Consider the following 121,896-nt stretch of genomic DNA (forward strand, 5'->3'; position numbering starts at 1 on the left):
ATTCACTGATGAATCTTAGTCCCTAGAACAGTCCTGGAACATATGGGAGCTCAATAAATATTTGCTGAATGGAATTAAATTGACATTCAGTCTCTTCTCAAATTGAGTTTCCTGTTTGCTGTCAGTTTCGAGAACAGTCAGTGGAGTACTGTGCTGACACCTCTTCATCATCTCAGCCCCAGCTCTTGGGGCTTGGTGGGTGCACAAGTTGGGAGCCTAAGCCACAGCAGAGTGCTGACTACCATGCCTGTGTTTGTGCTGGAAGGGAAATATGTCTTCTTGCACAAAAGGACTTGCATTCTCCCACCTGGGAATCTGTGTCTGACTGCCCTAGCCCCTCTCCCACACCCAGAAACAGTAGGGGAGCAGTTGCTTCACACAAGCAGTCAAGCGCAACACGTGCAATCTATGCAGATAATGCCCAGGGTAATGGCACCATCTGTAAGGCCCTGTAGCACATGGCCACAACTGTCTCCCAGCATGCAGTAGGGCCTGTGATCAGTAAGCGAAGGAAGGAATTAATGGCATAGCTGAATATTGTTACTGGGCCTCTCCTCCAGGTCTCAGTTTTAAAATATATCTTAAAGAACGTGTTTTCTGAATCCTTAAGAAATTTCCTCAAGCGGAGGAACTTCCAATTATGGTACTGATAGTCATAAACAGGCAGATTGGAGTGTTGTTCTGCCTAATGCTGCTCTGCCCCTGGGAATACAGATGGTGGGCACCTCTAGAACCCAGCCTCCCCAATATAACTGCCTACCAGTGCTTCTCTGACCATTGTTATGGCACAAAGTCAGGTGAGGTGAAGAACCCCCAGGTCACAGTGCTCTGGGCTCCACAAGGAGCGTTTCTTCCCCAAACTGGCAGTGGGATTGGCCTGCCACATTCTTCTCATAGGCTGGGAAGAGACCTAGATACAGATTCCTACACTGCCCTCCTCCCCAGGGGAAGCCGTGAAACTCATTTTAATTCTCTGGCCAGTTCTGGAAGGCCCTTATAATCATTCATTCACCACCTCCCATTTTACCTGCACCAACCTAGGCTCTGGGTATACCATGGAGAGGAAACCAGGCTCCAGCCCCTGCCCATATCTCTGCTACCCCCTTCTCCACTAAGTCCTGCTAGATCTCATCCACCCATGGTATGCCTAGCAACCTGCGACTTCTGCCACCTGGAAGATGGGAATGCTCTCCAAACCTGGTGTGTTCTCACACAGACTGTGCTCACTTCAGAAGTCAGACAAAGGCCAGCAACAAATTGAACCAGAGTTGTCTATTTTTGTTTTATTGGAACATAGCCTAAGGTGAAATAAATATTAATTTTCCAAGTTCTCAATTATTTCATAAATAATATTAAGTTAACAGACATTTTACAGAATGTTATGTTAAATAAGATAGATAAAAGTATATATCTATTTTGCTTAGAGCAAACTGATGGAAAATACTTCAATGATTCTGATATCTGAAATACAGCTCAAATATTTTGTTTTTATACTTTCTGCCTGTGTGAGGTAGCAGTATGCCTGAAATATTTACTTTGCCTCTGAAGTTTCATTACACTGAATATTAAGGCCCCACCCTTGGCTGGCCCTCATCCTTGTTGCAGTAAAACATCCTTCTTCTCCTCCAGAATCTTTCGCTACAGTGAGACAGGTTGGTCTCAACTTTCCGTTGTCCACTCGGTGTTTATCACCTTAAGAAAAGTTTGCAGGTAGTCTAGGAATTGTTTTACTCTCCATCTTTCTCCTCCACACTTCTTCTGTGAAAAGAGTAGACAGTAAGTATTGTAGGAAACTGTCAATTCTTGTAAACATAGGCAGAGCCAGACAAATATACTTAAGTTTCCACTAAATGTTTTTAACTTACTCTTTGGAGGTCTATTATGTATTCTTTTATTAAAAACAAGTTTTGGAATAGTTTTTCCACGGCATCCCCTTGTGCAGTTTGATTCTTCAGTGTGTCTATTCCCTGAAAGACTTCTTTAATGCATAGCTCGTGCTAAATGAGGAAGATTTAAAAACTATAAATAATCAAAACAAGGTATAAAAATTTAGTTCCAGAAGTTAGTTGTGTTGTTTACATGAGTTCTCTTCTCCAAAGAATATTTTACTTGTTCCTTTTCCAAGTGGCAAACCACTTCACACTGAGCTATAATTTCCAAAAGTAGATAAAGTTTATATAACTACTGAGGAGTTTTACAAATGATATAAATTAACTCCTTAACCGAAATTAAAATGTTTAGGAAGTATAATGTAACTACAATACTGATTGAGCTCCCATGAGTTTCCTTTTGTAGTTCTAGCTGGTAATTTTATTCTCTTTAGACTAATGAAATCATATATTTTACATTTTAATACAACCATGACATACTCCAAATGTATACAATTCCATTATATGGTCATAATAATTTAAATATGTGGAAATGACACCTATATTAATATAGGGCATTCATTGTATATTTTAATGTCTACTGACCATAATTTTAAAAATATAAACCTAACTTGCTAAACTTTCAGAAAGACATGAGAGTGAGAGGAAAGCCATAGATAGAGTTGAATGGAGACTAGGAGGCCCCTCTCACCCAGTATGGAATTCTTCTGGAAAGAAGCACTATTTACAATAGCCAAGACATGGAAGTAACCAAAATGTCCATCGACAAATGAATAGATAAAGAAGATGTGGTACATATATACAATGGAATACTACTCAGCCATAAAAAAATGAAATAATGCCATTTGCAGCAACATGGATGGACCTAGAATTATCATACTAAGGGAAGTCAGAAAGAGAAAGACAAATACCATATGATATCACTTATATGTGGAATCTTAAAAAATGATACAAAGGAACTAATTTCCAAAGCAGAAACAGACTCACAGACATAGAAAACAAACTTATGGTTACCAAAGGGGAAAGGTGGCGGGGGGGATAAATTAGGAATTTGAGAGTAGCATATACACACTACTATATATAAACTAGATAAACAACAAGGACCTACTGTATAGCACAGGGAACTCTACTCAATATTTTATAATAATCTATATGGGAAAAGAATCTGAAAAATAATATATATATAAAACTGAATCACTTTGCTGTATAGCTGAAACTAACACAACATTGTAAATCACCTATACTTCAATTTAAAAGATAAATAAATTTTAAAAAGCATATAGCAAAGGAAAAGACATTAAATACCTAAAAAAAAAAAAAAGAATGCCTTACATGAGGCTCTTTGAGATGGAGAACTGACAACATCACCAAAGGGCCTGATCCACTTGTTTAATGAATTCTACTTGTAAAGTTATTCCTAATATTTATAAGTACATACATTTGCATCCACACACACAAAAACAAAATGGAGAAAATTAAATCATTCCAGTGATAACTAATGCTTTATAGCTTAAAATATGAAATTTACTTATTCACTCAATCATTTATCAAATCTTGATTTAACTTACATTTGTATGTTCGGGAGTAGGAATCATCAAATTCTGAAAAGGAAAGAAAATACATTCATGTTTAAAGCACTCTAGCATTCATAACTTTTAGAAAATCATCAAGTTCTGAAAAGGAAAGAAAATACATTCATGTTTAAAGCACTCTAGCATTCATAACTTTTAGTAAAATTCTTGTTAGTAGTATGGTTATCAATTATATAGTACTAACACTCTCATAATTTCATGATTAATGACAGATCTTTAAAAATTAGCCACCACAAATGATTACCTATATATTTTAAAGACTGTAGGAATCAAAAAGAAAATTACCCCGTCACCTATCAGCAGAGTTTGATGAGTGGAGAGCAGTGTCAAGGTCTCTGCCACCAGTCTATTCATGGGACTTTCTACAGCAATGACACAAATGTAGACAGCTCCAAGAGCCAGCAAACTCAAATGCAGAAGCATTCTCATGGCTCTGAAATGTTGAGCGTTTGCCTTGGCAAAGAAAGTGCATAGTACAAGATTTCATCCCCAACCAATTTATTCTCTCTCTTTGAGGAAATGAATAATTTCTAACAATCAGATAGAGAATGCTTAATAATGGCATATAGTGAAACTGTTTCCAATGCCTGTACCTTAAAAAATAATTTTACTTTTATCTTTTAATAATAATAAAAATCCCTATTTTTCACCTTTAAAAACATTTTCTATTACAAAAGAAAATCCTTAGGTGGATACATCATTGCCCCACATTTACATTTCTTAAAATCAGAAGATTGAATTTCCTTTTAAAAGATTTGTGTAAAAAGAAGTAAAATGTAAGCCACTAAATAGAATTTTATGCTAAAATACGTAAATATTGAGAATTTCTTTTCACGTCAAGTAAACTCTAATGCAGTTGTAGCCAGGTTGATCTGTCTTAAAAGGAATTGAAAATACTGGTGATTGAAGATGGTGATTAGAGCAGAGACCATCAAAACTTAGCTGGGTCAAGTTGTGTTCACTGGGGTCTCAAGTTGTGTTCACTGGGGTCCTTTCTGTTGCCAGTGATCAAAAACCTAACCCAAACTGGTTGAAGCCAAATGGGGGATTTGTTAGCTCATACAACCAAATGATCCAGGATGGAGGCTCCTTTATGTTGCTTACCTCAGTGACCATTGTCTTCATTCTCAGGCAGTGACCCATTCTTGGGTCACTGTGGACCCAAGATGATGTCCAACCTCCTGAATCTATATGTACCCTGTTCATGAGCCTCAGGAGAAAGCAAATTGTGTTTTTCTGATTGCTCAATTAAAAGTCCAAGAATTTAGCCTTGTTCACCCTTGATCCCATGTTCACCCTTGAACTGTGGCCAGGGGTATGAGATATACTAATTGGTTCTCCCTGGAGCTGGAGATGGGCTTCATCCCACCCAAACTTCATACCTGAGAAATTTGGGGTCCTAGGTAGCAGTAAGAGGGACCTAGATGCTAGGAAGGCAACCAAAAAACATCCGTCACAGCCACATAACATATGGGCATGGCCTCTCCTTCACATCCCACAAGGGTGGGAGTGTCCTTTCACACCCTGGGTGGGCCATGTATGAATAGGTGTGATCAGGGGAATCAGCCTTTGTGTACCTTAGGCTCTGACCTATAATCCCAGAAGGGAGCAAATGAGGCCCCCTTCTAGACCACACACTTCCTTCTTCCCTGGCCTTAGCACACATAATGGAAGTGTAAGCCATTGCTTATAATGGAGAGTTTCAGTGAACATCCCAAAGTGGTTCTGTGTTGGTGGCCTGGAAGCCTGGCTTTAGGACTACCTTGAGTATCTAGCACAGATTGTACCAAATATGAATTGTTACCTAGAATCCTTTTCCAAAGCTGGATGTAGTTCTGTATGTGAAGTAGAGGCATCTAGGAGGTAGACAAGCCTTTTATTTTATTTTTTAAAGATTTATTTATTATTTATTTATTTTAGGCTGCGTTGGGTCTTAGTTGCGGCATGCAGGATCTTTGTTGAGGCATGCGGGATCTTTCCTTGCAGCGCGGACTTCTGTGGCGTGTAGGTTTTCTCTTCTCTAATTGTGGCACACAGGCTCCATGGTGCATGGGCTCTGTAGTTATGGTGCCCGGGCTCTAGTTGAGGCACGCGGGCTCAGTAGTTGTGTCACGCGGGCTTAGTTGCCCCGTGGCATGTGGGATCTTAGTTCCCTGACCAGGGATTGAACTCACGTCCCCTGCATTGTAAGGCAGATTCTTTACCACTGGACCACCAGGGAAGTCCTGTCAAGCCTTTTACATGGGGGTAGTCACAGCTCTGCACAGGTGGGATAAAAGTAGTATGGGACTTTAGTGGCAGCCTTCCTGTACCATGTCTGGTTTTGTTTGTGCTAAAGTTTTGGACTCTTGGTTAGACATGGTTTGAACACTTGAAAGACCTTTTCCTTGAGACTGCAGGAGTGACCGTGGCTTGCTGCAGGAGTGAGGTAGGAATCACAATAGACTGGATCAAGGTGCTCTTAAAATGATGCTTTCAAAATCAAAGCTGAATTCTGGCAGAGCCTTCTCTCCCCAGATAGAGAGAGTTTGTTCTGGTTCTCCTCAACTCCTTTGGGCTACACAGAGGAAGTGTGGGCTTAGATGAAGGTTTCAGAGGAACTGCCAAGTGACTTGTTATTTTAGTACCTTAAATACACGAAGTTCTGAGTTTTAAACTTCTCTCTGTTATAGGGTTAAACAGGGAATCTAGGTGGTGGAGGATTGAGACACCACTGTACTAGTGTTCACTAAGCAGGAGAAAACTCACCAACGACTCACTATTTTTAGGGAGTCATGCTGGCTATGAAAATGAGTGAGATGGGCAAGGTGTGACAACAGCACAGATGGTGGGGCTGCAGAAAACTGCAGCAGAGTGACCTGTCTCCAGGTGGCAAGTACTGGTCAGCTCCAGCTGACTGTTGCCATGTGACACCCTTGGACTTATGTTGCCAAATCATCTAATTTTTCAAAGAAGCCAGAAATCCTGATTATTATGTATAATCTCCTCATTTTTAAATGTTGGCAATTCATAGTTGTAAGAACCATAGAGGGTGCTATTTTGCAGTCTCTGATCTATAGTATAACTGTGAGTCCCTATTGGAGGGCAAGTTATTTAAAAATCCTCCTATTCAAAATTATGTATCTTCAAAAATGTTTCAATTGTGGTAAAATACATGTAACATAAAACATAACATCTTAACCATTTTTAAGTATACAGTTCAGTAGTGTTGAGTATGTTCATAATGTTGTACAATCCATCTCCAGAATGCTTTTTATCTTGCAAAGCTGAAACTCTGTACCTATTAAACAACTCTCCATTTTCCCCCTCCCTCCCAGCCCCTGGCAACCACGCTTCTACTTTCTGTCTCTATGAATTTGATTATTCTAGGTAACTCAGATAAGTAGAATCATATAGTATTTGTCATTTACTGACTGGCTTATTTCACGTAGGATAGTGTCCTCAACGTTCATCCATCTTGTAACATGTGGCAGAGTTTCCTTCCTTTTTTTTTTTTTTTTTGGCCTCACCGCAAGGCTTATGGGGGATCTCAATTCCCTGACCAGGGATTGAACCTGGGCCACGCCAGTGAAAGCCTGGAATCCTGACCACTAGGCCACCGGGGAACTCCCCTTCCCTTTTAAGGTGGAATAATCTTCCATTGTATGCATATACCACATTTTGTTTATCCGTTTATTTATCAATGGACATTTGGGTTGCTTCCATCTTTTGGCTATTGTGGATAATGCCATTATGAACATGAGTGTACAAAATTACATTTCTTACAATGTTTTCATAAGTCAATAACTATTCCTCTATTAGTCTGATCTCCCTAACCTGATTGCAAACTCTCTGAGCAGGGACCATAAAATAATGTATTTGAAAGAGGTTTATTAATGTTAACCTGCAAACAAAAGTTAATAATTTTAATCTCCTACTTGCAGGAGATTACTTGCAGAATTCCAAGTAATTTTTGTAGATATTGTAGCCTCAAGGAAATGAAGCATAATTCTCTTTAAGTGTGGGATACACTTAAAGTAACTGTGGAATACAATTCATTTTAAAGTGTGCAGTCTGGAAGGGGGATTATGAGAGGAGTAACTTTGCAATGGAGAAACCCGACAAACCTCAGCCAGGTGATCAAGGTCAACATCAACAGTGATAACTCATGTTAGTAGCATGTTCCCTTAACATGATGTAATGAGAATGGCATTTTATCTCTACGGTCTTCCTCCCCAAAACTTATAACCTCTGTCTAACCATGAGAAAAATATTACACATACCCAAATTGAAGGACAAAATACCTGAAAAGTACTCTGTAAAACTGTCAAGGTCATCAAAAACAAGTAAAGTCTGAGAAACTGTCACAGCCCAGAGGAATCTAAGATGACATGATGACTAGATGCAATGTAGTATGCTGGATGACATCCCAGACAGGAAACCCCCTAAAACTAAGTAGGTAAAAACTAAGAAAACCCCCTAAAAACTGTGGAGTCTAGTAATGTGCCAATGTTGGTTACCCAGTTGTGGCAAATGTACCATAGTTATACGAACAACAGAGGAAACTGGGTGCAGGGTACACAGGAAATCTCTATAATATTCTTTCAACGTTTCTGCAAATCTAAAGCTAAATGAAAATAAAAGTTTATTAAAAATAACCTTGCAAATTGAAAAAAGTTTATAATTATTTATATTATTATTATGTAAAAAGACTTTGTATCCCATAAGTGTCATGCACTTGGGACCTTTTTACTTCACTAGACTGTGAGCTCCTTGAGAATAAGGGTTTTATTTAATTGATCTCTTTACCCTCAATGACCAGCCTATTGTACACACTCAATTAATGTTTATTGAATAAATAACTGAATGAATAAGCAGGAACTTGGTTGTATTAGTTGAACACATTAATGTGAATACTGTGGAAACTGAAGGAGTCTATTCCCTGGGGCCAGGAGCCTGATAATAGAAACAACTTTGGCAGGACTCCTGGAAAAAAGATAGAGCAAAGCTGTCAGCTCATCTATAGAGAACAAACCAATGTGAACTACCATGGTATTTTAAAAAAACCCACATTATTTTAGGAGAATAGAAAGAAATTAGCAAACAGTATTGAGAATTTTTAAGAATTACTAGTAATTGTATAGTTTAGAAAAAGGACTTTGGTGTTGAAAAGTTGTATTAGTAGGCAACGTTCATCCTTTTGCCCTAAAACCTTTGTCTCTATTAGTGGCTTCCAAATTGGCAACATGTTTTTAAAAACTGATACCTGTGTTTTTTTACTAACTGTGTAGTCATTAAGGTCAAATGACTTTTCTATGAACTGATTCTAATCAATTAACAGGGCACGATGCCACAATTTTTTTTTGCAGTGACTAAATGTAAAATGATAGCGTCTCTTTCTTTTTCTTGACCTTATTCTAACCTCCATCCTTTCAATCTCCAAGTATATCTTTTTTTTGCGGTACGCGGGCCTCTCACTGTTGTGGCCTCTCCCGTTGCGGAGCACAGGCTCCGGAAGCGCAGGCTCAGCGGCCATGGCTCACGGGCCTAGCTGCTCCGCGGCATGTGGGATCTTCCCGGACCGGGGCACGAACCCGCGTCCCCTGCATCGGCAGGCAGACTCTCAACCACCGCACCACCAGGGAAGCCCCAAGTATATCTTTTAAATAAGTTTTTAATTGATAAATAACATCATAGGAAAATAAACACGGAACTTCTTCCCCTCGGCATAGCAACTACTATATTGTTTTTGTTGACCTCTTCCAATCTTTACTAAGACAGCTTTACAGAGTTGTAATCAATGAATATGTGCAATTTTGTTTATCTTTTTTGTTATTAATATTTCTCTTTCATGTAACTACTTATTATTTTAATGGTTACCTGCTATTGGATGAAATTGATGTACCACAGTTTACTTCACCATTTGGGTTGTTGCTAGTATTCCACAATTACAAACAATGCTACTAAAAAGCTCTCTGTATAATTTAAAAAATATTTCCGGGCTTCCCTGATGGTGCAGTGGTTGAGAGTCCGCCTGCTGATGCAGGGGACACGGGTTCGTGCCCCGGTCCGGGAAGATCCCACATGCCGCGGAGCGGCTGGGCCCGTGAGCCATGGCCGCTGAGCCTGCGCGTCCGGAGCCTGTGCTCCGCAACGGGAGAGACCACAACAGTGAGAGGTCAGCGTACCGCAAAAAAAAAAAAATAAAATTTCTTTATGCTGAGGAACTTGTGTGATCATTTTAATAGCTTTGTTACATTTTACCAGATTAACCCTCTAAAAATATTCAATGCACAAAAAATAAATCTCATATTTTTACAGTGTTTTACCATTTATAAAGCACTTTCACAAAAATAACTTTGTTTAATCCTGATATCAGCACTGTGGGATAGATTTCTTTCCCTCAAGATTCTTTAGCACTAGGGTTTAATAGTTCTGCTAATGTAATGAGTGAAATGAACGACAAAGGAAGGTGTGATACAAGAAGCAGTAGTAGTAAAAAAGCTTGATAAATACGTTGGTAAACATAAATAAATAATGCTGGTTTTAAAAAGTAACTCAGAGGATTTCAAGACAACATGGAACAAAAATACTAAACAATGATAATGTGGAAGATTAAGATGCAAGGAGTGATCAGATTCGGTGCATTTTATGGTTCTTGTACTGTTTAAAAGGATACTAAAGGTATTAACCTCAGATTTCAAAATAGGCACGTGAAAAATTCAAGAATAATGACTAAAAGAATCAAAATAGAATGTGCAACTTCAAAACCGGTAGAATAAAACAAGAGAATAATGAAAATCAATCAATCCAGAAACCTGGAAAGGAGAAAAAGCGGGAAAAGGCACAAAAAAAGATATGAGAAATACATCCAAATTTATCAGGAATAACAGTTCACTTCATGCAAAATGACATTAAGTGGTTTAAAAATCAAGGGGTAGAAAGACATACTAGACAAATACTAATCAAAAGAAAGCTGATGTACCAATATAAACACCAGAAAAAGACAATTTATGTCAGAAAGTATTATAAGGATAAAGAGATTCACTAATAGGTATAAGATAGTATCTCATGGTATTTTATTTTCCATTTCATTAATTATGATATAAGTGAAACTAAACATTTTTCAGTAGTAGTTTACTGAGAACTGGGAACTTGACTGATTCGCCTTTTTAGTTCTTTTTATTTTAAAGATTAATCATTTTTATTGCAAATCTTTCCACCCGCCCCTCCTAGAGTTGTTATCTTAGTTTTATAGTTTCCTACTGTTACAAAGTTGAAAATTTTTGTAATGGAATCTGGCACCTTGTAATGTCCATTTTTTCCTTCAACTCAGTTTTTCTCAAGTATTTTAAAAGTAAATTATAGAAAGCATGACACTCTATCGTTAACAGTTCTATATGCATCTCAAAAAAGGATCTTTTTCATATAGCAAAATATCATCACATCTAATATAATGAAAACAACGGGGTTTTTTTAGCATTTAATCTCCAGTCTACATTCAAATTTCCCCACATATACCCGAAATTCCCTTCACATCTCTATGTCCAAAGCAGGATCCAATCCAGGATCATGCGCTGCATCTTGGTAACATGAAACTCAAATCTCTTTTAATTCTCAACCATCCTTTTAGAATCTACAAAAGTTCTTGTTCTAGTAACAGTAATCTGAAAGTCTGGGCCAGTGTTTTGTAGCACATTCCACCTTCCAGATTTGTCTTTTCCATCCTTGTGATATTATTAGCTTCATACTTCCTGTAAACTGGAAGCTCAATCTAAAGGTGCTAAAGACTCAAGTTAAACTGTTTTTTTTTAATCCAGCTGCATAAGAGGTAATTTTGGCTACTTCATATTAAGCAGGAGACATACATTCAATGCCATTGGTATATCCATCACCTCCAAAAGTTTCTTCTCACCTTCCTTATTTTTATTTTCTATTTGTTTATTTATTTATTTATTTTTTGTAATAAGAACAGTTAACACAAGGTCTACCGTATTGGCAAATTTTTAAGTATACATTATTGTTAAATATAGGCACGATGGTGTACAGATCTCTTATTATTCATCTCGCATAACAGAATCTCTTAAAGGTGTCTATTCCTATCTTGGGGTGGTACTTATAGCAGTGGATTTACTTCACATATTTTCATAACATTTTATAGTCTTACAGTAGCTTTTTGGCTTTTGGTCTACAACGGCAGTTCACAAACTTTTGGTATTAAACCCCTCTCTGAGGATCCCAAAGGGCTTTTACGTGAGTTATAACTACTAATATTTACTCAAGTAGAAACTAAATTTGAAATATTTTTAAAAGCACAAGAATATACAAGCACACATTCCATTAGCCATCATTGCGATGGTGTCCCGCACGTCACGTAATTACTAGAAAACTCAGTACATTAGGGAGCGACTGAGAGCGCAAAGGCGAATAACGTCTTAGTATCGTTAGAAAAAGTTTTGACAGGAGCGAACACCGCACTCCCCTCCGCTCCAGGAGTCCCGAGATCACACTTTGAGAATCGCTGTCCATCACAAGTCTTTGTCTTCTCTTAGCGTTAGTGCCTGTCAGTGCTGTCCCGCCCCGCCCCGCCCCGCCCCGCCCCGCCCCGCGCCCGCCGCCAGCAAGGAGCCGGAATCCGCTTTCTAGATGACCTTGCACTCAACCTTCTTGCGCGGTAAGGTTCCCGGAACCCAGAGCTGCGCGCGCACAGCGGGCCTCTGACTTCCCGGCGTGCCCCGGGCCTGCGGCGTAAAAGCGCGCAGGCCGTAGCGCCCCACGTGACCCGCGGCGCCGCGGAGGCGGGAGTCTGTGAGTGACTGTGGTCGCGGGGTCCTCGGGCTTGTGTTCTGCGTCTCCCGCGGGCAGCCCCGGGCTGGCCCCCACCCCCACTCTCGCCTTCCAACAGGGAAGAAAGCCGGTGTGGGAGGAACGGTTCCAGCCCGAGCTTTCGCTTTCACCTGGAGCCTCCCGACCCTGGGACGCGCGAGTCCTTAAGACCCGCTCTTGCTCTGCTCGGGCCTCACTGCTAAAGTGAGCCCTGGGCTCTAGACCCCTGCTGTTGAGAAAAGAAACATTTGCAAACATGTCCCGGATCGAAAAGATGAGCATTCTGGGCGTGCGGAGTTTTGGAATAGAGGATAAAGATAAACAAATTATCACATTCTTCAGTCCCCTCACAATTTTGGTTGGACCCAATGGGGCGGGGAAAACGGTAAGTCCTAAGTAGCCGCCTTCAGTTTACGGGTCGCCACGTGTTAGAAATCTTGAGTAAAATATCTGCAGAGTTCGGAACTCTTGATTAGGATGAGAGGAGTCCATATGACTCAGCTCCTGGGGCCCCAGGGTGTACCTGGGTCTCCGGCTGACTTCCCGGCCCAGGGGCGTGGCTTGGTGTGGCCTTTGGCCTTCAGGCCACTGCGACCTCAGGAACCGACCAGACTCCTGTGTTCAGTCATGTCCGGTGGACAAGGTTTCCATCAGAATCCTAAGAGACCGGGAGCTACCTCCGTCCGGGCTCAGCGAGCTCACAGTCTCACAGGAAGCCTTTTTGTCTGTATTGATGTTTTATCGTTCCTTACTCACATGGCATAGCATTCACTTCCTGGTAGTCGTCCCCGTACAGGATTTCTTTAAAAGTTATAAAATATGATAAATATATGACTTTAAGAAGACTGTCTATCCCAACTAAGATAATAAATGATAAGTAAATGACATAATTTTAAAATGAAACGTGTTGGGGCTTGGTTAAATTGGGACAGTATTTTGTTGTTAGGATACTCTTACCTAGTCAGAATAAAAGATCGGAGCGCAGCTTATATACTGTGCTCCAGTACTGGAAATACTTAGAAATTTGAGTTGGACCGGGAATGGTATGCAATTATGAAAAAAGTACAGCCAAGGGGCTCTCTGGTCTGAAAGGGTGCTTTGAGAAAAAGCAAGGTGGTGTCATTGTAACAGGGAGAGGAGTAAATGAAGTGAAAAGCATAGAAAAAGACATAAGGTTTAGTGTTGAGAGTTGAATGCCAGACTCTTGTCTGCTTTTATTTATGTAGAAATATTATTTATTGAATGCTTTTTATGTACCTAGCATTGTATTAAGTGCTCTACTGGTAGAGAGACTAGTATGTTTAGTGTTTATGAGCCCTAGCTGCTTTGATACAAATTTTTTCCTTCACCATTTATTAGCTGTGTGACTGGGCAAAAGTGACCTAAATGCTCCATGCCTTAGTTTTCTTCTCTGTAAAATGGAGGTTAAAAAATAGTTTCTACGTGGGACTTCCCTGGTGGCGCAGTGGTTAAGAATCTGCCTGCCAGTGCAGGGGACACGGGTTTGAGCCCTGGTCCGGGAGGATCCCACATGCTGTGGAGCAACTAAGCCCATGCGCCACAACTACTGAGCCTGCGCTCTGGAGCCCGCGCGCCTAGAGCCGGTGCTCCACAACAAGAGAAGCCACTGCAATGAGAAGCCTGTGCACAGCCCCGAAGGGTAGCCCCCGCTTACCCCGCCTGTGCACAGCAAAGACCCAACACAGCCAAAAATAAATAAATGAATAAATAAAAAAATAAATTTATTAAAAAAAATAGTTTCTACAGCCTAGGATTGATGTGAGAATTAAAAGCTTAATGTATGTGAAAGTGGTTAGTACAATACCTGGCACATAGTAAGGTCTTTGTAGATATTAGCCATTTGTTTAGTTTCGACTTTTAAAAAAATTTTAGCTTTATTGGAGTATAATGACATATAATTTGTAGGCTATTTAAAGTATACGTCATGGTGATTTGACACAGATGTATATTGTAAAAGGATTCCCCCTATCTAGTTAATTAACATGTATTTATCTTTTTTTGGTGAGAACATTTAAGTTACACTCTCATTAAATTTCATTTATACAATATAGTGTTGTCAACTATGGTGACCATGTTTTACTTTAGCCATTGTTATTAAAAACTTGACTTAAAGGGTTTTAATTAGAAATAGAGAAATTTTCCCTCAAATAATAATTCTTTATTTTATTTCAGTATACCTCGTTAAGTATGTAGCTTTTCTATGAAGTTACAGCAATTATTCTTTAACACTTAATCATATTTATATGACAGGTTTTATAATGTCAAATTTTATCTGATCATATCTTTTATAGTCTCTATGGTAATAATATTTTATAATGAGTTAACGTTTTATGATTAAATTCTGCAGTTCTCTGATACCTAAATAATATAATTTTCTATTTCTTTAGACCATCATTGAATGTCTAAAATATATTTGTACTGGAGATTTTCCTCCTGGAACCAAAGGAAATACATTCGTTCATGATCCCAAGGTAATGGTGCTAGTAAAACTTTGTACTTTTAAAGTAAAAAAAATTTTTTTTTAATTTTTGGCTGCGTCAGGTCTTAGTTGTGGTGCATGGGCTTCTCTGTAGTTGTGGCGCATGGACTTCTCTGTAGTTGTGGCATGTGGGTTTTCTCTCTAGTTGTGGCGCGTGGGCTCTGTAGTTTGTGGCCTGCAGGCTCTCTAGTTGAGGTGCCTGGGCTTTGCTGCCCCACAGCATGTGGGATTTTAGTTCCCCGACCAGGGATCGAACCTGGGTCCTCTGCATTGAAAGGCAGATTCTCTACCACTGGACCACCAGGGAAGTCCCTAAAATAAAATTTTTATAATTATGAAAGTGATGATAGCTCATTGTAGAAAATTTGGCAGTGGAAAAGTATGAAGAGGTATGAAAGTCACCCACATACAGTCTTAGCGCCCAGTGATAGCCATTGTTGACATTTTCATGTGTTTCTTCTCCTTCACATACAGTCTTATATAGCTGAAGTCATACTCTAATTTTGTATTCTGAGGTGTTTTTCCACTTAACATTATAATAAAGTCCAATGTTATTAAAAAAAACTATATTAATCTGGGTGTTTGATACATGGGTGTTTTAATCTTTTTACTTTTTTGTATGTGTGAAGTATTTCCTACTTAAAACCTTTTATGAACATTTTTAATAATTGCATCATTTTCTTACATTTAGATTGCTTTTAGTTTTTCATTAAAATGTACCATGATGAAAGTCTTGGTGTATGAGTGTTTGAATGGTATTTATTTTTTTAAAATAAATTTACTTATTTATTTATTTATTTATGGCTGTGTTGGGTCTTTGTTGCTGCACACGGGCTTTCTCTAGTTGCAGCGAGCGGGGGCTACTCTTCATTGCGATGTGCCGGCTTCTCACTGCAGTGGCTTCGCTTGTTGTGGAGCACAGGCTCTAGGCACTCAGGCTTCAGTAGTTGTGGTTCTCGGGCTCTAGAGCACAGGCTCAGTAGTTGTGGTGCCTGAGTTTAGTTGCTCTGTGGCATATGGGATCTTCCCAAACCAAGGCTCAAACCCATGTCCCCTGCATAAGCAGGCGGTTTCTTAACCACTGCGCCACCAGGGAAGTCCTGTGAATTATGGTGTTTAAACTCTTAGTGTGTGTATAGGACATAGGCTTTTCTATATGCATTTTGGCCTGTAGGTTTTTCTTTCTTTTTTTTTTTATTGAAGTATAGTTGATTTACAATATTGTGTTAGTTTCAGGTATACAGCAAAGTGATTCAGTTATATACATATTTTTTTTCCAGATTATTCCATCATAGGTTATTATAAGGTATTGAATATTGTTCCCCCTGTTATATAGTAAATCCCTGTTGCTGATCTATTTTATATATAGTAGCATGTATCTGTTAATCCCAAACTCCTAATTTATCCCTCTCCCTGAATAGGTTTTTCTTGTTTATGTATATAGTGGGGTCATGTGCCTCTCTCATTACCCCGCCTGCCAAGAGTTTGTTGTGTGCTTCCTCCAGGCTTTTTTCTGTGTTTATAAAAACATATCTGTGTGTGTATATAAATACGCTCATGTAAATATTTTAATACATCAATAGAATTTTATTTTTCCATTGTATCAATACACATCAAATATTTATTTAGTGATATACTGTGGATATGTTAAAATATATATACACCTTTGTTTCATTATTTTTAATTACTAAATAGTATTTCATTGAGTTTATATTCTCTAATTTATTTAGCTGACCCACTGTTGATAGTCTTTTAAGTTGTTTCCACATTTATGTGACTAAAGATAACTCTGTGATTATGAAAGTGATCTCAGGTGGCCTTGGCTTGCAGTGGCTTGAAGAGGATTTCGGTTCCCTGGCCAGGGATTGAAATCAGGTCGTGGCAGTGAAAGTGCCAAATACTAGCCATTAGACCACCAGGGCCAGTGGGCAGTGACAAGGCCCTGGTCCATTGGCTTGGTAGAAATGAATTTCCACAAAGACATGGAAAGTAGTGAAACAAGTAAAGTGTTTATTAGGAGGAAAAAGAGTACATGTGAATAGACTCACACGGGCGGGCTCAGAGAGAGAGTTGCGCCCTCGTGGTAGTTTCAGTCACTTATATGGGATATTTCTTTTGGGTTTCCTCTGGCCAGTCATCTTGCTTTTTCTGGCCCTGAGCCTGTATTGGTTTAACTCAGGGTCCTCCCCTGTGTGCACACGCGTCTCTTAGCCAAGATGGATTCTAGCGAAGAGGCCTATGGGTAGGTTGACATCACCTACTATGGGGTGGTGCTCCTTCCCTTTTTGGCCCCCCGAGGAGCCTTTTTGCGCACCTGTAGTTGGGAAGATCTCCTTGACCTCGAGAATGAGGAACATGTGGTCTCTTTATCTTTTATCTGGGCAGAGCTCAGCTCCTCCTTGCTCCTTGCTATTCATCTTGGAGTATCTGTCCACAGGGGACAAACTCCAGCTGCTCAGCCTGGGGCCCATCTACCTCCTGCCTCAAATCCCCCCTGCGAGACATGAGCCCCAAGGAATCTTTTTTGGGAGGATGTAGGGCAAAGGTCTGTCTTCCGTAGCTTCTTCAGGCTAGCATGTGGTTCATAGACCCTACCTAGTTGGGTTCACGGAGCTCTCACCCTGTCTCATTAAGGGGCCCAGGGTGACTTCTGTTGTTATTCCAGCAGGATCTGTTCTGAGGAATGGCCAGAATCTCTGCATCACCATTATCTTGATGTGAAACTATTGTAATCTGGAAGAGACAAACTTAACAAGCAGATTAAAAAGGCAGGGGCCAAAAACCAATAAAAGAACTATTGTAACCAGTGGCCTAAGGAGTAAGAACCAGGTTACATTTGGTAACAATTTTGATCCTGGTCCAGATATAATCAGTGCTTGGGTTACCCTGTCCAAAGGAATGGAGCCATTTGGCGTGGTCATATATATTTTTGATGTCTGCTTCTATTAGCCCAGTGTGATTTGATGTGGGTGTAACGCACTCAGTTAGTTGGACAACCTGCCATTAATAGATATCATTTCTTTTCAGAAGAATAAGCCTGAAACCCATTCTGGACCTGGCGCTTTGGGGAGACTTGTAGCCAGGTAGCTAGTTGTTTAGTTTTATCTAAGTAGGTTGTAACCTTTGATGTGGTATTAACACATAAATAATAGGAGCTATTGGCCATCATACATGTCTCTTTTTTTGGTTAACATATGATATAAAGCTATTTCATTGCCTAAAAATAATAATTATAAGAGGAGACCTTTAAATTGTTTATTGTTTTATCTTAAAGTCAATTAAGTCCCCTCGGAGGTTGGATCAAATCAGTCCCTTTTGCCAAGTCAAGCATTTTGCTTTTCAGTTGTCCTTGCTCCTGCATTAGCAGTTTCTCCCTCTTTAGGGGATCATTTAGATCAACATATAAACATGGTCTGGTAGCTCCAGTCTACAAACAGACAAACTCTCCCTTTACTGCAGATCAACCTCTGGCTACTACTTTGTTCTAGTTTATAGCAAAATTCACAAGAGTTGTGTGTACTGATTGTTTTCACTTTATTGCTTCCCCTTTCCTCCTCAGCCCACTCTGTTTAGATTTTTCTCCTTTTTTTCCCTCACTAAAACTGCTTTTGTAAGGTCACCAGTAATCTCCATACTGCCAGATAAAACGGTTGTTTTCTAATTCTCAATAACTTCTTTGCAGATTTGATATAGTTGGTTTCCCCCTTTTTAAAAAACATTGCTCTCTTGGCTTTCATGACACCATGATCTCATACCTCCTTTTTCACTGGCCATACTTTAGTCTTCTTTGATGAGTCTACTTTTGCCTGGCTCTTCTTGGGTGATCTCATTCACTCTCACAGCTTTAAGTATTGGTTATATTGCTCTTGTCTAACACTTGGAAATGAATTGTCTGAGGAGACACACGTGCTGACAGAGCAAGAGACTTTATTGGCAAGGGGCACCCGGGTGGAGAGCAGTAGGGTAAGGGAACCCAGGAGAACTGCTCAGCCGTGTGGCTCGCAGTCTTGGGTTTTATGGTAATCGGGTTAGTTTCCGCGTTGTCTCTGGCCAATCATTCTAACTCAGGGTCCTTCCTGGTGGTGCACACATCGCTCAGCCAAGATGGATGCCAGCGAGAAGGGTTGTGGGAGGTTGGTAGGGCATATGGACTGGCGTCTTCTCTCTCCTTTTGACCTTTCCCGAATTCTTCCGGTTGGTGGTAGCTTGTTAGTTCTGCCTTCCTTACCAGGACCTCCTGTTGTAAGATAACTCATGCACGTGGTTACTATAGGGCCTGGCCAGGGCGGACAGTTTTGGTCAGTGGTTCTGCTAACAGTTCTATGCTGATGAATCCCAAATTTATATATATAGCCCTAACTTCTTTCCTATGCTCTAGATATATATGTCCAGCTGTTTGATTATTTAATGGGCATCTCAAATTTAACATATTCAAAATAGAACTCTTGGTTCCCTGTTCCCCCATCCCTTCCACATTCTCAAGCCTGTTACTACCTTAGTACTCTCCAGTTTAATAAATGATATCATCATCCACATGTTTGCTCATGCAAAACCCTATGTGCCATCCTTTGAGTGATTCCTTTATCTCATCCTGTTTCTAATTCATAAGCAATTCTTACCTACTATTCTAAAATATGTCCAGAATATGTCCCTTCATTCCATCTCTGCTGCTTTCCTGGTCCAAGCCACCACACTTTTCCCTTTGAATTATTCTGGTAGTCTCCAAACTTGTTTTTCCTGCCTCATTCTTTTTTTTTTTTTGGTCGTGCCACGTGGCATGTGGGATCTTAGCTGCCCAACCAGGGATCAAACCCATCCCCCCCTTCAGTGGAAGCACAGAGTCTTAACCACTGGACCCCTGGGAAAGTCCCTCCTGCTTCATTCTTTTTTTTTTTCTTTGATAGTAAGAAGTGGATTTATTTAGAGAGAACCTCCTGTCTCATTCTTGAAGTTCTCTTTTTTACATAGCAACAAATTATCTTTAAATATTTATTCATTCATTCAACAGGGAGTGAGTCACTCAAAATCTGAGGGGAGAATATTCCAGTCAGTGTTAATACTAAGTGCAAAGTCCTTGAGGTAGGAGCATGTTTGGTGTGTTCAAGGAATCACAAGAAGGAGCAAAATGGTAGGGGAAGACTGGTAGAAAATTAAGTTAGAGTAGTTGAAGGGTCTAGATCTGGTAGGACCTTGGGTTCTAATTTAAATAGGAATCTATTGGAAGATTTTAAGCAAGAAGAGGGCATGATCTGTATTTTAAAGTGATCAGTCTAGCTGCTGAGAGAAGACCGTCTGTAGGTGGCAAGGGTAGAAGGGTGAAGACTAACAAAGGGGATTTTGTGGTAATCCAGGTGAGAAATATTGGTGGTTAGATTAAGTGGTAATGGTAGAAAGTATGAGAAATGCTTGGATTTGGGCTGTATTTTAAAGGTAGAACCAGCAGATTAGCTAATGATTTGGGTAGTGATGTATGAGAAAAATAGAAGCATAAAGCAGAACTCCCAAGTTTTTTGACTTGAGCCAGTAGAAAAATAGTGTAATGAGGAAACACTGGAAAAGGAGATTTGGGTGGCTCTAGTTTAAACATGTAAATTGGGATGGGAATTCCCTGGTGGTCCATTGGTTAGGACTCGGCGCTTTCACTGTCGGGGGCCCAGGTTCAGTCCCTGGTTGGGGAACTAAGATCCCACAAGCTGCGCGGCGCAGTCAAAAAGAAAAAGAAAAGAAAGCCCATGTAAATTGGGGATGTTTGTTAGATATCCAAAGGAGGTGTCCAGTAGGTAAGTAGAAGTATGACCAGGGGAGAGGTTTGAGTTAAAGAAAGAAAATTAGGAATCAGTGATGCATACAGTTATATATGTATGTAGTTAGTCTTAAAGCCTGATGGGATCACATAGGAAGTGAATATAGAGAAGAGATCCAAGACCTAAGCCTAGAGCACATTAGCATTTAGAAATAAGAAAGAGGAGGAGGACCCAGCAAAAGATGCTAAAAGAACAACTAGTAAAGTAAGGAAAACAGAGAATAGTGTCTTAGAAAAGAATAAAGTGTTATAAGAAGGAGGAGTCATCAACTGTGTCAAATATGTCGATAGCTCAAAATACATAATTAATGAGAACCTACTGTATAGCACAGGGAAATCTACTCAGTACTCTTTCGTGACCTAAGTGGGAAGGAAATCCAAAAAAGAGGGGATATATGTATACATATAGCTGATTCACTTTGCTGTATAGCAGAAACTAACAAACATTGTAAATCAACTATACTCCAATAAAAATTAAAAAAAGAAATGTCGATAGCTCAAGTAAGAAGCAGGTTTGACTATGGGAAGGCCATTGGTGATCTTGACAAAACCAGTTTTAGTAATCTGAGAAAACAGGAGGTAAGGAAGTGAAACACATAGAATTGTCTTGTGAATTTTGCTATAAGTGGAAAGAGAGATAGGGCAATAGCTGAAAAGGTTTGCAGGATCAAGGAGAGTGTTGGCTATTGTTCTTGTTTTTTTACATATGTATGTATGTATTTTCTGGATGTTTCCATGTTGATTGATGCTCTAGAATCTTTGCCAATCCCATCTATCACTCACCTCTTCCCAAATGCTTTCATATTTCTAGAGCTATTTTTCTCAGCTGTCTGCTTATGTCCTCTCTGTGGTTCTTCTGGCCATGGTGGTTTAGCTCTCTTCACTTACTACCCACTTTTTGGCTGCTCTCATTTCCCAGTTCTGAGCTCCCACCCACACTTGCTCACCAACTCTTCTCTCCTGAGTCACTCACACCTCCTACTGTGGATGAAGCCATTCCCCTTATCTGAATTGTCCACATCCCCTCAGTTTTCCCTATATGCTATGTTCTTCTCATTATTTCAATTCCTCTCACCCTCTTATATCTTCAGCTTCTCTTGTCTTTCCTTTTCCCTGTTTTAATTTGACCCTGAACCTAATATTGTTTACCTTGCCTTAAACCAACGCCTGAATTTTTCTGGTTCTCCTCAATAATTTTTCTTACCTATGTTCAGTTGTTTCTGTCTTCTTAGGAACTTTGATTTCCATGTTGCTCCATTTGCCCACTTTTCTCCTTTACTTCTTTCAAACTTGTGGCTACATCAGTCCAGACGCGCAGGCTCAGCGGCCATGGCTCATGGGCCCAGCTGCTTCTCGGCATGTGGGATCTTCCCGGACCTGGGCACGAACCCACGTCCCCTGCGTCGGCAGGCGGACTCCCAACCACTGCGCCACCAGGGAAGCCCAAAACTGTCATTTTTGAACCAAAACAACAAATGAAAGCTACAAAGTGCCTAATAAATATGTGTTAAACAATTTGATGAATTAATATAAAAGTTAAATTTATGCCCAAAAGTCATGAAAAGTCCAGCAAAAGTTATTTATGATTTTAAAAAAAGGCTGAATCCAGGGCTTGTGATTTTGGTTGCAATAGAGTAGTGAGTATCATACTTGTGCTCCCAAGATGAACAACTATAAAACTGGAAAAAATATTTGAATCCACTCTTTTCAGGCATTGGGCAACAGATGGTGCAGGGCTGTGATTTTTTAGAAAAGAGAAATATATGCGGTGACTACACATTTGTTCTAGTTTTCTGCGTAGGGATATTTTGCAAACTTCAGTGCATAGAGTTAGAACCCAACAGAGAACCATAGTCACTAGGCAGATGAAACAAAGAAAGAAGTTTGGGTTTGCTGAGGTGGTTGTGAATTGTGAGGCAGGGTACAGGGGTGGGGTTTTTGTGCAGAGATGGGGCACCAGGAATCTGTACAAGGAACTCATGAGCTTTTGGCCAAATACTAAGCTGCATGTGTTCCAGAACGAGATTCAGTGAGGACTAGCAGCGAACAACTACTGGAGTAGAGGAGTGGGATTGTGAACTGAATGGAGATTCTAGAGTTTACACAATGCTGGGAGACATTTGAGTCATGATATGCCAGAGTAGGAGGAGCTTGTGGAACTCCTTAGTATTCTGTTGAGGCCTCAGAAAGGCCATCCTAACAAATCCTAAAACAAGCTTTGACAGAATCAAGCTGAGTAGCCAATAAATTAACTGCCTTCTAGAACAAAACTCAACACTTTTTAAAGGAAGTCAACACAATCCAAACTCACACTGTAGCATCTACAATGTCCAGGATATAATAAAAAATTAGTGTATATATGAAGAAACAAATGTAATCCATAACTGAGAGGAAAAAGTGAATAGAAACATATCCAGAGATGACAAATTTTGGAATTAGCAGACAAGGATTTTAAAAGCTATGACACATAAGTTCAAGAATTTAAAGGAAATTGGCCATAATGTGGGAAAAGATCCCAACAGAGAAATAAAACTATAAAAAAGACCCAAGAAGCTCAACACATAACAAGTAGCATAAACACACTTATTTTGCATTTTACACTAAACTTGCTGAAAACCAGAGGTGAATTCTTAAAAGCAGACTGAGGAAAAAGTAACACATTATGCAGAGGGGAAAAATAATGATTTCTGACTTCTCATCAAAAACTTCCAAGCCATGAGATAGTGAGACAACATCTTTAAAGTGCTGGGGAATAAAAATCAATCTAAATTTCTATATACAACAAAAATATCCTTCAAAAATTGAGGATGAAATGGATAACATTTTCTGATTGGGGAAAAAAAAAAGGTAGAGGTATTAGTTACCAGCAGATCTGTACCATAAGAAATGTTAAAGGAGGTTCTTGAGGCTGAGGGGAAGTGTTACGAAATTAGTCCTAGAGTAAAGGTTGCTGCAGATGCCCCCTTACAAACCTTAAAAACAAACGTTCAAAAGGACTAAGCCTCTAAAGAATTCCCTGGTAATCCATTGGTTAGGACTCCGCGCTTTCACTGCCGAGGGCACAGGTTCAGGACCAATCCCTGGTCAGGAAACTAAGATACTGCAAGCTGCACAGCTCGGCCAAATAAAGAAACAATATCCACGATTAAATATTGGACTTCCCCAGAGGTCCAGTGGTTAAAAGACTGTGCTTCCACTGCAGGGGGCCCTGGTTCGATCCCTGGGAGGGGAAGTTCCGCATGCTGCATGGTGCATCCAAAAAAAGGATCAGGCCTCAAGAAACTTAGCTGCATGCCTGAACCAAATTAAACACTCATTAAAGGAGTAAAACAAAATTATTCATTCAACATTGTAAAATTCACAATCAGAAGTTAGCAGGCATGCAAGGAACCCAGAACCAGGAGAAAATGAAATATAGAAATAAATAGAAAATGAACGAGATGACAGAATTAGCAGACGATCTTAAAACAAATTACAAAACGTATAAATATGCAAACAGATGGAAAGGAAAACATTAAGTTTAATGAATGGAATAGAAGATATAACAAAAAGACCTAAATAAAGCAAAAGGAATACCAATGGGGTTTTTTTTTTTTGATTGAAGTATAGTTGATTTACAGTATTGTGTTAGTTCCAGATGTACAGCATAGTGATTCAGTATTTTTGCAGATTATACTCCATTATAGGTTTTTACAAGAAAATGGGTAAAGTTCCTTGTGCTATACAGTGTATTCTTGTTGTTTATCTATTTTATATGTAGTAGCTTGTATCTGTTAATCCTATACCTCTAATTTGTCCCTCTCCCCTCCACTTTGGTAACCACAAATTTGTTTTCGGTATCTGTGAGTCTGTTTTGCATATATGTTCATTTGTATTATTTTTTAGAGGGAATAACAGTGTTTTTAAATATAATAATACAGATAGGTTAAAAGTAAAAGGATGGAAAATCCTTTAGATAGCATACTAGAATATGCCAGCTAATAAAAAGAAATCTGAATTGGCTATATTAATATCAGACAGTATACTTCAGAACTAGTAACATTGACGTAAAAAGTGACATTTTATGATGATAAAGCAGTCAATTCACCAAAAGGATTTAACAACTCTAAATGTAGAGCTTTGATATGGAAGAGGCAAAAAAATCTATGGAACTAACGGAGAAACAGACAAATCTGCAATTATAGTTGGAGATCTCAATACCTCTCTTGGTAAAGAAACAGAAAGAGTAGACAAAATATCAGAAGGACGTGGAAAATTTTAATACTATTAATCAAATTAGCCTAATTGATGTTTATAGGACATTCTACTAGTGAACAGCAGAATACACATTATTTTCAGCCACTGTAAAACATTCACAAATATTCTGAACCATAAAACAAGTGAAAACAAATTTTAAAGCGTTGAAGTCATACAGAATGTGTTTTCTGACCACAACAGAGTTCAGCTAGAAATCAATAACAGAAAATCCCCAGATATTTGAAAATTAGGCAGTACATTTCTTTTTTTTTTTTTTTTTTTTTTTTTGGCGGTACGCAGGCCTCTCACTGTTGTGGCCTCTCCTGTTGCGGAGCACAGGCTCCGGACGCGCAGGCTCAGCAGCCATGGCTCACGGGCCCAGCCGCTCTGCGGCATGTGGGATCTTCCCGGACCGGGGCACGAACCCGTGTCCCCTGCATCGGCAGGCGGACTCTCAACCACTGCGCCACCAGGGAAGCCCAGGCGGTACATTTCTAAATAACCCATGGATCAAAAAAGAGATCATGAAGGAAATTCAAAAATACTTTAAATTAAAGCATATCATACAAAAAATTTGTGGAATGCAGCTAACTAATGCTTAGAAATTTATATAATAAAATGTTTATATTAGAAAAGAAAAATGTCTAGAATTAATTACCTGAGCTTCTATCTTAAGAAACCTGAAAAAGAAGAGCTAATTAAATTCAAAATAAGTAAAGGAGGGAAATTAAAGATAAGAGCAAAAATCAGTGATATAGAATACAGAGACAGAGAAAACCAGTGAAACCAGAAGATGGTTCTTTTAAGAAAAAAAGGATCAATAAAATGAATAAGCCTCTAAGCAAAGTGATAAAAAAGCCATAAATTAGCAATATTAGGAATGAAAGAGGCAACATCACTGCGGATCCTACAGACATTATGTAGGTAATAAGGGAATACTGCTAGCAGGTTTATGCCAATAAATTCAGTAACTTAGATGAAATGGGCAAATTCTTTTAAGAACATAAGTTACCAAAGCTTACTCAAGAAGAAATATGCCTACAAAAGAAATTGATTTGTAGTTAAAAACTTAACAAGGACTTCAGGTTGTGATGATTTTACTGCTGAGTTGTACAAAACATTTTAGGAGGAAATAGAGTCAGTTCTACATAAACTTGGTTTTTTTACATCCTTATTGGAGTATAATTGCTTTACAATGGTGTGTTAGTTTCTGCTTTATAACAAAGTGAATCAGTTATACATATACATATGTTCCCATATCTCTTCCCTCTTGCATCTACCTCCCTCCCACCCTCCCTCTCCCACCCCTCCAGGTGGTCACAAAGCGCTGAGCTGATCTCCCTGTGCTATGCGGCTGCTTCCCACTAGCTATCTGTTTTACGTTTGGTAGTGTATATATGTCCATGCCACTCTCTCACTTTGTCACAGTTTACCCTTCCCCCTCCCCATATCCTCAGGTCTGTTCTCTAGTAGGTCTGTGTCTTTATTCCCGTCTTACCCCTAGGTTCTTCATGACATTTTTTTCCTTAAATTCCATATATATGTGTTAGCATATGGTATTTGTCTTTCTCTTTCTGACCTAGAGTCTGTCAAACAGAATGAAGTAAGTCTACATAAACTTTTTCAGAAAAGTAAGTCTACATAAAAAAAGTAAGTCTACATAAACTTTTTCAGAAAAGAGAACTATGTCCCAACTCATTTTATGAAGGTAGTATTACTGTGTTACCAAAAACCAAAGACATTACAAGAAAACTACAGATGGGTAACTGTCATGCATGCAAAAATCAATAACAAAATATTAGCAAATCAAAGTCAGCAATATATAAAGATAATACACCATGATGGAGGTCCAAAAGCCAGTAGATGAGGGACTTCCCTGGTGGCGCAGCGGTTAAGAATCCGCCTGCCAATGCAGAGGACACAGGTTCGAGCCATGGTCCAGGAAGATCCCGTATGCTGTGGAGCAACTAAGCCCACGAGCCACAACTGCTGAGCCTGCGTGCCACAACTACTGAAGCCCACGTGCCTAGAGCCCGTGCTCCTCAACAAAAGAAGATAACCGCAATGAGAAGCCCGTGCACCACAACAAAGAGTAGCCCCCACTCGCCACAACTAGAGAAAGCTTGCGCGCAGCAACAAAGACCCAACGCAGCCAAAAATAAATAAATAAATTTATTTTTAAAACCCCACAAAAACCAGTAGATAAGGCTGAGAGAGGAGGGCATCCACAAAAACCTGGTTGGGAATTAGAGCCCAAGAGAGGAATGCATGGGTCCATAGTGATATTTAAAAAATGAAAAACAAGGCGGTGGTTGGGGCGGGTATGGAGGACAAAGCCCTTCCTTATAGTAGAATCTTAACTAATAAATGTAGGAGGAATAATGGAATTAGAAAATTACTCTTTGATAGCTATCACAGTAATCATTCATTCATTTAAGAAACATTAATAGAGATGTTAAAACTAATGGAGGAAAAGCTTGATGAGGTTATGAGACATTTACACAGTCTCAGTGTATCTCTTTCCCAAATATTTATTAACAGCAAAGTAGAAAAAATAATATTCTGCCGGGAATATCTCCTGATAGATAGATACCACCTTTACCAGGAGATTGAAGGTAACATCCTCAGTAATGAACTAAATTGAAATCGTGCCCATCCGATAAGATGCAATGTAAGGAACATATCATCACTTCTGTAATATTGCTGCAAAGATGCATAATCTGATTCTAGTCCTGAAGAAATATTAGGCAAATCCAAATTTTGGGAGACCTTGTATAAAATAACATTTGGTAATTTTTAAAATTACCAGTCATGAAAGAGAAAATCTGAGGAACTGTTCCAGACTGAAAGAAACTAAAGAGACACGACAACAATGTGTAATTTGAACAATGTGTAATACTATGTGTAATTCTGAACTGGATCCTATTGTTGTAAAGGGCATATTGGAAGAATTGGCAAAATTGAATGGGATCTGAGGGCCATATGGTAGTAATATATCACTCAATTTCCTGATTTTTATGGTTGAAAATGCCCATGTTTTATAGGAAATATCAGTGTTGGGATATCAGATCAGCAACTTATTCTCAAGTGGTTTGGGTGAAAAGTCATGGTGTATACTGTGTTTCTACTTTTCTGTAAGCTTGTGATTGTTTTTTAAAATGTTTTAAAAAATACTTTTGGTATGTAAAAGGATAAAATTCATTTATTTGAAAAATCCACATAGCTGATCTCCTAATGATGCTGAATAATGGAGGTAGATAATACAGTTCTAGTAAATCAAACAGTATTCTTTTCCTCCTTGTGTATTTTTTAAATTTACTTAAAAAATTTTTTTTACTTTATATTGGAATATAGTTGATTTACAGTGTTGTATTAGTTTCAGGTGTACAGCAAGGTGATTCATTTATACATATGTCTATTGTTTTCAGATTTTTTTCCCATGTAGGTTATTACAGATTACTGAGTAGAGTTCCCTGTGATGTACAGTAGGTCCTTGCTGATTATCTATTTTATATATAGTACTGTGTATCTGTTAATCCCAACCTCATAATTTATCCCTCCCCCCCCACCACCTTTCCCCATTGGTAACTATAAGTTTGGTTTTGAAGTCTGTGAGTCTGTTTCTGTTTTGTAAATAAGATTTTTTACATTTATAAGATTTTTACATTCATATATAAGTGATATCATATGATATTTTTCTTTCTCTGTCTGACTTCACTTAGTATGATAATCTCTAGGTCCATTCGTGTTGTTGCAAATGGCATTATTTTGTTCTTTTTTATGGCTGATATTCCACTGTATATATATATTACCACATCTTCTTTATCCATTCATCTGTGGATGGACATTTACATTGCTTCCATGTCTTGGATATTGTAAATAGTGCTGCAGTGAATTTTGGAGTGCATGTATCCTTTCGAATCATGGTTTTCTCCAGATATATGCCCAAGAGCGGGATTGCTGGATCATATGGTAGCTCTATTTTTAGTTTTTTTAAGGAAGCTCCATACTGTTCTTCATAGTGGCTGTACCAATTTACATTCCCACCAACAGTGTAGGAGGGTTTCCTTTTCTCCACACCCTCTCCAGCATTTATTGTTTCTAGACTTCTTGATGATAGCTATTCTGACCAGTGTGAGATGATACCTCATTGTAGTTTTGATTTTCATTTCTCTAATAATTAGTGATGATGGGCATCTTTTCATGTGCCTGATGGCCATCTGTATGTCTTTGTTTTTTCATTGAAGTATAGTTGATTTACAGTGTTGTGTTAACTGCTGTACAGCAAGGTGATTCAGTTATACATATATATATATATATACACACACACATTCTTTTTTTAATATTCTTTTCCATTATGGTTTATCATAAGATATTGTATGTAGTTCTCTGTGCTATACAGTAGGGCCTTGTTGTTTATCCATTCTATATATTAAAGCTTACATCTGCAAACCCCAACCTCCCACTCCATCCCTCCTCCAACCCCCTCCCCCTTGGCAACCACCAGTCTGTTCTCATGTCCATGATTCTGTTTCTATTTCATAGATAGGTTCATTTGTATTATATTTTATTTTTTATTATTACTTTTAAAAATTAATTTAATGTAATTTTTATTTTTGGCTGCGTTGGGTCTTAGTTGCTGTGCGCAGGCTTTCTCTAGTTGCAGGAGCGGGGGTTACTCTTTGTTGTGGTGCATGGGCTTCTCATTGCAGTGTCTTCTCTTGTTGTGGAGCATGGGCTCTGGGTGCATGGCTTTCAGAAGGTGTGTCATGCAGGCTCAGTAGTGTGGCTCACGGGCTCTAGAACGCAGGCTCAGTAGTTGTGGCACACGGGCTTAGGTGCTCTGTGGCATGTGGGATCTTCCCGGACCAGGGATTGAACCGGTGTCCCCTGCATTGGCAGGCGGATTCTTAACCACTGTGCTAACAGGGAAGTCCCTGTATCATATTTTAGATTCCAAATATAAGTGATATCATATGGTATTTGTCTTTCTCTTTCTGACTTACTTCACTTAGTATGATAATCTCTAGTTGCATCCATATTGCTGCAAATGGCATTATTTCATTCTTTTTAATGGCAGAGTAGTGTTCCATTGTATATATATGTACTACATCTTCTTTATCCATTCATCTGTCGATGGACATTTAAGTTGTTTTCATGTCTTGGCTATTGTGGATATTGCTGCTGTGAACATTGGCATATGTATATCTTTTTGAATTATAATTTTGTCTGTATATATGCCCAGGAGTGGGATTGCTGGATCATATGGTAATTCTATTTTTAGTTTTCTGAGGAACCTCCATACTGTTTTCCACAGTGGCTGCACCAACTTACATTTCCACCAACAGTGTAGGAGGATTCCCTTTTCTCCACACCCTCTCCAGCATTTGTTATTTGTAGACTTTTTAATGATGGCCATTTTGACTGGTGTGAGGTGGTACCTCACTGTAGTTTTGATTTGCATTTCTCTAATAATTAGCAGTGTTGAGCATCTTTTCATGTGCCTATTGACCATCTGTATTTCTTCTTTGAAGAAATGTCTATTTAGGTCTTCTGCTCATTTTTGGATTGGGTTGTTTTTTTCTGTTGTTGAGATGTATGAGCCATTTGTATATTTTGGAAATAAAGCCCTTGTCAGTCACATTGTTTGCAAATATTTTCTCCCATTCTGTAGGTTGTCTTTTCATTTTGTTTATGGTTTCCTTTGCTGTGCAAAAGCTTGTAAGTTTGATTAGGTCCCGTTTGTTTATTTTTGTTTTTATTTCTATTACCTTGGGAGATTGACCTAAGAAAACATTGTTACAATTTATGTCAGAGAATGTTTTGCCTGTGTTCTCTTCTAGGAGTTTTATGGTGTCGTGTCTTATGTTAAGTCTTTAAGCCGTTTTGAGTTTATTTTTGTGTATGGTGAGAAGGTGTGTTCTAACTTCATTGATTTACATATGGTTGTCCAGCTTTCCCACCACTTGCTGAAGAGACTGTCTTTTTCCCATTGTATATTCTTGTCTCCTTTGTCGAAGATTAATTGACTGTAGGTGTGTGGGTTTATTTTTGAGCTCTCTGTTCTGTTCCATTGATCCATATATGTGTTTTGGTGCAAATACCATGCTGTTTTGCTTACTGTAGCTTTGTAGTATTGTCTGATATCTGGAAGGGTTATGCCTCCTATTTTGTTCTTTTTCTTCAGCATTGCTTTGGCAATTCTGGGTCTTTTATGGTTCCATATGAATTTTAGGATTATTTGTTCTAGTTCTGTGAAAAGTATCATGGGTAATTTGATAGGGATTGCGTTAAATCTGTAGATTGCTTTGGATAGTATGGCCATTTTAACAGTACTAATTCTTCCAATTCAAGAGCCTGGGATATCTTTCATTTCTTTGAATAATCTTCAGTTTCCTATAATTAATGTTTTATAGTTCTCAATGTATAAGTCTTTCACCTCCTTGGTGAGGTTTATTCCTAAGTATTTTATTGGGGTTCCGATTTTATTTTATTATTATTTTTTAAATTTATTTATTTATTCATTCATTTTTGGCTGCATTGGGTCTTCGTTGCTGCGTTCCAGCTTTCTCTAGTTGCAGCGAGAGGGGCCTACTCTTCGTTGCAGTGTGCGGGCTTCTCATTGCGGTGGCTTCTCTTGTTGCAGAGCAGGAGTCGTAGGTGCACGGATTTCAGTAGTTGCGGCATGTGGGCTCAGTAGTTGTGGCTCGCGGGTTCTAGAGCACAGGCTCAGTAGTTGTGGCGCATGGGCTTAGTTGCTCTGCGGCATGTGGGATCTTCCTGGACCAGGGATCGAACCCGTGTCCCCTGCGTTGGCAAGTGGATTCTTAACCGCTGCGCCACCAGGGAAGTCCCGGGGTTACAATTTTAAAAGGTATTGTTTTTTTACATTCTTTTTTGATATTTCATTGTTGATGTAAAGAAATGCAGCCAATTTCTGTATGTTAATCTTGTATCCTGCTACCTGGCTGAATTTATCAGTTCTAGCAGGTTTTGTGTGGAGTCTTTAAGGTTTTCTATATATATTATCATCTGCATATAATGACAGTTTTACCTCTTCCCTTCCAGTTTGGATACCTTTTATCTCTTTTTCTTGTCTGATTGCTGTGGTTAGGACTTCCAATACTACGTTGAATAAAAGAGATGAGAATGGGCATCCTTGTCATTTATTTATTTTTTATTTGGCTGCACCGGGTCTTAGTTGTGGCACTCGGGATCTTTGTTGCGGCATGCAGGATCTTTAGTTGCAGCATGCAAACTCTTAGTTGTGGCATGTGGGATCTTGTTCCCTGACCAGGGATTGAACCTGGGCCCCCTACATAGGGAGTGCAGAGTCTTAGCCACTGGACCACCAGGTAAGTCATCTGGGCATCCTTGTCTTGTTCCAGATTTTAGCATGAAGGCTTTCAGCTTTTCACTGTTGAGTATTATATTGGCTGTGGGTTTGTCATAAATAGTTTTTATCATGTTCCCTGTGTACCCACTTTGGTAAGACTTTTTGTCATGAATGGATGTTGAATTTTGTCAGGTGCTTTGTCTGCATCTATTGAGATGACGTGTTTTTTGTCTTTTCTTTTGTTTATGTGGTGTATCACATTGATTGATTTGTGTATGTTGAACCAACCTTGGGAACTTGGGATATATCCCACTTGATCGTGGTGTATGATCTTTTTATGTGTTGTTGGATTTGGTTTGCTAATATTTTGTTGAGAATTTTTGTATCTCTATTCACCAAAGATATTGGCCTGTAATTTTCTTTTTTGGTGTTGTCTTTGGTTTTGGTATCAGGGTGATGGTCACTTCATAGAATGTCTTTGGGAGTGTTCCCTTTTCCCATTTTTTGGAAGAGTTAAAGAAGGATCAGTATAAGTTCTTTGTATGTTTGGTGGAATTCTCTTGTGAAGCCATCTGGTCCTGGACTTTTGTTTGTAGGGAGTTTTTAAATTACACATTCTATTTCACTTCTAGTGATCGGTCTGTTCAAATGATCTGTTTCTTCTGGATTCAATTTTGGTGGACTGTATGTTTCTAGAAACTTGTCCATTTCTTCTAGGTTGTTGAATTTGTTGGCATATAATTGTTCATAGTACTCCCTATGGTTTTTTGAATTTCTGTGGTATCAGCTGTTATGTTTCCTTTTTCATTTCTTACTTTGTTTATTTGGGTTCTCTCTCTTTTCTTCTTGGTGAGCCTGGCCAGAGGTTTGTCAATCTTATTTATCCTTTCAAAGAACCAGCTCTTGGTTTTCTTGATTTTTTTTCTATTGTGTTTTAGATCTCTATTTTATTTATTTTCTCTCTGATCTTCATTATTTCCTTCCTTCTGCCAACTTAAGGCTTTGTTTGTTCTTCTTTTTCTTATTTTTTTAAGTGGTAGGTTCATGTTGTTTATTTGAGATTTTTCTTGTTTTTTTTGAGGAAGGAATGTATTGCTATGAACTTCCCTCTAAGAATTGCTTTTGCTGCATCCCATAGTTTTTGTATGGTTGTGTTTTCATTGTCTTTTGTCTCAAGGTATTTTTTAGTTTCCTCTTTGATTTCATTGTTAACCCATTGGTTTTTTAGTAGCATGTTGTTTAGTCTCCATATAATTGTTTTCTTCTCTTTCTTTTTCTGTGGTTAATTTCTAGTTCCATGCTATTGTGGTCAGAAAAGATGCTTGAGATAATTTCTATACTCTTAAATTTGTTGAGGCTTGTTTTGTGCCAGAGTATGTGGTCAGTCCTAGAGAATGTTCCATGTGTGCTTGAAAAGAATGTATATTCTGGGTTTTTTTGGATGTAATGTCCAAATATCAGTTATGTCTGTTTTACTGTATTATTTAGGATTTCTGTTGCCTTATTGATTCTCTGCCTGCAAGATCTGTCTATTGATTTGAGTGGGGTGTTAAAGTCTTACTATTATTGTAGTCCTGTCAATTTCTCCCTTTGCGTCTCGTAGTAGTTATTTTCTGTATTTGCATGCTCCTATATTAGGTGCATGTATGTTGACGAGTGTAAAATACTCTTCATGTATTCTTCCTTTTATCATTATATAGTGTCCTTCTTTATCTTTCTTTATGGCTTTTGTTTTAAAGTTGTTTTGTCTGATATAAGTATTGTGACCCCTGGTTTCTTGTCATTTCTGTTAGCATGAAATATCTTTTTCTATCCCCTCACTTTCAATCCATGTGTGTCCTTTGCCATAGGGTGGGTCTGTTATAGGCAGTGTATTGTAGGCTCTTGTTTTTCTATCCAGTCTGCTACTCTGTGTTGTTTGATTGGAGCATTTAGTCCATTGACATTTATGTATGTATTTATTGCCATTTTAAACCTTGTTTTCCTGTTGATTTTGTATTTCTTCTTTGTCCATTTCTGTTTTTTCTTTTGTAGTTCAATGGTTTTCTTTTGTATTATACTTATGTTCTCTTCTTTTTCATTTTTGGGAATCTATTATATGTTTTTGATTTGTGCTTACCTTCTTTTTCAAGTATGTTAACCCCTTCCTATATCTGTTGGGTTGGCCAAAAAGTGCCTTTGGTTTTTAAGTGAAAATAAAAGACACATTTTTCATTTTCACAAGAACGTTATTGAACAACGTATTCACCCTTTTGTTCCACTACCTAGTGCCATTTTTCAGGCAACTTCATAATTCCATCTTCCCAAAACTTTTTATCTTTTTTTTTTTTTTTTTTTTTTTTTTTTTGGTGATACACAGGCCTCTCACTGCTGTGGCCTCTCCCACTGCGGAGCACAGGCTCCGGACGCACAGGCTTAGCGGCTGTGGCTTAGGGGCCTAGCCGCTCCACGGCATGTGGGATCTTCCCGGACCAGGGCACGACCCCATGTCCCCTGCATCGGCAGGTGGACTCTCAACCACTGCGCCACCAGGGAAGCCCAACGTTTTATCTTTTTGAGCAAAGAACTGTTCCGGGTGCCTTTTACAGTCTTCCAGGGAATTGAAATATTTTCCATTAAGACAATTTTGTAAAGACCGAAATAAATGGAAATCTGAAGGTGCAATGCCTGGTGAATACAGCGGATGAATCAGAACTTCCCAGCCAAGCTGTTACAGTTTTTGCCTGGTCATCAGAGAAACATGCAGTCTTGTGTTATCCTGATGGAAGATTATATGTTTTCTGTTGACTAATTCTGGACGCTTTTCATTGAGTGCTTTCAGTTGATCTAATTGGGAGCAGTACTTGTTGGAATTGTTTGGTTTTCTGGAAGGAGCTCATAATAGAGGACTCCCTTCCAGTCCTACCATATTCACAACATCACCTTCTTTGGATGAAGACTGGCCTTTGGTGTGGTTGGCGGCGGTTCATTTCGCTTGCCCCATGATCTCTTCTGTTCCACACTATTGTACGGTATCCACTTTTCATTGCCCGTCACAATTTGTTTTAAAAATAGAATGTTTTCATTAAGTTTAAGTAGAGAATCGCATGCAGAAATACAGTCAAGAAGGTTTTTTTCACTTAACTTATGTGGAACCCAAACATCAAAGCAATTCACATAACCAAGCTGGTGCAGATGATTTTCAGTGCTTGATTTGGATATTTTGAGTATGTCAGCTGTCTCCCGCATGGTATAACGTTGATTGTTCTCAATTAATTTTTTGATTTGATCGCTATCAACTTGGTCTGCCCGACCGTGGAGCACCGTCCAGCGAGAAATCTCCAGCACAAAACTTCGCAAACCACTTTTGACACGTTCAATCAGTCACAGCACCTTCTCCATACGCTGCACAAATCTCTTTTTGCATTTTGGTTGAGTTTTTACCTTTCTTGAAATAATAAAGCACAGTATACCGAAAGTGTTGCTTTTTTCCTCCCATCTTCAATATTAAATGGCTACACAAAAATTCACCAATTTTGAGAAGTCTTTTTTTAAATGCACGCTGATATGACAGCTGTCACATACAATCTAACAAAATTGTTCTGAATGAAGTTAAAGAGAGAGCTAAGTGCTACTAGAGCCATCTTACAGAAAAAAACGAATGAACCTTTTGGTCAACCCAATATTTCCCTTAGACTGGTAGTCATATAAGCTCAAACACATAGTAGGAAAAAAAAAATCTACATTTTCTTACTCTTATCCTCATATTATGATTTTGGTGTCCTCTTTTACATCTTCATGATCATTCTTTTGCTCTTCATTGTGGTTATCATCACTTTCACAGAAATATTTTGATTTTTTTTTTTAATCTGTGTACTGGCTTATTTAAGTGATTTGCTTTCTAATTGTGATTTTCTCTTTCCTGTAGATTCTTCTTTTTTATTTAGAGAAGACCTTTCAATATTTCCTTTAGGATAGGTTTAGTATTGCTGTATTCTTTAGTTTTTGCTTTTCTGAGAAATTCTTCACCTCGCTATTCTTTTTTAATTTATTTATTTTTATTTTTGGCTGTGTTGGGTGTCCGTTGCTGCACACAGGCTTTCTCTAGTTGTGGTGATGGAGGGCTGTTCTTCGTTGCAGTGTACAGGCTTCTCGTTGTGGTGGCTTCTTGTTGTGGAGCACGGGCTCTAGGCACGCGGGCTTCAGTAGTTGTGGCTTTCGAGGTCTAGAGTGCAGGCTCAGTAGTTGTGGTGCATGGGCTTGGTTGATCTACCGCCTGTGGGATCTTCCCAGACCGGAGCTCAAACCCGTGTCCCCTGCATTGGCAGGCGATTCTTAACCACTGTGCCACCAGGGAAGCCCTCCTTCTGTTCTAAATGATAATCTTGCTGGGTAGAGTATCCTAGGTTGCACGTTTTTCCCTTTCAGGACTTTGAATATGTCTTGCCCCTCCCTTTTGGCCTGCAGTGTTTCTGTAGAGAAATCTGCTGATAGCCTTATGGAGTCCACTTGTAATTAACTCTTTGTTTTTCTTTTGCTGCCTTTAGAATCCTCTCTTTGTCTTTAAATTTTGCCATTTTTATTATGATATGTCTTGATGTAGGTCTGTTTGGGTTTATCTTGTTTGGAACCCTCTGTGCTTCCTGAACCTGCATATCTGTTTCCTTCTTTAGGTTTGGGAAGTTTTCAGCCATAATTTCTTCAAATACATTTTTGATCCACTTTTCTCTTTCTCCTTCTGGGATCCCTGTTATGTGTAGATTGGAATGCTTTATATTATCCCATAGGTCTCTTATGTTGCTTTCTTTTTTTTTTTTGATCTGGCTTTCTGTCTGCTGTCCTGATTGGGTGGTTTCTGTTATTCTATCTTCCAGGTCAGTTATTTGTTCTTCTGCATTGTTCATTCTACTACTCATTGCTTTTAGCTCAGCTTTTGTCTCTGCAAATGAGTTTTCTAATTTTTCTTGGTTCTTCTTTATAGCTTCTTGTTCTTTTTTACAGTATTCTACATTTCCATCAATAGTCTTTCTTAATTCTTTTAGTATTTTCATTATCTCCTTTTTGAAACTGGTGTCTATTAGAAGAGGTGTGTTTCATTGTTTGTTCTTTCAGGGGAATTCTCTTGGTCTTTAGGAGTGGTTGCTGTGCTTCTTCATTTTATTTATATTTCTCTTACTTTGTGAGTTTAGGAGAAACAATTATATACTGTGGTTGTGGAGGGCTATTTATACGTGGGGGTGTTCCTCTGTAGCTTGTGTGAGTTTAATATATTTGGTGCAAGGGCTCTTTTTAGCATGGATGCCTGTCACCTCTTTCCTCAGCATGTGCTTGTTGTTATTTCCTTGATAGCGGGCGTGCAGATGTGACAGCTCGTGCCTGGTCCTCAGGTTTGTGTTGGCGGCTCAGGAGCACCCTAAGAGCATATGATGGAAATCGAGGTGGCTTGTGACCACTCCTGGAGTCCAGGCAGGCAGCGGCAGGGCCTCAGGACCACTCCTGGGGTCCAGGAGGGAGGCAGCGAGGCTCGCGACCCCTCCTGGGGTCTGGGGTGGAGGCAGTGGGGTCTGGGGTGGAGGCAGTGGGGGCTTGTGACCACTCCTGGCATCTGGACAGGTAGTGGCAGTGGATCGCGACCACTCCTGGGTTCTGGGAGGGAGGCAGCGGGGGCCAGGAGACCACTCCTGGAGCCCGTGCAGGCAGTGTCCTGCCCTCTGAGACCACACACACAGGGAAAAAGGCTACAATCAGAGTCCTGCCTCTCCTCTCATGCAGCCCCAAAACAATGGCGACTGGCCTCTGAGGCAGCCCAGGCTTCCTCTTAGTACACCCTCAGTTGTGCTCACACTGGATTCCAGTCCCCGTGCAGGCTGTTTCCACACAGCCAACCCTAGTCCTGTCTTTGGTTCTGATCTCCAAAGCCAGAGTTCCAGCACCCAGCCCCTGCCCACACTGGTGGAAGAGTGTCTCAGGCTAGGGAGTGCAGGGTGGCAGCACTGACCATCTGCGTAGTTCTCCCTTTGCTCTGGCTGCCACAAACCCAGTGCTGCATTCACTTATGAGGCTCAGAAACTCCCCTTCTTTCCTAGCCAATCTCCCCACTGGTGAGGGAGTTCCCAGGGTGCAGGAACCTTTCCTCTTTCACAGCTCCCTCCTAGGGGCGCAGGTCCCATCCCAATTCCTTTCTCGCTTTTTTTTTCTTTTTTCCTACCTGCTTACTGGAGATTTTCTTGCTGTTTCAACAGTCTGAGGTCTTCTGCCAGCTTACAGTAGATATTCTGTGAGAATCATTCCACGTGTAGATGTATTTTTGATGTATTTATTGGGAGAAGGGGAGCTTCATGTCCTACTACTCCACCATCTTGATCACTCCTCTGTGTGTCTTCTTTGGAGAAGTGTCTAGTTAGATTTTCTGCCCATTTTTTGATTGGGTTGTTTGTTGACATTGAGCTGTTGAGCTGTTTGTATATTTTGGAGATTAATCCCTTGTCAGTCACATCATTTGCAGATATTTTCTCCAGTTCTGTGGGTTGTCTTTTCCTTTGTTTATGGTTTCCTTTGCTGTGCAAAAGCTTGAAGTTTTATTAGGTCCCATTTGTTTATTTTTGTTTTTATTTTCATTACTCTAGGAGGCAGATGCAAAAAGATATTGCTGTGATTTATGTCAAAGAGTGTTCTGCTTATGTTTTTCTCTAAGAGTTCTATAGTATCCAGTCTTACATTTAGGTCTTTGATCCATTTTGAGTTTATTTTTGTGTATGGTGTTAGAGAATGTTCTAATCTCATTCTTTTAGATGTGGCTCACCAGTTTTCACAGCACCACTTATTAAAGAGACTTTTTTCCACTGTATATTCTTGCCTTCTTTTTCATAGATTAATTGACCATAGGTGTGTGGGCTTATTTTTGGTCTTTCTCTCCTGTTCTGTTGATCTGTAAGTCTGTCTTTGTGCCAGTACCATACTGCTTTGATTTCTGTAGCTTTATGGCGTAGTCTGAAGTCAGGGAGCCTGATTCCTCCAGCTCTGTTTTTCTTTCTCAAGATTGCTTTGGCTCTTCAGTGTCCTTCTGTATTTTGAATGATATGTAATCTCATTTATTTCGGTAGTTTTTCTTTTTTTTTTTTTCATTTTTGATGAGTAAGATTGCCTATATATTTTCTTCAGAACTAAAGTTCTGATACGTACTAAGGTAGCATAATTTTTCTCTCTTTACCTTCAAAGGTTGCTCAAGAAACAGATGTTAGAGCACAGATTCGTCTGCAGTTTCGTGATGTCAATGGAGAACTTGTAGCTGTGCAGAGATCTATGGTTTGTACTCAGAAAAGCAAAAAGACAGAATTTAAAACCCTGGAAGGAGTCATTACTAGAACAAAGTAGGTGTTTATTATATATTTGAATTATCTGTTCATTTTTTTGTCTTTAGGTCTATAAAACTATGGTTTTTCCTACTACTTTAAGTTTATTTTACGGAAGCTTATTAACTTTTTAACAGACTTTATCTTCAGAGCTGTTTTAGTTTCTCAGCACAACTGAGCAGAAAGTAGAGATCCACCTTGATTCTACACCTGCGCAGCCTTGTCCACTATCAACATCTAATTTTTTATTTGATACTATTTATCAGTTAAACAGAATGATCCCATTAAAGATTTAGTGATAATGCTCCACTCCTTTGAGTAATTTATGGACAGTTGCTGAATTGAAGGTGCATAATCACTCAAATATAGATTGAATGAATGAAAAGTGCTAGTAATCATGTCTATAGGGAAGGATGAGATAAGCAGACAGGTGCCTTTCAACTGTTGTCATTCTGTTAAGGGCAGGTATCATATTGTAATGGGTATGGATATTGGAATTAGGTAGGCTGCCCTGAATTCATGGCTTTATCCTTGTTGAGCAAATTACTTATCATCTTATCCCTTCCTTTCATTTACTCATTTGTTAAACTAATTAAATAATTTCTTTATTTAATCAATAATGTGTCACACTTGTTATGTGCTAGATACACTGTACTAGCTACTGGCTTCTCAAGTGGATTCTTTTCACTGGCTTTTAAACATACTCAGGTCTCTCCCACAACCTCAGATTTCATTTCACTCCAGTTACGGTCTGTCTCCATCTTCCCGTTTACAGGCAATTTTTTCAAAAGAGTTGTTGATACTCACTGTCTCCATTTCTTGACTTCCTCCTGACTCCTACTCTAGCCCCATTCTTGTACTCAAACAGCTCCAACTAAGGTCACAAATAACCTCTGTATTAATTAGGATAATGCTATTGCTATACAAAATAGACCTCCTTATCTCAGTGAATGACACCCCCATCCATCCAGTGACACGAACCTAAGTCTGTCTTGACAGCTTCCTTGCCATCTATATTCAGTTCATTACCAAGTCCTATGGGTTTCGCCTAACTGGCTCTTCATTCTGTTTCTCTCCATCTCTATGAGAACCATTCTTGTTCAAGCTACCGTCGTCTTTCCCTGGTCTAATGTCTTAATCTCCTGGTCTATCTTTGTCCATTCTGTCCCCCTACAAAACATTCTTAGTACATTCAGTGTAATATTTTCAGAATACATATAAAATGACAGTAAAGACAGACACTGCATCCACTCACCTAATCTAGTTGCTAACAGATACTGGACAGAAGATATGAAAGCAAATGGTCAATTTATCCTTCTGATGAAAGATGCTGAGAGATCTCTTGGAATCCAAGGGCAGGGATGCTTCTGGCCCTGGGTATAATGAAGTAGGGAACTTATTTAAAAGACCCTGAGGCAGTTCTCTCTATTTGATCGCTTTGTCAATGTGACCGTAGAACTTAGGTCTGTTGATTAAGAATCTTCCTTGGATTGGCTTGGATGAGCATCACTAAGGTTTGCCTTTATACTCCTTTTACTGTGTGTCTTTTACTGAACAATCCCTTATCTAAGCTGTACAGTCAAAAAGAAAACAATACAAAAGTAATTGGCAAAAATTATCTTTCTTCTAAATTAATATAATTTATACTTTGAGAACTTATTTACCATAAAATAAAAATAATAAAATATTACATATAAGGCAAATATTTTAAAAGTTTTAGTAATGTACATTTCATGTATATACAACTCATTTTTTATACTATCAAAAATTTATTTCATGAGAAAAGTCCAAATATATTGCTGCTTTCCTAAGATTTTATTCTGAATCATTGTGGTAAGTTTAATTGATCTTTCTTTTCCTCCTGTTTAAATATATACCATTTTTCAGCAATGAGGTTTTACTGACCTTACAGAATAAATTGGTGACTTTAAAAATAAATAAATAAATAAAAAATAAACTGTACAGTCTTTAGATGTTTTCAAGTACCTTTGCCTGTCTCTTATGTATCATCATGTTTTTTTTTTGTTTTTTGGGTTTTTTTTGCGGTACGCGGGCCTCTCACTGTTGTGGCCTCTCCCATTGCAGAGCACAGGCTCTGGACGCTCAGGCTCAGCAGCCATGGCTTACGGGCCCAGCCACTCCGCGGCATGTGGGATCTTCCTGGACTGGGGCACGAACCCATGTCCCCTGCATCGGCAGGTGGACTCTCAACCACTGCGCCACCAGGGATGCCCAAGAGTTATACCTTTTAATATGAGAAAGCTATCCACAGGGAGTGGATGAGGGGCCATTTGTTTTTGTTTTTTTTGCAAGTACAGCATGAAAGATTGACTAAGTAACAGAATATTTTACAGAAGTTCTTGATTTTCGTTTTCTATAGGCATGGCGAAAAGGTCAGTCTCAGCTCCAAGTGTGCAGAAATTGACCGAGAGATGATAAGTTCTCTTGGGGTTTCCAAATCTGTGCTAAATAATGTCATTTTCTGTCACCAAGAAGAGTCTAATTGGCCTTTAAGTGAAGGAAAGGCTTTGAAGCAAAAATTTGATGAGATTTTTTCTGCAACAAGGTTTGTAACCTTTAATTAGATTTTGTAGTCCATTAAGTTATTGAGCCAGAGTTGCAATTTAGATGCTTCTTTTTTTTAAACAGAAAGATACTGTAAAGCAAGAAAGTCAGCAGTTATTACCTCTTATCCAGTGGCAACCAGTCAGCATATTTCCTTTCAGTTTTCTTTCTTTGCATCTTTATTTACCTGCTTGACAGTATATATGTAACATTTGTACTTACTATTATGTCATAAGCATTTTCTAAGTTATTAAAAACTCTTTGTAAATGTAATCTTAATGACTGCATTATAGTCCATTGTTTGAATATACTATAATTTGCTTAGCCAGAAATTTGATTTTTATTTAATATCTTCAAAGGTACATTAAAGCCTTGGAAACACTTCGGCAGGTACGTCAGACACAAGGTCAGAAAGTAAAAGAATGTCAAACAGAACTAAAATATCTGAAGCAAAATAAGGAAAAAGCTTGTGATATTCGCGATCAGATTACTCGTAAGGAAGTGCAGTTAACATCGTCAAAGGAAATTGTCAAATCCTATGAGAATGAACTTGATCCATTGAAGGTAATTTGGTTTCTTGTATGCTGAGGAGAAGGTTACCATTTACCGTGGTATCTCTCACCCGAAAAGCATTATTTTTCTGTGCATTTGAATGGTGTGTATATTTCTTGAAAAAATTATCAGAGACTATATAATGTTATGGTTCATGTCTTACGTCTGTATTTAAGTTGCCCAAAGAGCTTGGATTTGAGGGTAAACAAATTTGTAGCATCATATTAAGTTAGTAATGTAGATCACTAATTTTTTTTTTTTTTTTTTTGCGGTACGCAGGCCTCTCACTGTTGTGGCCTCTCCCATTGTGGAGCACAGGCTCCGGACGCGCAGGCTCAACGGCCATGGCTCACGGGCCCAGCTGCTCTGCGGCATGTGGGATCTTCCCAGACTGGGCACAAACCCGTGTCCCCTGCATTGGCAGGCGGACTCTCAACTACTGTGCCACCAGGGAAGCCCTAGATCACTAATTTTTAAATATTAGTGTAATGGCTCAACCTTACAGTTCTGTATTCTTAAGGAGACTTTTTTTTTTTTAATTGACAGGTCTTTCTAGGGAATTTTTATAATTTGCAGGATGTTCTTGACATTACACAAAATTTGAAATTGGTGCATAACGTGTTGATATATTTGCAAATGAGCTAGCTTTCTAAATTCTGTGGCTTATAAGTAAGATCTTAAAGAAATCCCATATATTCATTTCACAAGCATTTATTAAGTGTTTCCTGTGTGCCAGGGTATACTATGCTTGGGGCTATAGGTACAAGGAGAACTACAATAGTGTCCTTGCCCCTTAAGGTATTCCTAGTCTAATTAAGAGTATTCTTAAAAATGGCTTTTTAAATTTACAGATAATGGGAGATTTAAGAAAAAAAAATTTAATTATTGATTTAGTTTTTTAAAACTCACCTATAAATGCTGGTATAGATCTTGGAATTGTAATACGGAAAAACTTTGATTTTCTGTCCCAGTGCCCATTGACATGAATGCATCTTTTTTTTTTTTTTGCGGTACATGGGCCTCTCACTGTTGTGGCCTCTCCCGTTGCGGAGCACAGGCTCCGGACGTGCAGGCTCAGCGGCCGTGGCTCATAGGCCTAGCCGCTCCGCGGCATGTGGGATCTTCCCGGACCGGGGCACGAACCCATGTCCCCTGCATCGGCAGGCGGACTCTCAACCACTGCACCACCAGGGAAGCCCATGAATGCATCTTTTAATGAATATTTATTGTTTTGTGCATAGCACTGTGCTAGGTGCTCTTGGGAATAAGGAAGCCAAAGACTTAGACGTTGCTTTTAATGATCTTATAGTCTAGCTGGAGAAATAAGGAATATATTTTAAAAGATAGTTAGGATTACAAAGAAGTAAAGTGAAGAGCTATGTGAATGATATAGTTTAGAACAGAGGTTCCCAACCCCTGGGCCATAGACCAGCACCGGCCCGTGGCCTTTTAGGAACCAGGCTGCACAGCAGGAGGTGAGTGGCAGATAAGCGAGCAAGCTTCATTTGCTCCTCCCCATTGCTCTCATTACTGCCTGAACCATCACTCCGCCAACCCTGCCCCAGCCTGTGGAAAAATTGTTTTACACGAAACCGGTCCCTGGTGCCAAAAAGGTTGGGGGCTGCTGGTTTAGAACATAGGATCTTTAAGAGCTAAAAGATGGTGACTGTGGCACAAGTGAGAAAAGAAAAGAAAAAATGGGTAAATTGGACTTCATCAAAAGAAAAACCTTTTGTTCTACAAACTATACCATCAAGAAAGCAAAAACACAACCCATAGAATGGGAGAAAATATTTGCAAGTCACATATGTGATAAGGAACGTCTATCTGGGTTATATGAAGAACCCAGTAAAAAAAAGTAACACAATTTGAAAATGCACAAAGGCTCTGAATAGATATTTCTCCAGGGAATATATGTGTGTATCCAATAAGCACATGAAAAGATGCTTGACGTCATTATTCATCAGGGAAATGCAAATCAGAATCACAATGAGCTATTACTTCACACCCACTAGAATGGCTAAAAGTCAAAAAGATAGGTAATAATTATTGAAAAGGATGTGGAGAAATTGGAACCTTCATACATGATGGTGGGAATGTTAAATGGGGCAGCCACTTTGGAAAACAGTTCAGCAGTTCCTCAAAATGTTAAACATAGGGACTTCTCTGGTGGTGCAGTGGTTAAGAATCCACCTGCCAATGCAGGGGACATGGGTTTGAGCCCTGGTCTGGGAAGATCCCACATGGTGGAGCAGCTAAGCCCATGCGCCACAACTACTGAGCCCGCGTGCTACAGCTACTGAAGCCCGTGCACGTGGAACCTGTGCTCCACAGCAAGAGAAGCCACTGCAATGAGAAGCCTGCATGCTGCAACGAAGGGTAACCCCTGCTCCCCGCAACTAGAGAAAGCCCACATGCAGCAGCGAAGACCCAACACAGCCAAAAATAAATTAAAATAATAAATAAATTAAAAGAAAATGTTAAACGTAGAGTTACCATATGACCTGGCCATTTTACTCCTAAGTATCTTATACCCAAAAGCAATTAAAATGTACATCTATACAAAAACTTATATAGGAAAGTTCACAACAGCATTATTCATAATAGCCAAAAAATGGAAACAATTCAAATATCCATTAACTGATCAATAAAATGTGACATATCCATACATGGAATATTATTCAACTTTAAAAAAGTATGAAGTTCTGATACAAGCTACAGTAGGCAAGAACCTTGAAAACATGTTAATTGAAAGAAGCCAATCATAAAAGACTACATAATTGTATGATGCTGTTCCACTTATTTGAAATGTCCAGAATAGGCAAATCTATAGAGACAGAAAATAGACTAGCAGTTGCCTAGGGTAGTGGGTAGAGACGAATAAATAGTGACTGCTTAAGGGCACAGAGTTTCTTTTCTGGAAGTGAAAATGTCATGGGGGATGGTTGCACAACTCTGAATATACTAAAATATGTTGAATTGTACACTTTAAATGGGTGAATTGTATGGTAGGTGAGTTCCATCTCAATAAAGTGATTTTTAAAGTGATGGCCTGGCCTTTGGGATGAAACTGCCATCTTCCAGTAATTCACCAACATGACCAACACAAAGGGAAAGAGGAGGGGCACCTGCTATATGTTCTTTAGGCCTTTTAGGAAACATGGAGGTGTTCCTTTGGCCACATACATGCAAATCTACAAAAGTGATATTGTAGATATCGAGGGAATGGGCACTGTTCAAAAAGGAATGCCCTGGGCTTCCCTGGTGGCACAGTGGTTGAGAGTCTGCCTGCCGATTCAGGGGACACGGGTTTGTGCCCCGGTCCGGGAAGGTCCCACATGCCGCAGAGCAGCTGGGCCCGTGAGCCATGGCCGCTGAGCCTGCGTGTCCGGAGCCTGTGCTCCACAACGGGAGAGGCCACAACAGTGAGAGGCCTGCGTACCACAAAAAAAGGAATGCCCCACAAATGTTACCATGGCAAAACTGGAAGAGTCTACAGTGCTACCCAGCATGCTTTTGGCATTGTTGTAAATAAGCAAGTTAAGGGCAAGATTCTTGCCAAGAGAATTAGTGTGCGTGTCAAGCATATTAAGCACTCTAAGAGCCAAGATAGCTTCCTGAAACAGTCTGAAGGAAAATGATCAGAAAGAGAAGGAAGCCAAGCAGAAAGGTACTTAGGTTTAGCTGAAGTGCCAGCCTTCTCCACCCAGAGAAGCACACTTTGTGAGAACCAATGGAAAACAGCCTGAACTGTTGGAACCCATTCCCTATGAATTCATGGCATGATAGGTGTAAGGAAAATAAAAGACCTGGATTGTTAAAAAAAAAAAGTGATAGCCTGGAATGGAAAACTATCACAAGACCTTCAAGGGAGAAGCTGATCTGGGCCATAAAGATGGGGAAAAATCAAATTGACAGACTAGAAGCTATTTTATATATGTTTGTTTTGTGTTTTGTTTTTTGTAATCTTTTTTTAAAATTTATTTATTTGGTTGTGCCAGGTCTTAGCTACAGTGGGCGGGCTTCTTAATTGGCTTGCCAGCTCCTTAGTTGCAGCATGTGGGCTCCTTAGTTGCAGCATGTGGGCTCCTTAGTTGTGGCATGTGAACTCTTAGTTGCGGCGTGCATGTGGAATCTAGTTCCCCGACCAGGGATTGAACCCAGTCCCCCTGCATTGGGAGCTCAGAGTCTTATCCACTCTGCCACCAGGGAAGTCCCTGTATGTTTGTTTTTATTTTGCATTTTTTTCTTTTAAAACTAATATGTGCTCACAATGAAAAAAATATGGAAGAATATTAGTTGAAAAGTAAGAGACGCTCTTCCTACTCCTCGTGTCTGACCTCCCAGATATGTCTTATGATCAAGTGGGTTTTCTTGCAAAAATACACTATATGTGTGTATACAAACATGCACATGTATATATGTACATATTCACAAATACCAGCTTATTAAAACAGGACTGTGAGGAAGAGCCTGGGTTAAGTAAATCAAGGTAAAAGGAGTGGGAGCTAGGATTTGCAGTCAGATTATGAAGAGCCTAATGGGTTTAGAATTTAGTGCAGTAGACATAAGAGTGAGAAAAAGTATGTTATATTTTAGAAGTAGATGTGCTGATAACTGTGTGTAGGTACTGTGGTAGTTACCAAGATATTGGAACACATTTTATTTTCTTCAGGAGCAGCCTGGTTGGAAAGATGACAAGCACATATAAGGCAGAAAAAGGCAAGAGCTGTGAGAGCTTTGAGGAGGAAAGAAGAGAAAGTCTGAGGTGGCCAGAGAGGATTTCATAGGACTGAATTTGGGGTACCATTTTGTTGACCTTAAGTAGATTGGTAGTTACAGATACGGTGACAGCAAAATGCAGGCTGTCTTTGAACAGTATCAAGGAAATCCTCATAGTTGAAATGGAGCATTTGTATAGGAAATAATGTCAGGGTAGAGCTAAGTGATAATACCTGGTATTTATTGAGCAGTGCCAGGATTCTAAACAAGGCTGTAGCAAACGTTGAGGTGTTTGTTTATTTCTTTATTTGTATTTAATTTTGGCTAGTCCAAGGGTTTAATATTACTCTCTGTATCTTTAGAGCCTAGCCTGGTGCCTGACACGTAGCAGGTGGTTCAGTAAATATTTATTAAGTGGATGATTTCCAAAGTCCTTTTTTTTTTTTAGCTCTGAGTTAAAAGGATTCTCCCCTTCATAGAACTCAGCATAAAGCTTGAATCAGATCATCTTCCCAGCAGCCATCCAGAAGACAGCTCCATTTCGGTACTGCACTATAATTCATGCTTTCCCATTTTTACAGATTTCCTACATTTTCACGAACTCTCTCATAAACTACTTTATTCCCATACCACCACATCCTATCCTGACCTTGGCCCACTTAGCCCTGTTTTCCTTTCTTTCCCTCAATGGAAATGGCTTGAGAAATTTGTTTTCAAGTTCAAAACCACCCTCTGGCCCTCTTATTTATTCTTCCACACATAATTTCATGATCCTTGTGCACCTTATAGCCCAAGTGCCTGATTCTTTTGTCTTATTTCACACACCTAAGCTTTGAACACTCTGCTGCTATATTTTTTGTTGTCTTTCTATTTGTTTTAGCTTCTTTTACTAGGTTGTGTGCTCTGGGGATAGAGCCTGTGTTTTGTGCTCTGGGGTTCGAGCCAAAACACAGATGTCAAAGAAGGAATCCCCAGCATCTAGTTACTGGCTGGATTTAAGGAATGAAGCAGCTAGAGATGTCACAAAAGATCTAAACCAAGATAATATTTTTTGTTTAAAATTTATTTTATTTATTTATTTTTGGCTGCTTTGGGTCTTCGTTGCTGCACACAGGCTTTCTCTAGTTGCAGCGAGCAGGGGTTACTCTTTGTTGTGGCATGTGGGCTTCTCATTGCGGTGGCTTCTCTTACTGCGGAGCATGGGCTCTAGGTGCGCGGGCTTCAGTAGTTGTGGCACGTGGGCTTCAGTAGTTGTGGCTTGCGGGCTCTAGAGTGCAGGCTCAGTAGTTGTGGTGCATGGGCTTAGTTGCTCCATGGCAAGTGGGATCTTCCCGGACCAGGGATTGAACCCGTGTCCCCTGCATTGGCAGGTGGATTCTTAACCGCTGCACCATCAGGGAACCTCCAAGATAATGTTAATGCTTCTACAATACAGTGAAAACATTGGTAGAAACCGAGTAGTTTCTGAGAAGTAGGGTACCATAACAGAGGTGTTAATATTTATTGCTCTTAAGAATGAATCCAGTTCTCTTTGTTACATTGTTCAAAGATAATTTTGTGAACACAGAATTTTTTTCACAAGTGATGTGAATGGTCCCGTTCATTGAGGGCCTACTGTATGCCCAGTTGCTGATCAAAGTGCTCTAAAATGTATTATGTGAGCCCTACAGTAACCCCGTGAAGTTTCATAGATGAGAAAAGTGAGGCACAGGTATTCACGTTGGAAGTAAGGGGTAAAGCCAGGATTTGATTCCAGGCTTCTCTGATTCCTAAACTGATACTTTTTTTTTCTTTAGTCAGATTTATTGAAATATAATTTGCATTTAGTAAAATCCACCCTTTTGAAAGTATATGATTTGATGAGTTTGGACAAATGCATACAGTAGCATTACTATCAGTACAGTCAAGATATAGAACATTTCCACCCCAAATAGTTCTCTCAAGTCTATTTGTAGTCGGTCCCCTACCTCCATTTCCAGCCCTTGGTAATCCCTGATTTGTTTTCTGTCAGTATAGTTTTGCCTTTTCCAACGAATGCGACATCAGTGGAATCATACATTATATAGCCTTTTGTGTCTGACTTCTTAGCATAATGCTTTTAAATTTATGTGGTTGCACGTACGAGTAGTTCATTCCTTTTTATTGCTGAGGGTATTCCATTGTAAGGATATATTACAGTTTGTTCATCCATTCCTTTGTTGTTGGACTTCAGGTTGTTATCAGCTTTTAGCTATTACAAATAAAACTGCTATAAACTTCTGTGTACAGGTCTTTGTTTGGAGATATGTTTTCATCTCTCTTGGGTAACTCCCTAGGAGTGGGATTGCTAGGTTGTGTGTTAAGTGTATGTTTTACCTTAAGAGCTGCCAAACTATTTTTCAAAGTGGCACATTTGGTAGTCCCACAACAATGTACAAGAGTGCAGTTGCACTTCGTCCTTGTCAGCACTTAGTATTACCAGCTTTTTATTTTAGCCATTAAAATAGATGTGTGATAGAATCTCTGAGCAGCTTTTCTTTTTTCATTATGGTTTTAATTTGCATTTTCCTAATGTTAACGTTGAGCATCTTTTTATGTGCTTATTTGCCATTTGAATATCGTTTTCGGTAAAGTGTCTATGCATATCTTTTGCCTGTTTTCCATAGGTTTTTTGTGTGTGTATTTTTTGTTTTTGTTTTTGGTCTTACTATTGAAGCTGTGAGAGTTCTTTGATTATTCTGGATATAAGCCCTAATTGGGTATGTGTTTTGCAAATTTTTTTTTTCTTCTTAACTGCTTTCAAAGGGCAGGAGTTTTTAATTTTGATGAAGTCCAGTATATCAAAATTTTCTCTTACAGTTTTTGTTTTTGTTTCCTATCTAGGAAATCTTTGCCTGACCCAAGGTCACAAAGATTTTCTTCTTGAAGTTTTCTAGTCTGAGTTGTTATATTTAAGTATATGTTCTATTTCAGGTTAACTTTGAATATGGTATGAGGTAAGGTTGAGATTTACTTCCGTTTTTTTTTTAGTTAGTTTTTATTAGAGTATAGTTGCTTTACAATGTTGTGTTAGTTTCTGCTGTGCAGCAAAGTGAATCAGCTCTATGGAGATTTACTTCTTTACATAGAGATGTCCAATCATTCCAGCTCCCAGAGCCTGTAGTCTTAATTGTTATACCATCCTGCCTCCCAGTCTCATCTCCCATACAGTGCTCATTGACCATTCCGAAAATCTTCAGGGCCCTTAAGAATTATGCTAAATCTACTGTGCCTGTGCTCTATAAATGGAGCAACCTGGATGGCAGCATCTCTGTTTACAACATGGTTTATTAAATATTTTAGACCCACTGTTGAGATCTGCTGCTCAGAAAAAAAAAAAGGATTTTCTTTTCCCCCCACATATTACTGCTCATCGGCCATGCATCTGGTCACCCAAGAGTGCTCATGGAGATGTACAATGAGATTCATGTTTTCATGTCTGCTAACACAGCATCCATTCTGCAGCCCATGGATCAAGAAGTCATTTTGACTTTTAAATCTTTTTAAGAAATACATTTCGTAAGGCTATAGCTGCCATAGATAGTAATTCCAGTGATGGATCTGGGTAAATTGAAAACTTCCTGGAAAGGATTCACCATTCTAGATGCCATTAAGAACATTCGTGATTCATGGGAAGAGATCAAGATATGAACACTTTTTTTAAGACATAATACTATTGCACACTTCTACAGTATAGTGTAAACAACTTTTATATGCACTGTGAAGCCAAAAAATTGTGTGACTTGCTTTATTGCAATAATCACTTTATTGCAGTGGTCTGGAACTGAACCCAGTATATCTCTGAAGTTTGCCTGTAGTGTCATAATGATTAGAGGGAATGTATGGCAGCACCTAGTACAATGTCTGCAGTATAGCAGACATTTGATCAATGATAGCTATGACTGTTATTATTGGTAAAAAATTTTTTTTCAAATCTCTCTTTCAGCTAACATACTGAACACTTGTTACATGTGCTGAGGAAGCATTGGTGAACAAAGTAAAGTTTCTGTGGTGATAACGTGTTACCTATTAATATACAAATCATAAGATATGGTATTAGTATAATTTATCAAATGACATTGAAGTTGAGGATGCATTTTGGTGCAGCTGTGAAAGCTTACAATGGATATCTGTAATAATGTGTTAGTTTAAAAATTAGGTTCTAAAAATGTCTTAGAAGAGGAGTTGGTCAGCCTAGAGGCAAACACCAGAAGAGTATCCAAGGAGGGAAGACTCTGAGCCAGGTCACTCATATTCCTAGGAGATGAGGCAACCAGCTGTCCCTGGAAGCAGGCCACCGAGATCATTTGTCACATTTCACTTGTGATGCACCATGAGTTTCCAGTCCACTCAGTAGTTCTAATTCTTTTTAAATAAATCAAATAGTTAGCCTTTTAAGGATTAAGTTCTGTTTTTTTTAATTTTTGGCTGTGTTGGGTCTTCATTGCTGCTCATAGGCTTTCTCTAGTTACGGCAAGTGGGGGCTACTCTGTGTTGCAGTGCGCGCACTTCTCATTGTGGTGGCCTCTCCTGTTGGGGAGCACAGGCTCCAGGCACGTGGGCTCAGCAGTTGTGACTCACGGGCTCTAGAGCACAGGCTCAGTAGTTGTGGCACATGGGCTTAGTTGCTCCATGACACGTGGGATCTTTCCGGACCAGGACTTGAACCCATGTCCCCTGCATTGGCAGGCGGATTCTTAACCACTGTGCCACCAGGGAAGTTCCAAGGATTAAGTTCTTAAAATGTGGTACTTTACATAATGTGACTCCAAGTACCCAATGAATGAATGACTTTTGTGGGAGCTGTTGAGGGCAGGGGATGGGCTTTGGAGTTAGAAGGGAGTTAAATTCCTGCTTTTCTTTACTATCTGTAAGGAGTTGGACAAGTTACTTAATGCCTCTGATCCTCAGTTTCTCAGTGCTCCCTTTATAGCAGTGTTACCATTAAATGAGATCACTTTTACTAAGTGCCTGGTCCTGGGACATGTTATTTATCTTCAGTTATTTGCAGTATAAACTATAGTGAATTCTGTTTATGTAGGGTATTTGTTTATTTTCAGAATCGTCTAAAAGAAATTGAACAAAATCTCTCTAAAATAATGAGACTCGACAATGAAATTAAAGCTTTGGATAGCCGAAAGAAGCAAATGGAAAAAGATAATAGTGAACTGGAACAGAAAATGGAAAAGGTTTGTGGTGGTAGAATTTTGTTTTACTTCAGAATTTTGAGATTATTGTAATGAACCTCATTTGATTCCATTTTGACAGTCATATTTTGAAACAAACATACAAATCTTGATGTTTGTGTTACTTCCATGTTTATGTTAAAAAGAAGGATATTGAATAAGCTTTGGTTCATATTTTGTACCTCAGACTGATACCTTGTTATACATTAAAGCTCTTTATTTTGGTTCTACACAGGTTTTTCAAGGGTCTGATGAGCAGCTAAATGATTTATATCACAATCACCAGAGAACAGTTAGGGAGAAAGAAAGGAGACTGGTAGAATGTCAGCGTGAACTGGAAAAATTAAATAAAGAATCTAGGCTTCTCAATGAAGAAAAATCAGAACTACTTGTTGAACAGGGTAAGAGACAGTGTTTACTTGGTCTTTTTCCCTATTATAATATTACACATTTTCTGCATGAATGACAAATCTCCAGGGAATTATGCTGAGTGAAAAAAGTCTCAAAAGATTATATATAGTATGTTTCCAATTTATATGACATTTTGAAATGCCAAAATTTTAGAAATGTAGAACAGATTAGTGGTGGCCAGGGTTACCCAGTAGGAGGAAAAGCAGGAGGAAGGTTAATGTGGTTATGGTTTTAAAAAAACCAAGAGGGGTTCTTTTGGTAGTGGAACTGTTCAGTATCTTGGCTGTCATGGTGGATATAAGAACCAACACAGTTGATAGAATTATGTAGAACTTAATACACACACAGATATGAGTAAAACTGGGGAAATAAGAATAAGATTGATGGATTGTATCAGTGTCAGTATCCTGGTTGTGATATACTATAATTTTGCAAATTACTAAAAGAAAACACAGTTTTTTTACTCAACAACAGTTCTGACGCCAGGTGTGTGGGTTTTTCCACACCAAGCAATTCTCCAATTCTCAGTGAACACCAACTAAGTGTCCTGTAATTTAATTCAGTTCTGACACTCCCTGTCCGGAGTTAGCATAGACCCCACAGATTAAGGGCTCAGTCTCATGAGACTGTCTCCCACTCCACTCCAGCTGCCAATCCCAAGTCCCAGGTTGTCTGGCACCTGTACTTCTGACCACTGGCTGTAAATCAGGGGTTCCCACAACCCTTTTCTCAGGTTCAGTAATTTTCTATAACAGCTCCTAGAACTCAGGGAAGCACTTACTATTACCAGTTTATTAAGGATATAGCTCAGGAACACCCAGATGGAAGAGATGCATAGGGTAAGGTATGGGGGAGGGACACTGAGCTTTCATGCCTTCTCCACATGCGCGACTTACTCAGCACCTCCATGTCGTATTCACCAACCTGGAAGCTCTTTGAATGCCATTGCTTAGGGTTTTTATGGAAGTAATCATGTAGACATGATTAATTAAGTCATTGGCCATTGTGATTGAACTCAGACTTCAGCCCCTCCCCAGAAATGGGAGGGGTGGGTACTGAAACTTCCTACTCTCTAATCACAGAGCTGATTCCTCTGACGACCAGGTCCCATTCTCCGGGAGTCACCTCATTAGAATAAACTCAGGTACAGTTGAAAGGGACTTATAATGAATAACAAAAGATACTCCTGTCACCCCTATCACTGAGAAATTCTAAGCGTTTTTGGAGCTCTGTACCAGGAGCCAAGGACAAAAACCAAATACGTATTTCTTACTACATCTCAATACAATAGTTACCATTTGGGGAAACTGAGCAAAGGATGTAAGAGATCTTGCTCTTTTATTTTTTAAAATATCTGATAAAAGAATTACTATGATTGTGTTTTTTAAAGGTCGTCTACAGCTACAAGCAGATCGTCATCAAGAACATATGCGAGCTAGAGATTCATTAATTCAGTCTTTGGCAACACAACTAGAATTGGATGGCTTTGAGCATGGACCATTCAGTGAGAGACAGATAAAAAATTTTCACAAACTTGTGAGAGAGAGGCAAGAAAAGGAAGCAGAAACCGCCAGGCAACTGATGGTAAATACTGTTATTTTCTTTTGTTTGTATCAGATTGTCTAGTTGAATTGTTTTAATTTTTGGATTGACCTTATTTTGTCATATTTTTGGATTAGTGTTAGGATAAAATTTGCTATGAGGTAGAATAAAACCTTTATGGAAGCAAATTTTTTTAAGTATAAAAGTACAAAGAATATATAGACCTATGTTTTTTATTTGATTTTAAGTAAAATTTCTTTTCAAAGCTAATTGTAAAGAAAAAGTTTGCTCGAAGTTAATAATGATTATCTCTGGGTTATGATCATTATATTTTTTATGCTTTTCTATATTTTCCTCAGAGTGCATGTGTTACTTTTGCATCAAAGAAACTTTTTCTTAATGAAGTTTTTAGTGAAAAAATTGTTAATGCTCATGCTTCTCATTATGTATTTAGAATGACTTTGCAGAAAAAGAGACTCTGAAACAAAAACAGATAGATGAGATAAGGGATAAGAAAACTGGACTGGGAAGAATAATAGAGCTAAAATCAGAAATCCTAACTAAGAAGCAGAATGAGCTGAAAAATGTGAAGTATGAATTACAGCAGTTGGAAGGATCTTCAGACAGAATTCTTGAACTGGACCAGGAGCTCACAAAAGCTGTAAGATACTATTTGAGCAATCTAATAATTTTAAGGTATAAGATATTTAGAAGTATTTTATCTTTTGCTAATCCTGAGATTATGGCATTTTAATAAAAATGTCAACCTTGTCTATCAATCTCATGTAAAATGAATTTATCTGAATATCTTAATGACCCAACTCTGCTCCTGGAACCTGGTGGATTGAAAATTAGAATCATCTAAGGAAACTTAAAATAAAAAACTTATGCTTAGACCTTAAACCTTCCAAATAAAAATCTCTAAGAGTGGGGCATAGAAATGTGTTCAAATCAGAACTGGGTGATTCTTATGAGTACCTTGGTTGAGAACCACTTACCTAAGTTTAAAAAAAAAGTATTTTCCCTCTAGGTTCCACACACTACAGATTTTATATGATTATTGCTGTGTTATCACTTCTGTGGTAGAAACTTTCTTAGCCCACCTCTTCCTTTCGTGAATTTCCAGAATTTCTTCTTTGTTTCTAATCTCTTCCCTTCCTTCACACCTCCATTACCAAAATAAGCATCCTAAAGCTTGGCAAATGCCACTTTCAGGTCCCATCTTGATAATTTAAACATTTCTATTTACTCCCAAACTTAACATCTAGCATACATTTTTGTCAGTTTAGCACGATATTGTCCTGTTGTGATGGGGAGACACTGTTCAGGGACCATATCACACGATTTTTAGTTTCTATATGCCAGGCAATGTAGTGAGTTACATGGGTACTTGATAAATGCTTAGTTATTGATTGAAGAGTCACTAAACTGTATACTTAAGCATATTTTTCTTAATTTTGCACTAATTTTCACTTTTCCCTCCTGTTTGACTCTTCCAGATTTATTTACTAAGTCTCTACTGTTATAAAATAGTAAGGTAACTTTATAAGATCTTTCTTAAAAATTTTATTACTTCTGCTTTTCCTGTTGTTGGATAAAATCAAACAGTAATATTTTGACCATCCTGAGGAGTAGCTGATTTCTAATACACTTTGTCATTATTTTAACACAACACATATAAACCTGTTCATTTATTTGAATTATTAAGGAACGTGAGCTAAGCAAAGCTGAGAAAAACAGCAATGTAGAAAGTCTAAAAACAGAAGTAATAAGCCTTCAAAATGAGAAAGCAGATCTAGACAGGACCCTGCGTAAATTGGACCAGGAGATGGAGCAGTTAAATCATCATACAGCAACACGTACCCAGATGGAGATGCTGACCAAAGACAAAGTATGACCTTTCTTTTTGTTCTAATTATACTTTCTGGTATTTAAAATAGCTTATCTTACATTCATAATCGTTACACTGTGAAGTATTTAGTTGATATTGGCTTTTTACTTTAGGGGTTAAGTGAACTTAATATAAAGTTTTCAAGTTTAAAAACTGTTTTCTAATTACAAAGAAATAATAATACAGAAGTGTATACACACAAACACACACGTGTACATTGCTGTTAATTTTTATCATATACCATACAGAAGTTTTAATTTTTATATCATCAGACTTGCTATTCTTTTCTCTAATGGCTTAGAAAGTCCAACCTCACGTTAAGAGTTTAAGAAATTTTCAGGAGTTCCTTGGTGGCCTAGTGGTTAGGATTTGGTGCTTTCACTGCCATGGCCCGGGTTCAGTCTCTGGTCGGGGCGCTGAGATATTCCTCAAGCAGTGAGGCATGGCCAAAATTTAAAAAAAAAAAGAAGAAATTTTATATTTTCTTCTTGCATTTTTGTAGTTTTATTTTTTAAGCCTAGAACTGTAATCAATCTAAAATTTATTTTTGTTCTTTATGTAATGTGGAGATATTGAGCTTTATTTTTAAACGATTTTTTTTCCTATAGGCTGACAAAGATGAACAAATCAGAAAAATAAAATCTAGGCACAGTGATGAATTAACTTCATTGTTAGGATATTTTCCCAACAAAAAACAGCTTGAAGACTGGCTTCATAGTAAATCAAAAGAAATTAATCAGACCAGGAACAGACTTGCCAAATTGAAGTAAGTAGTTACAACATTTGAAGATGTAGTAGAAGTCTCTTATTTCATGCTTTCACTTTTAATTGTTTTGAAATCATTTATTGTCACGAAGTGGTATGTCTTATTAATTGACTTTGATTTTCCCATATTTTACAAATTAAGTAAAATGGTAACAGATAGTGAGTTGAGCTTCTTGTTCCTTGAAAGTTTGCAGAACTAAGTGAGAGGATTAAAATATTCCTTTATAAAAAGTGAGACCTGAAACTATAAAACTCCTAGAAGATAACATAGAGGAAAAGTTTCATTGTATTGAAATTGGCAATGATTTCTTGGATATGACACCAAAAGCACAGGCAGCAGAAGCAAAAATAGACAAATGGGACTATATCATACTTAAAAACTGCTGCACAGCAAAGGGAACGATCAACAGGGAAAAGGCAATCAACAGAATGGGAGAAAACATTTGCAAATTATATATCTGATAAGGGGTTAGTATCCAGAATATGTAAAGAACTCATACAACTTAATAATAAAAAAATAAATACCCGGATTAAAAAAGTGGGCAGAGGGACTTCCCTGGTGGTGCAGTGGTTGGGACTCCGAGCTCCCAACGCAGGGGGCCCGGGTTTGATCCCTGCTCAGGGAACTAGATCCCACAACTAAGAGTTCACATGCCACAGCTAGGGAGTCCGCCTACTGCAACTAAGACCTGGCACAACCAAATAAATAAATAAATAAATAAATATTTTTTTAAATGAACGGGCAGAGGACTTGAATAGACATTTCTCCAAAGAATATATACAGATGGTCAACAGCATATGAAAAGATACTCAAGGTGATGCTAGTCATCAAGGAAATGCAAATCAAAACCACAGTGATACCACTTCACACCACTTAGGATGACCATTATCAAAAAAAAACAGAAAATATAGTAGTGTGTTATAATAAGCTATAATGGAAAAGAATCTGAAAAAGAATAATATAACTGAATCACTTTGCTTTATACCTGAAACTGACACAACATTGTAAATCAACTATACTTCAATTAAAAGATAAAATAAGAAGTTGAAAAAAAACCAAAATAACAAGTGTTGGTGAGGATGTTGAGAAATTGGAACCCTCTGCACTATTAGTGGGAGTGTAAAATGGTGCAGTTACTGTAGAAAACCTGTGGAGGTTCTTCAAAAAATTAGGAAAAGAATAACTAGATGATCCAGGAATTCCACTTCTGAGTATATATTCAAACGAATTGAAAACATGATCTCAAAGAGATATTTGCTAATCCATGTTCACTGCAGCATTATTCACAATAGCCAAGAGGTGGAAGCAACCTAAATGATGGATGAATGGATAAAGAAAAACTGGTGTATGTATAATGGAATATTATTTATCTTTGAAAAAGAAGGAAGTCCTCTCATATGCTATGACTTGATGAACCTTGAGGATATTATGCTTGAGGATATTAAAGCGAAGTAAGCTAGGCACAAAAAGACGAGTACTGCTTAGTTCCACTTATGTGAAGTATCCAAAGATGTCGAACTCTTAGAAAGTATGTAGAATGGAGGTTCAGAGTAGCCAGGGGGCGGGGGCGGAGGGGGGCTAGTTTTTCAGTGGGTATAGAGTTTTAGTTTTGCAAGATGAAAAAGTTTTAGAGATCTGTTGCACAACAATGTGCATATAGTTAACACTACTGTGCTGTACAGTTAAAAATGGTTAAGATGTTAAATTTTATGTTTTTCCCACAGTTTAAAAAAGTGATCCGTTTTTTCAAATATCACCTTGAGTGTTACTTGGATAAGAGGGTCAAAAATTCCACACATATTTTTAAGGAAGATAGTGGATTTGACCATGTTAAATTTGTGTTTCTTGTGGAAGTGTCTGTTAGGGAATAGAATACTGGAGTTTGAAGTTCAGAAGACTGGAAGTTGTTGCTTTGTAAGCAATAATTGGAGTCATAGGTCATGTCAACTTGAAGGAGTTATTCAAAGAGAAGAGGAAAAATTGTAGTTAGACTCCTGGAAAACACCAACATTTAAACTGTTGGCAAGCAAAGGAAAAGGAGCAAGCGAAGTCAGTGCCCCAGGAGCCAGGGTGAGAACAAGACAGGAGTGATATCTGGGTTGCCTTGAGAAAATAGTCTTTCAAGGAGGGGTTCAACCGTGTTTGGTGCTGCTGAGATAGTGATCTTAATGAGCAATGCTCAATGACTAGGATGGTGAGAGCATCATCTACATGTTATTTTTTTTTCAAATTTTTACTGTGACTCACAATGGGAAGTATCAAGATGAGGCACATGTGCACTCACACAGATTTATCTGAAACAAATTTCTTAAAATAGTACCTATCCTAACCACACACAATCTACTCCAATATATTCTACATATTATGCTTAATTTTTCAAAATATGCTGAATACAATGCATTGAATTGATTATATGACTTGCCTAATGCATCAGAACCTGTAAATTGAAAACCCCTGATCTGTGTGGGCATGGAGGCTGGCTAGGATTATATTTAAGAGTTGGAGTGGAAATAAATTGTACCAGTGAGCAAAGTCTTTAATGAATGAGAGGCAGTGAATGATCAGGTTGTAAGTAGGTGACAGCAACAAGGAGGGAACAAAGGAAAAGTTTTTACAGGAGGGAACGGAAGTACAGTTGTGAAAGGGTCCACACAGAGTTAGGAGAACGTTCTCCTTTTTTTTTTCTTCCCTCCAGATCTGGCAAGCATATTCTCCTTGCTGAGGCTCTTATCCCAAGATCTAAGACCATGAACCCCTGCAAAACCAAGCAGGGTTTTATCTGTACACATTTTTCTGGGAGCAGGCATATGACCAGGGTGAGTCCATGCGCTAGGGAGTAGATTCAGGCAGTAGTGGACTGTTGCCATGACTTCTAAAAAAATAGTGCTTGGTCACAGCAGACGTTTGTAATATTTTCTGGCAGAGTTTGTCTTGTATCTACCTTCTCACACTTTTCATTTCTCATGTTTTAAAATTGTAATCCATATATGTTCTTATTTTAGCAAGGAACTGGCTTCAGCTGAGCAAAATAAAAATCATATAAATAATGAGCTAAAAAGGAAGGACGAGAAGTTGTCCAGCTATGAAGACAAACTGTTTGATGTTTGTGGTAGCCAGGATTTTGAAAGTGACTTAGACAGGCTTAAAGAAGAAATTGAAAAATCCTCAAAACAACGAGGTAGGTTACCTACTTTATATTAGAAAAGGCATTTTGATGTTTTTGAATTTTCGTTCACAGGTAACTATTAAGGATGGGAGATTTTTAAACTTGGTTCTGGAGCTCGTTGGCTTAAATTTCAGTTCTGGTTCTACAACCTACTTGCTGTGTGACTTTGGGCAAGTTATCGAAACCTTTCTGTACTTCAGATTCATTAATAATTGCCTACCATGTGTAGGGTGTTAGGGAGGAGTAAATGAGATTATAGTTTCTGGCACATAACAAGCTTTAAAAGTTTTATACTTGTGTGTTACCAGAAAATAATTTCTACAAATCTGAATGTATTGTGCCCTTGGGAAGATTTAAATATCAGAATTTTGATTTCTTTCATTGTGTGTTTATAAAGCAAGAAGAATAATTATGTATTTACAGAAAAGGATATAACCATGTTGACAAAACTGTATTTTGTATTCTTTTCACTGGGAGTATATATATATTTTTTTAAATAGCCATGCTGGCTGGAGCTACGGCCGTTTACTCCCAATTCATTACTCAGCTAACGGATGAAGACCAGTCGTGTTGCCCTGTCTGTCAGAGAGTTTTTCAGACAGAAGCTGAATTACAAGAAGTCATCAATGATTTGCAGTCTAAGCTGAGGCTTGCTCCAGATAAGCTCAAGTCAACAGAATCAGAGCTAAAGAAAAAAGAAAAGCGGCGTGATGAAATGCTGGGACTAGTGCCCATGAGGTGAGAATAGGGATTTACTATTACTGTACCTGTACAGCAGCACTGTAAGAGGTACCTATTCCACTGTCTAACATATGGTAGGTATTCAGTAAGCAAGAGTTGAATGAATAAAGGTTAAAGTCAGTATTCTAAGCCAGTATGCTCATCTCATGTTATTTATGTGATAAGAAAGAATTATTTTGTTTCAAGATAAGCTTGTTTCTTAAACTAGTCACAGGGTAGATATAATCTTTAATTTGTGTATGTTTGTTTCATTCCTGAGACTTGGCTTGAGGGCAGAAAGTTTGAATAGATTTTATAACTATGTGTCTCTTTCTAAACCCAGCAAAGAATTAAAGTACCGGAAAGCTCCCCTCAAGAGACAAATTTTAAACTATACTTTTATGTTTTTCTCACTTCCAGAAAGAATGAATCATAGATGATTTCTATTATTTATTTTTCCCTTGCTTGTATAAGAAGTTCAGATGATTTTCTATTTATAAATAAAATCAAGTCAGAAAGTATGTGATGATTGCCTTGGTGTCTCCCAGAGCACAAAGATGGTCACAGAGACCAGTAAGACATGACGATGGTCTATGCAAGGAGAAAAGCTCTCAGAATTAGACATAGAAAGCTGGGCTTAATAAAGTACTTAATTGGTTCAAACAAATGTATTAATTAGGAAGAGAGAAGCCAGTGGACTACAGAATCAGAATAGGATTTTGAGAACAGGGTAGGAAAAGGGATGTAAAGCATAGGGAAGGTGGTTTGACTTATTTAAGAGGAGGAAAGGGGAGAGGGTGTGTGTAAAGAGTAGGAGAGTAAGACCTGTGCTGCAGTAGAAACATTATCTGGAGTTTGAGAACTTATTTGTAGTGATTGATTCACATAAGTAGGGAAGATAGAGCTACAATTATGTTCAGACCTAGTTATAGCTCTATTAGGTGATGGGGAGCCATCCTAAGAGATTTAATGAAAGATGTGTTTTAGGAAAATTAATCTAATGTTAATACATTGGATGAAAGTGAGACAAACTCTGGAAACAAAAAAACCCGGAGGGTATGTTGTCCTGGAAAACTGAAAAGGAGTTTAAGGAAGAGAAGGAAGGGAAGATGCAAGAAGATGCGCTTTGTGGTAGCCAGCCTCTAAGATGGTCCCCAATGATCCCTGCCTCCTAGTATTCACACTCTTGTATTAGTCTTCTCTCATGTTCCAGGATTGGTCTGTGTAACCAATAAAGTACAACGGAAGTGATAGCATGTCCCTTCCAGCATGTCCCATACCATCATGAATGAAATTTCAGCTGAAAATGTACCTATTTATCATGTTTCTTAGTACTGACTTGGGTTCATTTTTTATAACACCTCATTTAAATAAAAACTCCATATTTTTCCCACAGGTTTTTTTCAGTACTGTATCTGTGTTGGTTGGTCCCTTTTACATAAAATTCCCTTGGAAAAAGAATGCTGTCACAAAATTGAGTTTCTGAAAAATTTAAAAAACAAAAGAGAAAACCCTACTAGAGATCAGTAACCATTCTCTCAGGAAATATCTTTACTGTTTCTTAGAGTACTTATTTTAGCGTCTTAGGTAATCATCAGAAAAGAAGGCACCAAAACCTGGACCACATCAATAAGGGGTTTTTGTGTGTGTGTGAAAATGTAAAAATGGGGTTAAAATTGAATGGATGCCTATAGTTCTCTGCAAAAATGTCCCAGTCAAGTGAATACTTGACTGTCATTAGGCTATCATAGCTTTGTCACTTTCTAGGTACTGGGTACATAACTTAAGACCAACTTCTGGTCTATAGCACTGAGAAGTAATGTGGGCATGAATTATTCATAATCTGAATATGTTCATATTTATTCAGGGAATTTTTTCATTGCTCTGGTATAAAAAATTACAGGTCTCTGTCACTCAGATCAATTCAGGTTGGCATTTCTTGGTCATACTATGGACTTTAAAAAAATCATTAAGTAATAACAGTATCTGAGAGCTAATCCTTGAGTTTCTGGTTTATTATAAGGCTCCCATTAGAAACCAATTGAATAGAAAACCAATTTTATTGTACTAATTTGATTTTAAGAATTTGGGATTTTTCTGAAATAAGCTTAATAGCTTTTTTTTTAAAAGATTACATACAAGTTTTATTGTTTCAGAGGTATCAACAAAAATAGGTATGGGGCCAGTACCTGCCATAGGGATGGTAATTCATTAGCTAGAGTAGCAGCAGTAAAGTGGATTTAACAGCTTTTGTACCATAAACCCATGTAGCATTTGACTGAGTGGTTTCCTTCTTTCCTATTTTCTTTCCTTCCTTCCTTCTGTCCTTCCATCAGTTTTTAAACTTTTTTATTTTGAAATAATTTTAGACTTACAGAAAATTTACAAAAATAGTACAGAGAATTCACATATACCCTTCACCCAGCTTCTCCTGATGTTCACAGTTTATGTAACCATAATATGGTTATCAAAGTCAAGAAATTAACTTTGGTATAATTCTATTAATTAAACTACAAGCCATATTTGAATTTTAGCAGTCTTTCTATTTAATATCCTTTGTCTATTTCAGGATCCAACTCAGGATTCCCACATTGCATATACTTGTTATTTCTCCTTAGGCTCTTGTAGTCTACCATAGTTCTTCTTTGTCTTTGACAATCTTTCTTTGTCTTTCATGGTCTTGACACTTATGATGAGTATGGTCAGGTAATTTGTAAAATATCTTTCAGTTTGGCAAACAATATGGTAAAAATTGCTGGTATCAAGATCTGTCAATAGGTACTATTTATAAAATCAGTGGACAGAGGTTTGAGGAGAAACAGGCTATTTACATTTTCTTCAATGTATTTCTCCTATGATACTTATTGATTACATAGAGAAAAATAGTAACTTTACAATGGGTAAATCTGGCCTACACCTTCTTAACTAAGAGTAACATACTGACATCATGTACCCACTGATGTGTTGCCCTAAGAAGGATACAACATCACTTCTGTGGTATTCTTGCCAAAAATACATAACCTCAATATCATTATGAGAAAACATTAGATTGCTTATTTTTAATTGTGTATGTTCTGTGAAGGCAAAGCATAATTGATTTGAAGGAGAAGGAAATACCAGAATTAAGAAACAAACTGCAGAATGTGAACAGAGACATACAGCGCCTAAAGAATGACGTAGAAGAACAGGAAACACTTTTGGGTACAATTATACCTGAGGAAGAAAGTGCTAAAGTGTGTCTGACAGATGTTACAATTATGGAGAGGTTCCAGGTAAGTTTACTGCAGTTTAAGGCAGAATAAAACTAGTTTCATGGTGGTTTGAATATGAAATGTGAGTGTTAAAGATAGTAGCTAGTATTCTGGTACAGATTGTGTTTAGAGTTCCCTATCCTGAATTTCAGGTAGTCTCAGGGAGTAACTGCTTAGCTTATTTATATTCCTGAGTTTAGATTTTATTATCCTTAAGTTCTGAGAATTAAGAAGTAGTCTTGTTTATTTTTCATTTTTAGTCTGCTTCCTTTTGTTTACATCATTTAAATTAATTTCATCATAAAAATTAATTTTATTTTTATCCTTGAAAATTTGTTAAAATTATATCTGAGAGCAGTTACAAATTAGATTTTAAAAAGTAAAAGCAGTTAATTCTTAAAGATTTTGAATAATGATAATGGATAAGTTTCTTAAAGGAAATAACTTTGATTTATTCTTAAGATGGAACTTAAGGATGTTGAAAGAAAAATTGCACAACAAGCAGCTAAACTCCAAGGACTAAATTTGGATAGAACTGTTCAACAAGTAAACCAGGAAAAACAAGAAAAGCAACACAAATTAGATACAGGTAATAGAGACTGTTTCCTTATAAAGACTTCAACATTCCCAACATATGCTTTTTATCATAAATTTTATAACTATTATGTGGACAAAGAACAGCCTTTCTTCCAGTCCATGGTATATGCAGTTTCTTTTCTCAAAGGCATCACTTCTCCTCTGTTTCCTTTCTTTGCAGAACAGATTTTTTTTTTTTTTTTTTTTTTTTTGTGGTACACGGGCCTCTCACTGTTGTGGCCTCTCCTGCTGTGGAGCACAGGCTCCAGACGTGCAGGCTCAGCGGCCATGGCTCACGGGCCCAGCCGCTCCACAGCATGTGGGATCTTCCCGGACTGGGGCACGAACCCGTGTCCCCTGCATCGGCAGGCGGACGCTCAACCACTGCGCCACCAGGGAAGCCCCAGAACAGATTTTGAATGATGAGTAACAAATGAGCTGCACTCTTTCTCAGTCATATCTGCCCCATTCAGGAGGGGACAGCAAGCAGGTTTGGGAGCTGGACAGGTTCTTGTGGCATTTTTATTGCAGTAGGTGGGACCCACAGAAACTCAGCCTTTGGGAATGCCACAGAGACCTATAAAACTGGAATGAGGCTGCTTATAGTATTTCCTATACCCTTACATTAATCACTGTATCAATATGTTTTCATGCAGTTTCCAGTAAGATTGAATTGAATCGTAAGCTTATACAGGACCAGCAGGAACAAATTCAGCACCTAAAAAGTACAACAAATGAACTTAAATCAGAGAAACTTCAGATATCCACTAATTTACAACGTCGTCAGCAACTGGAGGAGCAGACTGTGGAATTATCCACTGAAGTTCAGTCCTTATACAGAGAAATAAAGGTAAAAACATTCATGCATATTAGTTTTAAAAATCAGTTCAAATATGTGAAATTCTCTTTATTGGGGCAATGGCCAGAACTATGGTTATTGTGAGGATCAAGTGAAAATGGTATATAGAACTTCTACTAATAGGTAAAAATTTCTGGAAGAAGATTTATTGACCATAATAAGGAAGAACTGGCTGCCTGGTTAAGTAGTGAACTTCCTGTTACTGGAGGTGGTCTGGTGGTGGCTGGCTAACTCCATATAAGGATTCCTACTTGTATGGGAGGTTTGTCTTACCCACAGATCCTATATCCCTGACAGACACTGCCTCTCAGGCATAGCACTTTTTCTTTTTAATTCCAGATGTAGTCTCGGAATACTTCCCACTACACTGAGGAGGCACTGAGTTGACACATGGAATGGAACCCATTTGGCATCCCTCATCTAGATTTATCAAATCTAAGACCCAACCAATTAAATCTGGTTAGAATCTGATTAGAATCTGTTACTAATTACTGTAAATGTTTCTTAAGTAGTTTTGGATTACAAAATAACAGAGGCTTAGAGTATGGTATAAAATGTACTACCTTACATTTGTATTTTTCATTGCTTATAAAGCACTTTGACATTAAACCGTTCAGTGTCTCATTTTGTATTCAGTGTATCATTTTGATAAATGTGACTAAATCTCCTTTTTATAGGAAAAGAAATTGAGACTTACAGATATCCCATGACTTGCCCAAATTCATACAGTTAGTAGGAGGCAGGGTTAATTTTCTGGTAGGTCTTCTGATGTATAAGACATTTGACTTCCCACCACACCAAACCACTTCCTAATACAAAATATTCCTACATTGAAATAATACTAGGGGCTTCCCTGGTGGTGCAGTTGTTGAGAGTCCACCTGCCGATGCAGGGGACACGGGTTCGTGCCCCGGTCCGGGAGGATCGCACATGCCGCGGAGCGGCTGGGCCTGTGCATGGCTGCTGAGCCTGCACGTCCGGAGCCTGTGCTCCGCAACGGGAGAGGCCACAATGGTGAGAAAAAAATAAAAATAAAAAATAAATAAATAATTTTTTCTACCTTTATGAATTCATTAGGTATTTCAGGATCTTAAAGTGCTTGAGGATCATGGTTTTGAACAGTGGTTATCGTATACTTATTCTGTAGAGATGTTATAAGGCCAAATGATGTGGACTTCTGATTAGTAAAATAGTTTGTTATTTGAAAACCCCTTTCCTTCCAAAATAAGTGTGGGCACACCAACGTCAATGTACTAGTATGCTTAATTACCATAAAATATCTACTTGGCCTCAGCAAACTAAGCTTAAGATCAAAAGTTCCTTTATGATTGAGACAAGCTGCAGCAGACTGTGGACCTTTCGGGTACAGAGAAAAATATTCTACCTTCAGGATGCTTTGGCTGCTCAAATTCAGAAACACTTATGGAAGTAGATATAGTTGAACAGTCCCTAGTTGCTGTGCTTATTAATTCAGCAGGCAGTCAGAATACCAATGTCAGGAACATCGGTGCATCTTATCTCACCTTGGATAATCCCTTGATGGAAGTAGAAACATCAAAATGTAACCCTTCCTTTAAAATTCCATTTCCACTCAGGATTTACACCTTCCAGAAAGTAATGTTGAAATGTCTGGAACAAGTAAGAAATATGGGAATTGCCCCTTCTCTTAAGTCTCTGTGGCAGTTGTCAGCCCTCTGTAGAGTCAGCAGAGGAATCTTGCTCATCTGTAACAGCAGCCTTGAAGGAACTTCATGAACTTTTTGTCATTAGTAGTAAACCAGCTTCAGAAAACACATCTGAAGAAGTTTTCTGTCAATCAAAGACAGTAACTGAGGGCCAAACAGGTATTAAGGACCTTTCTGAAGGATGGACCCAAAATGAGCATCTTACAGCTACCCAGAGTGAACAAGTCTCCTTTCATCAGGCCATATCTGTATCAGTGAAGACGGAAGAATTAACAGACACTTCAGCTGACACTAGAGTAGAAGATGTAGAAAATATTAACTTCAGGGGTCTAGGTGATGGCCTGTTAGTACTGATAAGGAAGGTGTCCCCAAGTCTAAGGAGTCAATAAATGAGAGCAGTTCTGTCACTCTAGCCTCAGTTGAAACTTCTAATCAACTACATTGCACCTTTGGTGTAGAAATTTCACCCAGACTTTTAGCAGGTAAGGAGGATGCACTCAATCAGACTTCTGAGCAAAGTGAGTCCTTGTCATCCAGTTTCATATTGGTTAAAGATCTGGGTCAGGGCACACAGGCCTGAGACCAGAGAAAATGTCTGTTCTGAAGCTGCAGGGCCATTTCTAGAATTTGAACCACCTACCAGCCATCCATCATCAAGTCCCTCCTTTCTTGCACCATTAATTTTTCCTGCTGCAGACATTGATTGGATCCTCTGTGCCAGCTTTACTTTGCAGGAAGCTCTTGGGGCTTTGCATTGAGTTGGTGGAAATGCAGACCTTGCACTTCTTGTTTTGCTAGGAAAGGACATTGTAGTTCCTACACAACCATGGAAAAGTGGACTAGACCATACTCCATTCCCTTAAAAAAAGCTATATATCTACATACACACACACACACACACACACATACACACACACACACACACTCACTGTAGAAACCTGCAAGCAGAATGTTGAGCCATATTTTTTTTTTTTTTTTTTTTGCGGTACGCGGGCCTCTCACTGTTGTGGCCTCTCCCGTTGCGGAGCACAGGCTCCGGACGCGCAGGCTCAGCGGCCATGGCTCACGGGCCCAGCCGCTCCGCGGCACGTGGGATCTTCCCGGACCAGGGCACGAACCCGTGTCCCCTGCATCGGCAGGCGGACTCTCAACCACTGAGCCACCAGGGAAGCCCCATATTTTTTTTTTAAGATGTTTTTTCGGCCCAAATAATTTATGATCTCTTGTCTGATGAACTTGTCTAATCTTTTGTTAAAATTTGGGCCTTTTAAAATGTATTGGCAGTACATGCGTACAAAAACTTTTTTTTATTAAGATGATATATTCTGGAATGAAACTGATGGTTTTGTGTATAGCATACCATTTTAGAATGAGAGTGAATACTTTAAAAAGCAGAAGTCATGAGAAATCCCACTACCCATGCAGCTAAAAGCAGATAAACTTTATAATTTGGCTGTGTCTGTGCTGAAGGCAAGGTATGGCTTGTTAACTCAATTTTTGGTTTACAAACTTGATCACATGGTTTTGAGTTTGGAATCGTACTTAGTGCTCTGTGTATTATGATTCATCAGTTGTAACAGAAAATGGAAGAATAATTGAAAAAAAGTTCTTTTATGATCATATTTCCATCTGTAAAAGAAAGACCTGGACTGAAAGAGCTTTCCTATTTTTCAGTCACACAGAGCTGATATGGGCCCCTACAAACTCAGGAAAATTTATACCTGAAGCCACATGCTCATATAATTGGGAGTACGTGGTGTAGATTAAGAATCAAGTCAGTGGCTGACGCAGTATAGCGTAGTGGTTAAAAGAAAGACTCTGGAGCTGGATGATAGAAAGACTCTGGAGCTGGGTGAGATTTGAATCCTGGCTCCTTCATTTACATTTATCCTGGGACCCTGGATAAATCATCTCTGTGCTCATCTGAAATATAGCAGGAAAATAATGGTACCTTCCTCATAGGGTTGTTGGAAGGAGCAAATGAATTGACTTGTAAAGCCTGGTACATAGAAAGTGATTTTATTATGAAGTGTGACACCTGAAATAAGATAATGGAATGTTATATAAGACCTTATATGTTTTATATCCTTAGGATGCTAAAGAGCAGGTAAGCCCTTTGGAAACAACATTGGAAAAGTTCCAGCAGGAGAAAGAAGAATTAATCAACAAAAAAAATACAAGCAACAAAATAGCACAGGATAAAGTAAGATTTCATGTATATATTTAGTTATCAAAAATATATGTTAAAATTATTATTCAGAGTACCATGTTGGACACTAGTATTTCCATGAAATTAAAAACATGATGAAATAGTGTTTTCATATTTGTGACATAATCTTAACATTCAAAATTTTTTAGAATGATTAAATGTAAATTATTTTGCTTCTTGATCTAAAATAGAAGTTGAGAATTGAGACCTTTTAATCTAATCCCATAGTAATAAAGGGAGATCATAAAATTTGATTTCAGATAAAATCTGCTGGTGATGGAAACTGGAACTCAGGGCTTCTAACTTCCAAGCCAGTATTTCACTGTACTCTCCTATTAAGTTTTTGTTATCTTAATAAAAGATATTCCTTGGAAATAAATCTTCTTAAATGCCCTAGTCTGAACTAGTATATTTTTAATAAATATTTTTCCGCAGATAAATGATATCAAAGAGAAGGTTAAAAATATTCATGGTTATGTGAAAGACATTGAGAATTATATTCAAGATGGAAAAGATGACTATAAGAAGGTAATTTAAAACTACTTAATTGAATATAATTTAAAATGATTGTTTATATTTTTATTTCTTGTGCTTAAGAAATTTTCATTTTTGTAGCAAAAAGAAACTGAACTTAATAAAGTAATAGCTCAACTAAGTGAATGTGAGAAACACAAAGAAAAGATTAATAAGGAAATGGGAATCATGAGACAAGATATTGATACACAGAAGGTAGGTCCTTTTTTTGCTAATGATTTATGGTGGCACTTATACCAGTAACATTCTTATCTTTCTTTTTACTTTTATTTTCAATACTTGCATTGAGTAGAAATGCAAACAGTAGAGAAAAGCAATTCTTTTTTTTTTTATGTGTATATGTTTATATAAAAAGTATGTTTCTTTTTTATGTTACTGAGACACAAAATTTTCCTTTGGCAGTATAAAAAGAGACATATTTTCATTTGTAAAATGAAATAATAAAAAGTGCATTTGGTATAACTCAAGCTGTTGTGATTCTTCTCATTATAACATTTTTACCTGATTGTATTCTTTTTTTAATTTATTTTTTATTAAAGTATAGTTGAATTACAGTGTTGTGTCAGTTACTGCTGTACAGCAGAGTGACTCAGTTACATATATATATTCTTTTTCATATTCTTTTCCATTATGGTTTATCACAGGATATTGATTATATTTCCGTGTGCTATACAGTAGGACCTTGTTGTTTATCCATTCTATATATACCAGTTTTTGTGTATGCTAATCCCAAACTCCCAGTCCAACCCTCTCCCACCCTCCTCCCCCTTGGCCACCATAGTCTCTTCTCTGTGTCCCTGATTCTGTTTCATAGATAGGTTCATTTGTGTCACATTTTAGATTCCACATATTAATGATATCCTATGGTTATTTATCTTTCTGACTTACATAGTATGATAATCTCTAGTTGCATCCATGTTGCTGCAAATGGCATTATTTTGTTTTTTTTATGGCTGAGTTCCCTTGTATATATGTAACACATCTTTATTCATCTGTTGATGGACATTAGGTTGTTTCCATGTCTTGGCTATTGTGAATAGTGCTGATATGAATGTAGGGGTGCACGTATCTTTTTGAATTATAATTTTGTCTGGATATATGCCCAGGAGTGAGGTTGTTGGATCATATGGTAATTCTGTTTTTAGTTTTCTGAGGAGCCTCCATACTGTTTTCCACAGTGGCTGTACCAACTTACATTCCCACCAACATTGTAGGAGGGTTCCCTGAGAAAAGCAATTCTAATAACATTGTCTTTTCTTCTTTCCTTTTTTAATTTTTATTTTCAGTAAAAGACTTACCTGGTAAAAGTTTAAACGTAAAAGCATAAAATTAAAGTCTCCTTCCCCTTCTGCCAATTCTCAATCTCATTTCTAGGTATCATTCTTAAAAGTTGTCTGTAAGTAAAATATATATATACTAAGTTGTTTTTCAGTTGATTCCTTTATCATTTACTTTCTTGATTAAGGAAACTAATTTCCAGAGTATAATTAAAATCACATTAAGAAAATAATTTTCAGCATGCCTTATATAAGCATGATAGTTAATGCCTTTAAAAACTACACCGCTTCTCTGTTCCTGCTGTTTTGCATAAAATTTGCTACTTGAAAGCTTTAATCACTTGGTTATAAATAATGGTTAAAATCTCTTTGAAGATTAGCCATACCCGTTTTCTGCAGAATCTCTGGCCATAGTGCCAGGAATGTCAAATATATGAATATCAGTCAAAGGTAAATCAAATCTCTGCCATCTAGTAAATGCTATATAAATGTATGAAGCATATATAACAAAATACTTAGTTATCACTAGCTTGTGGGTTTTCTATTTAAAATCACAATCTATAAATCAGTAATGTCCATACAAATATAGAGAGATAATTAAGATACACCAGTCTGTGACCCTTTTCAAGTTGAAGGTCTAAATTTAGTGGATCTGACTATATTAGTTTACTTTTATAACCTCCCATGTTCTAGAAATCGTTTACTAAGTTATATACATAGAGCAATGCTAAATAACATTTTAAATTGATGAGAAAATGAGACAATGTGGAAATAAGGACAAGAAGAAGGCAATGAAACCAGGAGAGTAGTAAGTATATAAAACGTAGGCCATGAAATCTGATATGCTTGCTAAAGATTTTAGTAGTCACATGAAGAGAGAAAGTCATAATTAATTAAGTTTCACATTGTCTCAAAGCTAAAAACAAACCAGTTCTCTGGACTGAGACCAGAGAAAAATGTCTCCATAGGCATTCATGGAAAGGAAGACACTATATAGATTAATAAAAAGCAGGTCTTCAACAAACTTCATGGTTGTTTTTGTTTGTTTGTTTTTACAGTGTGTTTCAGCACCTTTATCATCCCTTGATGACTGTAGAAGGTGGTGTGATTGGAGCCTAAAATAAATGTTAGAGTGTTTGGAGAGCAAAAGTTAGCTATAGGCACCCATCAAGATCACCAGGGTTTTTCCCACTCCTAAGTGTATAATAACCAAGAAAACGTAAAATATATGTTTACATAAAAACTTGTGCAAGAATGTTTATAGCAGCATTATTAATGACAGTCAAAATATGGAAAACAGCCCAAATGGTTATCAGCTGATGAACAGATGAATAAAATTTGGTATATTCATATGTATTTGTCAGGGATCTCCAGAGAAGTAAAGCCAGTAAGAGATCGATAAATATAGATACAGATAAAGATATAGATATAGATAAAGAAATTTATTATAAAGAATTAACTCAAGTGATTGTGGAGGCTGAGATGTCCCAAGATATGTGGTTGGCAAGCTGGAGGCTCAGGAGAGCTTGATGGTGTAGTTCCAGTTTGAGTCTGAAGCCTGAGAACTGGGAGAGCTAATAGGCTCTAGATCCAAGAAGAGCTGAGGTTTCAGTTTAAATATGAAGGCAGGAAAAAACCACTGTCCCACCTCATACAGTCAGGCAGGATGAGTTAACCCTTATTCAGCCTTTTTTGTTCTGTTCACGTCTTTAGTTGACTGGATGAGGCCCACCCACATTAGGAACGGCAGTCTGCTTTACTTATTCAGTCTACCAATGTAAATGTTAATCTCATCCAGAAACACTGTCAAAGACACTCAGAATAATGTTTGACCAAATGCCTTGGCACCCTGTGGTGTCAAGTTGACACATAAAATTAACCATCATGGAATATTACTCAGCCATTAAAAGGAATGAAATATTGATAGATGCTGCAACATGGACAAACCTTGAAAACATTATGCTAAATGAAGTCAATCACAAAAGACCATATTGTATGATTCCATTTATATGAAATGTACAGAATAGGCAAATCCATAGAGACAGAAAGCAGAGGAGTGTTGCTGAGGGTTGGGGGGAAGGAAAGAAAAGGGAATAGAGAGTGACTGCTAATGGGTATGGAGTTTCTATTTGGGGTGATAAAATGTGCTGGAATGAGAACCTTGTGAATATACTGAAACCACTGAATTGTACACTTTAAATTGGTGAATTTTATGGTATATGAATTACATCTCAAACTTAAAAAAAAATCACCTGGGTTATTGAAAATACACATCTCTTTCTCCATTCCAGACCAATAAATGGGAACCTCTGGGGCATGGGCATACACATATGCATGTATATTTTGTTAAAGTTCCTCAGAGGTTCTGATGTATCCCCTTAACTATCAATCACTGAGTCAGAGCACCACATGGCTTTCAGGAAATTCTCTATAAATGGCATTTTCCCCAACCAGACTTTTGGTGGATTTTGGAATGGGGTTTATTCAGCATATTACTCTATCACAGGTGACTAGAAAGCAGCTAACTTTTATGGTTCCTTTAAGTGGCCAGCTGCATGCATTAACTGCTCTCTGAGCTGAGTGATTCAGGTTACTATCTTAAGAGTTGAGGAGCGTAACAGCTTATTTATGCACTTAAGCCCTATTAAATTTACTCCACAGAATTTTAAAATTTGGAAGTTTAATAATCTTCCTCCCTCATTTTTCAGATGAAGGGAACTGGAGTTGACCTAAATTGCCCAAGGTCACAAAAGTAGTGAGTAACAGAGGTAGAACTTGACCCTACATTGTCAAATTGCTAGTATAATAGGAAAACAGTTTTGGTGTAGTATACCTGCATCTGCTTTTCTCTGATACTTTATCTCTTCTTTCTCTCCTATTTTCTATTTTGAAGACTGTAACTGGAATTTTTACTGCTTAAAGTGTAAGGACAGATTTGACCCAAAAGGTATTTCACTAGCAATTATTGAGCCAGGCACTGTACTTAGTACTTTTTACATACACTATTTTAATCTTTAAAAGGCTCAGAGAATTTAAACTAATTTGTCCAAAGTCATCCTATTTGAAAGTTGTAATGCTGAGATTTGAGCTTAGGTATATCTGACTTCAAAGCCTATGCTCTTTAACTACTGTGCTATATACTGTCTTTCAGAATGAAAGAGCAATTAGAAGCTGACCTAAAAGAAGGAAATCCCTAGCTTTCTGGTGACCATGCAGGATAACAGACCAGGAACATTATTTCATGCAAAAAATCAGTCTCACCTAAAAATGTGATAGCCCTTTAAATAGTCCTTTCAGGTATTCATGAAAGCAAATTCCATTGTTATATAATATTAGATGAAAGCGAGCAGTGCCACATTGTTTTGTTCCTAATAAGGAAAATGTATAAGCATAGTTCCCCATGGGAGAATCTTGGAGAGTCATAGCAGCTGCGGTGGCACATTAGGTTGCCTTGGCAACAAAAGGACATTTACAACCATATCATTTTAGTCATCTCTAACTGCTTATAACGATGCCTTTAATAGATACGTATATATTTATATTATTAGTTCCAGGAAAACTGAAAGGAACCTTAATGACAGTTAAAAAAACAAAAAAACCCTCAAAATAGTGATTCATAAATGGGCAGGGTTGGATGTGAACATTAAGCATATGAGAGAAGTCCTTGGCTTCCCTTCTTCTCTCCCACCTCCCAAATCCTTTTTCCCTGGTGACTCCTGTGTCAGTACTGTTGGCAACAAAGTGTAACCAAAGATCTGCCCCTGCTTCCTACTTCCCACATCACTGAGTTTATCTCAACTACAAGGGTTGCTGTAGAAGGGTCTTTGAGAAGGCCTGGCTCCAAACTTAGGATGAATTTTTTCTGTTCAGGCTTCTATGGGCCAAACCACCATATTCTGCAGGAAATTTTTTTTTCCTAAGTTCCAAAGAGTCAGCTTATAAATTGTTTCCTGTTTGTCTCTTGACAACATAGTCCATTTTAATCACCAGGAAAAGTACTGAAATAATTGTGTTGGTGCTGCTGCCGCTGCCAAATGATTTAGTGGTTGCTTTTTAAGGACAAAACTACTCAACAAGAACAGCTAAATTTAAATTTTTCAGTGCAATTCAGTGGCCACAAAAGTGTCATCAAGTATATAGACTTACTGTTTTTGTGAAACTTCTTACTGCCTTGTATGATTGTCAGCTTGAAGGTAAAAATCTTATCTGACATACTTAACAGTATATAATGGTCTTGGCACACGTTAGTAGACAAATACAACTAGGGAAAAAAAAGTTGGGGAGACTTTGGTAGTAGTCTTGCTCTCTTTTTATCTTTTAGATCACTAGGCTCCATTGTGAGGTTCTTATGCAAGATGATCCAATGGGGCATAGGTATAAAATATTAAAAATCCAGTTATATCATTTTATCTCATCATTTTAATGTCTGTTTTGTGTGTATATGGGCCATCCAGATTCCTCCAGGCCTGGAGATTCCTTTACACTGGCTTCTTCTCCCTCTGCTGAGATACACGTGATTCTAAGGCAGAATTAGCACTACCTGTCACCAGTTGCCTGCTATGAATCACATGTTGGTAACTTGATTATTTTTATTAACGAATTTAATATTTACATTTAGATACAAGAAAGGTGGCTACAGGATAACCTTACTTTAAGAAAAAGGAATGAAGAACTAAAAGAAGTTGAAGAAGAAAGAAAACAACATTTGAAGGAAATGGGTCAAATGCAGGTTTTACAAATGAAAAAGTGTGTTTTAAAAAATAATCTTTAGTTTAAATAAAGGTCTTTATTATTGAAATGTGAAAAATATTCAATACATGTTTTTGAAAAAAAATGTAAGCCTGTAGCCAAAGTGTCCTTTCAGACTTAAAGGAAGATGGGCACTTTTTTTACAAATGTATTTCATGGCTTTACAAGCTGAAGTAGTAATATAGAATTTATAGTCACACTATGACTATGCAGTGATGGCCAGTATTAAAAATACCAAGTTCCCAGACTTTTGCGAGCCTGCTTCACAAGATTATGGCATAAAGAATATATGTCCTCTGGACCCTGCCTGGGTCAGAGCTTAATGCTTAACTCTTAATGGAGTTATTGCCAAAGCAATTTGATATTGGTGACCCATTCTACATGGTCCCAGGTGTAATTATGCGCAAACCAGAGCATCATTTTTGCGATTAATAGAATTCTTCTTCCATCTGGTTTTATTGGTACTTACTGTAGTTGCTGCCTTCGTGCTACAGCAGAAAATATTTTATTCTTGCTTTCTCTGCCTCACAGTTGCCTTAGGAATTCTGTAAGAAGCTGGCTGATGCTAAGGCACTAGACTGGTGTAAAAGGTTGTGCTAGCCAAATAGATTTTTTGGAACCACCTCAGCTGGTTGGATATACTCATTCATTCAGCCATTCCTTGTAGATTTTTCATTTTTCTTGTGATTTCACAAAGAAATCTGAATCAAAGAATGCTTAAGTTATTCTAAAGGATATAATAAATTGAAATTTAATTTAGTTATTAAAACCTAACAAATAGTTACTCCTATGTTATTGTAAGTTCTCATGGTTTAGCTATTTTAAATAACTCTTTCATATATCAAGGAGATCAGACTTAACAACTAGAAGAGCTCTTCATCTTTCAGCCTGTTTGTTTTTTATGCATTAGGACACTGAGACCCAGAAAAAAAGATCATAGGAAATTAGAATGAAAGCCAGGAATGTGACCAGATATCCTAGCTTCCAAGCCTCAGCTCTTTAACACTGTAATGTTGGTGTTCTTGGTGCCAAGTTGAAAAAAAAAAAGTGAAGCTTATAGAACAAGCTTTTAAATGAAACAGTTTATTCCTTGCTACTAAAGATCAAAAACAGATATTTTTATAATTCCTTCTGTAATTAGTACATAACAGTGCTTTTTACATTCATTCAGACTACTAAGCATAACTTCTCTTTTTCAAACGTTTTTTCAACCAGGACACAACAGAAATGTCAACAAAACAGATAATCAGGCCAGTTCTATAAGGATGTTCATAATCTTGAGAGAAGTGCCTGGCAAATAAGAGGATGCCTAATAAGTAATTATTAAATAAATGAAGATTTTTAAAGCATACGTTAAAATCTGTATTATCTACCAAGTTATCAAAAAAGTTTAAGTATTTTACTTTTTTTTTTGGCGGTATGCGGGCCTCTCACTGCTGTGGCCTCTCCCGTTGCAGAGCACAGGCTCTGGACGCGCAGGCTTAGTGGCCATGGCTCACGGGCCCAGCCACTCCGCGGCATGTGGGATCCTCCCAGACCGGGGCACGAGCCCATGTCCCCTGCATCGGCAGGCGGACTCTCAACCACTGCGCCACCAGGGAAGCCCAAGTATTTTACTTTTTTGTCAGTATTGATGCTTTGTTTTTTGGAACTCCTCTCCATGTTTTTCTTTTCTTTTTTTTTTTAATTTTTATTGGAGTATAGTTGCTTTACAATGTTGTTAGTTTCTACTGTACAGCAAAGTGAATCAGCTATACGTATACATATATCCCCTCTCTTTATTGATGCTTTTTTATACTTATGCAAGAGAAATTTTGTTTTAATAGAGAAATACAAACTTTTAGTAATATTACTGCATAAATTGTTTGAGATAAAATTTTCTTTTGTCTGACATACTGTGAACGAACTGATGATACCTGTTGCTCAGTAACTTCTCAGAGTTGGTAACTGAGCATTCTTAGTTCACAATGAGAAGTTTGTGAATTTGTAATATTAATCACCAAGAGTACTTTTCTTAGGTTAGTGTGTAAACGTCAGGAACTTTTTCAGTGTTCACATGTTATGAGAGTACTTTATTGAGCACACAGAAATCAGCTGTTTAAAAACCTGGATGCTTCAGAGATTTGGAAAGAAGAAAGTTTTCCTTAGTACTGAAACCTTAAAGAAAAAGCAAGGAGAGACTTTTCATATGCTGATCGCTAAGGAGAATGATAAATGATATTTATCTATCTGAAGAAATCTGTCTTTTCCACTTTAGGCTGCTAAAATCTAAAAATGGTCCTCATTTGTCGTTTTCCCTCCTAGTGAACATCAGAAGTTGGAAGAAAAAATAGAAAATATAAAAAGAAATCTCGGTTCGGCAATAGGGCGACAGGAAGGTTATGAGGAAGAAATTATTCGTTTTAAGAAAGAACTTCGAGACCCTCAGTTTCGGGATGCTGAGGAAAAGTATAGGGAAATGATGATTGTTATGAGAACAACAGAGCTTGTGAACAAGGATCTGGACATTTATTATAAGACCCTTGACCAGTAAGTATTGGACTGGGGATTTGGTTCCCATTGCAATCAGTATCAACTAGCATAATTTAGTCTTACTTTCACCCTTTTTAACTTTTTTAATGTATTTCATACCTACCACAGAATGGAAAAATATATGTGTATATGTGTGTACACATACACACATGCTTACTTGAATTATGAAGTAAAGTTATAAAGCATATTAATGTTAAGGTGCACTCATGATCCCACCACCGCCATACACAATCCAAGAACTCTACCATTATCACTAACTGCCATCCACATAGATGCTCCTCCTTATCTCAACCATTTGTCATCCTCACTCTTTGTAACCACTGACACAGATTTTTGCTCTCTGTGTTTTTTTGTTGGTTTTTTTTTTTTGCGGTACGCGGACCTCTCACTGTTGTGGCCTCTCCCGTTGCGGAGCACAGGCTCCGGACGCGCAGGCTCAGCGGCCATGGCTTCCGGTCCCAGCTGCTCCACAGCATGTGGGATCTTCCTGGACCGGGGCATGAACCCGTGTTCCCTGCATCGGCAGGCAGACTCTCAACCACTGTGCCACTAGGGAAGCCCTGCTCTCTGCTTTTTAAAAATAATTTTATCATATGCATCATGTTTTGAGCTTTTTAAAAAAAATGATATCATACTCTGTGAATGCTTCTAGAATTTGCTTTTTTGCTTGTTTTACTTTATTTAGCTTTTTGCTTATAGCTGTGGTATATGCATTTTCACTGATGTACAGAATTCTTTTGTGGAAATATACCATAATATATCCATTTTTGGGTAGATGGATATTTGGGTTGTTTCCAGCTCTTTACTGACAGAACCCTTGTTTCTAGGAACATTCTTGTCATGTCTTCCAGAGCAAAGGTGTAAGAGATTCTCTAGAGTACATGTGGGAGTAAAATTGCTGGGTTGCAGGGTATGCTCAATTTTACAAAATAATGTTATATTGTTTTCTGAAGTGATTTTACTAATTTATACCACTAGTGGAATATAAGGGTTCTCGTTGATGCATTCTTTGACATTGATTTTGTCGATTCTTAATTTTTGCAAATCTAGTGGGTTTTATTTTTATTTTATTTTTTTAAACATCTTTATTGGAGGGCTTCCCTGGTGGCGCAGTGGTTGAGAGTCCGCCTGCCGATGCAGGGGACACGGGTTCGTGCCCCGGTCCGGGAAGATCCCACGTGCTGTGGAGCGGCTGGGCCCATGAGCCATGGCCGCTGAGCCTGCGCATCCGGAGCCTGTGCTCCGCAACGGGAGAGGCCACAACAGTGAGAGGCCCGCGTACCGCAAAAACAAACAAACAAAAATCTATTGGAGTATAATTGCTTTACAATGGTGTGTTAGTTTCTGCTTTATAACAAAGTGAACCAGGTATACATATACATATGTCCCCATATCTCTTCCCTCTTGCGTCTCCCTCCCTTGCACCCCCCTATCCCACCCCTCTAGGTGGTCACAAAGCACCGAGCTGATCTCCCTGTGCTATGCGGCTGCTTCCCACTAGCTATCAGTTTTACGTTTGGTAGTGTATATATGTCCATGCCACTCTCTCACTTTGTCCCAGCTTACCCTTCCCCTTCCCCGTATCCTCAAGTCCATTCTCTAGTAGGTCTGTGTCTTTACTCCCGTCTTGCCCCTAGGTTCTTCATGACCATTTTTTTCTTTTCTTTTTTTTTTAGATTCCATATATATGTGTTAGCATACGGTATTTGTTTTTCTCTTTCTGACTTCACTCTGTATGACAGACTCTGGGTCCATCCACCTCACTACAAATAACTCAATTTCGTTTCTTTTTATGGCTGAGTAATATTCCATTGTATATATGTGCCACATCTGCTTTATCCATTCATCTGTTGATGGACACTTAGGTTGCTTCCATGTCCTGGCTATTGTAAATAGAGCTGCAATGAACATTTTGGTACATGGCTCTTTTTGAATTATGGTTTTCTCAGGGTATATGCCCAGTAGTGGGATTGCTGGGTCGTATGGTAGTTCCATTTTTAGTTTTTTAAGGAACCTCCATACTGTTCTCTGTAGTGGCTGTATCAATTTACATTCCCACCAACAGTGCAAGAGGGTTCCTTTTTCTCCACACTCTCTCCAGCATTTATTGTTTGTAGATTTTTTGAGGATGGCCATTCTGACCGGTGTGAGATGATATCTCATGGTAGTTTTGATTCGCTTTTCTCTAATGATTTATGATGTTGACCATTTTTTCATGTGTTTGTTGGCAATCTGTATATCTTCTCTGGAGAAATGTCTATTTAGGTCTTCTGCCCACTTTTGGATTGGGTTGTTTGTTTTTTTGATATTGAGCTGCATGAGCTGCTTGTAAATTTTGGAGACTAATCCTTTGTCTGTTGCTTCATTTGCAGATATTTTCTCCTATTCTCAGGGCTGTCTTTTCTTCTTGTTTATGGTTTCTTTTGCTGTGCAAAACCTTTTAACTTTCATTACGTCCCATTTGTTTATTTTTGTTTTTATTTTTATTTCTCTAGGAGGTGGGTCAAGAAGGATCTTGCTGTGATTTATGTCATAGAGTGTTCTGCCTGTGTTTTCCTTTAAGAGTTTGATAGTATCTAGCCTTACATTTAGGTCTCTAATCCATTTTGAGTTTATTTTTGTGTATGGTGTTAGGGAGGGTTCTGGTTTCATTCTTTTACATGAAGCTGTCCAGTTTTCCCAGCACCACTTATTGAAGAGGCTGACTATACTCTGCTGTGTATTCTTGCCTCCTTTATCAACGATAAGGAGACCATATGTGCGTGCGTTTATCTCTGAGCTTTCTATCGTATTCCATTGATCTGTATTTGTTTCTGTGCCAGTAGCATACTGTCTTGATTACTGTAGCTTTGTAGTGTAGTCTGAAGTCAGGGAGCCTGATTCCTCCAGCTCTGTTTTTCTTTCTCAAGATTACTTTGGCTATTCGGGGTCTTTAGTGTTTCCATACAAATTGTGAAATTTTTTGTTCTACTTCTGTGAAAAATGCCAGTGGTAGTTTGCTGGGAATTGCATTGAATCTGTAGATTACTTTGGGTAGTATAGTCATTTTCACAGTGTTGATTCTTCCAATTCAAGAACATAGTATATCTCTCCATCTTTTTTTTTTTTTTTTTTTTTTTTGCGGTACGCAGGCCTCTCACTGTTGTGGCCTCTCCCGTTGCGGAGCACAGGCTCCGGACGCGCAGGCTCAGCAGCCATGGCTCACGGGCCCAACCGCTCCGCGACATGTGGGATCTTCCCGGACCGGGACACGAACCCGTGTCCCCTGCATCGGCAGGCGGACTCTTAACCACTGCGCCACCAGGGAAGCCCTCTCCATCTATTTTTATTATCTTTAATTTCTTTCATCAGTGTCTTATAATTTTCTGCATATAGCCCTTTTGTCTCCTTAGGTAGGTTTATTCCTAGATATTTTATTCTTTTTGTGCATTGGTAAATGGGAGTGTTTTCTTAATTTCACTTTCAGATTTTTCATCATTAGTGTATAGGAATGCAAGAGATTTCTGTGCATTAATTTTGTATCATGCTGCTTCACCAGATTCATTGATTAGCTCTAGTAGTTTTCTGGTAGCATCTTTAGGATTCTCTATGTATAGTACCATGTCATCTGCAAACAGTGACAGCTTTACTTCTTTTCCGATTTGGATTCCTTTTATTTCTTTTTCTTCTCTGATTGCTGTGGCTAAAACTTCCAAAACTATGTTGAATAATAGTGGTGAGAGTGGGCAACCTTGTCTTGTTCCTGATCTTAGTAGAAATGGTTTCAGTTTTTCACCATTGAGCACGATGTTGGCTGTGGGTTTGTCATATATGGCCTTTATTATGTTGAGGAAAGTTCCCTCTATGCCTATTTTCTGGAGGGTTTTTGTCATAAATGGGTGTTGAATTTTGTCGAAAGCTTTCTCTGCATCTATTGGGATGATCATATGGTTTTTCTCCTGCAGTTTGTTAATATGGTGTATCACATTGATTCATTTGTGTATATTGAAGAACCCTTGCATTCCTGGGATAAACCCCACTTGATCATGGTGTATGATCCTTTTAATGTGCTGCTGGATTCTGTTTGCTAGTATTTTATTGAGGATTTTTGCATCTATGTTCATCAGTGATATTGGCCTGTAGTTTTCTTTCTTTGTGACATCTTTGTCTGGTTTTGCTATCAGGGTGATGGTGGCCTTATAGAATGAGTTTGGGAATGTTACTCCCTCCGCTATATTTTGGAAGAGTTTGAGAAGGATAGGTGTTAGCTCTTCTCTAAATGTTTGATAGAATTTGTCTGTGAAGCCATCTGGTCCTGGGCTTTTGTTTGTTGGAGGATGTTTAATCACAGTTTCAATTCAGTGCTTGTGATTGGTCTGTTTATACTTTCTATTTCTTCCTGATTCAGTCTCGGAAGGTTGTGCATTTCTAAAAATTTGTCCATTTCCTCCAGGTTGTCCATTTTATTGGCATAGAGTTGCTTGTAGTAATTTCTCATCATCCTTTGTATTTCTGCAGTGTCAGTTGTTACTTCTCCTTTTTCATTTCTAATTCTGTTGATTTGAGTCTTCTTCCTTTTTTTCTTGATGAGTCTGGCTAATGGTTTATCAATTTTGTTTATCTTCTCAAAGAACCAGGTTTTAGGTTTATTGATCTCTGCTATTGTTTCCTTCATTTCTTTTTCATTTATTTCTGATCTGATCTTTATGATTGCTTTCCTTCTGCTAACTTTGGGGGTTTTTTGTTCTTCTTTCTCTGATTGCTTTTAGGTGTAAGGTTAGGTTGTTTATTTGAGATGTTTCTTGTTTCTTAAGGTAGGATTGTACGGCTATAAACTTCCCTCTTAGAACTGCTTTTGCTGCATCCCATAGGTTTTGGGTCGTCGTGTGTTCATTGTCATTTGTTTCTAGGTATTTTTTGATTTTCTCTTTGATTTCCTGAGTGATCTCTTGGTTATTAAGTAGTGTATTGTTTAGCCTCCATGTGTTTGTATTTTTTACAGATTTTTTCCTGTAACTTATATCTAGTCTCATAGCATTGTGGTCGGAAGATACTTGATACAATTTCAATTTTCTTAAATTTACCAAGGCTTGATTTGTGACCCAAGATATGATCTATCCTGGAGAATGTTCTATGAGCACTTGAGAAGAATGTGTATTCTGTTGTTTTTGGATGGAATGTCCTATTAATATCAATTAAGTCCATCTTGTTTAATGTATCATTTAAAGCTGTGTTTCCTTATTTATTTTCATTTTGGATGATCTGTCCATTGGTGAAAGTGGGGTGTTAACGTCCCCTACTATGATTGTCTTATTGTCAATTTGCCCTTTTATGGCTGTTAGTATTTGCCTTATGTATTCAGGTGGTCCTATGTTGGGTGCATAAATATTTACAATTGTTATATCTTCTTCTTGGATCGATCCCTTGATCATTATGTAGTGTCCTTCTTTGTCTCTTGTAATAGTCTTTGTTTTAAAGTCTATTTTGTCTGATATGAGAATTGCTACTCCAACTTTCTTTTGATTTCCGTTTGCATGGAATATCTTTTTCCATCCCCTCACTTTCAGTCTGTATATGTCCCTAGGTCCGAGGTGGGTCTCTTGTAGACAGCATATATACGGGTCTTGTTTTTGTATCCATTCAGCCAGTCTATGTCTTTTGGTTGGAGCCTTTAATCCATTTACATTTAAGGTAATTATCAATATGTATGTTCCTATTACCATTTTCTTACTTGTTTTGGGTTTGTTATTGTAGGTCTTTTCCTTCTCTTGTGTTTCCTGCCTAGAGAAGTTCCTTTAGCATTTGTTGTAAAGCTGGTTTGGTTGTGCTGGCTTCTCTTAGCTTTTACTTGTCTGTAAACGTTTTAATTTCTCCATCAAATCTGAATGAGATCCTTGCTGGGTAGAGTAATCTTGGTTGTAGGTTTTTCTCCTTTATCACTTTAAATATGTCCCGCCACTCCCTTCTGGCTTACAGAGTTTCTGCTGAAAGATCAGCTGTTAACCTTATGGGGATTCCCTTGTGTGTTACTTGTTGTTTTTCCCTTGCTGCTTTTAATATATTTTCTTTGTATTTAATTTTTGATAGTTTGATTAATATGTGTCTTGGTGTGTTTCTCCTTGGATTTATCCTGTACGGGACTCTGTGCTTCCTGGACTTGACTATTTGCTTTCCCATATTAGGAAAGTTTTCAACTATAATCCTTTCAAATATTTTCTCAGTCCCTTTCTTTCTCTCTTCTTCTTCTGGGACCCCTATAATTCGAATGTTGGTGCACATAATGTTTTCCTAGAGGTCTCTGAAACTGTCCTCAATTCTTTTCATTCTTTTTTCTTTATTCTGCTCTGCAGTAGTTATTTCCACTATTTTATCTTCCAGGTCACTTATCTGTTCTTCTGCCTCAGTTATTCTGCTATTGATTCCTTCTAGAGAATTTTAAATTTCATTTATTGTGTTGTTCATCATTGTTTGTTTGCTGTTTAGTTTTTCTAGGTCCTTCTTAAACGTTTCTTGTATTTTCTCCATTCTGTTACCAAGATTTTGGATCATCTTTACTATCATTACTCTGAATTCTTTTTCAGATAGACTGCCCATTTCCTATTCATTTGTTAGGTCTGGTGGGTTTTTGCCTTGCTCCTTCATCTGCTATGTGTTTCTCTGTCTTCTCATTTTGCTTAAGTTACAATGTTTGGGGTCTTCTTTTTGCAGGCTGCAGGTTCGTAGTTCCCGTTGTTTTTGGTGTCTGTCCCCAGTGGCTAAGGTTGTTTCAGTGGGTTGTGTAGGTTTCCTGGTGGAGGGGACTAGTGCCTGTGTTCTGGTGGATGAGGCTGGATCTTGTCTTTCTTGTGGGCAGGTCCACGTCTGGTGGTGTGTTTTGGGGTGTCTGTGGCCTTATGATGATTTTAGGCAGCCTCTCTGCTAATGGATGGGGTTGTGTTCCTGTCTTGCTAGTTGTTTGTCATAGGGTGTCCAGCACTGTAGCTTGCTGGTCATTGAGTGAAGCTGGGTGCTGGTGTTGAGATGGAGATCTCTTGGAGATTTTCGCCATTTGATATTACGTGGAGCTGGGAGATCTCTTGTGGATCAGTGTCCTGAACTTGGCTCTCCCACCTCAGAGGCACAGCCCTGATGCCTGGCTGAAGCACCAGGAGCCTGTCATCCACACGGGTCAGAATAAAAGGGAGAAAAAAAAAGAAAGAAAGAAGAGAGCAACCAAACCAAACAAATCCACCAATGATAACAAGTGCTAAAAACTATACTAAAAAAAAAAAAAAACGGACAGACAGAACCCTAGGACAAATGGTAAAAGCAGAGCTATACAGACAAGACCACACACAGAAGCAGACACATACACACTCACAAAAAGAGAAAAAGGGAAAAAATATATATATTGGTGCTCCCAAAGTCCACCCCCTCAATTTGGGATGATTCGTTGTTTATTCCGGTATTCCACAGATGCAGGGTACATCAAGTTGATTGTGGAGATTTAATCCGCTGCTCCTGAAGCTGCTGGGAGAAATTTCCGTTTCTCTTCTTTGTTCGCACAGCTCCTGGGATTCAGCTTTAGATTTGTACCCGCCTCTGTGTGTAGGTTGCCTGAGGGCGTCTGTTTTTTGCTCAGACAGGACGGGGTTAAAGGAGCAGCTGATTCGGGGTCTCTGGTTCACTCAGGCTCGGGGGAGGGAGGGGTATGGAATGCGGGGCGAGCCGGTGGCGGCAGAGGCCAGCATGACGTTACAACAATCTGAGGCGCTGTGTCTTCTCCCAGGGAAGTTGTCCCTGATCTCAGGACCTTGGCAGTGGCGGGCTGCACAGGCTCCCGGGAGGGGAGGTGTGGATAGTGACCTGTGCTCGCACACAGGCTTGTTGGTGGCTGCAGCAGCAGCCTTAGTGTCTCATGCCCATCTCTGGGGTCTGCGCTGATAGCCGTGGCTCGCGCCTGTCTCTGGAGCTCCTTTAAGCGGGGCTCTTAATCCCCTCTCCTCGTGCACCAGGAAACAAAGAGGCAAGAAAATGTCTCTTGCCTTTTCGGCAGCTCCAGACTTTTCCCCGGACTCCCTCCCGGCTAGCTGTGGCACACTAGCCCCCTTCAGGCTGTGTTCACACAGCCAACCCCAGTCCTCTCCCTGGAATCCGACCTCCAAAGCCTGAGCCTCAGCTCCCAGCCCCCGCTCGCCCCGGCGGGTGAGCAGACAAGCCTCTTCGGCTGGTGAGTGCTGGTTGGCCCCGTTCCTCTGTGAGGAAATCTCTCCACTTTGCCCTGCACACCCCTGTTGCTGCGCTCTCCTCCGTGGCTCCGAAGCCTCCCCCCTCTGCCACCCGCAGTCCCCACCTGCAAAGGGGCTTCCTAGTATGTGGAAACCTTTCCTCCTTCACAGCTCCCTCCCACTGGTGCAGGTCCCGTCCCTATTCTTTTGTCTGTTTTTTCTTTTTTCTTTTGCCCTACCCAGGTACGTGGCGAGTTTCTTGCCTTTTGGGAGGTCTGAGGTCTTCTGCCAGTGTTCAGTAGGTGTTCTGTAGGAATTGTTCCACATGTAGATGTATTTCTTATGTATTTGTGGGGAGGAAGGTGATCTCCACGTCTTACTCTTCCACCATCTTGAAGCTCCCCCAGTCTAATGGGTTTTAAATGGTAAATCATTGTGGTCTTCATTTGCAGTCCCAATTTCTAATGATGCTGAACATCTCTTTATGTTTGATCATGTTTCTTCTTTGAAATGTTTGTATTGTGTACCCATTTTTTTTTTAATTTAATTTTTGGCTATGTTGCTGCCCGCGGGCTTTCTCTAGTTGTGGAGAGCGGGGGCTACTCTTCGTTGCGGTGCGCGGGCTTCTCATTGTGGTCGTTTTTCTTATTTCAGAGCATGGACTCTAGGCACACGGGCTTCAGTACTTGCGGCACGCAGGCTCTAGGGTGTGCGGGCTTCAGTAGTTGTGGTGCACAAGCTCAGTAGTTGTGGCTTGCGGGCTCTAGAGTGCAGGCTCAGTAGTTGTGGTGCACGGGGTTAGTTGCTCCACACACAGCATGTGGAAGCCGGACCAGGGATCAAATCCGTGTTCCCTGCATTGGCAGGCAGATTCTTAACCACTGTGCCACCAGGGAAGTCCCTGTACCCATTTTTAATGTATTATTGGTAGTCTTACTGATTTGCATGTGTTCTTTTAGCTCTTCTGAATTTTAATTCTTTTTCAGTTATATGTGTTATAAGTATCTTCTCAAGTTTTTTGTTTTATCTTTTCACTTTCTTACAGTGTCTTTTAATAAACAGATTTGATTGTAAGATAGTTATATTTACTAGTCTTTTATGGATAGCTCTTTTGTGTCTTAAGAAATCCTTCCCTATTCCTATATTTTCTTCTAAAAGTTTTAAAGTTTTGATTTTCACATTCAAATACATTTAAGTATTTAATTCTAAATTGAATTTTATGTACAGTATGAGGTAGGAATCCAATTTCATTTTTTCCCTTATGGATACCAGTTGTCCTGGCTCTGTTTATTGAGAAATCTAATCCTTTTCTAATGATCTGCAGTGTCACTTCTGTCGTGTCAGAATTCCATGTGTGCATGGGTCGGTTCTGGGTTTTATATTCTGTTTCATTGGTCACTTTGTCTATCTCTGTGCCATTACCAAGACTGTTGTAATTGCTACAACTTTACAGTATATTCAGCATGTAGCAAAATTTTGTTTTTTATTCAGTCTGTCCATCTTTTGTCTTTTTTTTTTTTTTGGCGGTACATGGGCCTCTCACTGTTGTGGCCTCTCCCGTTGCAGAGCACAGGCTCCGGACGCACAGGCTCAGCGGCCATGGCTCACGGGCCCAGCCGCTCCGTGGCATGCGGGATCTTCCCGGACCAGGACACGAACCCACGTCCCCTGCATCGGCAGGTGGACTCTCAACCACTGAGCCACCAGGGAAGCCCCCATCTTTTGTCTTTTAACTAGTGAATTTAGTCCGTTCATTTCATTGAGATTGATTACTTAGTTATATTTATTTCTTTTTTTCCCTACTTTCCTGACTTCTATGGGATTGATTGATTTTTCTTTATTCCTCCTTTTTCCCTTCTTTGGGTTGTAAATGATATATTATACTTTACTTATTTGGGTGTTTACCTTTAATTTTTTAACATGCATATTCGACCTAAAAAAAATCAAATGTATTGATTCCCAAAGGGGTCCTGGAGCAACATTATCAGCATCACTTTGGAACTTGTTAGAAATGAAAATTCTCACTTTCTACTCCAGACCTGTTAGTTCAGAAATGTTAGGGACAAGGCTCAACAGGCTGTGTTTTAACAGGCCTTCCAGGTGACTATGATGCACATCAAAGTTTAAGAACCATGTCTCTAATATGACTTGCTTTATCTTCTTCTTGAATGTTAATTAATTTCTCCTATCTGCTGTGTTTCTATTGTCTGGTATTTTCATTTTACCTTGTTTTTATATGATCTCAAATTAGTAATAATTAATGTTATGGTTTCATAGTCAGTGCTTATTTGGATAAGCCCGCATATGTTTACCAATTTCTTATGAATCCCACTCCTTCCTTCTTTAGCTTCAGTTACTCTCTCTCTTTAATTTTATTTTTTTGAAGTACATCCTTTAATAATTTTTTTCAGTGAAGGATTGTTAGTAGTAAATTCTCTTCCAGTCTTTGAAAAGTCTTTGCTCTCAGTCTTGATAGTTTAGCTGAGCATAGGTTCTAGATTGAAAGGGTTTTTTTAATCTTTGAGTACTTTGAAAATATTCCATTTTTTCCTGACCTCCATGGTTGCTGTTGAGAAATCATTCTAATTATTCCTTTGGAGGTAATCTGCCTTTTTTCTCTGGTTCTTTTAAGATTTTTTCCCTTGTCTCCAGTATTCTGCATTTTTTTTAGAGTGTGTCTAGATGTAGGTTTAGTTTTAGTTCTATTCAGAAATTATGCCTATTGATTTGAGGGTCGATACCTTTCATTAATTTTGGAAAATTCTCATATATTATCTCTTCAAGTATTATCCTTGCCCCATTTCTTACTATTATCCTCTCCTTCATTTCTCATTAGACATAAATAAACCTTCTCATTCTCTTCCTTCCATATTGCTTAACCCCTCTTGAATATACTGGTAATACACTGGGTAACTTCCTCATAAATACCTTCCAGTGCACAGATTCTTTAGCTGCTGCTTATACTGCCTATTGAGTTGTCCTTTTCATTTCAAGGTATTATTCAATTCTATAAGTTCTATTTTTTTTTTTTTTTTTTTGCGGTACACGGGCCTCTCACTGTTGTGGCCTCTCTCATTGCGGAGCAACAGGCTCCGGACGTGCAGGCTCAGCAGCCATGGCTCACAGGCGCAGCCGCTTGGTGGCATGTGGGATCTTCCCGGACCAGGGCACGAACCCGTGTCCCCTGCATCGGCAGGCGGACTCTCAACCACTGCGCCACCAGGGAAGCCCTATAAGTTCTATTTTATTCATTTTCAGAAATTTTTCTTTTTTTCATAATGTATTTTTTCCTTAGTGTTTTGATTCCTTCTTGTATGTCTTTACTCATTTTAAGTATACATATTTCATATTCTTTCACATTGTCATTTTTTTAAAATTCTTTTTTTGGGGGGGTGTTGGGTCTTTGTTGCTGCATGAGGGCTTTCTCTAGTTGCAGTGAGCGGGGGTTACTCTTTGTTGTGGTGTGCGGGCTTCTCATGCCAGTGGCTTCTCTTGTTGCAGAGCACAGGCTCTAGGCATGTGGGCTTCAGTAGTTGCAGCATGCTAGCTCTAGAGTGCAGGCTCAGTAGTTGTGGTGCACAGGCTTAGCTGCTCTGCAGCATGTGGGATCTTCCCGGACCAGGGGTAGAACCCATTTCCCTTGCATTGGCAGGTGGATTCTTAACCACCAGGGAAGTCCCCACATTGTCATTTTTTTATTTCGCATTTTTAGGAGTCTCTTTCTACTATTTTGTGTGCTGATTCTAGCCCTAGTGAGGTATTTCTTGGGTTTCATGTAGTGTTTAATTGTAAGCTCATCTTGAGTAGTGCTTTTTTTTTTTCCTATGAAGCGCCCTTGTGACCTTTTTATGTGGATGTCCTTCCACACAGAGATTTGTTTTGTATCTGCTGGGCACTCTGGGATAACACTGGCCTAAGTCTAGTTTTTATGTTAATTTTTCAATTTGGGAGTTCCTGAACTACACTGGTGGTATAACAGAGGACCTTAAACCCATGTAAGGCATTTGCCCAGTACTTTGAACTCACAAATTATTAATTTTCCACTGTTTTATGAAGGTTGCTGTTCAAGAGTCTCAGCCTTTATGTTGGGAGTCACTTCTTTCTGCCTCAGTTGGGTCCTATGCCTCATCTTCTGTCCTGGGTTATAATACTGAAACTCTGGGTTATGAAAATAATAACTAAATTCATCTGCAGTATCATATCACACATTGACCGTTCTGGTTTTTAGTTCCATCTTTGTTTCCACCATGTAGGGATTTGCCTTTCTTTCTTGTAAACTCAGCTATAATGTAAAATAAATTGTTATAAACCTGTCTAGCATTTCTAGGTATTTGTAGCAGGAGAATTATCAGTCACCTTAGATTTTATCTGTTGTTGTTTTCTAAAAAGGAAAATATCCTCTTCAGTGCTAAGAGAAGTACACAGACAGGGTCTCTTCTCTTTTAAGGCTTCCTCTGGAAAGAGCATAGTGAACAGACCAGCCTCAGCAGTGGCATTCAGACCACAAGGCTCAGGAGGACAGGAAGACCCACTTTTCAGTATGAGGATTCTTTTAGTTAATGATGATAGCAAAGGTGGCCCCAGAATCACCTAGCTATATAACTCTGGCAATACAAATTTTGGAACGTACATAGTCTTTTAAGATAAGTGAAAATTGGAACTGAGCCAGTTATGTTATTTTCAAAAATAAATACTAATTAGATTTTTGTTGGATTAAGTTCAACTTCTACAATGACTTTCGGAGGGACACATCTTTTGTCGTCTTTCACTGTGAGTGAATAAGTTAACATTACAGTGCTCCTTGGGTCCAGAAAGGCTCATAGGTATGTATGTCTGTACCAAGTGGAAACTTTTTTTTTTTTTTTTTGTGGTACGCGGGCCTCTCACTGTTGTGGCCTCTCCCCTTGCAGAGCACAGGCTCCGGACGCACAGGCTCAGCGGCCATGGCTCACGGGCCCAGCTGCTCCGCGGCATGTGGGATCTTCCTGGACCGGGGCACGAACCCGTGTCCCCTGCATCGGCAGGCGGACTCTCAACCACTGTGCCACCAGGGAAGCCCAGAAACTTTTTTTTTTTAAACCTCTTCAAATATTGAAATCTCTCCTAGATTTTTAGATCCAGCGGTTTAAATTGTTGAAATTTAATGTTTTGAAATAAGAGCATAAGCAAGACATTACTAAAGAATCCTCGATTCCTGGACTTCCCTGGTGGTCCAGTGGTTAAGACTTGGCGCTTCCACTGCAGGCGGCTTGGGTTCGATCGCTGGTTGGGGAATGAAGATCCCATATGCTGTGCCACGGCCAAAAAAAATTCCTTGCCTGGTAGACTATTCATACATAACATTTGTCTTTTTTTAAAAAAAAATTCCATAATTCCTTTTAGTCTTTCCAGCTATAGGTATATATGCCTTTAGAAGGCTTTTTACTTCTTGAGTTCTTTACCAACTGATGCTATGTGTGCGGTAAACTTACCAAACATTTGTTGAGCACTAAGCAATAGGAAACCCAGTCCTTACTGGCAAGTTTATTTGAAGAGACAAAAATCAAAACCGATTTTTATCAGTAAAAATCTACTGTACAGAATAGGATGACTTAAGTTGTTTTTGATGAAAAAATTGGACTGAGTTTTAAACAGCAAGAAATGTTTGTGTAAAAGTTGATAAATTTCATCATCTTGAATCTTGAAAAATCCATAATCCGTGGTTAAAAGTATTGTCTCTAGAGACTACCTGAATCTGAATCTGACTGTTGACCTTTAGCAAATTATTTAAATACCCTGAGCTTCAGTTTCCTTATCTATGAAATGGAAACCTTTTATTTATTTATTTATTTATTTATTTATTGCAGTACGTGGGCCTCTCACTGTTGTGGCCTCTACCGTTGCGGAGCACAGGCTCCGGACGCACAGGCTCAGTGGCCATGGCTCACGGGCCCAGCCGCTCCGCGGCATGTGGGATCTTCCTGGACCCGGGAACGAACCCGCGTCCCCTGCATCGGCAGGCAGACTCTCAACCACTGCGCCACCAGGGTAGCCCCCCCCTTTTTTTTTTAAGTCCATTATAGCATTCAGTATAGAGTCAGAATTAAAAGGGAAATTTACAGGCCATTTAGTCCAGCTTTCTTTGTCATGTTACATTCTTTATTTTTTATTTATTCATTTGGTTGCGCTGGGTCTTAGTTGCAGCAGGCAGGCTCCTTAGTTGTGGCATGCAGACCCTTAGTTACGGCATGCATGTGGGATCTAGTTCCCTGACCAGGGATCGAACCCAGGGTCCCTGCTTTGGGAGTGCAGAGTTTTAACCACTGTGCCACCAGGGAAGTCCCAGTGTTACATTCTTTAATGTATATTGTTAAATTCTCTATTTCTTAAGAGCACTAAGGAACTTGACCAAGAAAACGTAGGTTTCTGTTGTTTCTATTTAAACATGCTTTAAGACTAAATTTCTCAATGGCGGGGTCTCTGCAGAGGAGATACTAATATTAATTCATTACTTAATATGTGTTAGCCATAATCTAATTGAATTCGGGCATCTACCTGTAAAGGGCAAGTATTCATCAGAGAGATTAAGAAGACTGTCCAAGATTACCCAGCTAAATGGTTGAGATAAATTAGATCTCAGAACTAAGGCCTTTATATTCCCACTCTGCTGTGCTGCTACCATGGTCCCCCCAACCCTTTTTTAACCTTTAAAAGACTAATACCAATATTTATATAGAAAGTTTTCCTAACTGTTAATTAACTCATACTTCCTGGTTTAGAGCCACAATAGTCAACTTATTTTTATATATTTTATACCTCCTTAGCAAAGTGTGTATGTGCATAATATATATTGTCATATGTATTAGGATTTTGTTCAATTAAGATTTGAGTGCTTACATGTTTTCTACTGTTCTAGATACTGTATACTAAGTATACAGGGATGAAGAAACAGAAAGTTAAGAAATAAATCCATAAACAGTGAAAATTAACTATGGTGATGGGAATAACTGAGGGGCTACTTTAGGCCTTTTCTAAGGCAGAATCTTTCTGAGAATGTGACATTTAAGCTAGGACCTGATTGATGAGAGGAAGCAAGATATGCACAAAGCTGAGATGCAAGCATTCCAGATGGAGAGAGTAGCTGATGCAGAGGCCCTGAGACCAGTACAAACATGAGGTGTTCAAGGAATAGGAAGAAGGCAAGCGTGGCTGGAGTATAGTGAGCAGGGGAATAAGGTCAGAGGAAGATGGTTCCCAGAGTATGCCATGCCTTGCAGCCTTGGTTAACAGTTTGATTTTATTCTAAGTGTGATAGGAAGTCACTGGATGGTTTGAAGCAGGGAGGTAACGTAATCTGATTCATAGTTTGAAGAAATCACACTTGTTGCCGTGTGGAGAATGCATTATAGGGGCACCCAGGAGAGAGTGGTGGACTGGTGTAGGATGGTAGCAGTGGAAATGGCGAAAAGTAGATGGACTCCATTTTTGTTTTGCAGATAGAGTTGACAGGCCTTGCTTCTGAATTGAATGTAGGGGAGGAAAAGCAAAAGAAAGAAGAATTGATCCTACATGTGTTTTCTTGACCAGTAGGATGTTGGGAAAGCAAATTCCCATTCCCTAAAATGGGCAAGGTTGGGGAGGGGAAAATCTAGGGTTCTCTTTTGGACACTAAGTTTGAGGTGCCTGTAGACTTCTAAGTAGAGATGTCAAGCAGGCAGTTGGATGTATAATCTGGAGTCTAGAGTTCAGGGGAAATGTATAAATTTAGGAATTATCATCATATCTGTAGTATTTAAAGCCATGGAATGAGATTACATAGGGAATAACTGTGGATAGAGATGGGAAGGGTCCCAAAACTCACGATGTTTACAAATGCAGTGAAAAAGTAGCTGATGAAGTAGAAGAAAAATTTTAAAGGCGTGGTAGCTTGAAAACTAAGTACAGAAAGTATTTCAGGAGTCTAATGCTATTGAGAGGTCAAATGAGATGAAGGACTAAGAAGTGACCCTTGAAATTGATAAAATGGAGGGTGTTCATCACTTTGGGGAGCAATCTCAGTGGCATGGTTGGAACTGAAGCCTTAGAGTTGGATGAGGAGAGAATGGGTGGTAAGAAATGGAGACAGTGAGTATAGATAATTCTTTAAAAAATTCTGCTGTGAAGAGGAGCAGAAAAATGGAGTGCTAACTAGAGGGGACAAGAGGGGCCAAGTTAGGTATTATGTAGGTTGGTTTTGTCTTAAATTTTATGTGCACATATTCTGCTACAAGGTAGCTCTTCCTCTTAGTACACTGACCTGCAGACCTGGGGTTTCATGTGTTAACTAAATAGAAAACTATACCTAGGAGCCCTCCTACTATCCCCCTACAGACCCTGAGAGCCATTGACAGCAGGAACAAGAGGAATTCCCTCAATAAGGCCCTGTTCATTCAAAAACCCCTATTCTGTCTTCTCTTGGCAGACTCTAGGAAGACAGAAATATCATACCCTGTCCCTCCTGCAAAGTGGTAACTGTTCAATAGGGGAGACCATGGTAGGTGCTGCATAGTCTATGCTTGACCTGGGCCATGAATAATGAAGGAAGGGCATTTCAGTAGAGAAAAGTGCCTCAATCATAGAGGCATCACACTGAGCGGAGTGAGGGCATGTGAGGGAGCTTGATGGGGCCAGCCAGGAGCTTGTGGGGGTGGGGAGGTACAGTGGTGCTTTCCAGCAATTTAGGCTTGCCTAAGGAACAAAGTCAGGCTGTTTACTGAGTTCTGTTATCTGGTTATTAGATGCGTTCTTCTAAATGAGAAGAAAAGAAGTGGTACCGATTTCTCCAAAATTGTTTGTGGGCTTATGCTTGCAAATCTTCTTAAGGTTTATACTGTGAGCCTTAAATTTGCCTTCTCACCTAGAAGAAAGTAAGGTCCAAAATTTCCCATATTGTTTCACCTCTTAGAAGAAGCATGTAGTCATTGTAATTGTTGCATTCATCTGTCTATTTAAGGTAACACAGGAAATTAGCAGTGCATTTTCAAGAAAAGCTGATTACCATCTGTTATTAGTAATCATCTAAAACAATCACTGATTGTAAGCATTGCCAATGGTCAGAGACACACTAGATAAGAAGGAGGAAAACATCCATTATTTAGAATTTATTATCCCTTATCCACCCCCTTAAAAGAAGACATCAATTAAAATTAAGTGATTTTGGAATATATCAAAGTACACTGTTCTGCCCTATCCCCAAAGTGTTCCACTGTCATTTTCCCCTAAATGTGGAATGTTTCACATTAAGTCATATGTCTTCTGAGACTCAGTGGAAACATGTAAGTTTTGCGTCCAAGGCAGCCAACTCTCTTTGAGTCTTTTCAGAGCCTGGCTTCTACACTCAAGCAGAGCTTGCGGGTGAGGCCTTTAACCAGGACTCACCTCATGGCCACCATTCTAATTCTTGTCTTGGATACAGTACCGTTTCACATCAGCAGCCCCTGTAGCATCAAATAAGTAGATTACAAAACCAAATGATAGCTGGTGGCATTTCGCACTCGCAGGTTTTCTTAACCAAATATTTATCAAGCACTGTGTTAATAGTGGGTGACCCATTGCCTGAATTTTAAAAGCTGATATTTGGGAGTTTGGCTAAAGGAAATACAGCAATTCAACAGTTTTAAGTGTTTCAGGAAATTCGTTTTAATAGTCTTAAAGGTTTTATCCAGAAAAAGAGGACATTTTTCTTTTAAATGTGCAACGTAAGTTTGGCAAGTTAGGGATTTTAAATTGTGCTAAGTAATAAAAACCACTATTAGTTTGGAACGTGATACTCAGTAGAATGTGATACTCATCATATCACTTCCTTTATACTAGAGGGCTTCCGCTGACCTAAATGTAGGGAGATAGGAAATTCTCACGGTGGTAACTACAGTAGGGAAGAGTATTCAATCAAAATTGATCTTAGCCAATTTTTTGGCAACCTGTATATCTCATAGTTTGGTACAATTTTATATACAAAGATGAGGATAATACTGTTGGCAAATGTCTTTTGTAAGTATAATCTTCTCTACTGCTTTTGTCCAACTTGGATAATCTTCATGAACTTATTTGTTTTTACCCTACTTATGAATTTTTTTTATTAGGAAGGCACACATATATTTGGCCCTTCTAATTATTATTTTATTTACTGAAATAGCTTGAGACATGAGGAAATCCAGTTCAAATTTTGCAAAATGGTAACTAACCTTCCTCAGTAGTTTGAGTCCTGGAGATGGCTAAAATACGAAAGATGTAAGAGCTGGAAGGGTCTTTTCCTGGCAGGTGAGATTTTGGTCTACCTAATGACTAATGATCTAATGACATTTGGTCTAATGACTCTTTCAGGCATTCAGTTCTCTGGTAATGATTAAGTCTTGAGATGATTTTAAAAATGACCTCAGAGCAGGGCAGCAGCAAAAACCCTGAACTACTGTCCTGGGGATGCCTAATATGCTTCATTTGTGACATCAAGCTAGAACCCATGTGTACTTAGAAAGTAGATAACTCCGAGGCTTGCAGAAGCTTTTCATTACAGGTCCAAGTGTGGAGGCAGTTAGCTTAGAACACAAAGGAAAGTCATCTAGAAATTGCTGGGGCAGAAGCCATAGTGCAAAGAGGTGCTGAAGGATAGTATATAGTTAGCTTGGCATTCAAAGGAGGTGTCTGTGTGAAGAAGGAAGGAGGGGCATGGATGAAAACAGCTCTACATACCACACTAGTGCATACCCCTTTCTCTCTTTTTTAAATAGACTATTTTTTGGAGCAGTGTTAGATTCACAGCAAAATTGAGCAGAAAGTACAGAGATTTCCCATATATCTCTGCCTCCCCCCACCCCAACCATAGCCTACCCCACTATCAACATCCCTTACCAGAGTGGTATATTTGAACAACCTACATTCACACATCATACTCACCAAAATCTGTAGTTCACATTAGGGTTCACTCATGGTGGTGTACATTCTATGGGTAGACATGTGACTACCCTTATAGTATCATATAGAATAGTTTCACTGGTATTTGTCTTTCTCTCTTTTGGCCTCATTGTGCCTCCCTTAAAACAGTAAATATATTAGGCCTTTGTCATTTGTGAGGATCACATCCTAAGACTTTCATGGATCATCAAAATTATAAATACCACTAAAACCATCATTTGTCCTCATAAAATGCAACAGATTGTTACTGAAATTTTCAAGGAAATTTTTCAGATTCTTAAGAATATTTAAATATAAGATTGATTTATAAATCACTATTTTCTTAGATCTTAGACCTTTTCATTTTATTTTGGGAATCAGTTTTCACAAAACATACACTTAATATGAGTTAGTACTATATGCATTTAACTGAATGACATGCACACTCCAGGCACATGGTGGTGCTCATGCAACCAGCCAGATGACCACTTACCTACAATAGTTTCCAGCCCAGGAAATTTATATCTTTGCCTCAGCAGAATGATAGTTTACTAGAGGTCATGGACCTTCAAGGTCATTCTTAAATGTTAGTTACCTGTAAAGTCCAAGTGCTAAAAAGTGTGTTAGGTTAATCTTTGCGTCTGTATAGTTCAGTCAGCAGTCAGCTCCCACAGGGTTCCTGCACAGTTCTGTTTCAGAGCTGCTTTTCTTCCACAGCCCATGCCTAAGTCAAGCCCTCCTTAACTCTTACCTGTATTACTGTGGTAACTTCCCCCGTCTCGTTATCCCTCCCACCCCTGTTAAACTTCTACCAGGTTAATTTTTTTAAAGGTGGTGGTAGCTATTCTCTTCTAATTTTAGGAAAGACTTCCACACCTGGCCTTCCCCATTTCATCTCTCACTACTCACTATATTCTAACCAAACTGAATAATTTTGTTCCTTTAAGACACCTTGCATTTTACTATGCTGTTTCTCGTCCTTTGAATGTTACCTTGATAGAACCCTTCCCAAACATGTAATTTTTTCCTTCCTTTGTACGCCATAATATTTTGTGCCACTTAACCCATTCAGCCTTGTATTACAGATATTTATGCTTCCTCTACTCCATTATTCTGCAAATCACAGAACATGGTTCAAGCTGGGGCTTCGGTTCATTTCCTTGACAATGTCTAACATTTATTCAGCACTTAAGTAGTATTACATTGGTGACATATTTTCATTTCCTTCACAGTGCTTTTGCATGTATGTACACACAAATCTTTTTTGTTTTGTGTGAATAGTATCACACTGTAGGTGTTTTTTGTTGTGTTTTTTTCCACTTTACCATGTGATTAAAATCATGTTCATATATGTAAATCACTCATTATTTTTAATGGCTGCATAATATTCTATAAAATGGATATTACCTACTTTATTTAACCACTGATAGACATATTAGGAAGCCTTTAAATGCTTGCTACTACAGATAATGCTACAATATATAGTTGTGGTGCACAGGAGTTGCTCTGTGGCATGTAGGATCTTCCTGGATCAGGGATTGAACCCATGTCCCCTGCATTGGCAGGCGGATTCTTAACAACTGCGCCACCAGGGAAGTCCCTGTTTTGTTTTTAAATTCCACATATAAGTGAGATCTTGTCTTTTTCTGTCTGACTTACTTCTTTTAACATAATGCCTTCAAGGTCCATCCACGTTGTCCCCAATGGTAGGACTTCCTTGTTTTTTATGGCTGAATGATATTCCATTGTATGTATGTATGTGTATGTCTGTATATAGAGATATGTTATAGATATAGATATATATAGATATAGATACATATAGGTATATATTTCACATCTTCTTTATCCATTCATCCAACAATGGACACTTAGATTGTTTCCGTGTCTTAGCTATTGTAAACAGTGCTGCTATGAGCACAGGGGTGCAGATAACTTTTCGAGATAGTGTTTTCATTTCCTTTGGATATATTCCCAGAAGTGGAATTGCTAGAGCATATGGTAGTTCTAGTTTTAATTTTTTTAGGAACCTCTATACTGTTTTCCACAGTGGCTGTACCAATTTACAGTCCATCCCACCAACAGTGCACAAGGGTTTCCCTTTCTCCATACCCATGCCGTCATTTGTTATCTCTTATTGGTGATGGCTGTTCTAAGAGGTGTGAGGTGATATCTCATTGTGTTTTGTTTTTTTTAAGATTTTTTATTTATTTATTTTATTTTATTTTGGTTGCATCAGGTCTTAGTTGCACCATGCAGGATCTTCTGTTGCAGCACAATGGCTCTTCATTGTGGTGTGTGGGTTTTCTCTCTCTAGTTGTGGCGCATGGGCTTAGTTGCCCCGCAGCATGTGGGATCTTAGTTCCCTGACCAGGGATCGAACCTGCGTCCCCTGCATTGTAAGGCGGATTCTTTCCTTTGGACCACCAGGGAAGTCCCTCATTGTGGCTTTAATCTACATTTCCCTAATGACTGTGAGCATCTTTTTTCATGTACCTGTTGGCCATTCGTATAACTTCTTTGGAAAAATGTCTATTCAGGTCTTTTGCCCATTTTTAAATTGGATTTTTTGTTTGTTTCCAAGTTTTATGGGTTCTTTATGGGTTTTGGATATTAACCCCTTATCGAATACATGGTTTTCAAATATTTTTTCCCATTCTGTAGGTTGTCTTTTCACTTTGTTGTTGGTTTCTTTTGCTGTGCAAAAACTTTTTAGTTTGATGTAGTCCCACTTGTTTATTTTTTGTTGCTTGTGCGTTAAGGTGTGATTCCCAAAGAATCATTACCAAGACCCATGTCAAGGAGCTTTCTTCTAGGAGTTTCACAGTTTCAGGTTTTACATTTAAGGCTTTGATCCATTTAGAGTTTATTTTTGTGAGTGGTGTAAAATAGGGATCAAGTTTCATTCTTTTACATGTGAATATCCAATTTTCCCAACACCATCATTGAAGAGACTGTCCTTTCTCCATTGAGTATTTTTGGCTCCCTTGTCAAATATTAGTTTACCATATGTGCTTGGGTTAATTTCTGGGCTGACGATTGTGTTCTCTTGGTCTGTTTGTCTGTTTTTATGCCAGTACCATACTGGGGTTTTTTGTAAGTCTTTTTTTTTTATATTGAAATATAGTTGATTTACAATGTTGTGTTAGTTTCAGGTGTACAGCACAGTGATTCAGTTATACATATATATATTCTTCTACAGATTCTTTATATATATATATATATATATATATATATATATATATATACGAATTTATTTATTTATTTATTTTTGGCTGCACTGGGTCTTTGTTGCTGTATGCAGGCTTTCTCTAGTTGCAGCAAGCGGGGGCCACTCCTCGTTGCGGTGCGCAGGCTCCTCATTTTGGTGGCTTCTCTTGTTGTGGAGCATGGGCTCTAGGCACGCAAGCTTCAGCAGTTGTGGCACATGGGCTCAGTAGTTGTGAGTCGCGGGCTCTAGACCGCAGGCTTAGCAGTTGTGGCACATGGGCCTAGTTGCTCTGCGGCATGTAGTATCTTCCCAGACCAGGGCTCAAACCCATGACCCCTGCATTGGCAGGCGGATTCTTAACCACTGTGCCACCAGGGAAGCCCCTACAGATTCTTTTTCCTTATAGGTTATTAAAAAATATTGAGTATAGCTCCCTGTGCTATACAGTAGGTCATTGTGGTTAGCTATATTACATATAGCAGTGTGTATATGTTAATCCCATCATCCTAATTTATCCCTCCCCTCCCCCCTTCCCCTTTGGTAACCGTAAGTTTGTTTTCTACATCTGTGGGTCTTTCTCTGTTTTATAAATAAGTTCATTTTAATCTGTTTTTTTGTTTTTTCAGATTCCACATATAAGTGATATCATATGATATTTGTCATTCTTTGTCTGGCTTACTTCACTTGGTATGAAAATCTCTAGGTCTGTGTTGCTGCAAATGGCATTATTTCATTCTTTTTTATGGCTGAGTAATGTTCCATTGTATACATGTACCACATCATCTTTATCCATTCCTTTGTCAATAAATAGTGCTGCAGCAAACACTGGGGTGCATGTATCTTTTCAAATTATGGTTTTCTCCAGATATATGCCCAGGAGTGGGATTGCTGGATCACATGGTAGTTCTATTTTTAGTTTTTTAAGGAACTTCCATACTGTTCTCCATAATGGTTGTACCAATTTACATTCCCACCAACAATGTAGGAGGGCTCCCTTTTCTCCACACCCTCTCCTGCATTTATTATTTGTAGACTTTGATGATGGCCATTCTGACCAGTGTGAGGTGTGATACATCATAGTATTGATTTGCATTTCTCTAATAATTAATGACCTTGAGCATCTTGGCTGTTGCGTTTTGGTCATCTATATGTCTTCTTTGGAGAAATGTCTATTTAGATCTTCCACCCATTTTTTGATTGGGTTGTTTGTTTTTCTGATACAGAACTGTATGAGCTGTGTGTATATTTTGGAGATTAATCCCTTGTTGGTCGCTTCATTTGTAAGTATTTTCTCCCATTCTGTGGGTTGTCTTTTCGTTTTATCGTTTCTTTTGCGTGCAAAAGCTCGTAAGTTTAATTAGGTGCCATTTGTTTATTTTTATTTTCATTACTCTAGGAGATGGATCCAAAAAGGTATTGCTGTGATTTTTTTTTTTTTTTTTTTTTAGTTTTTATTTATTATTTATTTTTGGCTGTGTTGGGTCTTTGTTGCTGTGTGCACGCTTTCTCTAGTTGCAGGGAGTGGGGGCTACTCTTCGTTGCAGTGCATGGGCTTCTCATTGCGGTGGCTTCTCTCGTTGCAGAGCATGGGCTCTAGGCACATGGGCTTCAGTAGTCGTGGCACTTGGGCTCAGTAGTTGTGGCTCGCAGGCTCTAGAGCGCAGGCTCAGTAGTTGTGGTGCATGGGCTTAGTTGCTCCACGGCATGTGGGATCTTCCCGGACCAGGGATTGAACCCATATCCCCTGCACTGGCAGGCAGATTCTTAACCCCTGCGCCACCAGGGAAACCCTGTGATTTATTTCAGAGAGTGTTCTGCCTGTGTTTTTCCTCTAGAAGTTTTATAGTATCTGGTCTTACATTTAGGCCTTTAATCCATTTTGAGCTTATTTTTGTATATGGTGTTGGAGAATGTTCTAATTTCATTCTTTTACATGTAGCTGTCCAGTTTTCCCAGCACCACTTATTGAAGAGACTGTCTTTTCTCCATTGTATGTTCTTGCCTCCTTTGTCATAGATTAATTGTCCACAGGTGTGTGGGAGTACCATACTATTTTAATTACTATAGCTTTATAGTATAGCTTGGAATCAGGAAGTGTGCTACCTCCTGCTTTGTTGTTCTTTCTCAGTGTTTGTTTGGCTATTTGGGGTCTTTCATGGTTCCATATGAGTTTTAGGAGTGTTTTTTTCTATTTCTGTAAGAAATGCCATTGGAATCTTGATATGGATTGCATTGTATCTATAGATGGCTTTGGGTAGTATTGACATTTTAACAATATTAATTCTTCCAGTCCATGAACATGAGATACCTTTCCTTTTTTAAATTTTTTTATTTTTTGGTCCTGCTGCGTGTCTTGTAGGATCTTAGTTCCCTGGCCAGGGATCAAACCCATGCCCTCAGCAGTGAAAGCACAGAGTCCTAACCACTGGAGTGCCAGGGAATTCCTGCCTTTCCATTTATTTCTGCCTTCATTTTCTTTAATCAGGGTCTTGTAGTTTTCATAGTAGAGATCTTTCACCTCCTTAAATTTATTCCTAAGTACTTTATTGTTTTTGATGCTGTTTTAAACGGGATTGATTTATTTCTTTTTTAGAAAATTCGTTGTTAGAGAATCTCAATTTTCTTAATGGTAAAATGGAGATAACCAAATCTAACTCTCAGTATTGTAGTAAGGATTAAATGAGATAAAATATGATTATTTAGCATAATTGTACGTTACATAAGGTAAATGCTCATCACTAGTAGCCACTTACATTGTTATTCCTTCAAGTAGATTAATGTAGTTACTGTAATCATTGCACAGTGGGGTTGTAAGCTCCATATTAGCAGAGAGAAAAGATACAAAGATAAGTGAATGGTCCAGCCAACAGTAGTGGGCATCCACTGTGTCTGCCATGATCGTTGGTGAGTCTGGATCCCTCTAAGGACTAGAGCTTTTTCCTGCATTGTTGTCTCTCAGTAGACCTACCCATGGGCGAGGATGCACCACCTCTGTTGTACCAGGGAGCTGTGGTGTAGGCTATGTGTGTGCACCTGGGACATCTGTGCCCCACCTGGAGCTTGTTCTCCACATTGGGAGTGCTTATTTATGTTGATTATGGAAGATTTTTAACTTGAATGGAAAGATGACATTTTTGAAAAGTCATTTGAAAAATCAAGATCATAATGTATAAAGCTAAGCATTACGTGATTGGTCTCAAGAACATTCTCTGGGGTTTTTTTTTTTTTAAACAAATACTTAGAAGTTGTGTCTCTGTCTTTTTGACAGAAGTATAAAATCTGAGACTGAGATAGATGTATAAAATAGAAAATGGAGACTTGTTGCATTCTCATCAACAAGCGGAATATGGTTTTTTCTGGTTTTTATTACTTCACAGTCCTTTCATCTGATATTTAAAATGTATTTATGTTGAGTCATTTCTTTCTCTTTTGCTGGTAAACCGGAAGATCATGAAATGATTCTGCAGAGGCAGTAGCATTACGTTCAGTTTCTTTTTTTGTATATATCAGATAAGAGACTTGTAAATGGAAGTATGTCCGCCTCACATCCTTTGTATGGTAATAGCAGTGATGTTTGCCTTTTTGTGACTGGTGCAACATTTATTAATTCATAAACCCACTTCCAAATAACCTAAGGGCTTTTTGACTAAAGGTGACTCTAGTAAGAACAGTGTTAGATTTTGACAGGCTACTTTTGTTTTTACAGACATTTCTTTTCTTCTTTTTAGTGTTTCGAAACTACTAGTATTTTAAGAGTGTTTTGGGGGTAGAGGGGTGCCACGGTCAAAGAAAGTTAATGCACATATTTGGAGTTAGGGTTTCTGAATCTTCAACTAGGAAGGGAAAATAAAAGTTTTGAGGCTCAGCTCAGCTTAAGCCTTTTTATCACCCTCTCCGAACCAACACTTCTGGTTGGTAAAAAGCTCACAGATCTGAGAAATAAAAGCAGCTTAAGAGGTTGACTTTGGTCAACCTTAATAATAATAGAAGAGAAAAAGGGCAGCAATTCCAGAGATTCACCTATTTTCCCATAGACTAAGGGACCCTGTACACCTCCTGTCCCCTCTTTAACTCACTGTCATCTGTTCAGCAGGGCTTCCTATAACCAGTTGGTATCAGTGGAAACAGTCCTTCCATTAAGCCTAAGAAATGTCTCCTAAAAAATTGTTTCAGAAGTTTTCACAGTATTTGAGCATTTAAGGGAGTGTTTGTCATATCATAGAGAGTGAAAATGGAGAAGGATAAGGACTCCAGAGTGCTGGAATTATATATGCCTGAGAGTTTGCCATACTAGCCAATAGCAAGGTTTTGGTTCTGTTTATTTTTTCCAGCTCTTACTATATTCCACTTTTATCATTGAGAATATTGGGGAATTTATCTCATGATATTACTTATTATATACATTATTATACATTGCATATTTTTAATATATACTGTTAAATTTATTGTTATAATATGTTATCTTTAAAGTATCAATGGCTTTTTCCAGAGCAATAATGAAATTTCACAGTATGAAAATGGAAGAAATCAACAAAATTATTCGTGACCTTTGGCGAAGTACCTATCGTGGACAAGGTAATTAACATGGTGTATCATGAATGCTCTTTCTAAAGCCCTGTATCCAGCTCTTGCCTCATAAGACTGCTCATCATGCCAGTATTACCTCTGGGCCCCTCTCTGAACATCTCTTTCCGATTTTCTAAGAATTCTTATCTTCAAATTCTTAGCATGAAAAAAAATGCAAAGTTTTCTATTCCAAAACCTGACAGGACTTACAGATTTGGCCATGGTGCACATTATATTTAGTTGATGACGGAATAGGTTCTGTCGAAGTGCAGATAGGGATAAGCCAAAATGTGATAAGAAGAAAACCATCAGGAGGAAACTCTTAATAGGGGAACTAAGAAAAAGTCACCTCTGAGACTGAGGGTTGGGCCAGGAATCTTCATCACCAGAGAAAAAGTTTCCAAACCAGCCAGTGTTTTCCTCTGGTAATGTCAGCCTCGCATGTTGCTTGTAACTTACTTTGATAAGGTTTGCAAGTGACAAAAGGCTGCAGAGTGTAGGTTCCCCTAAAATCTTCTTCTTTCTGTGTCAGATATTGAATACATAGAAATTCGATCTGATGCCGATGAAAATGTATCAGCTTCTGATAAAAGGCGGAATTACAACTACCGAGTGGTGATGCTAAAGGGAGACACGCCCTTGGATATGCGAGGACGATGCAGTGCCGGACAAAAGGCAGGTATCTCAAGAGCCTAGGGAACCACCTGTATACAGAGAATTGAAAAAGAGGAATCATTGTCAGTGCAGTGGAAGCACCCAAAGTTGCCCTTGAATGGTAGGAAGCTCCTTACAGCACTCCTTGCTGCCATGTAAAGTGAATCACCTCGGTCACTCTCATTACACTCTCTCAATTCTAACCAGCATTTCCTGCAACATTATGTAAAGTAGGTTTTTAGAAGAGGGGCCTGAAACAGTCTCACAGGATAGCCTAAATGTAAACCAAGAAGTTGAAGACCATTCATTGTTCCACAGCACTCCTTATGAGAATAAGCTTACTGGGTTATCAGTTATAGACACACCACTATTTTATGTGACACCAAGAAAGAAAAAATTCAATTGTAATTGTAAGATGCATCCTCATTTCAGAGAAGTCAAAGGGTGGGGGAAGGGTATGTTTTAGAATCAGTGACATACAGTATTAGCAAACCAGATCCTAGATTGAGCCAGATGAGGCATTACAATAAGTGAGAGTCTAATTGAGAAGGTAGCCTCATCATAGGACTGAGTCCTCACCACCACTCCCAGCCTAGCCTTTGGGCCTGAGGACCATCTAAAAGAAGGGTCTGCCAGGGTCAAAGGCTTTGATACCCACAGGTGCCTCTGTCCCCACCACCACATACACAGGGACTCAGTCCTGGGCCAGACCATCTAGCTCTACAGGAAGCTCTGGGAGGATAGCCTGGGTTGGATATGTAGAGCACAGAGGAATAAAGTTTCAAAGAGTTGGGAAAGTGGGACCTGCATGCTTAGGGTACAAGGCTGGGTTCTTTCACTGTGCACTGGTTTGTAAAAAGATGTTAAAGGTTTTTGAGCTTCCTCCTTTCAGATTAGAAGCAGAACATTATACTTGATAACATCTCTGGACCCCTGATTTTCTTAACAAAATTTTACAGTTCCAGAAACGGATGCTCACATTATCAGAGTTACTTTCATAAAAGGTTTGCAATTTTTGCTTAAAGACACTCTATGCATGTATGCATTTTGTCATCAACCCGGACAGCTGATACCAACTTATAAGGCATCTGCAGATCATTATCTTAATCATAGTCTGCAAAAATGACAAATCTGTGATCTACAGGCAGTATCCCCTACTTGCATTGATGATTTTTTGTGGTAATTATGAATGAGAAAATGGTTTGAAACATGTCCGTTTGGATTAAAAATACTTTCTGAACAAAAGCAGATTTCCTATAGCTACTCCAAATTATAAAAATTAATTAGCAGTAATTGCTTCCCTGGTGTTGGGTGACAGAATAGACAAACGGTTTGGTAGAGGTGGGCCAGGAGCTCCAGTCATATCCCACTCTGAGTGGGTGGTGGTGCAGGTGGCAGCAGAAGTGCCCATCCCCAAAGGGCCAGCGTCAGAGCAAAGCTATAAAGTGCTCTAAAATCACTAACTCACTCACTGATGCTCCTTCACTCACAAATGGAGGTGGGTGGTGGAGGGGGCATTACATCTCACACAGAAAGTAGTGTATACTTCCTAAACTAGTTCTTCACTCTTAATTCTTTGTCCCTTGTACCCTCAGATGGCTTCAGCAGTGGCCTAGTTTAGTATTAGGCTTCTGTTAACCACAAAAGTGCCTCATAGTTTGGGTTGCTTGGATTTCCTACAGTCAAGCTTAAATAAAACCATACTTCTGTACTCTTGGTACTTTTTCCCCTCCCTTCCTTTCCCTCTCCCCCTCAGAATCATACACATAAACATTTAAGTGTGGGTTAGAGCAGTGGTGCCTCTTTGGGAGCCATAGATCTCACAGAACATAGAGATTTAAAGATGTCTCTGAGAGAAAAGGTGTCTGTGAGGCTCTGGAAAATGTATTATGTCTGTCTAAGTTTTCTAACAAATCTCATTATCAGGAAAATAGCCAGGTCATGAATTTTTAAGGTTGTTAATCTTATAGCATTATTAAAATTACTAGTTACAGATAAATGTTAATGCATTTCTGATTCAAGTCTGTAATTTGAAGTTTCGTTGTAGCTGATGTGAGGTGTTTGTGCAGGGTCAGCACTGCTTTTAGCAATTGTATTTCATTGCAAATGACAGGATGAGATAATGCAAATGATAGTTCACCTTCTGGAACGGCATGAGCGTTTGGTCACAGTGCCAGGCTCTCCCAAACAAAAGAGCAGTGATTTACCTAAGGTCAGTGATCCTGTGACATTGCCCCACCTTTCCCTTCTAAAGACATTATGCCAGGTCTGCCTGCTTTTCTAAGGTGAATGAGAAAAATGTGCAGTGCAGCTAAGCTCCGGTGCTTTTGTTCCAGGTATTAGCCTCACTCATCATTCGCCTAGCCCTGGCTGAAACATTCTGCTTAAACTGTGGCATCCTTGCTTTGGATGAGCCAACGACAAATCTTGACCGAGAAAACATTGAATCTCTTGCACATGCTCTGGTTGAGTAAGTATCTCAAATTTGGGGCCAAGTTATGATAGTTTTTAAAGTAAGGTTAAGAGAATTCTATGATGAAAATCCTCTGCAGATGTGTCTTCCTTGAGGAAACTGGTTTTGCCAGACCTTAGGCTTTACCTGGATCGTAATTCTTCAGATGCTTAAAAAAAGAACTACATGGTGAACAGCCACCCCAGACACATCCTCCATCTCCCCAAGAGTGTTCATAGGGAAACCCATGGTGAGGGTCTCCTGGCTTGGTTTGGTTTTCCTGTAAACCCACCAGAGGGGCCCACATGTCCTGTACAGGAGTTAGCATTCCCTGCTAAAGCCTTTCTAGGTGGTAACGGTAGTGACAGTGGGTTTTAGACTATTTCCCCAGCTTCTCACGTGTGTCAGCATCTATGAGGAATGACAGTGCTTACTCAAAAAGTGTATTAGTGGTGAAGTAGAATCCAGGGGGTAGAACTGCATACACTTTTTACCATAGTTCACCTGTGGTGGGTGCACGCTCTAGGGATAGGCAGCCCTTGCTTATGGGCTGTGCTGGCAGAGGAAAGGCACTTTCTGTGAGGTAGAGAAGCTATTTTGGGTACTTCTTGCTCCAGACAGACTCCTTCTAGCAGAGAAAACATTTCCTGTGTGATAGCAGGGATGGAACCAGAAGGAGACTTGAGCAGCCACAGAGCCATCTTTCTCCAGCCATCTCTCAGTAGTCCCGTGTGACCAACAAGTAAGGGCTGGTGCTTTTGAAACTTAAGTGCATCCAGCTCCAGGCAAGGGATAAATAAGTGGTTAGGTAAAAGAAAAAGTCTTTCAAGTCTCAGACACGTAACTAATTACCTCAGCACATAGATAACGAGCAAAAATGTTCTCAGTACACCCACTCAGGCCCCCTGTGTGTCATACCAGTGATGCATCCAGTGACTGGCGGTGGCAGAATTCTAAGTAGACCCAGCTCCCAAGAAGGCAGTGGGGCTCACAGTGTTATTCCCCTTGCCTGTAGTCTTTGTCTTTTTTTTTTTTTAATGTAATTTTCTTCCAGGGAAAACTAGTATCAGGTCAAGAGAACCCCAGGCGAAGGAATAATCAGACCCTGAAAGTTGAGCCGCACAGGTACTAAGGAAAACTCAATTAAACATTTCCACCTGCTTTAAGAATAAACTAGATCATGTATTCTCACCAGTCTCTAAGCCAGACCTGAGTGAAGAGTCATGCATCCCCACTGTCTGGAGAGGAGATGGGACTGCTACCTGGCTGGGCTGAAGGCCTGGATCCACACCCCCCTTCCCCCCGCCACTTCCTGCAGGGCTGTCAGAGGCCCTCCCTGATACTCACACAGCACAGGAAAAACCTGGTCATCACACACAGCATACATTTATGTGTCTGACAAGGTTCTCAGTGCTTTTTTCAAATAAAAGGAAGGGTTATGTATGTTCTTTAGTAATAAAATGTTATAAATATATTGTTTCAGGATAATAAAAAGTCGCTCACAGCAGCGTAACTTCCAGCTTCTGGTGATCACTCATGATGAAGATTTTGTGGAGCTCTTAGGGCGTTCTGAATATGTGGAGAAATTCTACAGGATCAAGAAGAACATTGATCAGTGCTCAGAGATCGTGAAATGCAGTATTAGTTCCCTAGGATCTAATGTTCATTAAAAACATTCAAGATTTATATGCCTTAGAAACATGGGTCCTCAGCCAACTGCTTATTTCTGGTATTGAGTCAATATGAAAATACGTTCTTTCAAATGAGCCTTGTGTCTAGGGTTTTTAATGTCTGAGAGGTTCGAAAATCATTAAAATTGTTTCACATGGAATTTGGACTATTCCCTGAACTTCATTCCCCCTCCAGGCAGCCTCTGACAGGCCTGTGGGGCTCAACAGCAGCACAGTTGAACTCAGCTTCCCTGCTTCCCTTCCTAGCACTGATGAAGGAGTCTATGGGACCTGAAGCTTCTTACTCGCCTTTCACTTTTCAAAGCATTAGTGAGAAGCAGTTCTCTGCCTGGATACTTTATGGCTTGGGCATTTAAAAAGTCAGTGTTAAGTGTTACCTGTAAATTTATTTCTTTGGATACGGTTTAAAAAACTGTGTTATCAGTATTAATATCTGAAGATGACAGAAATGACTGAATATTAATATTTGGCTCTGCTCTTAACTTTATAAATCTGGGTAAGTGACCTCTCCCTCTCAGGGCCTCAGTTTCCCCAACTAAAATTTGAAGTAGTCGAATGGGGGCTTCAGGGTTTGAAAAGGACCTTAATTATCTAACTCAATACCCACTGTCTTCCCTCCCCACATATCCCTACTAGGTAGTCATCCAAACCTGGGCTCTTTCTAGAGGGAGGAAGTTCCCCACTGTGCACATCCACGTTTGGAAAGCTCTGCCCAAGAGCAAGGCCTCTCTTCACTTGGGGCCTGACCTGCATTCATGAAGGAGTCTGTAACTTTCCCATATGTCTATGCTATTTATCAGTTTGTCCTTACCATGAATCCCGATTGCTCTCCAAGTATGCAACTCTGGTGTGGAAGGAAAGCAGAGCTCGCTCAAAGTCAAAACTGGCTCCCCGTGGGGTCCAAGCAGACCTGGAAAAGCAGGCCTCATTTTCATTCCAGATGTTGTTTCTAATAAGAGCCTAATCATACCCTTTCCCTGGAATTGCCAGCTGACAACTTGAAGCCTTTCACAAGCATTCCACACAGAATGCTACCAAGTGATGCACTTTCGAATTAGACTTTTAGAGTCAGTCTGTCAGTCATGTGGCACACTCACTAGGAGCCAAGAACCACTTGGCAACCACTAGAAGCTGAAAAAGGCAAAGAAACAGACTCGTCCCTCAGAGCCTCCAAAAGGAACCAGCCCTGCTGACACCTTGACTTTTAGCCCAGTATACTGATTTTCAGACTTTTAGCCTTCAGAATTACATAAGAGAATAATACTTGTTTTAAGCTGCTGAGTTTGTGCTTATTTGTTACAGCAGCAATAGAAAACTAATACACTATCCACTGTATATATAATCAATTTCTGTGTATGTAATGTACGAGTTACTACTATCCTTGAGACAATTGAAAAAAGGTTACTTATCATTTTTTATGTTCTGTGGTTCACAGAAAGAATGCTGGTTGAGAAAGTCTGATCCAGACCCTTACCCAGTCCATGGATGAAAGGGCCAAGCAGCAGAGCCACCACTCCAGCCATCTGCTTCTTGTCCACTGACTATGTTCAGTCATCCTAATTAGCTTTGAAAAACTAAAATCACCATTATTAGGCAAACTAGCATGATATCAACAAAGGTACCAGGAGAAAAAAACAGCAGACCAATCTCACTCAGAGGACACATCCAGGAATTCATAAATTAAGAACAAATCAATTCCACTCATCTATTAAACATACATAATAACCAAGGTGTCTTTATCCCAAGAATGCAAGAATATTTCAGAAGATAACTGTTTACAAATCATCACCATAATAAAGCCAAAGGGGAAAAATTCTGATAGACACCTAACACTGACCATTATTTGATAAAATTCAACATCTCCTAGCTTTAGTAAACTCATACTTTTGCAAAGAATAAAAATATTTTTAGTGTTATTTGTCATGAATTAAAAATTAACAGTCATCTTAATAGCAAAAGATGAAATATTTTCCATTAAATAAAAAAAACAGGTAGCTTCTATCAACATACTTTTGAAAGCTCTAGCCATTGCAACAAGAAATGACAAGGCAATACAAGATAAATACAGGCAAATGAAACAAAGTTATTTACAAATTAAAACAGACTTCCCAATTTCAAGTCTGGTTTCCCCTGACGATGTGACTTCCCTCACAGCCCTTTTGAGAGTGGCTTTCTCTCCCATTTCCCTTGTATCAGTGGGCTTGGAGGTGGTGTTAGTGCCGTTTTTAAGCTTTTCATTGCTGCTTCTACATCATCCTCCATTAACCCCACACATACGCTTGAGATGAATAGGCATCACAGTATGGAGGTAAAGAATATGAGCCAGACTCACAGACTTAAATTCTAGCACCACCATTTACTAGCTTTGGGACCTTGGGCAAGTCATTTATCCTCTTGCTCCTGTTTCCCTATCTGTAAAAGCATCTAAAACGGCGCCTATCTTGTAGCATTCTTATGGGGATTAAATGACTTTTTTTTTTACATCTTTATTGGAGTATAATCGCTTTACATTGTTGTATTAGTTGCTGCTGTATAACAAAGTGAATCAGCTATACATATACATATATCCCCTCCCTCTTGCGGCTCCCTCCCACCCTCCCTATAACACCCCTCTAGGTGGTCACAAAGCACGGAGATGATCTCCCTGTGCTATGCGGCTGCTTCCCACTAGCTAGCTATTTTACGTTTGGTAGTGTATATATGTCAGTGCCACTCTCTCACTTCGTCTCAGCTTACCCTTACCCCTCCCCATGTCCTCAGGTCCATTCTCTACGTCTGTGTCTTTATTCTTGTCCTGTCCCTAGGTTCCTCAGAACCATTTCTGGGTTTTTTTTAGATTCCATATGTATGTGTTAGCATACGGTATTTTCCTCTTTCTGACTTACTTCACTCTGTATGACAGACTCTAGGTCCACCCACCTCACTACAAATAACTCAATTTCGTTTCTTTTTATGGCTGAGTAATAGTCCATTGTATATATGTGCCACATCTTCCTTATCCATTCATCTGTTGATGGACACTTAGGTTGCTTCCATGTCCTGGCCATTGTGAATAGTGCTGCAATGAACATTGTGGTACATGACTCTTTTTGAATTATGGTTTTCTAGGTTATATGCCCAGTAGTGGGATTGCTGGGTCATATGGTAGTTCTATTTTTAGTTTTTTAAGGAACCTCCATACTGTTCTCCATAGTGGCTGTATCAATTGACATTCCCACCAACAGTGCAAGAGGGTTCCCTTTCTCCACACCCTCTCCAGCATTTATTGTTTGTAGATTTTTTGATGATGGCCATTCTGACTGGTGTGAGGTGATACCTCACTGTAGTTTTGATTTGCATTTCTCTAATGATTCGTGATGTTGAGCATCCTTTCATGTGTTTGTTGGCAATCTGTATATCTTCTTTGGAGAAATGTCTGTTTAGATCTTCTGCCCATTTTTGGATTGGGTTTTTTTTTGATACTGAGCTGCATGAGCTGCTTGTAAATTTTAGAGATTAATCCTTTGTCAGTTGCTTCGTTTGCAAACCTTTTCTCCCATTCTGAGGGTTGTCTTTTCATCTGGTTTATGGTTTCCTTTGCTGTGCAAAAGCTTTGAAATTTCATTAGGTCCCATTTGTTTATTTTTATTTTTATTTCCATTTCTCTAGGAGGTGGGTCACAAAAAGGATCTTGCTGTGATTTATGTCATAGACTGTTCTGCCTATGTTTTCCTCTAAGAGTTTTATAGTGTCTGGCCTTACATTTAGGTCTTTATTCCATTTTGAGTTTATTAAGTGACTTTTAAAACTGCCTGGCACATAAATGTGTTATGTGTGTATTCAAGAAAAGCCTCATATCATCAGTTTACTCTTTCTTGTTGCAGTTATCTTTAGCCCCCAGCCTGGTCACTCCTGCTTATTCATTGACAATTTTAGCTCCCAGTTGAGAATTATTCTCCTAATACCAATTTCATAATCATCGGTGATTTCAGAATCCAAATGATGATCTAATACAACCCCCCTGGCCTCTCAGATCCTTGCTCTTTCTTCCAGTGAGGAGACGCTCCATAGTCTTACTCCAGAGTCCAGTTCTTTAACAACAATAACTGCAACCCTCCACATCTCCGTTTTAAGTATCTCACTCCAACAACCTCTCGTATCTTTACAGTTCACTCCTGGGGTCTCCAGCTCCAGCAATTCTTTGAGCCCTCCAGGATGTCAATCCATTGATTCTACCACTTTTTCAGTTCTTCACTTCCCTCATGCCTGTACTTCTCTCCTTTTACAGCTTAAATTCCATGGTCCATCCTTATATCACTGTCTTGCATAGACCCTCAACTGTCTTGTCCCTCTTCTGTCCTCAAACTTTTCTCACAGTCTCCAACTCTGGCTAAATAGGACTCTGCCTTCTCCCTGCACAGGCAGTTTCCTTTGCTGGTTCCATATTTCCCTGACCTTTTGTTGTTTCCCTGCTTTAGTGCCCAGTCTGCGTCTGTACTGTTTTCTTCTCACACTCACTTACTTGGTGACCTCATCCAGTCTCACAACTTTAAATTATCTTGGGACTCCCCTGGTGGCACAGTGGTGAAGGATCCACCTGCTAATGCAGGGGACACGGGTTCGAGCCCTGGTCCAGGAATATCCCACATGCCAGGGAGCAACTAAGCCCATGTGTCACAACTACTGAGCCTGTGCTCTAGAGCCCACAAGCCACAACTACTGAAGCCCACGCACCTAGAGCCTGTGCTCCACAACAAGAGAAGCCAGTGCAATGAGAAGCCCGTGCACTGCAACGAAGAGTAGCCCCTGCTCGCCACAACTAGAGAAAGCCTGCGTGCAGCAACGAAGACCCAACGCAGCCAAAAAATATAAATAAATAAATAAATCTATTTTTAAAAAATGAATACAAAAAAATTATTACCTTAGTTTGAGTTCTCCCAGAAGCAAAACCTGAAACAGTGATTCAAGCAAAAGTAAACAGTAGGATATGGGGAATTATAATGAAGAGAAAGCAGCCAATGAATAGTGTGTTCTTAAACCAGCTACTGTAGTAGGCAATTCGGAGTTTAATCCCACAGGGAACGTGAGAAATTTGGCAAAACGTATGCCTCAAAATTATCCCACCCGAGAAGCAAGAGAGCTGGGGTATTTATCAATATATACCAAGTCCCAAGAGTCACTAACTGAGGGCTATTCCAGGGCATGTTAGCTACTGGCTTTCTGTGTGCATCTTGCACAGAGCTGCCTTCCACAGTTTTTAAAAAAAGAAAAGAAAAGGGGAAGAAAAAGCCTTTTGACAGAGGTATAGATAACAGCAGCAGCTAGAAGTGGGCTGGAGCACACTGGAAGTTCTTGGGACAGAGGGAGGGCACTGACAGCTCCTTTAACAGTTTTGTAGGTGCTGACTCCTCAAATGTGTCTCCAGTCCAAACTCATTTAAACTCATATTCAGCTGCCTTACTGGATATCTAGTTGCACTTGAATATCTAATAGACATCTGAAACTTAAAATGACCCAGAAACTTTTGCCCAGAACCTGCACCTCCCATAGCTTTGGAAGAATGATAACTCCATTCTTTCAATTGCTCAGGAAAAAGTCTTGACATCTCCTTCATTTTTCTGTTTATCTCATATCCCACATTCAAGCCATCAGCTTAATACTATGGATTTAACTTTAATATTATATCCAGAATCTGACCATGCCTCACCATCTAAACCACCACTGCTTTGGTCCAAGCCATCATCATCTCTAACGTAAATAATCTGAGTAACCACCTAACTGCTCTCACTAATTTGGTCCTGCCCCTCACAATTTGTTCTCAACCCAGCAGTCAGTCATCTTTTTAAAAGTAAATCAAATGTGTTTCTCACAGGGGTTTGGGTTAGTAGTTCTGAAACCACTTTACATAGTAAAATCAAATCCATACATATATTGTAGATAATAACTGAGTTTCTCACTGTTAGAGAAAGATGTTTGCATATCAAGAAAGGGGAAAGGCTATAAAAAGAACCCTGTAGTGTTGGACTGAATCCAAATATCAGTGTAAATTTATGGTTTTAGTATGTAAAGGTGTTCTACTTCCTTTATGGATATAAAGGAAGGGAAAAAGTGGGAAGAAAATAGGGAATAAGGGAAGAGTAAGGTCCACCAAAAATCTCCATAAAACCAATGAAAACAATGGCAAAAACTGTCAAAATAAACTTTTGCAGAACTTAGGAAATTAACTAAAGGCTTGCAACAAGCCAAGGATTGATTGTTCAAGAAAAACAGCTGAATCTCGGGGAGAAAAGCCAATTGCATTTTAACCTCCCCTAAACCCATTCCCCTCGCCCTGTCTTTGTTGTAGCTTTGAAGACCAAAAGCACCAGAACTACAGTACCTGTGAAAGCAGCAACCACCGGAGAGAGCAGAATGGATGTGGAGTTCCCCAAAATCTTCAGCGCCACAGAATTGCCACTGTTTGACCTGTCTGGCAGCTCCCTGAAAATCTCCATCCTCATGGCTGGTCTTTATTCAACCTGACTCCAGCTCACTGTGCAAACAGCCCTACCTGTTGTAGGCAATCAGTGATGATTAGTTAATATTGCAGCTGCCCAAGGCAGCATTACTAACTGAGGCCAACAAGAGAGTAACCAAGAAACTTAAAGAGAAACATAAGGGAAGTAGATGTCCATGGCAGCTTTGACAAGCTTGAACATGTTCCTAGGAGTCCAGAAGTTTGTGTGTATGTCAGAGCTTTGTGCATACTCAGGGAAGACCTGAGAAGGCCCTAAGCACTGACCTCTGGCTGACCTTGAAACTACTTATGCAAGAAGTGAAGGCAAAGGCCCACTTGCTTTCTGCAGCATTAACATGACTGAACAAACTGTCTCTCACACAGACAAAGCTCTTCAACAAAAGCTTGGAAATTTATTAGTTCAAGGCATTAAAAGAAATCTCTGTCCAATCATCAACATACCACTAAGCTGAGACTTCAGTGACCACATATGAGAAGAATACAGCTTTACAAAATTGGTCCAGGAAAGTCACTAAACAAAGCAACAATTACAAACCCTGGGGAGAGGGTAATCTGATTTTCAGAGTTAACACATATTACCTTTTTTTTTTTTTTTTTTTTTTTTTTTTTGCGGTACGCAGGCTTCTCACTGTTGTGGCCTCTCCCGTTGCGGAGCACAGGCTCCGGACGCGCAGGCTCAGTGGCCATGGCTCACGGACCCAGCCGCTCCGCGGCATGTGGGGTCTTCCCGGACCGGGGCACGAATCCATGTCCCCTACATCGGCAGGTGGACTCTCAACCACTGCGCCACCAGGGAAGCCCAACACATATTACTTTAAATGTCCAATTTCCAACAAGAAATTATAAGGCATGCAAAGAAACAGGAATATATGGCCCATAAACAGAAAAAAAAAAAAAAAGCAGTCAACAGAAACTGTCCCTGAGGAAGCCCAGATAAAGACTTTAAATCAGCTTTTATAAATATGTTCAAGGAACTAAAGAAAATCATGTCTAAAGAATTAAAGTATGAGAATGACATCTCACCAAATGGAGACTACCATTAAGGAAGTAGAAATTATTTTTAAAAGAACCAAATAGAAATACAGAGTTCAAAAATACAATAACTGAAATAAAAATTCACTAGAGGAGCTAAACGGCAGATTTAAAATGACAGAAGAATCAGTGAACTTGAAAACCGCTCAATTAAGATTATCCAGTCTGAGGAACAGAAAGAAAAAGAATGAAGAAAAATGAACAGAAAGTCAGAGACCTGAGACACTGTCAAGCATACTAACATACCAAGCCCACCAAGCTTAACAGGAATCCCAGAAGGAGCAAAGAGAAAGGGACAGAAAGAACATTTGAAGAACTAGTGGCCAAAAAGTTCTGAAATTTTATGATAAATGTTAATTGTCATATCCAAGAAACTGAACAAACTGAAAAACCCAAATGAACCTTTCGGCCTACCCAATAGAATAAACTCAAAGACCCAACAGCTAACGTCATACTCATCAGTGAAAAGCTGAAAGCTTTCCCCCTAAGATCAGGCACAAAACAAGGGTGACCATTCTTGCCACTTTTATTCAACATAGTATTGGAAGTCCAAATAGGAAAAAGTAAAACTGTCATTATTTGCAGATAACATGATATTATAATAATAGAACACCCTAAACACCATTAAAAAAAAACCTGTTAGAACTAATAAATCAGTAAAGTTGCAGAATACAAAAGCAATATATAAAAATCTGTTCCATTTTTATATACTAATAATGAACTATCAGAAAGAGGAATTAAGAAAACAATCCAATTTACAATTGCAATAAGAAAGCATAAAATACCTAGGAATAAATTTAACCAAGGAGATGAAAGACCTTTAATCTGAAAACTACAAGACATTGATGAAAGAAAATTGAAGATGACACAAGTAAATGGAACAATATTCCATGTTCATGGATTGGAAGAATTAATATTGTTAAAATACTTCCCAGGGCTTCCCTGGTGGTGCAGTGGTTAAGAATCCACCTGCCAATGCAGGGGACACGGGTTCGAGCCCTGGTCCAGGAGGATCTCACATGCTGTGGAGCAACTAAGCCCGTGTGCCACAACTATTGAGCCTGCACTTTGGAGCCTGCGAACCACAACTACTGAAGCCTGCGCACCTAGAGAAAGCCCACGCGCAGCAATGAAGACCCAACACAGCCAAAAATAAATAAATAAATAATAATAATAATAATAATGCTTCCCAAAGCAACCTACAGATTCAATGCAATCCCTATCAAAATTCCAATGGCATTTTTCATAGCAATAGAACTAACAATCCTAAAATTTGTATGGAACCACAAAGCATCATGGAAGCATCATGGTCCCTAATCTCAAACTGTATTACAAAGCTATAGTAATCAAAACAGCAGTATGGTATTGACAAGAAAACAGACACATCATGGGACTTCCCTGGTGGTCCAGTGGTTAAGACTCTGCACTTCCAATACAGGGGATGTGGGTTTGATCCCTGGTCGGGAGCTAGGCTCTCACATGCCATGTGGTGTGCCCCCCCAAAAAAAAGCCAAAAAACAAAAAAACAGATACATTAATCAATGGAACAGAATAGAGAGCCAAGAAATAAACCCACACATATATGGTCAATTTTATGACAAAGGAGCCAAGAACATAACAATGGGGAAAGGACAGTCTCTTCAATAAATGGTGTTGGGAAAACTGTACAGCCATATTCAGAAAAATGAAATTGGACCACTATCTTACATCGTACACAAAAATTAACTCAAAATGGATGAAAGACTTGAACATAAGACCTGAAGCCAAAAAAGTCCTAGAAGAAAACATAGGTGGTTAATTCCTTGACATCAGTCTTGGCAACGAGTTTTTGGATTTGACACCAAAAATGAAGGCAACTAAAGCAAAACTCAACAAGTGGGGCCACATCAAAAAAGCTTCTGCACAGCAAAGGAAACCATTAACACAAAGAAAAGGAAACCTACCAAATGGGAGAAAATATTTGCAAATCATATATCTGATCAGGAGTTAATATCCAAAATATATAAAGAACTCATACAACTCAATAGCAAAAAAACAACAATCTGATTTTAAAAATGGACAGGTAATCTGAAAAGACATTGTTCCAAAGAAGACATTCAGATGGCCAACAGGTACATGAAAAAGTGCCCAGCATCACTAGTCATCAGGGACATGCAAATCAAAACCACAATGAAATATCACTTCATACCTGTTAGAATGAGTGTTATCAAAAAGACAAGAAATAACAAGTGTTGGCAAGGATATAGAGAAAAGGAAACCCTGTGTACTGTTGGTGGGAATGTAAATTGGTACAGCCACTATGGAAAACAGTATGGAGGTTCCTTTAAAAATTAAAAAAAGGATTACCATATGATCCAGCAATTCCACTCCTGGGTATTCATGGGGAGAAAACAAAAACACTAACTTGAAAAGATATATGTACCCCATTGTTCACCGCAGCATCATTTATAATAGCCAGGACAGGGAAACCACCTAAATCTTCATCAACAGATAGGTGAATAAAGAAAATGGGGGGGGGGGTCGCTGTGCGCACACGTGTATAATTCAGCCATAAAGGAAGGAAATCTTGCCACTGCAATGACATGGATGGACCTTGAGGGCATTATGCTAAGTGAAATAAACAGAGAAAGACAAATACTGTATGATCTCACTTACATGTGGAACCTAAAATACAAACAAAAAAACAGCTCATAGATGAAGAGAACTGATTTCAGGTTGGTAGAGGTGGAGGATGGGGTGTGTGTGTGTGTGTGTGTGTGTGTGTGTGTGTGTGTGTGTGTGAAATGGGTGAAGGAGATCCTAAGATTAAAAATTCCAGTTGTAAAAAACTACAATGAGATATCATCTCACACAAGTCAGAATGGCCATCATCAAAAAATCTAGAAACAATAAATGTTGGAGAGGGTGTGGAGAAAAGGGAACCCTCTTACACTGTTGGTGGGAATGTAAATTGATACAGCCACTGTGGAGAACAGTACGGAGGTTCCTTAAAAAACTAAAAATAGAACTACCATATGACCCAGCAATCCCACTACTAGGCACATACCCTGAGAAAACCATAATTCAAAAAGAATCAAGTACCAAAATGTTCATTGCAGCTCTATTTACAATAGCCCGGAGATGGAAACAACCTAAGTGTCCATCATCGGATGAATGGATAAAGAAGATGTGGCACATATATACAATGGAATATTACTCAGCCATAAAAAGAAACGAAATTGAGCTATTTGTAATGAAGTGGGTAGACCTAGAGTCTGTCATACAGAGTGAAGTAAGTCAGAAAGAGAGAGACAAATACCGTATGCTAACACATATATATGGAATTTAAGAAAAAAAAATGTCATGAAGAACCTAGGGGTGAAACAGGAATAAGGACACAGACTTACTAGAGAATGGACTTGAGGATATGGGGAGGGGGAAGGGTAAACTGTGACAAAGCGAGAGAGAGGCACGGACATATATACACTACCAAACGTAAGGTAGATAGCTAGTGGGAAGCAGCTGCATAGCACAGGGAGATCAGCTCGGTGCTTTGTGACCACCTGGAGGGGTGGGATAGGGAGGGTGGGAGGGAGGGAGACGCAAGCGGGAAGAGATATGGGAACATATGTATATACATAACTGATTCATTTTGTTGTGAAGCTGAAACTAACATACCATTGTAAAGCAATTATACTCCAATAAAGATGTTAAAATGAAAAAAAAATTCCAGTTGTAAAATAAATAAGTCATGAGGATATAAGGTACAGCATAGCCACTATACTTGCATATTTGAAAGTTGTTAAGAGACTAGATCTTAAAAAGTTCTCATCACAAGAAAAAAAATTGTAACTACGTATGGTGATGTAACTAGACTTATTGTGGTGATCATTTTGCAATATATACAATTTTTGAATTATGTTTTATACCTGAAACTAATAATAATGTTATACGCCAGTTATACCTCAAAAAAAAAAAAAAACCCTCAAGAGATTGGCACTTAGATGCATCCTAGCCAAAC

General features: G+C 38.8%; 2 protein-coding genes, 1 long non-coding RNA gene and 2 pseudogenes across 3 annotated transcripts; 4 read left to right on the top strand and 1 right to left on the bottom strand.

Annotated features, from left to right (window-relative positions):
• Positions 1 to 1,263: 1,263 nt before the first annotated feature.
• IL5 (interleukin 5) lies at positions 1,264 to 3,960 on the bottom strand. Its single transcript, XM_022588764.3, has 4 exons — positions 3,767 to 3,960; positions 3,458 to 3,490; positions 1,866 to 1,997; positions 1,264 to 1,758 (listed from the first exon to the last, which is right to left on the bottom strand). Exons 1-4 carry the CDS (start codon positions 3,908 to 3,910, stop codon positions 1,660 to 1,662), a joined length of 408 nt encoding a protein of 135 aa, XP_022444472.1. The 5' UTR covers positions 3,911 to 3,960; the 3' UTR covers positions 1,264 to 1,659.
• Positions 3,961 to 12,222: 8,262 nt separating this feature from the next.
• Positions 12,223 to 121,602, top strand: RAD50 (RAD50 double strand break repair protein). Its single transcript, XM_022588759.3, has 25 exons — positions 12,223 to 12,671; positions 14,695 to 14,778; positions 39,359 to 39,510; positions 41,873 to 42,058; positions 42,417 to 42,621; positions 52,410 to 52,538; positions 52,771 to 52,936; positions 54,337 to 54,530; positions 54,943 to 55,149; positions 56,197 to 56,379; positions 56,988 to 57,145; positions 60,148 to 60,323; positions 60,812 to 61,049; positions 64,114 to 64,303; positions 64,745 to 64,871; positions 65,515 to 65,708; positions 69,495 to 69,605; positions 70,047 to 70,139; positions 70,227 to 70,340; positions 76,041 to 76,168; positions 78,476 to 78,700; positions 105,495 to 105,580; positions 106,104 to 106,246; positions 108,562 to 108,695; positions 110,161 to 121,602. Exons 1-25 carry the CDS (start codon positions 12,543 to 12,545, stop codon positions 110,345 to 110,347), a joined length of 3,939 nt encoding a protein of 1,312 aa, XP_022444467.2. The 5' UTR covers positions 12,223 to 12,542; the 3' UTR covers positions 110,348 to 121,602.
• On the top strand, positions 43,073 to 47,773 carry LOC149749642 (large ribosomal subunit protein eL21-like; annotated as a pseudogene).
• LOC115803305 (regulatory solute carrier protein family 1 member 1-like) lies at positions 65,973 to 69,487 on the top strand (annotated as a pseudogene).
• On the top strand, positions 79,931 to 92,951 carry LOC149749643 (uncharacterized). The gene is made up of 2 exons (XR_016392769.1): positions 79,931 to 91,712; positions 91,800 to 92,951. It is a non-coding gene; the product is annotated as an uncharacterized LOC149749643 (long non-coding RNA).
• Positions 121,603 to 121,896: the final 294 nt, after the last annotated feature.

This window comes from Delphinapterus leucas, chromosome 3 (assembly GCF_059928025.1).
Source record: "Delphinapterus leucas isolate spDelLeu-1000000601 "Yukka" chromosome 3, BTC_Dleu_Yukka2, whole genome shotgun sequence".
NCBI classification, from domain to species: domain Eukaryota; kingdom Metazoa; phylum Chordata; class Mammalia; order Artiodactyla; family Monodontidae; genus Delphinapterus; species Delphinapterus leucas.

Bases quoted from the DNA above. Each gene is read 5' to 3' on its own strand.
- IL5 (XM_022588764.3), bottom strand. From the start codon at position 3,910: ATGAGAATGCTTCTGCATTTGAGTTTGCTGGCTCTTGGAGCTGTCTAC. The intron at 3,491-3,766 runs GTAATTTTCTTT...TTTCCTTTTCAG, and splicing joins CTCTGCTGATAGGTGACGGG to AATTTGATGATTCCTACTCC. The intron at 1,998-3,457 runs GTAAGTTAAATC...TTCCTCATTTAG, and splicing joins CTACTCCCGAACATACAAAT to CACGAGCTATGCATTAAAGA.
- RAD50 (XM_022588759.3), top strand. From the start codon at position 12,543: ATGTCCCGGATCGAAAAGATGAGCATTCTGGGCGTGCGGAGTTTTGGA. The intron at 14,779-39,358 runs GTAATGGTGCTA...TTACCTTCAAAG, and splicing joins CATTCGTTCATGATCCCAAG to GTTGCTCAAGAAACAGATGT. The intron at 60,324-60,811 runs GTAGGTTACCTA...TTTTTTAAATAG, and splicing joins AAAATCCTCAAAACAACGAG to CCATGCTGGCTGGAGCTACG.